At 41.9% G+C, this 112,521-nt stretch overlaps 5 protein-coding genes and 1 long non-coding RNA gene across 17 annotated transcripts; 4 read left to right on the top strand and 2 right to left on the bottom strand.

Annotated features, from left to right (window-relative positions):
- The first annotated feature begins 18,255 nt into the window (after window positions 1-18,255).
- Window positions 18,256-37,838, top strand: LRRC51 (leucine rich repeat containing 51). Of its 8 annotated transcripts, none has more exons than XR_013487823.1 (7): window positions 18,534-18,799; window positions 20,755-20,982; window positions 23,513-23,656; window positions 26,946-27,151; window positions 28,343-28,491; window positions 31,759-31,929; window positions 36,729-37,838. XR_013487823.1 is itself a non-coding variant. In XM_020967839.2 (6 exons), exons 3-6 carry the CDS (start codon window positions 23,572-23,574, stop codon window positions 29,794-29,796), a joined length of 639 nt encoding a protein of 212 aa, XP_020823498.1. In that variant the 5' UTR covers window positions 18,256-18,277; window positions 20,755-20,982; window positions 23,513-23,571; the 3' UTR covers window positions 29,797-29,838. The 8 variants fall into 8 exon arrangements, 6 of the variants coding, with proteins under 6 accessions (XP_020823498.1, XP_020823499.1, XP_020823501.1 ...); XR_013487824.1 differs by lacking the exon at window positions 36,729-37,838 and adding an exon at window positions 32,158-35,744; XM_020967839.2 differs by lacking the exons at window positions 18,534-18,799; window positions 31,759-31,929; window positions 36,729-37,838 and adding exons at window positions 18,256-18,277; window positions 29,598-29,838.
- On the bottom strand, window positions 29,748-43,531 carry LAMTOR1 (late endosomal/lysosomal adaptor, MAPK and MTOR activator 1). The gene is made up of 5 exons (XM_020967847.2): window positions 43,321-43,531; window positions 32,199-32,344; window positions 31,289-31,366; window positions 30,746-30,872; window positions 29,748-30,310 (listed from the first exon to the last, which is right to left on the bottom strand). The coding sequence occupies exons 1-5, from the start codon at window positions 43,360-43,362 to the stop codon at window positions 30,218-30,220; spliced, it is 486 nt and encodes a 161-aa protein (XP_020823506.1). The 5' UTR covers window positions 43,363-43,531; the 3' UTR covers window positions 29,748-30,217.
- Window positions 43,532-50,273: 6,742 nt separating this feature from the next.
- Window positions 50,274-75,551, bottom strand: ANAPC15 (anaphase promoting complex subunit 15). Of its 4 annotated transcripts, none has more exons than XM_078156990.1 (5): window positions 75,352-75,547; window positions 69,611-69,735; window positions 64,763-64,822; window positions 63,664-63,801; window positions 50,274-54,800 (listed from the first exon to the last, which is right to left on the bottom strand). In XM_078156990.1, exons 1-5 carry the CDS (start codon window positions 75,488-75,490, stop codon window positions 54,792-54,794), a joined length of 471 nt encoding a protein of 156 aa, XP_078013116.1. In that variant the 5' UTR covers window positions 75,491-75,547; the 3' UTR covers window positions 50,274-54,791. The 4 variants fall into 4 exon arrangements, with proteins under 4 accessions (XP_078013116.1, XP_078013115.1, XP_020823503.1 ...); XM_078156989.1 differs by lacking the exon at window positions 50,274-54,800 and adding an exon at window positions 56,861-59,472 and having other exon boundaries at window positions 75,352-75,551; XM_020967844.2 differs by lacking the exon at window positions 50,274-54,800 and adding an exon at window positions 60,556-60,874 and having other exon boundaries at window positions 75,352-75,550.
- Window positions 58,988-63,009, top strand: TOMT (transmembrane O-methyltransferase). The gene is made up of 3 exons (XM_020967830.2): window positions 58,988-59,273; window positions 59,820-60,016; window positions 60,833-63,009. The coding sequence occupies exons 1-3, from the start codon at window positions 59,015-59,017 to the stop codon at window positions 61,151-61,153; spliced, it is 777 nt and encodes a 258-aa protein (XP_020823489.1). The 5' UTR covers window positions 58,988-59,014; the 3' UTR covers window positions 61,154-63,009.
- On the top strand, window positions 75,484-76,992 carry LOC144458231 (uncharacterized). Its single transcript, XR_013487825.1, has 2 exons — window positions 75,484-75,560; window positions 75,709-76,992. It is a non-coding gene; the product is annotated as an uncharacterized LOC144458231 (long non-coding RNA).
- Window positions 76,993-84,545: 7,553 nt separating this feature from the next.
- LOC110195207 (folate receptor alpha-like) lies at window positions 84,546-95,307 on the top strand. 2 transcript variants are annotated; one of them, XM_020967836.2, is made up of 6 exons: window positions 84,546-86,110; window positions 87,699-87,786; window positions 90,824-90,982; window positions 92,382-92,570; window positions 92,891-93,026; window positions 93,848-95,307. In XM_020967836.2, the coding sequence occupies exons 3-6, from the start codon at window positions 90,836-90,838 to the stop codon at window positions 94,126-94,128; spliced, it is 753 nt and encodes a 250-aa protein (XP_020823495.1). In that variant the 5' UTR covers window positions 84,546-86,110; window positions 87,699-87,786; window positions 90,824-90,835; the 3' UTR covers window positions 94,129-95,307. The 2 variants fall into 2 exon arrangements, with proteins under 2 accessions (XP_020823495.1, XP_020823494.1); XM_020967835.2 differs by having other exon boundaries at window positions 90,755-90,982.
- Window positions 95,308-112,521: the final 17,214 nt, after the last annotated feature.

Raw genomic sequence — 112,521 nt, 5'->3', positions numbered from 1 at the left:
AAGACATGAGTGGTCAAACAGAAAATACTTCAAGCAGCCAGAAAGAAACAAATTCAAATATTGTGGAGCCACCATCAGGATCACACAAGATTTAGCAGCTTCTACCTTAAAGGAGCGGGAGACTTGGAAAATGATATACAAGGAGCTACGATATCAACCAAGAAACACCTACCCAGCAAAACGGAGTATAACCCTTTTGGGGGAAAAAATGGATATTTAAGGAAATAGAGGACTTTCAAGCATTCCTGATGAAAAGGCTAGAACTGAATAGAAAATCTGACACAAAATCAAACATAAGACTCAAGGGAAGCATAAAAAGGTAAACATGAAAGAGTACTCATAAGTGGCTCAATAAAGTTAAACTGTACGTTCTTATATGAGAAGGCAATACGTGTAACTCCTAAGAATATTATCATTATTAAAGCAGTTAAAAGGAGTTTCAATAGACGGAGGGCATGCGTGTGAGTCAATTATGCTGGAAAAATCTCCAAAAAAATTGGGACAAGAGGCGAGAGAAGGTAGAATGGGGAAAATTTCTCACATAAAAGAAATGAACAAGGAAGAGCTTTTTCAATGGAGGGGGAAATGGAGGGTGAGGGGTAGTGGACAATGCTTGAACCTCACTCTCATTGGAACTGGTTCAACACTCAATTGTGTACAGAAATGTATCTTACTCAGGGAAACAGGAAGGGAAGGAGATAAGAGAAAGAGGGATGGATGATAAAAGGAAGGACAGATTAAAGAAGGCAGTGGTTAGAAACAAAATAGATTTTTGAGGAGGATAGGATAAAAAGAAAAAAGAAGAAACTGTAGAAAATAGGATGGAGTGAAATACACAATAATCATAACTGAATGTGAATGGGATGAGCTCAGCCATAAAATGGAAGCAGATAGCAAAATGGATTAGAAACCAGAATCCAACAATATGCTGTGTACAAGAAACACACTTAAAATAGGAAGATACACACAATTAAAATACAAGGCTGGAGCAGATCCTAATATGCTTCAGCTAAACTTAAAAAAAAAAAAGCAGGAGTAGCAATCATGATCTCAGAACAAAAGCAAAAACAGATTTAAATTAAAAGGGATAATCAGGGAAACTACATTATGCTAAAAGGTATCATAGACAATGAAGTAAAACCAAAAAATTTTGCAACAAGTTTCTTTGATACACACTTCATTTCTCAAACACATGCTGAGTATAAAACTGAGTCAAATTTGTAAAAATAAGTCATTCTCCACTTGATAAATGGTCAAAGGCTACAAACAGGCAGTTTTCAGAAGAAGGAATCAAAGCTATCTTATAGTCATATGAAAAAAGTGCTCTAAAACACTACTGATTAAGGAAAGGCAAATTAAAACAACTCTGAGGTACCACTGCACACCTATCAGAAATGATGAATGCTGGAGGGTATGAAGGGAAAACAGGTACACCAAGGAACTGCTGGTATAGTAAAAAAGCGGTCCAGTTCACTGGAGAACATTATGGAGAATAATCTGGAACTGTGCCCAAAGAGCCATAAAGCCACATAGCCTTTGACCCAGCAATACCACTACTAGGACTGTACACCAGAAAGATTAAAAAAAAGGGAAAAGGACCTATGTGTACAAACACACACACACACACACAATCTCTTTTTGTAGTGGCAAAGAATTGGAAATCGAGAGGATGCTCATCAATCAGGGAATGGCTGGATGAGTTGTGACATGATTGTAATGGAGTATTATTTTTCTATAACAAATGACAAGGGGGGGGTGATTTCAGAAAAACATGGCAAGATCTACATGAATTGATGCAAAGTTAAGTGAGAAGAACAGGAAGACCATTGTGTACAATAATGGAAATGCTGTAATGGTGATCAACTGTGAAAGACTTGGTTTCTCTAATCAATACAATGATCCAAAATAATTCCAAAAGACTCACGGTGAAAAAATGCTATTCACCTCCAGACAGACAGAAATGAATTCTGAGTGGAAACTGAAGTATAATTTTCTTACTTTTTAAAGAATTTTTCTCACTTTTGGAAGGAAATGATTTCACATGTATAATTGATATCATATTGCTTGCCTCCCCAGGGTGTAGGAGAGGGGGTGGGGAGAAAATTTGGAATTCAAAATTGAAAAAAAAAAAAGAATCCTTAAAAACAACAAAATTTTTTTAAAGAAAAATCACACAGTTTATTTGAATAAAAACTTCAGTTAACTCAAAAATAAAGTCAATGATCAGATACAGAGAAGAGAAACTAGGCATCCATAACTTGGTTATAGCTACTATACTAGAACCAGCCATTTATTTTTCAAATCTATTTTTCTCTTCCAAATACCCTGCTTTCAATTGTAAACAAGTATAAAAAATAGCACCAATGTTCTTTAGTTTCTTGCCCAGAACTTCAAAATCCATAGCAATGCTTTCTTGATTCCTTCTGATAGTATTATTTGTTTCCAGATGAATCATCAAAAGCGGTAATCAAGGTATCACTGAACAAACTGGTATATGAATAATGTGGAATATTATTGTGTAGTAAAAAAATTACAAGTGATGAATTCAGGGAAACATGGCGAAGACCAGTAGGAAATGATGTATAGTGAACTAAAAACCATTAGAATGTAAGTTCATTGCAAGTAGAGATCATTTCATTCTTTGTATTTGAATCCTAGCACGCCTACAAGGCAGGCCTATTGTAATCATTTAACAACACTTGTTGATTGAAGTACCACAAGAACAATATAAACAATGACTTCAGGGGCAGCTAGGTGGAGCAGAGGATAGCGCAAGCCCTGGATTCAGGACGACCTGAGTTCAAATCCGGCCTCAGACACATAACACTTACTAGCTGTGTGACCCCAAGCAAGTCACTTAACCCCATCACCTAGCCAAAAAAACAAAAACAATGACTTCAATAATGTAATCAAAAAGTTCACTAAAAGAAGCTGAATCCTAAAATGCCACTCTCTTCAGACAGAGTGATGGTAAAGTTTTAAATATATACATCACCAGGTGTTTTTGCTTGTTTTTCTTTGTTCAAGAGATTGGGGGTGGGAGGAGAGACACCACACAGTATTTCCAAAAATGGCATGCAAAAGCATATGTAATGATATAAAAGCATTCTTTCTTTTTTAAAGGAAAGAAATGAGAGCTATTGTGATTAAGTACTATTAGACTCAGTTTTCCCAAAGGCTGGCTAACCTATTTTGTCTTCCACAAAAGGAAGCTCTGAAAAACCTGGAAAGATCTGCATGGGCTGATGCAAAGTGAAATGTACTGTGTACAAAGTGACAGCAATATTCTAAGATGATCAGCTATGAATGACTTAGCTATTCTCAGCAATGACAGCTCTGAAGGACTTAGGATGAAAAAACGCTATCCATCCCCAGAGAAAGAACTGATGGCGTCTGAATACAGATTGAAGCATACTTTTTTACTTTATTTTTCTTGAGGGTTTTTTTTTTTGGTCTATGCTTTCTTTCACAACATGACTATCATGGAAATGTTTTGCACAGCTATACATGTACAATCTATATAGAATTGCTTTCTTTCTCAATGTGGAGTAGGGAGGAAGAAAGGGAGAAAGTTTGGAACTCAAAGTTTTAAAACGAATAGTAAAAATTGTTTTTACATGTAACTGGGGAAAAATAAAATACTAACCAAATTTTTTAAAAAAACAAGCTCTCAGTTGAACACACCTTGATCCTCTGATATGAGTTGTATACTTTGGCCCTAGACGTCCAAGTTACTAGCCAGTCACTATCACTGAAGTCCTAGGTGGCCCCTGGCCTTAGAATCTACACCTCTGGTCAGGTAATTGCCCATGTTTAAGGCCATAAAAATGCAAAAAAGTCTGTGAAATATCAGAACCTGTTCTGTCACTATCTGGACTAAATAATATCCATAAATATCACAGGTAAGTAACACACAAGCAGGAGAAGAAAGGTAGTGCAAAGAAAAAGATCAATATGTCGGGAGAAAATAAAGTACATCAATTATTTTAAAAAGTTATACTAGTAAGGTTTAATTCATAGGGCAACGAAAAATGTCAGCAAAAAGGATTTTACTTGCAGCTCTGACACTGACAGGGAACTTCCTTCTGCCTGCCTCACTTTCTCCATCTGTAAAATGGAGATAGGCCATCCTTATCAGGATGATAATCAGGAGATACAGAGATACAGACACTCGTGATAAAAATCACTCTCAAACACAAAAAGGTTAAGATGAGGGCAAAAAACAAAACCGCCAACGCTGGAAAGAGGAGCCTTGCCTGCAGGGAAACAAGAAATCTAATGAACTGATAAAACAGACACTGACCAGCCAACCTTGACTGATTCTGAGAAGGGTCACAATGACACAGATGCACCTGAAGAGAGCAATTCAACAGGAACTCAGAAAGGGACATGCCCAGGGCTGTTGTTACTCAAGAATTTTAATTTGGGTTGGAACTTTTACTATGACTGATTTAATTACAGAATCCTTGGGCACAGAGTGAAACAAAGTACAGTCAAAGGACCTCAGTCAAGTCATTTAATTTCTGGGCCTCGTGTACCTCTTCCATAAAATAAGGGTACTGGTGGAAAATGGCTGAATAAATTGTTGTATAGGAATGTCATGGAATATTATTGCACCATATGAAATTATAAATAGAAGGATTCAGAAAATCCTTGGAAGATTTGTATGAAGTGATGAATAGTGAAATGAGCAAAACCAGAAGAACAATTTATTGTGACGACCAAATAAAAAAGGAAAGCAACTTTGAAAGATTTCAGAATTCTGACCAATGGAAATAACCAGTGATGACCTCAAAAGGCTGTTAGCATGTAATAAAAGTTAAAAACAAAAACAAAAACAAAAAAACCTTTTGAACCAAAGAAGCCAATGCTTCTACAGAAGACAGAAAGAAATGTTCCCACATCCAATCTTTTGCCATAGCTTGTGGATTTCACCCTTGCAACGTCCCAATATACTCAATTCTGTCCTCTGACACTGCTACCACTCTCCTGCAGTCCCTCTTCACTTCATGCCTGGTTTATCGCAATAATCTGCTGGTGGATCTGTCTGCCTCTTCTCTCCCCACTGCAAATCCATCCTCCATTCAGCCACTAAAGTACTATGTCACCATCATCTCATCCCACCCTTGCCACTCAATAAACTCCAATGGTTCCCTATCACCTCAACGATCAAATACAAAATGTTCTATTTGGCATTCAAAGCCCTTCATAAACCAGCCCCCTCCTACCCTTCCCAGGCTTCTTACATCTTACTCCTCAAAATATAATCTTACACCCATTGACATTGTTCTCCGGGTTATTCCTCAAACAAGACACTTTATCTCTTAGCTCTGGACATTTTCTCTGGCTGGAATGCTCTTCCTAATGGCTTCCCTGGCTTCTTTTAAGTCCCAATTGAAATTCCATCTTCTACAGGAAGCCTTCTCAATCTCTCTTAATTCTAGTGCCTTCCCTCTCTTAATCATTACCTATTTATCTTTTTTTTTTTTTGTCTAGGCTATGGGGTTAAGTAACTTGTCCAGGGTCACATAGCTAGTAAGTGTTATGTGTCTGAGGCCATATTTGAACTCAGGTCCTCCTAAATCCAAGGCTGGTGCTCTATCCACTTCACCACCTAACTGCCCCTGGTCCACCTATTCTAGAAAGCAATTTGGTAAGTATGCTCCAAAAAGCCAGGTCTATACCTTAAAGAAATCAAACAAAAAATATTTATAGCAGATCTTTTTGTGGTAGCAAGGAGTTGAAAACCAAGGGGATGGCCCTTTAATTGAGGAGTAGCTAAACAAGTTATGGAATCTAAAGGTGATGGAATACTACCATGCTATAAGAAATTAAAAAGGGAATGGTTTCAAAAAAACCTGGGAACATATGAATGAACTGATGCGGAGTAAAATGAGCAGAACCAGGAGAACAATTTATATAGCAACAAAAATGTTGTAAAGATAAACAACTATGAAAGACTTAAGAACTCTAATCAATACCAGGACCAACCACAATTTCAAAGGATTCAAGATGAAACACCTAACCAGAAGTGATAGACTCAGCAGTATAGATCAAAGCATATTTCCTTTTTTTTCTTTTTTCCTATTAATGTGGGAATTTGTTTTGCATGACTATACATATGTAATGGGCTTAGTTCTTCTTGTCTTCTCAATGGGTGATAGAGGGGTGAAAGATAGAATTTACTCTTCAAATATAAACTTCTTGAGGACAGGAACTCATTTTTCTATTTGTATCCCCGGTGATTGGCGAACAGAAAGCACTTATAAATGCTTTTTCATTGACTCATTTAACTTATATTTATCTAGCCCTTTACAACTGACAAAATGCTCTATAAACATTATCTCACTGAACCTTCCAACAATTCTTTAAGGTACAATAACAGCCAACAAGAGCATTTATAGCGTGCTTTAAAATTCACAAAATAGGTTTTCTTACTTGATTCTCATAAGATAGGTTCTAATATTATCCTCATTTTACAGATAAGAGAACTAAGGCACAGAGAGGTTAAATGACTGGCCCAGGGCCAAGTCTAAGTATCTAAGGCTGTAGTTGAATTCAGCTTTTCTCGAGTCTGAGTGCTATTCTATCCATTGTGCCTACCAAACTGCTTAGAAGTGTTAACTAATCTTTATTTTACAGATTAGATGGAAAGAGATGAGGGTCACACAGAAAGTGGTAGAGATGGCAAGCAAATCTAAGCCTTCTGATTCCTCGTCTAGTAACCTTTCTTCCATATCACATTTTGTTCACGTCCAGTAACGCTGTGGAGCTGTGTGTAATGATACTTAGTTCTGAGTGGAAAAAGAAACCTAGTCCCAAGATGGAGCAAAACAAAGCCAATTATTTAGGTTCAGCCCCTAGAGTCACATGCTTAGCCCAGCTGCCTAGATAACTACTGTAAATTATTTACAGGCATTTAGGGGAAAACATTTCAACCCCATTAAGTTCTATGGAATGAGAACCTCGATTTCAAGCAACTTAAATTTCTATTCAAGTGTTGCAGATCGAAACAAACATTTTGGAGAGCTATATGGCAAAATTCAATAAAAGTCACAAAATGTAAGCATTATTTTGGGGCTTTATTTCATTTGTTAGCACTTTATTCTAAAAACAACATAAAAAAGGAAAAGATCTATTTATAAAAGAACATGAATAACTCAGCCTTATCTGTAAGGGTCAAAAAAGAAACTATCTAAAAACTGAAGAATGGTAAAAGAATGTTAGGGTGACAAGTAATACAACTGACAAACCATGATCAGCAGAACCAAAACTATATGCATATTATAACTATTTAAAAAAAAGAAAAAACCAAAGGTTTTTAAAATATTTAAAGTTCTTCATAATCTGTAACCTTCTTCCAACTTTTCCTGCCTTGTACTACCTTAACTCCCCTCAACACAATACCGAAAAGGTATACTAACCCACTTGGAGTCCCTAGCCTTTCAGCTTTTGCTTTTTGGCTTCCTCTTTTCCTCTCCTTTTTCCACTTTCCTGGCCTCAGCTCAAATCTCCCTCTGCAGGAAGCCTTTGCTGCTCCTCCCAGGAAAGCTAGTCCCTACCACCACCACCTGTTTTGGATATATCTTACATGTATCTAGTTATTTACATGTAGACTTTCCCATTAGAATGTGAGCTCCATGAAGGCAGGAACCGTGTTTTTGCCTTTATGAGTATCCCCTTACACAGTGGCTCAGGACCTGACTAGATAAAAGGACCCAGTTCATTTGCAGATGAAAGCAAAAGTCACTTCTCCAATGTAGTATGGGTTTTTTTTTTAGGACTCGTGACTTCATCTAGTCCAAAAAATACATTATTATGAGTCTTAGAAAATTACTTAAACTCACAGAGGTTAAGGTGACTTGCCCAAGGTCACTAAGATGGTGTCAAAGGCTGAATTTTAATTAGATCTTCCCAACTCTACCCCTAAAACAGTTTCTGATACTCCATTATTTACCTTCTGGTCACCTCCCCTCCCCCCAAATTGGATTTCTTCCTATCAGTGTTTTATTCATGTCCCTGGCAAGCAACTAATTTTAAACAGGCAAATAGCTCAGATCCCTTGTCCTGTATCATAGACTGCTTCAGATACTAACCCTAACCTGACACCACAATGACAGACAACATGAAATCAGACCATGGTTCCTTCATCTGCTGCTTCTCATACTGTCAGGTCAGGTGGGAATCGGTGTGACCGGTGAGCAGCTGAACATTTTTGAAATAGATGGATAACTACCAAGAACCAGAAGTATGATATTTGGGGTGAAAGAAAGCTGATTACAAATTCTAAGTCATTCTCAAACTTTTTTTTTTCCATTCTCAAACTCTTAACACTTCCTCTTTTGAATACTCTAGCTATGGAATTTGAAAGAAGTCTTGCCAACATGAAGTCTTATTTAGTTCAATAAAGGGAAGCTTCCAGAGGTCACTATGATCTATTTGCCAACAATGCTGCAGAGGTAGAGGCTGGACATAGCCTCTAAGGGACATTTCCAAGTCTGAGAATTTTTTTTTTTAATTCAAAGTATGTGGCGGTGACCTTCACACAAGCACCACTCCCATTTCACCCCTAAAAAAAAATTGGGATTTGAACCAATAACAGCAAGAGAAGCTAACCTGGCCTAGATATAACCCCGGTCTGATACGGGAAAAGTTCCATCTGATTTAGCAAAAGTCTACCCACTTCTAGGATTTTTCTCCTCTCTAATAACCTCCCATCCTCAATTATTTTGGAGTTAGCAAGTTTTCACAGTGGAAAGAAGAATCGTGCAGCCATAACAATTACTCCAAAAACCAAGCCTATCCTTCACAAACCCTAAAAGCCAACTCAAACTTAGAAAAAGGATGAAATGCAAGCATTCTGCTCAGCTGAAGCCTTTCACTTATACAGCTAGTGAAGCACAGTTTTCAAAAAATACAAGCGTCTTACTACTTGAAGCACCATACTAATTTTGAGTGGTCACTTCAAGGAACTAGCACAGTATGGACCTGCCCCTTTAAAAAGACAATAAAGTGGCTTTGTTTATACAACCCTAATTAAACCGAAGAGGGAGGAAGACCGGGGAATCAGAGGGGTTGGAGTCTTAGCATAGAGCCTAATAACAAGGACTCAGCACCCTGAACATCAAACCACTATCACGGAGCCCATTTTCCTTAGACTCAGCCCACCAAAGTATCTAAATAGCAGTTAATTGTTAAAGTAGGAAGACCACTAATGTACAATCTCAATCCTAAAGAACTGATAATGAAATACATCTCCCTGCTCTCAGTTGTGAAGAAGGTATGACACATGCTTTGGATGTATACACTATCAGATATCTTGAGCTAGATATACAGAAATATTAGTTTTTCTTTGTTACAAGGAAAAGCTGGGGGTGGGGGAAAGGGAAATGACTGTGGTGTAATAACAAAATACAACAATAAAACTTTTTTTTAATTTAATGAGCTACAAGCTTAAAAAAAATTGTGTCACTCTGGTTCCTTTAGCCCTGATCATAAGCATTTGTTTCACATATATCTGTGATTATGTCAGGCTTCTTCTATTAACTGACACCACTATACTGGACATTAAGGAAGAATTTTAAAATAAAGATTAGATGTTCTTTACATCATGACTAATGGGGAAAATGTGCTTAATATGAATGTATCAGAAAAGTCTATATCAGATTGCACAGTCTTAAGGGTGGGGAGAGGAGTGGGAGGGGGAGAAAATTTAAAATTCAAAATCTTATGGAAATGAATGTTGAAAACTAAAAATAAATTAATTATAAAAAAAATAAAGATTAGAAATAAACAGCAGATTAGGGAGTCTCTAAATCCCCTAAATGGTAAGTATCCCATACTGTCCATTTAAATAGAGACCACTCCCACCCCTAACCCTAAAGCCTTTAAATGACAGACTTCTTCCTGCTGGAGAACAGCTTTTCAAAGCACTAACAGTTCCTGTGATTGTTTTTCTGGAGAAAGCCTCCAGAGTCTGTTTATTATACGGCTTCAAATTCAGTCACTTAGCAGCTGCAAGAAGGAGGAGAAAACATAAGCATGCAAATTACTGGGGTCACACAAAGATGGAGTTGGTCTTAAGACTCACTACAAAGTTATCAGATCTTATGTCTCATGTTGTGGAAGTGGGCGCACGAATATTACAGAGCAAGTCAATATAGCAATAGGTCTCCAAACCCCTCCAAAGCTCCAATTTTTATGATAGGTTATGCTTTACGTTCAAGTTAAAACTGTTTCTTCCCATACATGTGATCCCATGATCTTAAAAGGCTACATGGCAGTAGAGCTCAAGCTATAAAGGCTTCCCCTCCACCAAAGAGCAAGCAGCAGCACAGCTAAACCTGGAGAAGCTTGTAAGGTGGTGATTCTGGGGCCACAACATTTCTCAGAGCCTTTCTACTAGTGGAGTCTGGAAGACCTCTGCTCAAAGCATTGTGAAGGGGATTCTATCTGTGGGGGTGGAAGGGTTTACCTCTGCTGATAATGTTCCATATTCTTGAAGCATAATGTAACATAGCTAAGATTTCTAAAAACTGATTTTGTTATTTGCACGGTGTTTGGCATTGAGTGTTTTTTATTTGCTCTTATTTTAAAGTAATTAAGCCCCAAAGCACTCCCAATGGCTCCAGAATGGTTTTATTTGTACCTCCTATGAATGCAGCTTCAGATATATAGGAGGAACTGAATGTAAAAATCTCATCATTTATCACTCCCTACACTTTTGCTCTGGTAACATTAAATAGTAATATTTATTGTTTATTGTAGTAGGTAGTGAAGATTCCATAGTACTTCAAAACTTGGATTCAGAACTTTGAAATAACAACATTATCAATGTCAGCATTAGCATTCTGAAAGTAATCAAAGTCAAATTTGATTGCAAAGCTATGGGCAGAAGAAAGCAGGACTGCAATTGGAATGATTTAGTTGGTGGTATGATTTGTTTTTAATAGTCCTTAGAAGGCTGCCTAAGTTTTAAACTTCCTACAGATTCCCTATCTTGCACTGAGGACATTGTTTCAATTGCTACCTTAGGGATTACTACCCATGAGGCTTTGGGTAAATCATTTAACCTCCCAAGGCCTCAGCTTCCTCATCTGTAAAATGAGGTACCAGGACCCTCTCTGAGGTCCTTCTCAGCTCTAGATCTATGATCACGTGAACTGATGGACAGAGAGGAGACTGCATAGTAAGAGGCATCAGCTGTAATTTAATTTCGATGTAACTTTAAGGTTTACCAAGCACTTTCCTCAAAACACCATTATGAGTCAGATAATCAATTTTACAGACGAAGAAATGGAAGGCCAGAGAACCTAACGATTTAGCCAAGGTCACACATCCAATACATATTTTGTTTGTACATAGCTGCTTACATGTTGTCTTTCCCATTAGACTGTGAGCTCCTCTATAAGAGGCCTGTTTTTGCACTTCTCTTGGAGGGGGGTAGACCCTTTGCTTAGCATAGTGCCTTGAACATAGTAAGCACTTCAAAAACATTCTTTGCTGACTGACTCCAAATCTTATACTTTCTTTTTTTGAAAGGTGAATCCTGCAGAAAGTATTATTCTATTGAGGACAATAACTAATGCTAAGTAAATGAGTATTCTTTACAACAGGCTGAAGCAGGTCTTTGGTTAAAGTAGCAATTACAAATGGCTGGGAAATTTCTAGCCCTTACACAGTGGGAAGGTTTAGTGAGTGACTTGTTTTAAACATCCAAACTGGGTGTTCTGGCAGAGTAGGGGCACTCAAGTGATCCAGGAATATTAACACATTAAATACCATGTTATCTCCTATTAGTAGAACTTTTTCCCATTCTCATTCTCAATACTCCAGATTTATAGCTTTGGTTTATACATGGGTATGTTAAATCATAAATCTGTTAACTGTAAGAATATACTTCATGAAAAGGATTGGTCTTTTCCGGCAGAAATCAGAACTACATATAATCAAAGAATTACAGGAACTGCTCTTTCTCATTTTAACTTCTCTGACCTAATTTTGTTATATTTAAAACTTCTTCCCTGAGCAATGAAGTTATTATAAAAATTTTTATATGTGCCAAATGTTAAAATTGCAAGATATGCAGATAATCAATAGATTAGGCAATTAAGTAGAACAGTAGATAGTATGTTAGAACTGAATTCTGGAAGACCTAAGCTCAAATCCTGTTTTAAATACTTAGAAGCTGTGACACTGGGAAAGTCATTTATTTACACCTCTCAGCCTCAGCTTCCTCATCTGTATAATGGAGGTAATAACAGTACATAAATCCCAAGGTTGTGGTGAGGATCAAATAAGATTTTATATATATAGTGCTTTTCAACTCTTAAAGCCACATGTAATTATCATAGGTCCACTGATAATATTATGCAGCTAGTCAAAAATGTTTTCCATTATTGATTCATTAAGCACATGAAATCATAAGCTCTCTTAAAACTGTAAAGGAATTAAAAGGTATGGAGTGCAGATTATATAGATACATATATACATACATATACATACACATACATACAGATACAAATACACAAATACACCCCACCAAAGCCATTCCCTAATAGATAAGTGGTCAAAGGATATAAATAGTTCTCAAAAGAACTGCAAAGTATTTCATAACCTCAAGAAAGAAAGTACCGAATCATCAAGGAAAAAATTGAAATCAAACTACCCTAAGGTTTCATACCTCACACCATGCAAATTGGGGCAGAGATGATAAAAGAGGCCAATAGTCAATGCTGGAGGGGTTGTGGGAAGATAGGCACACTGGTATAACTGTTTGTGGAACTGTCAGTCAGTAACACCAATTTGGAATTCTGCAAATAAAGTGACTAAAATGTCCACACTTTTTGACCCAGAGATTCTATTACTTGGGCCTATAGCCCCAAGAGCCATTGGTAAGATGAAAGTTCCCACATACGCTAAAATATCTACAACGGCACTTTTAATGACAGCAAAGAATTGGAAACAAAGATACCCATTGATTGGAAAAAATTTTCCTGAACTGAAACAGGGTGACTTAAGCAGAGCAAAAAAAAAAAAAAACATATACATAATGACTACAACAATGTAAATGGAAAGACACACACACACACACACACACACACACACACACACACACACACACACACACACACACACACACACACACACACCCACGACTGAAGTAGTGGGGCCAAAGTGCAGTGGAAAATGAAGACACTCTGTTTCCAGAAAGTTCAGGTGCTAAACCATACAAAAGTGCCAGGAGTTAAGTCAAGACACTTCACTTGCCTCCTTGTACACCAGCAAATATTAAGTAGATTCATTAATGCAGACTAAAGCTTAGTTTGAATAATCCCCAGCTGCTTTGCTTAGCAGCTGACATTAAAAAGGAGCTCAAGTACTTATCCTACCCACTGTCAATCAACTCAACCTCATATATTAAAGCACCGTTGTCATCCTCTAATTGAAGAAGCAGAAAGACACAACCCAAGCCTCCTAGAGAACCAGGAGCACCTTGCCACTACCGGACTGACAAGCCACACCCCCTCAGGAACAACACAGAGAAGGCAGTGGCTGCCCAGATGGGAGACCTAGTCATCTCTAATCTACCCACCTTATTTATATGTGTCTAGTTATCTTAGCTAAGTTATGACTATAAAATAATGAAGCTGTTTATAACAAAGCAAGTTGTAATCCAGATGAGCACCCTGGGAGGCTCTCTCAAACTCCACAGCACCTAACCCAAGGCTGAGTTTGTTTACACACTCACTACATAGATGATGATTGTTTGAGGAAGAGGGGCTTTGGGTTTCATTACTGCTATGGACAAAGAGGCCACTGCACCAATGGTCATGACATAGTACCTATGGGATGGTGGCAAAGCACATAGTCCTTTAATAGCCATGTTTTAAATCCTAAGGAAAATCTATGACTCAGGATGCTCTCTTCTTCCCTCTCCTACTTTTAAACAGGAATAGAAAAGCCAAGGTCAATCCTTCATCACCCCCTCTCCTGAACACTGGCCTAGAGGACAAGGAGAGACTTCAACAGTCCCTACTTAGAAGGGAAAAGGATAAGCATTTCTATAGTAGCACCTACTATGTGTCAGACACTATACCAAGCACTTTTAAAAATATCTCATGTATTCCTCACAAAAACCCTGCAAAGTAGGCATTATTATTATCATCCCTATCTTACAACTGAAGAAACGGTGACTCGCCCAGGTCATACAAGCTAGGAAGCATTTGAGGCCAAATTTGAACTCGGGTCTTCCTGTGCTTTCTAGGCCCTCACTTCATCCATTGTACCACCAGCAGCATGGTAAAGATGCAGTTGCAGCGCTGCCCACTCACAAGATGATGTGCTTGCAATCACATCTCAACCATCCTTACAAAATTGTACACAGAACCCACAAGCCTGGGGGAAAAAACAGCACCGCTGCCAGTGAAGTATAGAGAAAGCCACACAGTCAAAATATGTAAAATATGCATTTTTTACTTCTCACACACTGACATACGTCAGGCTTTTCCCCAATTTGAGGTTGAATTTTACTCAATGGGTATTTCCTGAAAAAGCTTCCAGAAATGTTCGTACCAAAAAGTCATTGTTAATGGACCAATCTCAACTCATAATGCACTAAGGATCTTCCTTTGGCCCCGAGTTACTTAACAACCTTTTTTTTTTTAATCAAAGACATGAAAAAGGCAGACACAGCATGTTTATCAAATCTGCAGATGTCAGGACACTGGAATGGAATACTTAAACACTGGATGAGAGTCAGGATCCAAAAACATTGACAGGCTAGAATGACTGGCCAAATCTAATAAGATGAAATTGACTTCAATGGCTCTGGTCAGTATTCCTTCTGATAGGAAAACAAATTACAACCTCATCCATCTCTTCTCTCCTCTTGTGCTAAATCCTCTGTGGACAACCTACCCAAAGGGGTTCTTAAGCTTTTTTGTGTCATAGACTGCTTTGGTAGGATGGTGACCTATGAGCTACTTCTCAGAATGCCATTTTTTAAATGCACAAAATAAAATATATAGAATTGCAAAGGAAACCGAATATACTGAAATATTTATCAAAGTCTCTCTTTTTTTTGGGGGGGGTAGCAATGGGGTTAAGAGACTTGCCCAGAGTCACACAGCTAGTAAGCGTCAAGTGTCTGAGGTCCAATTTGAACTCAGGTCCTCCTGACTCCAGGTGCTTTATCCATGCACCACCTAGCTGACGCTTAAAATATCTTTTAAAACATAAATCAAGTTCACAGATCACAGGTGAAGAACCCCTGCGGAGCATTTTAACATTTCATGGATATCAGTATAACTTGAACTCTCCTTACTTATATTCCCTCCTTTTATAGCTATTCATATCTTATATGATTAATTTTTTTGCTATTTGCACCTAAGCGACTGTTTATAATATTCTGCAGAGAAACATATGATACCTCCCCCCCTCAACTGCTTTGCAGAATTAAGGGGTCCATGGGTGTAGGGCACGGCATGTGTCAGTTTTTTCTACAAGTTTACTAATAGCCGCAAAAAAATACTTTAAATACTTTATATTAAATATACTAATACTCAATACAAATACTAAAAAAAACCCTTTATTATACAATCTTAGGCAAGCATTCAAAGCAAGGAAGGTGATAATCTAACCAACTCAATCCTAATTGGGCCACATTTGAAATATTTTGTTTATTCCTGGGAACCACAATTTAAGAGTGACACTGAGAAAAAGGATGAGAAGCCCAGGAGTTATCTTTAAATATTAGAAAGCCTGTCCTAAGAAAGAGGCATCATATTTTTTTCTCCCATAAATTAAGGACAAGTGCCTGGCACAAAGTAGGTGCTAAGAACTGAACTAAGTGCTAGTGTAAATACAAAAGCAAAAGCAGTCCCAGCTAGATTAACAACATTCCATCCAAAGAGAATGGCAGAATTGATTCGATCATGGTTCCAGAACAAGAGGGTAGTAAGGAAGGAAAGGTTTGTCAGCATCTCAAATTCAGCACATGTAAAAAATACTTGTGTGTGTGTGTAAATACAGATAGATCTATGTCTATAGATCTGTCTTTCCCCACAAACCCACACCTCTTTGAAAATTCCCTGTTTTTGTCAAGGGTACCATCCTTAGTCAGTTGCCATCATCTTTCACTCCTCATCTCCTTCACCCATATGTCCCATCAGTTGCCAAATCTATTTGTTTCTAGGCAGCTAGGTTGCCAGAGGATACAGCACTGGGCTTGGGATCAGGAAGACTCATCTTCAAAAGTTCAAATCTGGCCTCAGAAGCTTACTAGCTGTGTGAACCTGGGCAAGTCACTTAACCCCATCTCCCTCAGTTCCTCATCTATAAAATGAGCTGGAGAAGGCATTTGCAAACCATACCAGTATCTTTTTTGAAGAAAACCCCAAAATAGGTTCCTGAAGAGTCTGGCACAGCTATCTCCACATCTTTCACACAAGTCCTCTTTTCTCACCTCAATCAATCAAATATTTATTAAGCACCTACTATGTGCAAGACACTGCTACAGGCTGGGATACAAAAAAAAGAAGCAAAAGACAGTCCCTGCCCTCAAGGAACTTAGAATCTAACTCACCACAATCACTCTAGTTCAAGCCTTTGCCACCGCTGGATTGAACTAGTAGTCTCAATTCAATTAATCAATCAATCAATCAATAAACATTTATTAAGTTCCAGTAGGTACTGTGCTAAGCCTTGGGGATACCAAAAGAGGTGAAAGATAGTCTGCCTTCAAGGATTTTACAATCTAATGAGGGAGCCCACACGCAAACAAATATGTACAAAGCAAGCTATATACAAGATAAACAGAATTAACAGAGGGAAGGCAGTAGAATTAAGAGGGGTTGGGAAAGCCTTCCCATAAAAGATGGGATTTTATTGGGACTTAAAGGAAGCCAGGGAAGTCTGTAGGTACAGTTGATGGAAAGCATTCCAGGCATGGAGGACAGCCAGAGAAAATGGAATATCTTCTTTAAGGGTCTAATTCTTCTCTCTACCTCCGTTCTCAATGGCTCCTTAACACTTGTAGGATCAAATACAAACTCCTATGTTTATCATTCAAAGATCTTCATAACCCTACTCCAACCTATCTTCCCAGGGCTTGTCACAATGCCTGGCACATAGTAGGCTCTTAATAAATGTTTGTTGACTATCTTATTCTACATTACTGTTCTTCACATACTCTATGGTCAAACTAAACTGGTCTCCATGCTGTGTTCTTCACACACAGCAATCTCCTGTCACGGCGGCTGGTACATGTTGTCTTTTCAGTAGTGTGGGATTCTTCATCGCCCCATTTTGGGGTTTTCTTGGCAGAGATACTGGAGTGGTTTGCCATTTCCTTCTCCAGCTCAAATTACAGATGAAAAAACTGAGACAAACAGGGTAAAGTGACTTGCCCAGGGTCAAACTGCCAGTAAATGTCTGAGGACTGCTTTGAACTCATGAAGATAAGTCTTTGTGACTCCAGGCCCGTGTGCTATCTACTTAAGACACCTAGCTGCCCATACCTGGCACACAGCAGGTGCTTAATAAATGCTTGTTGACTTGATCTAGCTCCTCCCGGCCTAGAATGCTCCCCTTCCTCCCTTCTATCTCGAAGAATTCTTAGCCTTTAATATTGAGATCCCCTTCCCCAGAAAATGACCCTATATGTATTTTGAAAGGAAACTCCCTATGTACTTTCAGTGTCCTTGCAGCTTCTTAAGAGCCGAGGGTCTCATTTCTCACTGTCTCTATCACTCATACCATCGCAGGGCACACAGCAGGCACTTACTAAAAACGTCCCACCACTTCTCAGACCCTCCTTCCCTCAAAGCCCCCCTCTCCCATCTAGAAGCGGCCTCCACTATCCCAACCCCAACACCGCAGAGCTGTCCCTGGAGCTCTCCCCTTTCTTCCTCGCCGCCCCCTCCTCTACCCTCCCCTCCCCCTGTTCGCCGCCCCTCTGGAGACCCCTCTCATCGTCCTCCCCCCGCCCCCTTCCGCGACACCTCCCTTCTATTTCCTCACTCCCACACTAGGGTGCATCCTTGACTCCCCTCCCGTCTCACCTGGCCGCGCACGCGCGCGTCCCGCCTAGGGGCTTGAGCGCCCGGGGCCGGCTGAGGGTCCCACTTTCGAGACTCACTGAGTTCGCCACTTCCCCACCTCCATCCCCCTGTAGCTACTGCTACCGCGGCCGCCGCCGCCGCCGTCACCGCCCAGACCCACAGTTTGAACTGCAGCGCCGCCCCCTCTGTGTTGAGACTTCATTGGTCAAACCAAGGTGACATCCTGGAGCGCATACGCACTCTTGTAGCCCCGGAAGGGCGGGGAAAAGAGAGAGTTTGCTTTGGAGAAGTGAGTCTGGAGCCGGAGAGGGGAGGAGCACAGTCTCTACCCACTCCGAAGGAGGCTTGAACTACAAATCCCAGTATTCCTCGCGGCTCCATCAGGGATTGGAAAGGGGGCCCCACGCCAGAGCGGAGAATGGAGAGGGGTTGGTAAAGGTGATCGGGGCGAAGAACTTAGGAGCGACGACTGTAGGGACTGAGCAGCTTTAGAAGGCCAGACCGTGTTGAAGTCTCGGTTTCTGACCTTGGAAACCTTAAACTACAAGTCCCAGCATTCCTTGCAGCTAAGTAAAAGTTTTTTCCCATCGGCCACGGCAAGGGGCAGGGACTGCAGTGGGTCCCGGCATTCCTCAGGGCAGGGCGTATAGAGGTGGGGAGGCTATGACAATGATGGTTGCCATGGCGTTGTAGTAAGTGTGCCGCGGTCTATGGGAAGGCTGAAGGAGACGGAGCTGGTAGGTTTGGGCAGCAGCTGGGGAGCCCATTGGGCAAGGACTGAGGCGGGTACAGGTGTCATGCCAAGTATAGGTAGCCCTATTACAAGGGCCTGAGATGGCCCCAAGGCAGGGACAGCTAAGCTAGAAACCTGAGATAGTCCGGGGAGAAAGTAACACAGACCTGGTAGAGAGCCTGAGATGAGCGCCAGGCACAAGGGGTGGGGAGTGGGGAGTGGGAACCCCATTCATAATTCATTCAGCAAGCACGAAGTGCCTACTTATATTCCAGGCACTGGGCTAAGCAGTTTGTTCAAAGACAAAACGAAAAAGTTCTAGCACTCGAGAATATTTTTTTGGAGAAACTACAGTAACACACATAAGTAAAATGCAAAATAATTGAGGAAGGGATATGGTAAGTCAGGAGCGGTAATGGCAGCTGGCAAGTGAACAAGATCGGTCTAGTGAAGAGGTACTTGAATTTTAACTTTAAACTAAGGGATTCTAAAAAGTAAAGGTGGGGGGGGAAGTATATACCAGGCATGGGGGTGAGGTGGAGCAGGAACTGCTTGAGCAAAGGCACAAAGGCCAGTTTGGCTGGAGGGTAAGGTGTCTGAAGGGAGTGATAAGCCTGGGAAAGTAGGCTGGAGGCAGCTTGTGAAGGGCTTTAAATATCAAACAAAAGTTTATATTTTAACTTAGTGACAGTTTGGAAGCATCTGGAGCAGAGGAGTGACTTATGCTTTAGGAATCTCAGTTTGGCAACTCCAGTAGATGGAATGGAGGCCAGAGACGGAGGCAGGGAGACCAATTAGGGACTTTTGAGGTACTTGCTAGGCATGGCACAGGGTAGGCACTTCCCTCCCCATTTCCTTAGCCTAAGAAATTTCAAATTCCTTGAACACCTTACCATTGGGATGGGGAAAGGAGAGCTCTACCAAAAGAGGGGAAAGGGTGTTTTTGATATGGGAACATGGGGGTTCTGACACAGGCAAGCCAGCCAGCCCAGATGGAGACTATTCCTTGGTTTCCCCCCTTTTCAGTAAAACAGCTCAGATATTAATAGCCACCTGAGTAGATCCAGTAACTAGAAATTTTGCCACCTAGGGCAAGCAGCCTCCTACACCCCTTTAATACCGTATCTTCATGTGCCTCTAGAAACATGGATGTCTCCAGAAGACATAGAATTACGACTTCTTAAGTGCCGTTTGTTCCTTCTCTCATTTCTCCTCGTAGACTAGGACAGAAGAAAAAATACATTCCTCGCTCCCCAGTGCTGCTTCTAAATCCTCCATCTGTAGTTATTACTCAGCAAACACTCCCTCTTTTTAGGCCCAATATATTCTTCTAAATGGTATTTAACTGGCATAGTGGATACAGTGCTAGGCTTTGGAGTCGGGAAGACTTGAACTTAAATCCTGTCTCAGACATAGACTACCTTTGTGACCCAGGGCAAGTTACTTAACATTTTTCAGCATTTGTTTCATCTATAAAATGGGCATAAGATCTTTTGGTATCATGGTCACTCTCCTTTTTCATGTATAATACTTGGCTCAGTCTTTCCCCCTGTCCCAAACCCTGCCTGAATATCTGGGGATTTCAGTTTACACACTGAAGTCCCCTAAAACACCCTAGCCTCCCAAACTATCAACCTTAAGTCACATTACCTAGGTCATCATTATGCCCAAGCTACCCATAGAGATGGTTGTACTTTAAAATTCACTCATTACCCACAATTGTGCTGTTTGTGGTCCTGAATCTTTTATCATAACCCTTTGTAGTCTTTTGCATTACTACTAAAACTATCTTTCATCCTCAGCATAACCTGTCTCTTTATTCTTGTTCCACCCTTGCTCTGGCCCTAGAGTTGACCATTTCAACAGCACACTAATATCTACCCTTGACTCTTTTGCCTTTCATGATTTTGCCAAACCCGTTACCCTCACTCTCCTGGTCTTCTAATTCTCCTCAAACAGCCAAAAGAAGAAGGCACTCAAACTGACTGCTGATTGGATTCCACTTATCTAATCTCAACTGGACGCTCAAAGATGCATGACATTCTTTTTATTCTTCTGCGATTGATTTTCAAGATTCCTTGAAGTGATTCATCTCTTCAAATTTCCATGTGCTACTCCCTTTCCTCCTCTTTCAGAAGACCTCAATTCCTACCTTAGTGAGAAAAAAAGCAAAGTTATCCATCTACGGTAAGTTCTATTTTCCTATGACATACCTTAAAATTCCTCCGTATCATCCTCCATTCCTTCCTTTTACTCCCATATCTGAGATATACTGATTTGAGTATTAAGTTTGGAGGCCCACCTATTCTTATTAGAATATTATATTATCATTATTGTGTTAAAACACTATCATATTCTTTCTCCTTTAAGGAAAAGGTCAGTGTCCCTTCCTTGAAGCCTTACCCCAAATGAGTACTCTTTTCAGTTTGATTTTCCTGCTCACTAGATCTTGTATTTGCCCTTATTCCATTCTTATTCTTATTTGTGTATGTATCTGAGCCTCCCCAACTTTATTAGACTTTAAGGTCTCTGACAGTAAGCACTGCCTATTTAAAAATTTGTATCCCTAGTGCCCCAGTCTCTAAGAAAGAGGTGGTTCTCTTTTCCAAGGCCAACTTCTCTATTTGTGCTCTTGATCCCATCCACTTATCTTCCTTCACTCTCTATTTACTTGCTCTTTCACTGCTGCCTACAATCACCCATTATGTCACTGGTCCTCTTCAAAAATGAAGGCCAAACAACAAATATCATCAGACCTCCCCTATCCTTAAAAATCTTTCACTTGCCCTATATATTGTTGTTGTTTGTCCTTCTGTTTTTAAAGAGGACCAATGACATCATGCATTATGTCTTGGCTTGTGTGTGAAATTGGATTTAAGTGAGGTAGAGCTGCATAATCATCAGCCTCACTCTCTCTTCCCAAGTCATAGAAATACAGTAATGGGACAAAAGTCAAGATAATTGGTGATGGCCCAGGATGCAGTGCATGACCTTGGCATCTTTGATGCCTGACCAAGCTCTCAGCACTCCACAGCATCTGCTCCGGCTGCCTTTGTGGCTGTTGGAACAAACTGTTCTCGTCTGCCCATTCTGCCAGAAAAAGTCTTCACGTGCTTGGGGTGGACATTCTGCTAACTCACCAGGGGTTTGAGGTCTGTCAGTTACCTTTAACTTGGTTTAGTCTGTCTGCTGAGATGGTTTTAGTGGGGTGTGGCCACTGCAAGCTTCCTGGAGCCACAGGTGAGTTGGGTGAATCAAGTGGATACCAAAAGTGGATGAGCAGCTCCTGAAAAGTGACTCAATAAGCCTTCACCCCAGAGGTGCTAGTGCTCCTGAACACCCCATACACCTCCCCCCCGCCCCCAAAATACATATTACATAAAGCTATCAACTTACAGCCCCTAGACACGGGGATTTGTCCCTTTCGGAGTCATCCTATACTTGTTGCCTTTCCTTCCTCACTTCTCAGGCTACCAGCATCTCTCCTAAAATTCCACTGTTGATCTAAAACCGTTTTCTCACAGATAACTCTCAATCCTTTAGCTGTTAAATCAGATGCCCTTTTCTATCATCATACTCTTGACCTATCACTTGCTCCTAAATATTTTTACTTTTAGTTTGTATGACATTGCTTTCTTCTGGTTCTCCTATTTAATATATCCTTCTCTGGTTCTTCTGCTACATCACTGATTAACTGAATGAATTTAAGTAGCAACTATTGGCATTCTATCAGAAGAAATATGGACATTTTTGGTGGAAGAGGCTCTAGCAGCTGATGGAATTAGCAAAGGCCTTGTGAAAGAAATGGCATTTGAGATGACCTTCAAAAGAAGCTAGGGGTTCCAAGAGGTAGAGATGAGTTTGGAAGACAGCTTGAGCACAGTCACAGAGGCCAGAGGTCAAAGGATCATAGAGCTGGATGTGACTGTATAAGCTATCTGCTCCAACCCCCTCAATTTATAATGAGGCTCATACAGGATAACACAACCAATATATGTCAAAGGCAGGACTCAAACCCAGGGGGATAATGTACAATAAGCCTGTAAAAGTAGGATGAAGCCAGATTAGAACTTTATGTATCCAAGAGAAGTTTGCATTTTATCCTGGAACCAGTGAGAGACAGCAAGGCACAGTGGATAGTGGCCTCAAAGCCAGGAAAACCTGGGTTTTTAAATCCAAGCTCCAACACATACTGGTTTGTGTGAGCCTGGGCAACTGACTTAAACTTTTGGTGTTATAGGGAGCTAGGACTATGGGTTGCATTGGTAGTATGTCCTTGAAGAGTTCCCTCTATCAGTGACATCCTGAAAGTGATATGATCACAGCTGTGTAGATACTCTTCCTCCATGTCTTAGAATCCTTAGATTCCTTTACCTAGGTTCATGTCTCCTTAGGCAACCTTTCCCTGCCACCACTGAGTTGTTAGCTTTCTCCCCCTTCTTAAATTACCTGGTACTCATCTATGTTTTCCCACCCTGCACTGCTTCCCTGCCCACCCCAGGATATTGGTTTCTGTAGGGGAAGACATCCAACTATACCACTGGCTTGCTGAGCAAACCCCATCTTCTCACTGTTCCATCTCCCCTTCTTCTTTTGCAAAATTAGGGCTATCTTCCTGTCCTGTTTGCCAGGGTTGTTGTAAGACTGAAATTGATGGGAAAGCATGTTGCAGGGCAAAAAAATACTCTCCAAATGCAGCCCTTCTCTGTCTCCTTAGGCCAAAAGTAGCAGCCCAGGACCCCATGCTTCTCCTATACCCCCCACAATGGCTGAAATATGACTGACAACTGGGATCATGTGAAGAATTTGGCACAGGAACCACCCCTCGACTTCTCCTTCAAAAATGTAAATTTCATCCAAGGTAAGCCCGATGTGCACAGCCTCTTTCCTCTCTCTCTCTTCCCTCCATTCAGCCTGGGCTACATTCTCCATCTTTGGAGAAACTATTTCTTTTTCCTTCTCCAGACCTTTGCTGTTTTAAAATGTATTTGAAAAGATTAAAACGTTATGGTCTGGCGTCTTTTAAAAGGCCAAACTGGATAGGAACTAGGAGCCTTCACACGGCTAATGTAATTTTTATGAAAATAATAGAACTAGAGAATGGGACTTAGAGATTTCTCCCTTTTACTCCCTCATTGGGTGGCATAGTACCTGGTATATAATGGGCACTTAAACACTTGTTGAATACACACCTGAATTCATCTTGAACCCCAGACACTAGCACTGTGAGTCAGCCAGCATCTATCCTGTCTGAGCCCATTTGTAAAAAGGAGGATCTCGCAGCAAATGCTTTTCAGAGATATTGAGGGCCTAACAAGAGGTCTGGCAAGTGCTTTACCAATCTTAAAGCACTCTATGTAAACGCCAGCTATTTTTTCATATATGGAAGCTGAAGCCCAAACAGGGGACTTGACTTGCTCAAAGTCACAAAACTAGATACACACTTGCTATCTTTGAAATCATGGCATTTAAAAAAATAAAATAAAAAAACAAACAAACAAAACAAAGTAGTTTGAACAGTGGCCCCAAGTCTTGGCTTTTGCTACAGAGTACAGGTAGGATCCAGCACAACAGTACCTAGCACAACTTTGTGCACATAGCAGCTGCTTAATAACTATTTGTTGTGCTGGACTGGAAGAATAAATCATGGCAAAGTCACTCTCTCTGCCTCTGTTTCTTTAAAGTGGAAATAAATACCCGTACTGTCTACTTCCTAGAGTTGTGAAGAAAGTACATTGCAAACCTTAAAGGGATAGGGACTGGGCCCTGTGCTTTCATTGGTATAGGGAACTCCCATGTGAGGAAACTCTCTACTACTGCAGGTCTTCACCTTTTTTCAAAAGAGCTTCCTCCACCATTGAGAAATTAAATGACTTCCCCAGGGTTGCAAAGCAAGTATGTGTCAGAGACAGGTTTTAAACCCAGGTTTTCCTGGTTTCAAGGCTGGCTCTATCCATTAATACTGCCTGCAAACCTAAACACATTATATAAATGTGAGAATTATTACTGAGTGGCAGTCAGGACTTGACCCCAATGCTCCTCAGACAACAAATTGGTTTTCACACCAGCTCTGGTCTTCAGAGGGCAGAGAGCTAGGCTGGAGGGAGTTAGGATGAGTAACAACCTCTCCCGATCTTAAAGAGAGCATCATAGGTACATAACAAAGCAAAGTCAGCGAGTCAGACAGGCTTGCAGATGCTATTCTCTCTTCTGCTTTTTCTGGGAGTCAAATATGCAAAGAAATTGGAGGGGCAAACTGGGCTATTCATCCCCTAGTGAAGCTAGAGACTGAACCAGTTAATAGGAAGAGCAGGTAGTAAGAGTGCCTGGTAGCTGTAAGAGAACCCTGGAGTCACTGAAGCTCCTGATGGCTCAGTTTTTTCATATACAAAATGAGTTAAACTAGGTGACCTCTGACATCCCCTTCAGTTCCAAATTTATGAACTTATGATCAGATTAAAGGCAGGAAGCCAGATGAGAGGCCACAAATGCAAAAAGGAGGCCAATTTGCTTCAGGACAGCATAGAACCAGGCCATTTGATTTGGATTAGTGTGTTCCTCATCTGGCAAACCATCTCAAGCCTTGTGACTTCCCTGAGGGTAGAAACTCTCTGACTAAAATGCTGAGCACTGTGACAGACATATATAAGTGCGTCACTGAACAAAGGGACACTTTCTACTCTCTTTGTGAGCATGAAAACATAAAAATGTATATACTTTGTCCCCATCTCCTCAAGAAATATTCCAGGTGACAGAGTTAGATGTGGATGGTCTTAGCTCAGGCATCTGCCCTCAGAGAGAAGCTGACTAAAAGCAAAATATCTCCCTCCCCTTCTTCTGGCTATTGAGCACTGTGTTCTGTCACTGGCTAGCACTGTGCTTTTTAGGCATATTTCTTTTTCCTTCTGTACCTTGGCTTCCTGTTTTATAAAATAAGGGAGCCATCCTTCTGACATTCTTTCAGTCGGTAGTTTCGACACTAAAGCCAGTTGTCTCTTTTATCTTCAGCATTTCTTCTTGAAGTAGGGAGATCAGCCCTTGCCTTCACTAGCCTCTCCCTCTTTCCCTCACACGAGCCTTGTCTGCCCCCCCTTCCGTCCCCAGAATCTCCACTGTGTAATGACTGTCCACCACAGAACCCCCTAACAAGTACTGGACAATCTGCACCTCAGAAGAAGAAAATAACTGTGTGTGGCAGCAGGGAGGGAAGAAACAAACTAAGAAGGTTTTCGGGTGGTTTCTGGTGGTACTGTCAGATTTGCACTTGGAAAACAGAAGAGACAACAGCATTCAGGAAACCTAGACTCTGGTTCTTGGCTCTTCCACTGATTTGTGTGACTTTGAATAAGTCCCATTATCTTTCTGGGTCTAAGTTTTTCTCCTCTCTGAAAAAAAAGAGTTGGATGAGATCTCTTAAATAAGCCGTTATCTGAAAATAAGTTACCATAACAGGCTGTAAATTCATAGCATCCAAAAGTGGAAGAGACATACGCTGGACTAGTTAGGGTGTTTTATGAGTCTAATCCACTTGTTTTATGAGTTTAGATGAAGTCGGCTTCCTGTAATTTGGCATCATGGTTTTTTGGTTTGTTTGGGTTTTTTAGATCAAAGAATTTCTAAGTAACCTAGTCCAAACTCTCATTTTAGAGATGAAAAAAAATGAGGCCCAAAGGACATAAAGTAGTCAGAGAGCTCGCTGTAGCAGGGCTGGGATTCAGATAGGTCCAATTCCAAACCTAGTGCCCTTTCCACTACCCTCCCCACAATGGGTCCAATTCTGGGCTCACACATTTCCTCTTTTTCTACAGAAGAGGGTTACCTGTCCCCCAACTCAGTGTTCCCCAGCATAAATTTCCCCACGACTTTCAATTTATCCTTATCTGGCCCTATTTCCATTCCTTTACTTGTCCATGTTCTTCCTAAAACTTGGCTTCCAGAATTAAATTCCAGGTGAACCCTGACCAGGGCAGAGATTAGTTTACCTCACTCTGGTTGCTGGACTCATGATAACTCAGCCCATGACCGTGACCCTTAAGACCAGTACTGAGTTCTTCACAGTCCTGGTTGGCCTCTGACTGAGATGGGAAGAAGAGAGGACCCTTGCCTGGGTGCTCCTGGCTAACTTCACTCTCTGTGATCTGTCCCTGCAGACCTGACAAGTGAGGAGCCTAGGATTGGGCTCCGGCCAGTAAAGCGTTCTAAGGAGGGTAAGTCACTGACCCAGGCGTTGCGAATTAACAACAACGTGCTCAATGACCTGAATGACTTCACTCAAACTCTGTCGCAGCTGTTGGAGCAACCCCAGAACCTGGCTTGGATTGACCTGTCCTTCAATGACCTGGCCAACATTGACCCCGTAGGTGCCTAAGTTCCCAAGGGAGGGAAGAGAATGCCAAGCAAGACATAGGCTGCAGGCAAAAGGGGGTGGGGGGGAGATCCCAAGAGGAAATATCAATGTTGTACAAGGCACAAGATATTTATGAAACACTTGCCATATATCTAGCACTGTGGGGAAGACAGTGGTATGGAAAAGTAGTAAGAACTGGCTCCTTACTTTCCCGTGGTAAGAATTTTGTTCTTTTCCCCCAGAGTCTCTCTCTGTGGGTCATTACAAGCAGCTTAGAAATGGGTACCCAACACTACTGAAGAAGAATATAAACACTTAGTATACTAAGCTAAAGACCATGCTAACCACTGGACATTGGGAAAAGAGAAATAAAAAACAGTGTAACACAGCCCTTCAGAACTTATCCTGTGCCTCACTTTTCTCCTCTGGGTACGTAAGAGGAAGAGTAAAAGAATTAGAATTTGGGGGGCTTGGAGAGATCTTAATGAGGCCTGAATCTGATTCCCAGATGTGCCCCTTCCTACATGTGTGACTGCGGCAAGTTACTTGACCTTTCCAAGTCTTATGTTTCCAATACCTTATGTACACTTAATATTTGTGAAATTAAATCCTCATCTCTAAAATTGGGAAGGTACTATTGTACCACTTACCTTACGGGGCCCTTGTGAAGAAAGTGCTTTGTCAACATCAAACCACTAGGGATATGACTTCTTATTATTTTGTAATAAGGAAACAAAGGTTAAGAGACTTGCTCAGTCCTAAGAGCTAGATGGGGCAGTAAAATAGAGTGGGAAAAACATGGAACATATCATGTCAGGAGACCACGACCTCTGCCTCATGAGAACATGACCACCCTTGATACAAGCCCATTTTCTCACTTATAAATGGGGCTAATATTCCTTGCACTACTTACTCTCATAAGGCTGTCATAAGGAAAAAAGCGAACTCTCAAGTAATAAGAAATATAGGGAGTAGATGGCAGAAATCTCCTGCCTCTCGTCTTTTTTTCACCAGACCATACTGCCTCCTAGTCTCCAGAAGTCTCTAGGATAGAAGGGGTCAGGTCACTCAGAGAGTGGATTCTAAAGAAAAGAGCACCCCCTCTTTTCAAGATTAGATTCCCCAATTCTCCTGCCACCTCCATAAACCAGCCACTGGATCCTACTCAACCTGGTACTGTGTCCCTTCTTCACCCACCAGGTGCTGACCACCTTCTCCAACTTAAGTGTCCTTTATCTCCATGGCAACTGCATCCATCACCTGCCAGAAGTGGATAAGCTGTCAAGTCTTCCCAAGCTTCGTAGCTTGACTCTCCATGGGAACCCTATTGAAGAGGAGAAGGGGTACAGGTAATGCCCCTACCTTGAGACCCCTGAGGAAAGGGAACAGAAGGCTCTGGAGTCTCACCCCCTTAAGTATAGACTGAGGGGACAGCACAAGTTATAGATTTAGGAGAAAGGGAACTTTACCAGGTTCTCCAAAGGAGGTTATTCTTGGCCAAATCAAAAGGTCACTTTCTTTCAGGGAAGGGAGTGGAATGGAATGGAAGAAGAGGCCTATGTGAAATTCCTTTAAGGCCTAGAAAGGAGAGTGACCTGACTGAGTGTGGGTGGGAAAGATTCCTAAGTCAACATATCTGAGAATGGCAAAAGACTCAATGAGTGGAACATATGGGAAGTTATTCTAATGATTTAGTGACACCCCGCCCCCCCCATCACACTGGCTGCAGATGCTAATTCCCTTAGGTATTTTTGGAGAAGAATGGCAGTACTTACAACCTACTTCTACCCTGATTGTATCCAGGGTCACTTTGCTCTTATTACTGAAGGAGCTAATGTAGGGAGGAAAATATTAGTAACTCTTTGGGGCACATAGTTAAGTGGCCTTGGATTCATATCCAATCCCCCCAGTATGACTCTTTCCTCTTTCAACCCATTCTGGAGAGCCCGCAATCCTATATCCTCCCTGCAGGCAATATGTGCTGTCCATCCTACCCCGAATTACTACCTTTGACTTCAGTGGTGTCACCAAGCAAGACCGGATCACAGCCACTATCTGGAGACAAATGAATGTCAAGCCCAAGAAGGTCCAATTGAAACATAATTTTTTATAACTCTCTCCATGCTTAAAGCCCCAAAGCCCCTAAGACTCTGGTACCCTCTCCCTCAGCAGTAAAGGAAATGAGCTGTTCTAGGGGGCTTGAGTCCCTCAGCTGCGCGTTGAGGTGCCTTTCAAAAGGTGGGCAGAGTAGAGAGCAACTCAGATAGCACACCACCACCCAGCCCCAAGCATACTTAAGGAGGCAGAATCTGGCCTGTATCCCACCTTGCTATTCAGAAGCCTGAAACTTGATTGACAGATATCTAGAAACTCTCAGAGTGCATCATCTAACAGGCTTGACAGCCCCCCCCCCGTACTTTTCCTGCAATCTTTCTGATGGTAACCCTTTCCAAAGGTCAAAGAATGTCAAGACCTCCAGTTGGAGATCATTCTACCACTTTGAGCCCCTGCTGCTGTTATCCCTGCAAAGGTATCTAGTTAACTTTAAAGCTGTACAAGAAGTGGGAGGCTGGCATGGTAAGGACAAGGACAGAAGGGCTGGAGCCAGGATGGATAGATGTCCTTTATGGAGGGTGGCAAACCAAAACAAATAAAAGGATCAAACATGTAAAACTGGGTGTGAGAAATAGAAACAACCAATTTAGTTCTTAGTCCCTTAATATCAGTTCAAGCCCCAACACAGAAGGGTGATCTCAAGGAAGCCAAATCTCTTCCTACCCACCACCCCCAATCATGAAATAATAATTCATATCCAAATTCCTATCTTCCCATTCCTCTAGCTCTGCCTCCCCCCCACCCCCCAAGTGGCAAAACATCATAGATCCTCCCCACAAAGTATTCAGCCAGGGCCACATGGCACAAAGGCTTCTTGGGAACTCATTGTGTGTCAAACACCTCTGGACTGCCATGGTAGTTTCTCCTCTGTGATTAGTTGCAAGTTAGGTTTCTGTACAAGCAGGAAGAAATAAAGGGAAAGGAAGGCGGGAACAAGGGAGAGATCTCCAGAAACCATCCTCATGGGACCCCAAACTGCACGACCAGCTCCTCTTTTGCGTCGACCCGGATCTGAGAAAGTGCACTATAGGCATAAGCAGCTATTCTGGAGACCTAAAGTTGCAAGAAAAAGGCAGTTACAAAAATACAGACAAATACTGTCCAGCAGGGTAGTGAACAAAAGAATGTAAGACACGTGAGAAAAACACTGGGACAGGGGGTGTTTCCAAAAAAGAAAAAAATAAAATACTAAGAGGGGAGAGGGCTCATGATAGCCCTCTTTCAGCCATTTGTCTTCCTCTCATGGCTGGTACTATCCCCTTCTCTTCTCTCCACCCACCTCCCAAAGGCTGCCAAGAAAGAGAACTCCCAGAAGGAAACAACCCCTACTCTAATAACACCTAAACTGTTAACCACGTGCCCAGGAAATTGGAACAGCCTGGATAAGCAGAGAGGGAAAAGGGTAATCACCGTGGGTGGAATTAATGGCAAGGCAAGAACTGGGCTGGCCTAAGTCAGGGAAGAAAAAAGCAAAAGACATGGCCTTACCTGCTGTAAATCTGCAAAAGGGACAGGGTCACTGGCAAGCACTTGGTGGGGCTGGCTGGTGAGTGATGGCAGTGGTGGCAGCTTCTTCCAATGAGTCAAGCTACTGCTCAGGACAGCCAGGCGAGTACTATAGGGGAGGAGCACAAGAGAAGATATAGGTCCTCTGTATTCCTCATCATGTTCTTCCACAATCAGGAAATGGGGTAAATGTAGCTCCTGCCCTGGAGTTTAGCAGACCAGTCAGTGTTCTTTCCATTCTCACTCAATGACCTTATGTGACCTTATGAAAACCTTAACTTCTTTTGCCCTGGTTCCATTCCCAGGGTGGTGGGAGGAACAAACAGGCAATTCATTTTCAAAGACGTAGAAAGGACCTGGATCTAGTCTAACCCCCTAATTTTACAGGTAAGGGCTCAGATTAACTGACTCACTCAATTACCTGAAGACGACAGTGCTAATGAGTCAGAGGTTTCAGAGCCTGGGGCAGAGGGGACAGAGAGACTAGAAAGGAAGCTGTCAGTCCCTTGTCCCTATTCCCCTCACCTGTACTGTCTCGCTCGGTCCATGTACTCATGTTGCTCCATGCCCTGGGAATCTGCTGCCGATACATCAATGATGTTGCTGGGGAAAAAGATAACTGAGACTTCAGTTAAAAATGGATGAGAAGATCCTGGGGTCTTTACGTGGAATCCAACAATTCACCACAATTTATTCATACATCAGTCAAAGCAGGGTGGCAGAGAACTGGAAAGACCTCCATTACACAGACTAGATGCCTCTAGCCTAGGTGGGAGATAGGGACAGGGAGCTAACTTCCTCTTCCACACCTCCCCCAGGGGATTCATTAGATTCTAGAACAAGGGTTCTCAACCTGGGGTCCATGGATAGATTTCAGTGGGTCTGAGAACTTGGATGTGAAAAAAAAATAACATCTTTCACTAACCTCTAACTGAAATTTAACATTTCCTTTAATTATGAATATATTTTTAAAAATTATTCTGATGTATCTATAGGCTTTACCTCATTGCCAGTGTGTTCCATGACACCAAAAATGGTTAAGAAGCCCTGCTCTAGAGCCTCCAGCAGGGCAGAACTGAAGCCTAAAGGACCCTTAACTAAGTACTCAGCTCAGAAGGAGATGTTCGAAAAAGACTTGCCCTCAATCAGCACACATACTACTAAAGGTTAGAGATACAGAATAGGTATGTGAGAGAGAGAGAGAGAGAGAGAGAGAGAGAGAGAGAGAGAGAGAGAGAGAGAAAGAGAGTGAGAGAGTATGTGTGTGTGTGTTCCTTCGTGTTCGCTATAAGGAGGAAAAAACAAGTAATTCTGTGAGATGCAAAGGGGGTGGGGTCAGAGAAGGGTTCCTTTGAGTTGAGCACAGAAGGAGGATGATATTCCTTATCCTACAGGTAAAAGGGGCTGGAGCAGACACAGCTCCTTCCACTCTGACCTGGCTGTCTTGGCAAGGATAGAAGACAGCAAGGCCTGCTCATCTGTACGGGCTGCAGGCAGGCTGTGGTAGTTGTGTTCTGCTCCATTTAGGGTCTTGGTTGGGGGACTGCTGGGGTCCAGAAGTAGCTTCCGTTCCTCTCGATCCTAAATGGAAAGAGGGTCAGCAACAGACTAGACATGAAGTACACAAAATGCTTCTATTTCTCCTTACCCCCAAATTCCATTTGGCTGTGATACCCCCAATCTGAGCTAGACCTCTCTCGATCTCCAAGCTGGAAGGCATCTTAAAGTGAAGACAATTCAATCTGTACCAGAACAGAACCCTCTACAACAGCCCTAATAAGTGATCACCGAGCTTCTACTTCAAGGACTCCAGTGACTCTTTCCTCAGGCTGCCCATTGGGCCAATGCTGTGAGGAAGTTAAGAAATCTTCCTCAAGCAGCTCCTCCCACTGCTCCTAGATCTGCCTTCTGAAGACAAACAGAAGATATCTAATCCCTCTTCTACATAACAGCCCTTCAGATATTTGAAGACAGCTGTCATGGTTTCTCTCCACACACATACCCCCTACCCCCACAAAAAAAAAATTCTCCTGCTTTCTATAACCTAAGAAATGTCCAGTTCAGAGTTTTGTCTCTCCCTTCCTCATTATGCCACCTGCACTCCTGGCCAACATCCACTCCCCCATGGACCCCCTTGGCCCTTCCTGACCCATTTGCCTACATTGCCACATTCTTACTGCCATTTCCCTTCCCTGTTGTTTTCCCCCATTAGAATGTAAGTTCCTTAAGGTTAGGGACTGTCTTCATTGCATGTACTTATATCCCCAGCTCACAACACAGCGTCTGGCCTAGAGTGGTTAATAAATGCTTTATCTCCTTATCTATACTGAAGGATTAGGAAATTAGCAATAAGAAAAAGGAAGCAAGCTTCTTCTGCTTACACACAGAATGCATAACTAGGACTGGTGGGTAGAAATTGCAAAGGGAGACTGGCTTCATATAAGGAAAAGCTTCCTAACAATAAGGGCTGTCCAAAAACATTAATTTGTTTCATAATAAATGTAGAATTGAGTTCATGAGGTTGTGAGTTCTCTGTCACTGAAGAAATTCAAGTAGAACCTAGATGATCATTTGTTGGGGAGTCCTATTCAGGTAAAAGTTGGAAAAGATGAACTCTAAGGTTCCTTATAGGCCTGCAGTTCTTTGATTCTAAGAACTTTGGCCATCAAACCATGAAAAAGAATATACATATTGAGCCCATCCCTCTGTAGGTCACTACATGACATGAGTTAATCCTTTCCCTCTCACATGACATTAAATCCCTTCCCCTTTCTCTACCTGTTTCCTTACCTATAAAATGAGGCAGAACTGTAGTCCTTTCCAACTCATAACATAGTCCACTCAGGGAGCCAAGGCACATATATTTTTCTAATCATAATCTGTGACAACATTCCACCTCTACCTCTGCCTTGTAAGCTACAACTCTGTTCTTCATCCTCATTATATTACCTCCAATCCTTCTACCCCTAAGTTCTTTCCCAGGACATCACTCCTGTACTGCCTACACTCTTCAATTCCATACCTTGACCCCTTAGTAAACCAGGTCAACTCTAGACTGTTCCTCCAGTCCCTTGCCTATTCTGTCTTGATCTTGTCCTGTCAAGCCTCAGCCCTAGATTACTCCCACTATCCACTGCCACAAAACCATGCTGAGTCCACTACAAATTGATGCTACATAATCTTATTTGGGTCCTCACTGCTACAAGGCAATCCTTTTACATCTCCCAAATCAATTCACTATCTAACTCATTAGAGTCAATTTTCCCAAATTTTCTCATCCCTCCAAGCTCACCTCACATTTCACTAGTAATAAAAAAAAAAAAGGTCATTTACCAAGAGCTTCCTCTTCTCCCCTCCACCTCATCTCACATCACTCAGATGCCTTCCCCACGCTTATCTCATATGAAGATATGGCCATTCTCCCTGCCAAAGCCAACCCCTCTACATGCACAAGTGACCTTATTCCACCTCACCTTCAGTATAGTATATCACCCCTTCCATGATCCCACTCTCTCACTGATACTGACTACTATCTACTGATGCCTTCTCTATTGCTTCCTAACACACCCATGTCTCCCCCAACCTCAAAAACCTCTCACTTGATCCTGGCCCTGGATCATCTTATTACTTCCCTTTGAGAAGGCCATGTACAATTAGTATCTCCACTTCCTTTTCTCTCAGTCTCTTCCTGACTGCAGTCTATATTCCTACTTCATCATTCAACTGAATGAGTTCTCTCCAAAGTTACCAACAGTTTTTTAATTGCCAAATCTTAATAGCCTCTTCTCAATCCTTACACTTCTTGACCTTTCTGCAATCACTGACACTGTGGATCACCTTCTTCTCCTAAATACTCTTCCAATTTTTTTTTTGGTGATACTATTCTCTCCTGGTTTTCCTTCTACTTGTCCAATCAATCCTTTTCTGCCTCCTTTGCTGGATATTCATCCAAGTCATACCTGATGATCATGGGTATCCCCTAAAGCTCTGTTCTGGGTCCTTTTCTCCTTCTATACTTTGGGTTATCTCATCAGCTCCCATGGATTCAATTATAATCTTCATGTAGACAATTCTTAGAACTACGTGTTCAGCACTAACATCTCTCCTGACCTCCAGTCTCACTTCTCCAACTGAATTTCCTTTAGACACCTTAAATTCAACATATCAAAAACTGAACTCATTTTTTTCCTCCCAAAGCCTCCCCTCTTGCTAACTTAACTTCCCTGTCACTATCAAGGATATCATCATCCTCCCAGGCCCTCAAGTTCGAAACCCAAGTTATCATCTTTGATTCTTCACTCTTATCCCCATGTCCAATCTGCTGCCAAAGCCTGTCTGCCTTTCCAATACACTCCCTTCTCTCCTGACACTGCCACCACCCTGCCTCAAATCTCTCCCCACTCAGTCCATTCTCCACTGCTGTCAAACTGATCTTAATGAAGTGCAAATCTGACCATGTCACTCCCCTATTCGATCAGTTCTAGTGGCTCCAGAATCAAATACAAAATCAGATAGATCAAACAGACAATCCCTGATCTGACTTTTAAAGCCCTTTATTACCTGGCCTCTTCCTCTCTCTTGTCTTATAATTTACTCCCTTCCATATATTCTGAGACCCAGTGACACTGGATCCAGCTCTGTACACCATGTATTTTCACTGGATGTCCCCCCCATGCTTCAAATCCTCTCCTTCCTCATCACCTCTCGGTTTCCCTGGATTCCTTCATGTTTCAGCTAAAATCTGCCTGCAAGAAGCCTTTCCCAATCACTCTTAGTACTAGTGCCTTCCCTCTGAGATTATCTCCCATTGATCCTGCAGATATGTAGTATATACATAATAACTGTTTGCATGTTGCCTCCCTCATTAGATTGTGAGCTCCTTAAAAACAGGCACTCTTTTTTTGACTTTCTTTGTATCCTCAGCACTTAGCATAGTGTCTGTCACATAGCAGGTGCTTAATAAATGCTTGTTGATTCGAAATCCATGAAACTACTGGCTTTTTTTAAAATTCAATTTAGAGAACAGGATGAGATAGGATTTGGTTAAGCATTAAAACAAATGTTATGGACACTCAGAGACTTTACTCTACACTGGAGTAGTAAAGAAAAGCCTCTACAGGAGTTTAAGCTGAGACTTAAAGGAGAGAGTAGGATTCAAATAGAGGTGAGGCACTCCACGTCAGACACACACATACCATAGGCAAATGGCCCACAGGTGAGACCACTGAAGACGTATTTGGATGGCCAAAGACAATAGAGAGGATCAAGCTGGCTCAAAGCAGTAAGAACTCACTTTGTGTAATCTCAGCTCTGCTACTTACTACTGCTTACATGAGCTGAGCCAGTTAATTCATACCTTTTCAGGCCTTAGTTTTCTCATCTAAAAGGTAAGGTTGGATTAGATGACCTCTCAGGACCCTTTCAGTTCTAAATCTAAAAAAAACTGAGGAAAAGGCTGGAGCTAATGGGAAAAGATTCCTTGAATCACTGCCTGAGCAGTTTGGATTTCATGAATCAAAGCTCAGCTATACTTCCTCTCTCTGCAACTCAGTTTCCTCATTTATCAAGGGGGTGGGTGTAAACAAAATAATCACTACTCACAGTTCTGGAGCTCTTTAAGTTTTAAAAGTGCTTTCCCCAAAACAACCCTGTGAGATAGCTAGTGCAGATATTCATCCCCATTTTACAGATGAGGATAAAGAAACAGGATCAGAGGCTTGCCTTGTCACATATCAATGAAATGTTAGAATCAAGATATGAACCCAGTACAATATTATTTTTACTGAGCATTCCTGATGTTCTCTGCAAATCCAATCTTGTGATCCTGTAAGCAGGCACTGAAGGTTTTAATGCAGCGAGAGGGATGTGCTTAGTAGTTTCTTGTAGCTGACGGAAGATGGACTAAAGCAATCTAAAGCAGGGTGACAGTAAGGAAGCTGTTGTAATTGCCTCTCTGTAACAATAGGTCATCCCCACTCAGCTGCACTTCTCTCAACTTCATCGTGCTCCCAGGAACCTCCTCAGCCCACAAGAACTCACATCAACCTGGAACTCACTCATCAGTACCTCACACCCCGGGCCTTCTCTGCTCTCTGATAAGAGCAAAGCACTTTTCTGAGAGGAGGGTGCCCAGGCCAGCCACTGTGGAATTCCTCACACCCCTGTGCTGGGTACCCTCCCTCCCCTTCCTTTTATGTGTAGTCTTCCCCCATTAGATTGTTAAGCTCCTTGAGGGCTAAGTCATCTTTTGCTTTTCTTTATATCTCTAAGACAGCACAGTGCTTGGAACATAGTAGATGCTTAATAAATGTTCACTGACTGACTGGTAAAGGCCATGCTAAGTAGAGTTCAGGCGTACCTCAAAGAGGCAGCTAGATAATACCATCAACTATTTTAAGTGAGGATTCAAGGCGCCTATACCAATCATCCAGTCAAATATCACCCTAACTGGGGCAGCTAGGTGGTGCAGTGGATAGAGCACCAGCCCTGGATTCAGGAGGACCTGAGTTCAAATCCGACCCCAGACACATGACACTTACTAGCTGTGTGACCCTGGGCAAGTCACTTAACCCCATTGCCTAGCCAAAAAAACAAAACAAACAAAAAAAACAAATATCACCCTAACCAGTACTTCTCCAGCAGGCCCAAAGGTTCCACAGCCATTGGCCCTGGTGAGGACAGGATCCTTGAGAACATAGAACAAGCCTGTTCTCTCTGCCCCAAATCATGTTTCCCTTTAATTCTTCTCCAGGCTGAATATTCCTGGTTTCTTCAGCCATTCATCACTAACTGATGACACACTTCAGAAATGTTCTTAAAAATTAGCACCCAGAACTGAACACAAAACTCTAGCTATGATCTGATCACTGCAGGCCCCCATTATCTTTCTTGTTCCAAACTTTCAGACTTTTGGAATTTGTCATTGATAAAATGCTGGGAAAGTATCTATGCGAATTAGGTCTCTCCTATGCTTGTTCAAATGACATTTTTATCATAAGTGGTAATTCTCTATATCAAGAATGATGGTATTCAAAGCCTGATGGTATCTCAATTTTCTCAATATTTTCCCAGTGCTCCTTAATCTTAGAGCCTTTCTGAAAGAGAGAGAAAGAGAAAGAGAGAGAGAGAGAGAGAGAGAGAGAGAAGAGAGAGAGAGAGAGAGAAAGAGAGAGAGAGAGAGGAGATTGATTTTTGTAGAGGGTTGTTTGCTTGCCACCTCATATAGACTGGAAGCTCCTTGAGAGCAGGAACTGTATCCTCAGCACTTGGCCCAGTGTTGAATAAATGTCTGTTGACTGACAGTGCCATTCTAACCAAACAACTTTACCCTTTATCTCATAAGTAATACTCAATTCTGGCTTAAGGGATAAGGATGAGGAAAGAGATAATGCCCAAAGGAGAGATCTTCATTGGACCTCACAGAGCACTCGTGGGTGCACTTATTGTGAATTAGCCATCTGTATTTGTGTTCCCCCCCACCCCACCCCCCCACACACACTAGACTAACAGTCTCCATAAGGATAGGGAATGTTATCTAAACTCTATGGTTCCTCAAGCAAAGAATGCCACGCTCAAGTGTTCTACACAGAGCAAGCAGGTTAACAACTAAATAAATATTTCTTTGTTTAATTAATGGTGGTAGTAGCAACAATGGAAGGATATAATAAGGACAAAAGAGGCTAGAAGCTTCAAGCTACCAGGACTAGTCAGATACGTAGAACTCAATGGATCTGGAAATTATTAGAGTTCCCTCAGAATCAGATTTAGATAGGATTTCCCTGGCCCTAGGAAAAAAGAAAAGAACATTCCTGGGGCTCCAGAAAGCAGATGGGATCAAGAACTGCGTATAGATGCAAAACAAGCAAAAAAAAAGTCCTTACAAGACAGGGAGAGACTTAGATTAGCCTCAGTTTACATGAAAACATTCAGGTGACTACAAACTCAACGTCAGGCAGCAAGGCCAGCATGACAAAAGTTCATGCTTCCTTGCTTGAGCTGCATTCAGCATAGGGGAGGTGAGAAGCATGCTGACCTCAGCCCTGATTTCTCTCCACCTGAGAACTATGATTGGATCTGGGCAAAGACAATAACAAACTGTCCAAGAGAGTGACAGGCACTGAAAAGGAACTTCAGACTATACATGAAGAGTTTAAAGATTTAGAGATGTTTAGCCAGGACAAGTGAAGACTCAAAGGGCACATAATTACCCTTACCAGATCTACAGAACTCTTAGGAGGAACAGACTTGTTCTACATGGCCTCAAAAGGCAGGAGGACCAAATCAAAGGAAGTCATGATATAAAGAACAGTTTGGTCCTCAATGAAACAGGCTGCCACAGGAAGGATCAAATTTCCCATGACTGGCAAATGTCCAGGGGAAAAGAATGATCAAAACCAAGTTACCCTAAGCCTTACTTGAAAGAATGCTCCAGAATCAACCCCTGAGACAAGCGATGAGCAGCTAAGAATAGACAGCAGAGCTTCCCAGGGAAGGTCCACATTTACTTAAGGTCAGGGCTGATCAGGATCATTAAGAACATTCTAAGGGAAGTAAGTCTTGCCTGGCTTCAATTTACCCACGTAAGATGTTGCCCTTTCTACTTCACATCTGTTGGAGAAAGCAGCATAAAACAGTGGAAGAGCACTGGCTCTCGAATCACAGGACATCGGTTCAAAACTTGCCTGGCTCTTAGACTTGTTTGAACCTGGTCAAGTCAATCAACTTCCTCATCTGTAAAATAAGGGGAGGTTATTTTAATAATAAAGGGCAGGTAGGTGGCACAGTGGATAGAGGGCTGGGCCTGGAGTCAGGAAGACTCATTTCCTGAGTTCAAAGTAGTCCTCACATTTACTGGCTGTAGGACCCTGGGCAAGTCACTTAACCGTCTCCTCATCTGTAAAATGAGCTGGAGAAGAAAATGGCAAACTACTCCAGTATCTATGCCAAGAAAACCTCAAATGGGGTCACAAAAAATGGGATGTGACTGAAAAAGCAACTCGACAACAACAAAACAAGGGGATTAGACCATATTCTTTCCAACTCTACATCTATGATCCTATGAATGCAGAAATGTTGTATAACTAGCTATGTGCAGTTGATGAGGTGGAAATCCTCTGTACTTTGGTTGGAGAGCTAATTCTTGAAAGGTCAGGGAAAGAAATATCAGAATCCAAGACTTGAGACCTTCTGTTCCATCCAGGCCTCTCCAGTTCTTCTTTATCTTCTCACAAGTCTCAGATCCCACATCTTCTATACCCTGGGCCAGTGTATATTATTCAAGCCTCTGTTTACCTCTAGGACTCATCCTCCCAAGTCAAAAACCTCAGCCCTAGGCTACTCCCTCTGTTCTAGTCCTTCTCCTAGACACAAGGCAGTTTCCCACATTGAATGAAGCAACCCTCTTGATTTCCACTTCCCCCCAAATCCCTGTCTCCGTAAATTCACTTTCTCTGCTCCTACATTCCTTTGCTTTGCTCCTATATCGACTTCCCAACTCCCTATCCCTCAACCTCTAGTTTATTCATAAAATTATATACTAATCCCCTTCTGTGGAGGGGGACATTAAAATCATATTTGAATGCTTCTGTGGTGGATATGACACTGGCTTAAAAATCAGGAGACCTGAATAATAGTTTCAGTTCTGCCACTTAGCAACTCTATTCATTCAACAAGCATTATTAAGGGTCTCCTTTGTGTCAAGTGCTGTGCTGGGTGTTGGGGATACAAATTTCAAAATAAAAAAGCTCCTTCAATCAAGCTTACATTTGATTGAAAGAAGTATGTTAAGGTGATTGTAGTATGAGCAGAGACAAAGAAACAAATGGGAAAGATGTGAAGGTAGAATTAACAAGACTCAGTAATGAACTGGACATGGTGGGGTGAGGGAGAGCTAAGGAAGACCTTGAGATTTGCACCCCTGGTTGATGGGAGGCATGGAGTAGATACTGTGGACAGAAACAGGGATATCAGGAAGTAGGGGGGTTTGAGGGGTAGGGGAATGGAGGAGTAAATGGAATGAGTTTTGTTCTGAAAACGCCTGAACTTCAGCTGCCTAGGAATATCCAGCTGAAAATGTTTAATCGACAGTTAGGGATGAGAAACTGGCCCTGAAGAGAGAGACTAGGACTGGATATAGAGATGTGGAAGTCATCTAAATACAGATGTGCCAGTTAATTGAATCCATTCCTGGGAGATGATGGGAATACCTGAGAGAGAACATAAAGCAAAAAACAGAGCTTTCAGTGTCAATCACAACACAGAGGTTGAGACATGTATGATTCAGCAAAGGCGCTCATGGGTGAGAAGAGAAGATGAGAGATTAGTGTCTGGAAAATCCAAGGAAGAAAGAATATCCAGGAGGGAGCAATCCAGATGGGTCAAGAAGGATGACTGAGAAAAAGCCATAAGACTTGGCAATTATGAAGTCCTTATCATTGGGAAGCTCTGAAACGTTTTAGTAGAATGATGAGGTTAGAAGCCAGGTTAAAGGGACTTGTGAAATGAGAGAAGGCAAGATAATTATTACACATTGCTTTTACTAGAGATTTAGCTGAGGAAGGGAGGAGAATTATAACATGAGATGATAGCAGAGCTGAGTGAAGGTTTTTTAAGGATGTGGGCATGTTTGTAGGCAGCAGGGAAAAAGAGAAGTCATAAGATGAGATTGAGACTTAGAGATGGGATGATTAAGGGGGCAATCTGTCAGAGGAAAAAAGGATGGAATCAAGGGCACAAGACCAACAGATGGCTTAGGAGATTCATTAGGGACAGCAGCAAAGGAGCAAAAAAAAGTCATGAGTGTGGGGGGAGAGGATAAACTAGGGGTTTTGAAATGCAGAATGGGGAAGAGGGAATTTACAGTGAATGACCTGTTTTCTCAGTAGAGTAGGATGTGGAGATCCTCTGCTGAGAGGGAGGGAATGGCTTAGTAGGCTTGAAGAAGAGAAAAAAAAAGTCTGGAACAGCCACTGTAGGAAGTGTGATAAAAAGTCTATTAAGAAACAGTAAAAGATTGCTGTGCAGTAATGACAGCCCCAAGTGCAAGTAGGTGGTCAAGTAAATAGAACGCTGGGCCTAAAGTCAGGAAAATTGAGTTCAAATCCAGCCTCATACACTAGCTGTGTGGCCCTGGGCAAGTTACTTAACCCTATTCACCTCAGTTTCCTCATCTGTCAAATAAGCTAGAGAAGGAAATAGCAAACTACTCCAGTATCTTTACTAAGAAAATCCCAAAAGGGGTCACGGAAAGTCAGACAGGACTAACACAACTGAACAACAATGAAGAGAGTGACAGCCTAGCTGAGATCAGGGAGTGAGGTTCAGCAGGGGGTTAAGTAAGAGCAGGGAAGACAGATGGTAAAGATAATCCAGTGTTAGGGGTTGGCAAGACATGAGGTTGTGAGAAGGACAAAAGGGCAAGGGATTCCAGAGAAAAAGACGTGTATAGTTATACTGGTTGAGAATCAAGTTGGGAAGAGAAAAAAATGAACCCAAAGGGAAGAACCTAGAAAACACGAAGGGATAGAAGACCTGGAGGTCATAAAATACAGTTTAGAAGGCAGAGATAAATAGGAATAGGAGGTTAGGTCTCCTGAGCCCCTATTTACTGGTTTTCCCAATCTCTCAGAGTTCTTATGATGACAAAATAGGACAAGGTAAGTGAAAGATGATATAAATGGAACTATTACTATTACTACAGAAAAGGTGAAGTTCTCCTGACCTAATCCCTTCACCCAGGAGCCGCTCTCCTCATAACTCCAATCTCTCAGGTTCTTAACCCCACTCCCCAATTTCACTGTTCCCTTTTCTTCCATTTACTTCCTTTTCTACTTTCTAACATTTCACAATTTATAATTGTGGCATTCCCTTCTTCTCAGCCCTAGAGTCCCCATCTCTAGTTTCTGTTTCTTCCCCTTCCTCCAGGCCTCCATCTCTCCAAACAAATCCACCCAGGCCACCCAGGCTCTCCATCTCTATTCTGTCTTCTTTGGTTTTCCCTAGCCCTTATGCAACCCTAGTCCATCTCCCCAACTCTCTACTACGCCTCTCCTTCCAAGCGCCCCCCCCACTTCCTTCCAGGACCACTGGGATCCCTTTCAGTTCCCACAATCCTCCAGAGCCTAATCCTCCTCCCCAGTCCGCTAAACCTTTCCACACACACACACACACACACACACACTCTGTAATAAGGAGATTTATAAACTTAAATACATGTCAGTTATTACTCCCTTCTTCCCTCGCCTATATCTCTTCTAGGGGATGCACTGCCCCACCTCCTAGGTTCCATATCCCTCCAAACCCCCCAGAAGCCTCTTCCCTCAGATCTTAGTCTCCACTCCCCAAGGCCGCCTCTTTCAGTTACAGTTCCACTCGTCCCGCACCCCCAACTTCTCAGGACTGTTCCCAGACTTTTCCTTCAGCTGCTCCAGCTCTGCAAGACCCTTGCCAGTTTCGGTCCAGCACCTCACCCTCAAGGCCTTACATGAACCCGCTCCCCTCTCCTTGGCCACCCCCAGAACCGCTCGGGGACTCCCGGTGTCCCCCCACTGCGGTCGCACCTGGTCCGAGTCCTCGTTGTCACTGCTATAGCAGCACCCCATGGCCGGGGCCGGCTCTGGGAGCTCAGATCTAGAGGATCGGCGTCCAACAGGAGCTCTTTCTCGTCACATGACCCGCGACCGCGGCCCGCAGGCTCCCACCGGCCGCGCTGCCGCCGCCGCAGCAGGCAGAATCGCTAGGCGAACTGTTTCCGGTGCCGGAAACTCGCCCCGACCCTCCCCACCTCGCTTTACCCAACCCCCACTCTCATGTGACTGCCCTATAGCCATGTGACACCAGAACAACCAATAGAATGCTCCCGTTCCTCGGGGGCTCTCCTCCCTCCTCAGGATCTGAGGCCGTCCATAAGAGGCTTCTTCCTCTCTTCCCCAGTGTCTCAGGAAAACCGATAACAATCCCGACCTCCCCTGATCACGTGACACACGTATCCAGTAACAGGCCCGCGGGCCTCTTCTTGCCATGTGACAACCAGAAGCCAATAGGAGGACCCTGTTTATCTTTTCCTTTTCTCCCCATCTCAAGAGCCGGCCACTGGTCTTCAGAGAGCGCTTTGATTCTTTTGACTTTCCCCCACGCCCACGTGCTCAGAAGCAGCCAGTAGGAGTTGGGTAGTGTAAGCCCCAGTTTCACGTGACGTCAAAGGAGGGGGCGGGAGGACCTGCAGAGGGTACCAGTGGGCAGGGTGGTGGCCCTTCGCGTCTCCTCCTACTCTTGGGCGTCTACCTCACTTCTTCCAGGGCACAAAACGGTGCAGGGTTTGAGTCCCCATTCCCGGCAGTTTGAGACATGGGAGACCCAGGACACCCGTACCTCTTACCAGAACCTCCGCAAAACCACCTCCAGAAAGCCCCGTTTCCAGGAAACTGTAAGCTCCTTGAGAGCAAGGGCAAGGATGCCACATTATCTGTGTGTAGATGGGTATTTATGTACATGCATATATAATATATGTATGTTCCAACGCCTAGCAAGATTCTCTCTACACAGTAGATGCTTAATGATACCCATTAGATTCCCTCCCCTCTTCCCCCCATCGTTGTGCCCCATGTCATGATGCTTGCTCGAGGGGGGTAAGGTCTTAGCAAACTCCTATAAACCAAGTTTTGGACCCCGGAACTGGCAGGACTTCCCCAGCTGGCTGACCTGAAAACGTTGCCCTCTTCAAATCAGCCTGCACTTTAGCTGCTGTCATTGCCGATCTAGAGCTGAAAGGGTATATTCCTGGGGACCCTGCTATTTAGTAGCTACTATGTGTGTTGCTTATCTGTTTTAGGATGTAATACTACTGCTCATGATCTTTACCATCTCCCACCAGATTTTGAAAAGATTGTACTCTAAACAGTGCCTACTAGATGGAACGTAGTCTTTATGTTTGCTAAGATAGGATTTTTTTCCTGATCATGTGGGGATTTTTTGGTTTTTTATTAATTTATTTTGATTTCTCAACAATCATTTCCATAAGCTTTTGAAGTTTTAAATTTTTATCCCCCTCCCTCCCCAAGATGGCACGAAATCTGATATAGGCTACACATATACATTTCTATTAAACATTTTCACATTAGTCATGTTGTAAGGAAGAATTAGAACCAATAGGAGGAACCACAAGAAAAAACAAAACAGAAGATAAAATAGCAAATAATATACTTCGATGTACATTCAAATTCCATAGTTCTTTCTTTGGATGTGGATAGCATTTTCCATCCTGAGACCTTTGGAGATGTCTTAGATCTTTGCATTGCTGAGAAGGGTGAAGTCTCAAAGTTAGTCATCGGACAATGTGGCTGTCACTGTGCACAGCGTTCTCCTGGTTCTGCTCACTTCACTCAGCATCAGTCCATGCAAGTCTTTCTAGGTTTTTTGGGAGTCTGTCTGCTCATCATTTCTTTCTTTTTTTTTTTTGTTGCTTATCATTTCTTATAGCACAATAGTATTCCATTACATTCATATAACACAACTTGTTCAGCCATTCCCCAATTGATGGGCATCCTCTCAATTTCCAATTCTTGGCCACTACAAAAAGAGCTGCTGTAAATATTTTGGTACATGTGGGTCCTTTTCCCATTTGTATGATCTCTTTGGGATACAGCCCTAGAACTGCTACTGCTGGGTCAAAGGGTATGCACATTTTTATAGCCCTTTGGGCATAATTCTAAATTGCTCTCCAAAATGATTGGATCATTTCACAGCTCCACCAATAATGCATTAGTGTTTCAATTTTCCCACATCTCCAACATTTATCATTTTCCTGTTTTGTCATGTTGGCCAGTCTGATAGGTGTGATGTGCTGTAAGGAAGGTGTTTTAAAAGTTCTTTTTCTCTCTCTTAAAGCAATCACTGGTACTTGGTTATATATAAAACTATTACAACCAGTTGATAACCTTTTCCTATCTTTTTGTCAGAATCAACAATTTCTTTAAATAAGTCAGGTTGGAGTTACTTTAATTGCTTGCCATCTTTCTCTTTTTATTGTTCAATTCTGTTTTAACTTTGATTGCTACTCCATGGATTGACATACACTGCCAATTCAGGAATGACTCCCAGTTATTTACAGTTAACATCTAATTAATTTTATTTGTAGTACTCCCATTGGAATTTGGACTACTTTACAAATAATTGATCCTCACAACAATTCTTTTACTTGGTGCTATTATTATCCCCATTTTACAGTTGAGGAAACTGAGGCAAACAGATTAAGGGACTACTCAAGAATCATACAGCTAGAAGCATATAAAGTCTTCCTGACTCCAGATCCAGTACACCTTCCACTGCATCACCTTTTTGCCTTTTAGGATGAGGTACTGGGTTTTTAGAACTGAACCAAATGTATGAATCTTTGTGTTTCTCTTGGCTCCTGGGTTTCCATTTTCAAAATGTCTATTCGGGTTCTGATATTTTCAGCAGCAGTGTTTGAAAATCTTCTATTACCTGAAAGTTCCATTCCCCCCCCCCCGTAGGATTATACTTAATTTTGCTGGATAGATTCTTCTTGATTATAAGGCTTTCATCTTTTCTCTTTGGGTATATTATATTGCAACCTCTCCTCCCCGTTTGGGGGCAGTTGCCAAGTATTATATGATTCTGACTGTAGCTTCTTTGTACTTGAACTTTTTTTTTTTTGACTACTTGTAGGATTTTTTTCCTTGACCTAGAAGCTCTGGATTTTGGTTCTGATGTTCCTGGTAGCTTTCATTTTTTTTCCAGGAGGTGACCAGTGGATTTTTCTATTTTAAGTTTGCATTCTGGTTCTCAAGAGTTCTAGGTCATTGTCATTTATTATTTCCTGAAATATGGTATCCAGGCTCTTTTTCTGGTCCAAATTTTCAGATATTTTGATAATTTTTAACTCTTTCCTTGACCTTTTTGCAAGGTCAATTATTTTTTATATTATATTACTTACATTTTCTTTTTTAAATTTTAAAATTTGTTTTACTATTTTTTATTGTCTGAGTATTGTTTTCTATTTCAACAATTCTAATTTTCAAGACATTCAGTTCTTGGACTATTTTTTTGGGAGGGGGCTAGGCGAGGGGGTTAAGTGACCTGCCCAGGGTCATACAGCTAGGAAGTGTCAAGTGTCTGAGGCAGGATTTGAACTCAGGTTGACTTCAGGGCCAGTGCTCTATCCAATGCGCCACCTAGCTGCCCAAGACATTCAGTTCTTGGGCAAGGTAAAAAGAAGGCTTTTGCAAGCAACATCCAATAATGGCAAATATCTTTACCATTTTGTAATTAACTAAAATGTGTAGGGAATATAAGATCCTGTTGTCTTTATTGATCATTCTTTAAGAAAAGCATTTGATTCAGGATAGCAAAATATTAATTTTTATTGGTCCTTTCCAACAAAGTGTCACCCATCTATACATCAAAAATCATTTAAGATTCTCTGAAAGATATAACAGAAATAATAATACTGATCATAAACATCAAGCAAAGTATAAAACAAAGGTGCTCACCATTATGATGGAAATGATGTTCTGCAGAGTCCATGATGAAGAGGATTTCTGTGTGGATGATAAAATCCTCCTAATGTTCCTGTTTATGGATGGCATTGTACTCATTGCCATAGTATGCCACAATGCCTAGAATATTGCAAGCCTCCTGGAAAAGTCTTGCAACTACTCACAAGAGTTAGACCTGGCCGTTCACACAAGAAAGATCAAATGAATGAAGATTAAGACTTGCATTGAATGGAAAACCTATAGAGCTTATCTATGAGTATGTACATCTGGTCAGACTATACAGATAGAAGATGAATTGAGCCCAGAATTGAAGGGGATGTGAGGAAAGTGGAAGGGGTTGCCTTTGGGAAATTACAAAGCTCCATTAATCACCACAACCTTTCCATGGAATCAAAGGCATGTCTTTTTAACATCAACATTGCTGAATGGCATCAAGACATGGAATTCAACAGTCTCTGAAGAATTAAAATTTAACGCTCACAGAGCATAATGGAGAGATGCATGGTGGGGGTGAACAGACAGTCAAGAAACTTTGACAAAGAACATGAGTAAAAATTATAACCAAGGAAACGTATGATGGGAAGGGAAGATGTGTGGGTCATGCGAAAAGAGGTAAAGGAATAACAGATTGCTCTCCTGATAACTTCTGGATGTCAGAAGAAAGGAAGGGCTCCAGCATATTGGGTGGACCCTCTGTGACAAACTCATGGAAAGATACGGATGAGACTCACATAGGATAGGCAGGTATTAATTGGTTGTGATCTGCATTCCTGGAGGGAATTCGCATCCTTTGAAATAACTCTTGAGAGGTGGCATAGCATAGTGGAATCAAAGCATGGTTTCAAGACTTGCCTCTGACTCACACTAACTGTGAGAACATGGGCGAGTCACTTAATAACTAAGGGATGTTTTCCACACTCAAAATTCACCATGTGAATAAAATCACAGGTCCAGATCAAAAACAAAAATCATATCCTTGACTTAAAAAAGTCAGTTGAACCCAAAAGATTCCACCACTACATTTATACCTTAAGGAGGCCATTATAAGAAGAAATCCCCTTATCCACAAAAATGTTTATAACAGCAATTTTTGTGACAGAAAAAAACTGGAAAGAAAGTAGATGCTCATTGATTGGAAAAAGGTGAAACAAATTGTAGTACATGAATGCAATGGAATATTATACTGTAAGAAGTGATGAATATGATGAATATAGAGAAGCATGGAAAGCTCTACATGAAGTGATGCAGAATGAAGCAAACAGAGCCAAGAAAATAATACACACGATGACAATAAAGTAAAACAGAAAAAATAACTACTAAAAAATCAGAAGTGAATATTGCAAAATGGCAAAGGACAAGCATGACTCAAAAGAAGACTTCTCCTTTGCAGAAGTGGGAGGTCCAAAGATGGCGAACTAAAAGCAGTGACTTGCTTGAGCTCTCCCCCAAACCCCTCCAAATACCTGTTAAAAATGACTCTAAACAAATTCTAAAGCAGCAGAACCCACAAAAAGACAGAGTGAAATAAATTTCCAGCCCGAGACAACCTGGATTGTTGACTGGAAAGGTATATTGTGCCAGGCAGTGAGAGGAACGCAGTTTGGCATGGACGCACAGGCAAAACAGGACTCAGTGAACCTGGAGCAGCCTTCAGAGGCCTGAATCACAGGCAGCTGTGGCAGTTTCCAGACTTCTCAACCCATGAACACCAAAGACAACTTAGAAGGTCAGTAGGAAAAGTCTGTGACTTCAGTGAGAGAGAAGCTTAGTCTCAGCCCCAGTCCCCAAGCTTGGCCCCAGGGCAGCAGCTGCTTCCTGAGCTTGCAACCCACAGACTGAAGGGGAATTGGAATTGAGTGGCTGATCAGAAGGGGATTGCAGAGATCTCTTTGCTGGTGCAGGATTCTCTTGCTTTGCCTGTGCTTGTATCTGGGTCACAGTTCTGGGCAGTGGTCCTGGGGCAAGGAGGAGTGCTGGCGTGGTGGAGCTTGTAGTAGAAATCCTCCTTACAGTTCCAAGGCAAAAAAGAGTGCTTGTGGTCACTCATAGGCCAGAGCACAGGCCAGGAAAGGAGTAAACACTTCACCCCTTATCTTACCACCTTGGAAGAACTGAAAATTCACAGGTCCCTAGAAGTATCTCTGAAAATAGCTGCACAAAACCCCTGAAGCTTGGGACAGTACATTCTCCACAGTGGAAGCAGACCCCTACTTTAACAAAGAGTTTATAACTCAAGTAATTGGCTGGGTTCATGAGCAAACCTCACAAAAAAGGTCAGACCATAGAATCTTTCTCTGGTGACAAAGAAGATCAAAACATGCAACCAGAAGAAGACAACAAAGTCAAAGCTCCTACATCCAAAGCCTCCAGAAAAATATGAATCAGTCCCAGGCCATGGAAGAGCTCAAAAAGAGTCTGAGAAACAAGTAAGAGAAGTAGAGTAAAAACTGGGAAGAGAAATGAGAGTGATGCAAGAAAATCATGAAAAACAAGTCAACACAAGTGGGAGGTCCACAAGTGTGCCACACTGCATACTGCATATAGTTTAATAATCTTTTAATGTATTGATCAGTTTTGCTGATTTTTTCCTCTTTTTTTGTTTTTTTTTTTAAATATCTGTAGTATGGGATGGCTCTTTGAAAGAGAGAGGGGGTGGGGCAGCTAGGTGGCACAGTGGATAGAGCACTGGCCCTGAAGTCAGGAGGACCAGAGGTGAAATCTGGCCTCAGACCAAACACTTAACACTTACTAGCTATGTGACCCTGGGCAAGTCACTTAACTCCAATCGCCTAAAAATAAAAATAAAAAAAAGAAAGGGGGGGGAAGGATACTGGGGGATATTATAGTGATGTAAAAAGACATCAATAAAAACATTTTTACAAAGGAAAAAAAATCAGTTGACATTCAGGATGAAAGTGAAATGACTAGACAATTGTTCCTGTGAAAAGAGATGTTCGGGTTTTAGTGGATTTACAAATTCACACCATGTGATCTGATCTTTTTTTAAAATGTATTTTATTTTCAATTCATGGAATAAAACAAGCATTGCATGAAACTGAAAATCTACCACATACAACTTGCTACTCCCTCCAAATATACAACAAAGGTATCATGTAAATTTTCTTCTCTTTCACCCTCCCCAAGATGGCTACCATCAGACACAAATAAGTAGGTGTATATATGTGTGTATGTGTGTGTGTGTATGTAAAATTATTCTATACGTTCTTCTACTTATCATTTCTTTCTCTGGATATAGATAGCATCTTTCTCAATATATCCTTCATTTTTTAATATGGGTATAATAGTCAAAATGACTTAGTTGCTCAAAGTTGTTCTTAAAACAGTATTGCAGGGCAGCTAGATGGCACGGTGGATAGAGTACTGGCTCTGGAGTCAGGAGGACCTGAGTTCAAATCCAGCCTCAGACACATAATACTCACTAGCTGTGTGACTCTGGGCAAGTCACTTAACCCCAATTGCCTCAGGAAAACAAACAAACAAACAAACAAACAATATTGCTGTTACTGTACACAGTGTTCTCTTGGTTCTGCTTACTTCACTCTTCATCATTTTGTGTAAGTCTTTCCATGTTTTTCTAAGCTCATTGAGCTCATCATTTCTTATAGAATAGTATTATTCCATCACAATCATACACCACTTGTTCAGCCATTCCTCAGTTGATGGGGATTCCTGCAATTTCCAGGTTTTTGCCACCACAAAAGAGAGGTGTTATAAACATCCCATTCACATTTAAAGTTATAAGTAGTATTTGTGAATTTCTCTCCATCTTATTTTTACTATTTTCTTTGTCAGCCTCTCTTTTTACCCTGTCCCTATTACCTTATCTTCTCTCCTCACCCTCCTGTCCCTCATTTTACCCACCCCTCCAAACATCCTCTCCTCCTCTCCCCACACCCTCCCAAATCCCAATCCACACACCTGTCTAAAAGTCCCTCCCTCAAAAGGACCCACATGTACAAAAATATTTATAGCAGCTCTTTTTGTGATGGCAAAGAATTGGAAATTGAAGGGATGCCCATCAATTGGGGAATGGCTGACCAAGTTGTGGTATATGAATGGAATGGAATACTATTCTGCTATAAGAAATGATAAGCAGGGGGTAGCTAGGTGGTGCAGTGGACAGAGCACCGGCCTTGGAGTCAGGAGGCCCTGCATTCAAATCCTACATCAGATACATAACACTCAGTAGCTGTGTGACTTTGGGCAAGTCACTTAACCCCAGTTGCCTCGCCAAAAAAGAAAAAATGAGCAAGCAGATTTCAGGAAAACCTGGAAAGACTTACTGATGCTAAGTGAAGTGAACAGAACCAGGAGAACATTGTACACAGTTAACAGTAACACTGCAATGATCAACTATGATTGATTTAGCTCTTTTCAACAATACAATGATCCAAGACAATTCTAAAAGACTCATGATGGAAAATGATATCCACATCCAGAGAAAGAACTGATGGAGTCTGAATGCAGATGGACACACACTATTTTTGCTTTTTCCATGGTTTTTTTTCTTTTTTCTGTTTATTCTTTCACAACATGACTAATGTGGAAATGGGTTTTACATTATTGCACATGTATAACCTATATCAGATTGTTTGCTATCATGGGGAGGGGGGAGGGGAGGGAGGAAAAACATTTGGAATTCAAAATCTTCAAAAAATGAATGTTGAAAATTGCTTTTATATGTAATTGGAAAAAATAAAATACTATTAATTTTTTAAATTTCCTTCCCCCACCCTGTCCCCCAATTTTTTCACCTCTCCACATGTTCAGAAGATTTCTATACCCTTCCAGATATAGTTTCCTCTTCAACCCAGATGAGAGTAAGATTCCAACATTACCAGCCCTCCACCCCTGCTTCCTCTATGTTAGTTCTTCCTTTCATGCCCCATTTTTATAAGTGCTCTCTTTTACCTTTTCCTGCCCAATTTTGTCCTTTAGAATCACCCCAACCTTTCTTTCAAACTATGTTAGTAATGATGAGTTTTAAGAATACTGATAACATTTTCATATATAGTAGGTAAAGTTTGACCTTAATGAGTGCCTTATAATTAGTCTTTAAGGTTTTCCTTATATTTCTTCTGGATCTTTTTAATTGAATTTTCCATTGAGTTCTGGTCTTTTTATTACAAATACCTGAAAGTTTTTCAGTTTGTCAGATATCCTTTTTTTTTTTCATTCAAGATTATATTCAACTGTGCTGGGTAAGTTATATTTTGGCTGCAACCCCAGCTCTTTTGCTCTTTGTAATATGTTCCAAGACCAATGGTCTTTTAGAGTAGAAGCTACTAGGCCATGTGAAATCCTGACTATATTTCTGCGGTATTTAAATTGTTGGGTTTTTTTTCTTGTTGCTTGCAATATTTTCTCCTTAACCTAGTAGTTTTGAAACTTAGCTATGAAATTCCTTTAAGTTTTACTCTTGGGATCTTTTTCAGGTGATAAATGGTAGATTTTTTCCTATTTCTACTCTACAAGAGCATTTCTTGTTCTAGAACTTCAGGGCAATTTTCTTTAATAATTTCTTGTAATATTATATCCAGATTCTTTTTTTGATCATAACTTTCAGGTAGTCTCACAATTCTTTTTTTTTAGGCAACTGGGGTTAAGTGATTTGCCCAGAGTCACACAGCTAGCAAATGTCAAGTGTTTGGTCTGAGCCCGGATTTGAACTCAGGTCCTCCTGACTTCAGGGCCAGTGCTCTATCCACTGTGCCACCTAGCTGCTCCTAGTCTGACAATTCTTATATTGTCTCTCCTCAATCTGTTCTCCTGATCAGTTGTTTTTCTAATGAGATGTTTCAGATTCTTTTTTTTTCTAGTTTTATTATTTCTTGGTGTCTTATAATGTCATTTGAGTCCTCTTGCTCAATTCTAGTTGAGTTATTTTCTTCCTTAAGATTTTGGACCTTTTTCCAATTGGTTAACATTCTTTTCATGATTTTCTTGGATTACTTTTAATTTTTACTCCTATTTTTCCTTTGATCTCTCATTTGATGTTTGAATTCCTTTTTAAGTTCTTCCAAGAACTTTCTTTGGGCATGTGACCATTTGATGTATTCTTTGGGGTAGGAGTGGCTTTTTTTTTTTTTACCTTATTATCGTCCTCTGAATATGAACCCAGATCTTCTTCTACACCAAAATAGCTATCTATGGTTGGGTTCTTTTTCCTTTGCTTACTCATTTTTATTTTTATCTTATTTGTTTTATTTCATTTTCAACAGTTTATTTTATAATCAATTTTTAATCCCAAATTGTGGGTAATGTTGCCCTAGGCCTCAGGTCCTCCATATTGTTATTTTCTGAATTCTCTCCAGGGGCTTAACCTCAGGGACACCTCTCTTCCCCTAAGAAACAGTTAGGGCCCCCTGCCATCCCCAAAATTTTCTTGCTCCCTACAGTACTGCACTCACCAGCCCTGTGCTCACTCCTCCCACAGCATGGGATCACTTCTGGTCAGCACTGCTAGGCCTGGCTCCCAGAACTGGAGTAAGGAACCTGGGGATAGGGGTCTTTCAGTCTTTCCCCCACTCAACTGTCTGTTCTTTGTGAGGTAAAAGTTCCTGAGGCTGTGAAGTGAAAGTTCCTGAGGTGAAATTTCTTGGAGCCTGGTCTGCTTCCTCACAGAGCTGCTTCACAGCCTGCTGTTCGTTGATTCAGTGCAGTTGGTCTGGAGGTGTCTGCACTTCACTCAGGCCATACCTCAGCCCCTGAAGTTCCTATCTTTTCTGAGATCCTCTGAGTTATCTTAGGAAGACAACTGCTTTTACCCATTTATTTTTGCTATTCTATGTTCATTTCATGGCAATTTTCTGTCTGTGGAGAAAATCTGGAGAAACCAGAAATTTCTGACCCACTCCATCATTTTCCCAGAATGCCCATTATCTGATCTAAGGTCTGATCACAGCTCTCACATTCTTTGTTCTAAGATTCTTTCTAGGTCTGACATTTCATATTGTTTATCCCAAGATTGCTTCCTACTCTTACATTTATAATTCCTTGAATTCAGCAGCCTAGGCTGCTATTCTGTATCATAACATAGCATATGACTGAATCTTCCATGTCATTGATGCCCATAGCCATCCCTTTATTCAGTTAAGAATTTTAAGTCACCAGTGTGTTTGAAGCCCAAATCTGGGTTCAGTATGTGGGAGACAGAACAGAAGCAGATCTGGGCTCGGCCTTCAGGGGGATAAGAGAAGGAAATATCATAGTCAAGGTGTAATGAGGGGCATAGTGGCTGTAGAAGAGGAAAAATATCCCACCCCTGTGTGTGGAGTGGATCTATCCTGTCACTAGTTTCACAATCTAATTACATATCTTTTACTTTGAACTAATGTGCCCTCTGGCTAAAAAGAAAAAAAACCCAAACCATCTATACTAAAAGGATACAGACTATTCTTGAGCTTCATTGACAGGAAATTCTGGGATGAAGAAAAGCCCTCTACCAAAGTAGGTTGGTATCTTCTCTGCAACTTATAGCCATAGTGAGTTGCCTAAAGGCACTGGGAAGATGTGATACAGTTAATGTTAGTTAGAGGCTATACCTGAACCAAGATCTGGCTCCAAGGCCAGCCCTCAATCTACACTAACAGACTCACTAAAATATACATACCTTTTGATCCAGTGATAACACAACTAGAGGTTCCATGTATACAAAATATTTGCAGCAGTACTTTTTGTAACAGCAAAGAACTACAAGGAACGTCAGTACCCATCAATAAGGGAATGGATAAACTATGGCGTATTAATTAAATATCCATTAAACACTATGTGCCAGGCACTGTGTTAGTCATTAGCACAAAAATAAAAATGGACAAAGTTCCTACCCTTAAAAAGCATACTCTCAAGCAAAAAAGGACAAAAGTCCTTACCCTCAAGGAGCTTACATTCTAATAGGAGAGACAGAAATATGCAAAATACATACATATACATATATACATACATACAATACATATGCATACATATATGCATGTGTGTGTGTGTGTGTGTGTATGTGTGTGTGTGTGTAGATATACACACACAAGTACCTAACATATAAAGCAGGTACAAAGCAGCCTTGAAAGAGAAGGCACAAGTAGCCATGGGAACCAGGACTTGCTCTGGGTCAGGCCTGAATCGGTCCTATCCAGTAGTTCAGCCTCAGGATTGGAACAAAATGAGAGACCCCTAGACCACGGTACCTTTAGAATAAGGACATTTACTCCATAATAACATAGAAAGTATATTCAGCAAAGATTCAGTTGGTTACAACTCCTCTCACTTCCACATTTACCAGGAATGGTGTGGCCTGTCATTAGAAATGTGCTGACTTAGAAGGCAGTGGGAAGCCATCAAATCTGAGGGGTATCAGACTACTTGAGGCACTGGGCTTTTATGCCTTAGGTGAGCAGGAAACCTTTATACAGAGTTCAAGCCTTAGGCCCTGGCCCAATTAAATTTCAAAGATGGTTTTACTGTCCTTTTAGGGAATAACTAGCCTATGTGGCAGGGTCTTCTTAGGTCATGCATAATGAATTCCTCCACAACCAGATTAGTTGCAAATATTGCTCCTACCAGAAGCCTTATGCAGAAGAAAGCACTTGAGCTAGAATTTAAAGAAAAACAGATTCAAAGAAACAGAGGTAAAGATAAAGAGCATTCCAGATAAAAAAGACAGATGATGCAAAAGCATGGAGATGGGAGAGAGTGTTATGTGTGAATAACAGCAACTAGACCAGTATGTCTGGACCATAGAGTTCATGGAGGGGAGAAATGTGTAAGAAGGCTTGGATGGGGTAGGAATATGTAGAGCCTTAATTGCCAAACAAAGGCACTTATATTTTATCTTAGAGTTCACAGGAAACCAGTGGAGTTTGAGTAGGGGGAATGAAATGGCCAGACTTTAGAAGAATCACTTTAGAAGAATCACTTTGGCAGCTGTGTGGAGAGTACATTGAAGTGGGGAAAGGTTTGAGGCAAAGACACCAATTAGGAGGCATTGAAAAAGTATATGAATGTAATGGAATACTGTTATACCAAAGAAATGACAAATGTAAAGAACTGAGAAAATAAGACCTATGTGAACTGATATAGAGTAAAGTAAGTAGGACCAAAAGAACAATTTACATGATGACCATAATAACATACATGAAAACAACACTGAAAGACTGCAGAATTCAAAATAATGCAAGGACTGGTTGGAACTACACAAGACTTGATGGTAAGACATGCATCCTACCTGTATCAAAGAGGAAGGGGACAGTAAATGAGGAATAAGACATATTTTCTGACATGGCCAATGTATTGATTTGCTTTGCTTGACTACTTTTACACGGGAGGTTATATTGTTGGGTATGTATGGGGGAATTTGCTGGGAAGTGACAGTGATGTTAAAAAAGCATTAACAAAACATTTTTAAAAGAAAAAGAAATAAACACATTGATGGGGTTCATAAGTTGCTCAATTCAGTTAAATTCAATGAGCAGTTATCAGGAGCCTACTATGTGCTAAGCACTATACCAGGAACTGAGGATATAGAGACAAAGAAATAGTCTCATTTGTCAAGTAAATACAAAACACAGAATTTCAGAGAAGGTGAAACAAAATATTAATGAAGCTTTGAGCAGATGCTGATCCATTACAGGCTTTCAACTTTGGGCAGTTTTTAAAGGACCGATGAATAAAGTATTTGTAGAATGCAATGCTACATTGTGAGGGCTTATCTAGTATCTTTGTGTCTGTTTTTTCAAGCCCTAGAATTGCAGTTATCCCAGCAGAGTTTTCCTTTTATCCTATTTCCTACTTTGTGATTAATCAGCAAGATTTTGTTTTGGATGTGGCTTTTAAAGAGCAGAGCAATTGTTTTCAGTTAACCTGTATTCTTGGAAGGTATCATTGAAATAGAGATTATTGATCTTGGTGACTGTCAGATTAAACAGCACCATGGCTGTCGTGGCTTTCAGAAAATTAGTGCACAATTAGGGGAGGATTGGATATTTACTGAGGATTGTTAGGGGTTTACATGTTTACTAATGTGATGAAGGTATTGAAAGAACCTTACGTAATAATGCTGTGAACAAAATGAGGACAGTTGAGGTACTTAAACCCAAGGTTTAAAAAGAGGAATGAAAGGCAATATCTATATTACAGAAACTGCCTGATGGGGCATGTTCCAGAAACCTTGAGATAATTACGGTGGGGAAGATTTAGAAACTGGTTCTTAAGTCACTTAAAGGGTACAAGGAGATGGTGAAGAGATTTAAAATGGCCCTGGAGAGAGAGAGATGGACTGAAGATGAAGAGAAGGATGTGCTAGTAGGGAAAGAGCATCTTGCCGCTCAACTCAACAACTATGAGTAATTGTTAGGGATGGAAAACAGACTATTGGCCTGCCAGGATAGATACAAGGGACCTAATATGCAGTTATGGCCCTTTTCGGAGGGGCATCGCTGACCACCAAATGAGGTACACCTCGAGTCCTGGTTAAGAAACAGCACAATTGATGCAGACAACTGCAGAAAAATGGAGAAAGAAAATAAGGACCCATGGAGAGCCTTTAAGAAAGAATACTGAGTTTAAAGTCAGAGAGCCTGTGCTTGGATCCTTGTTCTATCACTTACTACCTGATGACTTTGGGGAAGTCACTTGACTATCTGAGCCTGAGTTTCTGTATTTGTAAAACTAGGAGGTCTAGATGACCACTAAGATTTCTTACAGCTCTGAGCCTATGATCAATTGACCCTATGATTTAATAGCTTCAGCTCAATGGGACCTTAGAGATCACTAGTTCAACCCCCTCATAAGGAAGAAGAAAAATAAGGAGGAAGAAAAGTGATTTGCTCGAGATCACACATTAAGGGGCAGAGTCCACATTTGAACCCAGGTCCAACACTGTAGCTGCGTCTTTCACATGGAGGAGAGAAGTGGACATTTGAACCTAGCCTTTGGGAGAGGAACTGTCAGGAAAGGGGGTCCGTGCATTTCAGCAGCCATGATTTGGATCCAGCTCCTCACCATACTTGAAGCCCTTCAGGATAAACCAGGAAGCAGACAGCCTGGGGGTGTGGGAAGGGAGCAGAGACATAGCTCCACCTTCCATCTGGCCTGTGGTAACCTGAGCTCCTACTCTCAAGTGACACTTAATAATTGAAGGTGAGTGGCTGCCTCTCCCCTGGAGCATCTGTCTGTGCCCTTCATCTCCATTTCCCCCAGCCTGGGGCTTCTCCACTCCTGTCCTATTGCCTGTGCCAGCCTGTGTCTCCAGATCAGGTAAGAAGGAGCTTTAGGAAGCCTCCAACCCCAAGACCACAAAGTTATATAGTGATAGAGCTAGGAGTAAGAATGTAGGATTCCTAACTTATTTTTTTCAACCTCTGGGAGTGGAAAATGGCGTTTCTCAAAGTTCCCAAATTTGGGAAGGAGTCACTTATTTAGCAAATCTAGAAATATAACGAAAAGAGTTCTGTGTTAGGAGTCAGTAGTCTTAGGTTCCAGGCCTGGCTCAATGTGTGACCTTGGGGTGAGTCCCTAACCCTAAATGCTAAAAAAGAATATTTACTAACAGCCAGGTGCCTTACTAGGGAGGCTGGCACATAAGAGATTCCACAAGTTGGACCAGTCCAGAGGAACTCTGAGGTCCTTTCTGTTATTCTGTGGCTCTAGTTCCTACTGGCAACTGATAAGTTGCCCTTATCTCTCCTATCCTTTCCCTCCTGCAGGATCCTGAGGGAACAAGAACATGTCTCCTGCCATTGCTCTTGCCTTCCTGCCACTAGTAGTGACCCTGCTGGCCAGATACCGCCATTACTTCCGGCTACTGGTCCGGGCTGTGTTATTTCGGGGGATTCGTGATTGCTTGACCGGACTACGGCCTGAGGAGCGTGCCTTCAGCTATGTGCTGACCAATGCCCTCCCTGGAGACCCTGGCCACATCCTCGCCACCTTCGACCACTGGAGCAGCCACTGTGAATACCTGGCCCATCTGGGGCCTCTCAAAGGTCAGGCCCATCCTAAACTCACCTCCTGTCAGAAGCCTTCCTTAGGAGCCAGCCTGATAGAGTTCATAGGGTCCAAAGATTTCAAGATGACAGAGAGCTTAGAAGTCACTATCTAACATGATGTACCAGCACAGTGGCACCAGCAGGCAGCAGAGCACAGGCTTCCGGGAGCTGCAGGTCCCCCACTATTAACTGTCACCTAGAAGTCCAAAAACAGGAAGGGACTGAGGCCCAGAATTATTGAAGTGCCTGTCCACAGGTAGAAGACCTGCGATCTCAGTCCTCATGCTCTTTCCCATGCTGCTATGCTAAAAACCCTGATGTGGAAAATGCCTTGAACAGGCCATGAGGAGGCCTGGGTTCTAATCCTAGAAATGCACTAATTTGCTATGGAACCTCAAGCAGCCACCTGGTTCTCAGACACCAGGCTCTTCCAAGATAGGGATTGCGTGTTCCACCTTAGACAGGGATTTCCTGAGGATGAGGGACTTGGTCTCCTTCCTCTGTCTCTCCCTAATTCTAGCCTGTGGCTTGTTCTCTCCTCAGGTCAGATCCTGACCCGCCTAGTAACACAACAGGCCCCAGAGTGTGTGCTAGAGCTGGGTACCCGCTGTGGCTATGCTACCTTGCTCATCGCTCAGGCCCTGCCTCCAGGCAGCCGGCTTGTTACTGTTGAAATGGACCCGCGGACAGCAACTGTGGCAGAAAAAGTCATCCGGCTGGCAGGCTTTGATGAGTGCAAGGTCAGATTCCTTTCTACCCCTTCATCTCGCTTTCTTTTGGGAGCCTGATCCACAAGTTCTCCTGGTCCCAAACAGCCTATGTCGGGGCAGCTAGGTGGTACAGTGAGTGGATACAGCACCAGCCCTAGAGTCAGGAGGATCTGAGTTCAAATCCAGCCTCAGATACTTGCTACTTACTAGCTGTGTGACCCTGGGCAAGTCACTTAACTTCCCTGCCTAGCCAAAAAAACCAAAACAAAACCAAAAACCAACCAAACAGCCTATGTCATTCCCTGCCAGCCTCAATGTGGGTTCTTCCTCCTTCTCCTGCTTTCCCCACTTATGCTGCTCCTCCCCACACTTCCCCATGAACCCAACCAGTGAGAGCCTCTGCCTTGGGGAATAAGAGGAACCAATGAAAGTAAAACAGGAGAATGTTAGAACTGTAAGTGGACCTTAGAACATGGAATAGTGTTAGAGCTGGAAGGAGTCTCAGAATATGGACCAGAATATTAGAGCTCGAACAAATATCTGCTGTGAAAAAGGCCTTAGAGACCATATTGTCCAACCACGTGATTTTTATAGAAGGGGAAACTAAAGCTTAGAGAAGGGAAAAGACTTACTGAAGTTCACAATAAAAATGACTAATCAAGCTAGAACAAGGACTTTAATTCTCCTGTTTTCTTCTGTCTCCATCATCTATGACAGGAGGGATGACCACATAGGAAGCCCCTGTAGGAAGAGGACTGGCTTTCTTCTTCTGCATTTCTTTTCCCTTCTCCCTCCTTACACTCCTCCTCCTGTCCATCCTTCTTCTCACATATCCCCATTTGGCAGGTGGAGCTGATTGTGGGGCGCTCTGAGGAGGTGATCCCCCGCCTAAAGGTCCAACACAGACTACATCAGGCTGGACTGGTGCTTCTGGGGCACCGGCCTCGCTGCTACCTGCGGGACCTGCAACTCCTGGAAGCCCATGCCCTGCTGCCTGCTGGTGCCACTGTGCTGGCAGATCATGTGCTCTTCCCTGGAGCACCACGCTTCCTGCAGTACACTAAGGCCTGTGGTAGATACCACTGTCGCCTCCACCACACTGGACTCCAATACTTCCCTGCCATCCGTGATGGTGTGGCCCAACTCACTTACTTGGGGCCAGGCTGAGGAAGGTCCATCTTGTTAGGATCATAGGATGGAGAGCTGCAAAGGACCCCACAGTCTATATAGTTCAAACTCTCATTTACAGAGGAGAAACCTGAGGCCAAGATCATATATATAAGTAGCAGACTGGGATCTGCACCCAAGTTTTCAGACTCCAAATCCAGCCCTCTGCTTACTCTAGCATGCTACCTTCTGCCACATGGTACGGTAGAAAGTGCATTGCTTGCTACAGGAGATTCTGGGAGAGAGACTGAGGACCATAAATGGCAACTGATAAGGCTCTCTCACCATTCTCTCTGCTTCTCCTCCTTTGTCCAGTCAGGGTCTCCTGTCCCACACCTACCTGGCCCCACTAAGGCCTGGGCTCAACTTTGCCCCATGGCCCTCATAGGGGTTGGGAGGCAGGAAGGAAAGAGGCCAGGAGGAGGGGAAATCAAAGTAGAAAGAGCATCAGTGTAAAGAAAGAAAACTGGACTTGGAGTGAAGAGATCCAGGTTTGAGTCCCACCTCTAAGCTGGGTGACCTTAAACAAGTCACTTCACTCTCTGAGCCTGTTTGCATATCTTTAAAATGGAATAATACCTCTGCCACAGGGTTGATGTGAGCAAAGTGTTTGTAAACTCTGAAGCACTATGGAAATGGAAGCTATTATTAACTTCCTTCTCCCGAGTCAGTCCCTAGCTTACTTGCCTGGAGACTCACTGAGGTGCCCATATTCCTGCCTCTCTCCCAAACAGGCAGGGGTAGAAGTTTGGAAAGCCATGTCAGGAAGAGCACAGAATCAATTTGTGGGGCTGTCTTCCACACTCATGGACCTTTCCACCCATTCCTTCTCTTTTCCCAAGTCCAAGAATCCTCATTCCCCTTCTCCAGCCCTTGGGCCTCCAAGACTTACACTCTTCTCTTCTGGCACTTACAGGGTCTTATGGAAAGGAGAGAGTAAAGGAAAAGGGGATACAGAGTTTGTAGAATGGAAAGAATGCTGGACCTGAGGGTCATAGGGTTATAGAATGTTAGAGCTAGGTTTACAGGACAAAACCGCAGGTCAGAGATAGTAGCTGATCTGTCCAAGGTCACATAGCTAATATGTAGCAGAACCCAGGTCTTCTGATTCATGGTCGAGTCTTTGTGCTACACCACATGCCATCACAACAAGCTTCCTCACAAGTCAGAAGCCCTTGTCTGAGTTTTACTTATTAGCTGAATGACCATGGACTTGGACTCCCCTTCACTGAGACTTATTTCCTCATCTGGAACACAGAGATAACAATACTTGCACTAAATAATTCTGACTCCAGTACTTTTTACATGCTAAGCCACTACAGAAATGTAAGCTATTTTTAGTTCCCTTTCCCCTATCTGTCCCCAGCATAAATGTCTAAGCCCTTCTACTAGGCAAGAGCACTTATGTGGTACAAAGGGAGATACACCTATCCTTGCCTAAAACCCATGCTGCAAAAGGAGATCTGGCCCTGAATCCCTAAGGTTAATAATCCTTTCTTAACTCATATAAGGCCCCAAGTCCTGGGACTTTTAGGGCCTGCTCTCAGTCTCTGGCAAGATCTCTATGTTCTCCTTAATAACTCACATTTTTCTAGTAACATAAGGTTTTGCAAAGCACTCTCCTATACCAGGCTGTGAGGTAGGTACTATTATTATCCCCATTTTACAGAAACTAAGACGACCAAGGCCCATAGTCACAAAACTATGAATACTGGAACTGAGATGCAATTCAATTCAGTTAGCACTGAGCACCTCCTCCACGTCAGGCACTATGCTGGGTGCTGTGGATACAAGACAAAAATGAGCCCAGGACTCTCTGGATACCAAGTGGAGTGCCCTTTCCACTAGGTCATCCTGTCCAGAAGCATGACAGCAAGAACAGCACTCCCACATCCAGAGCAGAGGCACCAAGGGGTGGAACAGGGATTCTGGAGGCATGACAGATGTGGAAAATAAGACTTTGGAAAAGAAACCACCCTGTGCCTTTATTAAAGGGGTTAAGAGGTAGGGGGTGGGAAGGGAGTGGAGGAGGGCCAGCAGCTTGGCCGAGCAGCTCCCTCTGGGCTTCAGTGGGTAACTGCCCTGTACCCAAGAGACCCAGAGAGAGAAGACAGCTCTGGGGTCCAGTCTGCAGCTGCCAGCCCCAGCTAGATCATCCACTGGTCCTGGTCCTGCTCAGCACCTTCCATATCCACCTGGCGAGGGCACAGGGAAGCAAGCAGAGCTTACAGACTTCAGGTAGCTATGGTCACTGAGTCAACTGGGCCAATTAGCCTTCCTTTTTAAGCATCAGCCCATGGGGAAACCCAAAGAATCCCAGACTTAGGAGGGCTTCATTTTCAAGGGACAGTGTCATGGGCCTTGGACCCAACCCCATCTCCTTAGGACTCATCAGAGGGTGCAAGGTCGTAGCCTATACAGGCTTTGATTAAGAAACCCTCTCCCCAACCCCTTACCCAACGAGGGCTGTGCCATACAGGGCTCTAGAGAGAGGAAGAACTTCAGCCTACCTCATTGATCTCCCCATCATCAGGGGATTCATTATAATCATTCATCTCATCCATGTCCTGCATGTCCTCATCATCTTCTGAGTCTTCCTCACTGTCTTCATCATCCTCATCATCTTCTTCTTCCTCATCATCATAGTGCTACCAGAGAAAATGGCAGACAGTTTAGGGAAGAGGTGGGGACATAGGGCTGGCCTTCTGCCTGGGAAGTTCTCATCCCACATGAATCCCTCAGCTTCCATCTTCCAAACTCCACACAATGAGATCAATTCATTTGTACCTCCAATCTACAGTACTGTTCTTTAGTACAATGAGGAGGTAGGAAAATAGGGAAGAGGTAGGGGCAAGGAATCCTGCTCTTTGAATACTTTCATGCCTTCTTTTCCTACTCCTGACTGTGATAGGGCCCAGGTTCTGTTTCTTGCCTGCTCAAAAGGCAATAGGTACCAGCCTATCAGGCCCCAGTGACAAGTCGTGGAAGCTAGGGCCATCATCCCTCTTGTGGTCTTCACAAGGCAGAGACTGGCTTCAGACCACTTCAGGGACACATCAGGAAACCAATGACAAAGAATTTCTTTGACTCTATTTGGATTCTCTGTTAAACAGCTTTTACCTTATTCTACAAACAAGCTATTAAAAAGGTCTGGTTCAACCGGAAGGCAGAACACTGGAAATGGAGTCCAGAGAGACCTGGGATCCAATTTCAGCTGTGGCACTTATAAGCTGTGAAAGAATATTTGACTTAATTTCTCTGTGAAGTAGAGGGAAAAGGCACTCACAACATTTTGTGAGATGAGAAAAGTACTTCAAAAACCTTCAAGCACTGTAGAAATGGGAGGCACTAAAACTGTTTAGGGCTTGAGGGTGACATCTCCTCAGGCACATTCCAATTTCCCCCAGTTCCCCATCTCACCCTATTCCTGTGGAGTTTGTTTATTCCTTGCCCCAGGGACTCTTCTTCCTGGGTACTTTTTTCCAGTGTCCAGAGCCTCTAATCTGTCCCTCCCCAGTACCCAACCTCTCAGGCCTCAGTTCACCTCATGGTCCATGAAGCCCAGAAGCCACAAAGTGTCTCTGCGACCAAGAGATTTGCTGGGCTCACCTCTGAAGCTGGTTTCCCAATGGGTACTAGGTTGTTGTCTCTCTCAGCAATACTCTGGAGCTGTGGGGGAAATTGTACAACAGAGCAGGAAAGGATGGTTACAGAAGGGATAAGGAGTGTCCATCCTGCTCCCAGATCCTCACCCCAAAAGAGGAGACAATCCCTCTCCTCGTGGGACACACTGCCCCCATTCACCTGTTCTCTCATGACCTTAGACTTGCTCCTTCCAAGGTAAGAGAGAACATGGTCTGAAGGAAGCATGGCTGGTTTTAATAGTAGGTATACTCTGAAAAGGGATGTTGGAGAAGGGTCACAGTAGCCAGGCTGTTGCTAAGCAATCAGATAATGACACAATTGGCCATTAAAACTATTATTGTTGAGGGGATGCCCATCAATTGGGGAATGGCTGAACAAGTTGTGGTATATGAATGTAATGGAATACTATTGTGCTATAAGAAATGATGAGCAGGCAGACTTCAAAAAAAACCTGGAAAGACTTATATGAGCTGATGCTGAATGAAATGAGCAGAACCAGGAGAACATTGTTGCCACGTTGTACGATGACTAACTTTGACAGACTTAGCTCATCTCAGCAATGTAAGGATCTAAGACATCTCCAAAAGTCTCATGATGGAAAATGCTATCCACATCCAGAGAAAGAACTTTGGAGTTCGAATGTAGATTGAAGTATACTATTTGCTCTTTTTTTCTCTTCTCTTCTGTTTTGTTTCCTCTTTCTTGTGGTTCCTCCTATTGGTTCTAATTCTTCCTTACAACATGACTAATGTGAAAATGTTTAATAGGAATGTACATTTAGAGCCTATATCAGATTGCATGCCATCTTGGGAAGAGAGAAGGGAAGGGAGGGGGAGAAAAGTTTAAAACTCAAAAGCTTATGGAAGTGATTGTTGAAAGCTAAAAATAAATAAATAAAAATTTTTTTAAATTAAAAAAAAACTGTTATTGATGTTTTGCCTGGCACTAACGTTGGTAGCCCAGGGATGGGAAGGAGAAGCTAGAATCCTGGACTCACAGCTCATCAGCACCTAGTTTGTCAGGTCTACTTTAGGGAAGGCAGTCTTAGGGCAGCAATGGGCTTTGGGACAAGAGTTCACTCACAAGTACACAGAAAGTATTCCCATGACCAAACAATAAGTCTTTTTAGCTATTTCACTGGAGGAAAAAGTGTTTTCTCATTTCAACTGGCTGGCCAGGAGGAAAGAATGGCTAGCAGGGATACCCTTCTCCCATGTCTTCCCTTTCTCTTCTTCCCCACAGTTCCCTTAGGGCCTGTAGGCAGGAAGATTCATGTCATTTGGATGACACTGGAGTCACCAACTATTAGTCTTGCAGTAAGATGAAAGATACCAATTTCCCTTGCCACCATGAGCTCAAGACTACTGGGCACCACCATCTACACTTAGGACACCTGGGCCTTGCCATCTGACCTGAAGCTGAACTCTTTATATATGTGTTGTATCTCCTAATTAGATTGTGAGCTCCATAAAAGCAGGAACTGTCTTGGTTTTGGGTTTTCTTTTTTTGCTCTTTGTATCTCTAGTGCTTAACATAGCATTTGACACATAGTAAACTCTTAATAAATGATTTTTCATTCATTCATTCACTCACTCATTCATTCATTTCAATGAGGGAGATGAGAAACCCTACTGCCCTCAATAGCAAATTTCACTTCAAACCCTAAATCCAGAATCTCAGCTCAGAAAACACATTTCCTAAATAGTGTAGTAGGAAAGAATAAACCCTGGATTTAGCTGAGAGAGGCCTAGGCTCAAACTCTAGCTCTGTGATCATGAGCTTGCTACCTTCTTTCTCTGGGCCTGTTTCTTTCTCTGTAAACCAGAGTTCATGATACTCAGATTGCCTCCTTCTGAGAGCTGTTGAGCAGAAAGTCCTCTGTAAACATTAAAACACCATAGAAAGGGGCGTAATCACTATATTGAGAGGAGGTCTCATGCCACTCTGCCCTTCCTTGTGATGTCATTTACCCTCAGGCTTGGCCCTTCCTTCTCACCAATAGCACCATACCCCTCCTCCCTCCCAAGCTAGGTTCCCTATTCCCTGCCTGAGACTATGCTTCATGTGGGAATACTTTCCCTTTTAGACTCAGCATCTCCAAATCCTTCTGTCCTTCAAGGCCTAGTTCAAGGCCCACCTTTTCTAGAAAGCCTTCTGGAGACTACATGATTTGGTAGAGGAGGCCCTTAGTGTGTATCCCAGAGCTCTGCTCCTAATGACTTGTGTGTCTTTGGGCAATACACAACCTCTACTGGTCTCAGTTCCGTCCTATGTAAAATAAGAGAATCAGCCAGATAAGCACAAAGATGACAAAAGACAAAATGATAAATGTTGGAGCAACTTTATGAAGAGAGGCTTATGAATACACTGTTGCTAGAGCTACAAATTGGTCAGACCCTTTTGGGAAACAATTTGGAATTATGTTTTTTGTCCATATCCTTTGACCAAGAGATCCTACCCCCAGACACAAAGAGAGAAGGAAAGGTCCCACTTATACAAAAATATTTATAGCAACATTTTTTAAGAACTGGAAGGAAAATGGGGACCAGTATGCTGTGAGGGAGGTTCCATCCAGAGCATATCGTGAACTGAAAACTAGAACTCAGCTCTCATAGGATCACAGGAACTGGCAGGGACCTTTGAGATTACTTACTTCAACAGCTTTGAGTTGGAAGGGATTTTGGTTTTACAGATTAGGACACTGAGGCCAAAAAGATTTAAGTGACTTGTCCAATGTCACAGAGGTAGTAAGTAGCAGAGCCAAGCCTAGAACCCAAGTCCTCTGAACCCAAGTCTTCTGCACATCTCACTATATTGTCTCTGCCTCCTCATTCCCACTCCTAGGAATTTTTTTATTACACTGGTAGAGAAACTGAGATCCAGATAATAGAAGAAAGGGTTTGCCCAAAGTCATACAGAAGAAGGAAGGGAAGATGCTGCACAGAGGAGGTAGATGGAAGCCCATCACGAGAGACAAGTAGAACTACAGGCATAAGACACCTGAACTGAGAAGACTCTTAGGTGTAATCCAGACCACAGGTTCCCAAAGTGGGTGATACTGCCTCCAGGAGGCACCAGAACGATACAGGACAAGCAGTAGTAGCTTCAGGTGCAATTGGGGGGTGTTGAATAAAAATAAGAGGGCAATGGAAGCATAAGTAAAGAACAGAAGAAAATTTTGAAAAACTGTTCACATCAATGTCATCTGTTGTATAACAGAGTTAAAGTCATAGCAATTACATTATTTTCCAAATAAACACACAAAATGCAAGTTATAACCAATCAGTGGTCAAGTCCGCCAACAGGTCTTAACAAGCAAGTGTTGGCAGGCAAGTGTGTCCCACGTTGTGGGGATGTCCAGCACCCATCAGCAGGAATATGTGCATGTAATGACTTGTTTACAATACAATACTACATGGTTATGCAGGAAAAAACCCACAAATTTACAATTATTAAATTTAAGAGCTGTCCTTTGAAAAAAATGATATATTTTTGAAATGATGCAAATTTTAAAAAAACATTGAAGGGTTAAAGAAAGTAGATTTCCCACTTTTGAGAAGGGATAGGGTCAAAAGAGAGAATAGAATAAATGGGGAGGGGGAAGGCATGGATGGGATAGGATGGAGGGAAATATAGGTAGTGTTTCACAGTTTCACAACATATGTATAACCTATATCGAATTGCTTCCCTTCTCAATGAGGGTTTGTGGGGAGGGAGGAAGAAAGAGAAATTGCAACTCAAAGTTTTAAAAATGAATGTTAAAAATTGTTTTTACATGCAACTGGGAAATAAGATATACAGGCAAAGGGGTATAGAAATCTATCCTGCCCTATAGGAAAATAGAAAGGGAAAGGGATAAGAGAAGGCAGGGTAGTGATAGAAGGGACGACAGATTGTGGGCAGGGGTATTTAGAATGCACACAATCTTGGGGTGGACAGAGGGAAGCGATGGGGAGAAAATCTGGAACTCAAAATCTTGTGGAAGTGAATGTTAAAAACTAAAAATAAATACATTTAAAAAAAAAAGAAAGTAGATTTCCAGGGGGGTGTTGAGTAATTTTTTTTTAAGAGGGCAGTAGGCCAAATAAGTTTGGGAACCTCTGATCTAGACAATTCTCTCATTTTCAACAGAAGGAAACTGAGTCTCAGAAAAGTGATGTAAATTACCCCAAATTGCAGAGGAAGTGTTCTAGTCAAGATATGAACCCAGGTTCTCAAATTCAATGTTCTTTCAACAATCATTCAGTTCAATCCCCTCTTTTTACAGAGGAGGAAAATGAGGTCAAGAGAAAGGAAAGGGGGCAGCTAGAGAGTGGATGGAGTGGATAGAGCACCAGCCCTGAAGTCAGGAGGATCTGAGTTCAAATCTGACCTCAGACCAAACACTTGACACTTACTAGCTGTGTGACCCTGGGCAAATCACTAAACCCCAATTACCTAAAAAAGAGAGAGAAAGAGAGAGAGAGAGAGAGAGAGAGAGAGAGAGAGAGAGAGAGAGAGAGAGAGAGAGAGAGAGAGAGAGAGAGAGAGAGAAAGGAAAGGACTTAATCAGGGTCACATGTTGTCAGTGGCAAAATTGGGATCTGAATGCAGGTCTCCTGATGTCCAGCCCAGGGCCATTTCCAATATGTCATGCTGTTACCTTTCTTAACTGGGATAAGACATGGATGATGTGGTGAGCTCCTGTATGAATGAACAGGGCAGTTGGCATTACAGCCAGACTCCAAGGCACCCTCTCTTGGTCTGATCCTCCCCTTTCTTAAGGGCTGAGAGAAGAGGAAAGGGATGTGTGCCTAGAGCCCAATGACTCACCCAGGCCTGATGCTGCTGTTCTTGCTGCTGTAGCTCGTTTTCATCTACACAGGGTCGATCCAGGTTAAACCACAAGGACTCTGTGACACGTGGAAGTAATGAAGGGAACAGAGTAGACATGGCTCCTGTAGAAAACAAAGGACCCAGAGGGATATGGGAGATTAGGTTGAAACCTTGTGGAATAAAAGGGGATGGAGAATAGGCAACCCCATCTCTGGCCCTTTTCTCATAAGGAAAAAGGATCAAAGTTATTTTTTTCATGGCAAAGAACTGGAAACTAAGGAGCTGTCCATCAATTAGGGAATGACTAAATAATTTATGGTATACGAATATAGTGGAATATTTTTGTACTCTAAGAAATTGTGAAAAAGACAGCTTTAGAAAAACCTGGAAAGATTTATATGAGCTAATGCAGAGTGAAGTGAGCAAAACCAGATTAATTTATCTTATTTAAAATTTTATTTTTTCCCAATTACATGTAAAAACAATTAACATTCTTTTTTTTTCTTCAAAATTTGAGTTGCAAATTCTATCCCTCCCTCCTCTCCTCCCCACTGAGAAGGCAAGCAATTTGACAGGTTATATATGTATAGTCATGTAAAACACATTTTCATGTAAGTCATTCTGTGAAAGAAAACACAGGCAAAAAAAACACACAAGAAAAATAAAGGAAGTAAAGAAAAAGTATCTTTGATCTGCATTCTGGCTCTACAAGTTTTTTCTCTCGAGATGGACAGCATCTTTCACCATAAGTCCTACAGAATTGTCTTGGATCACTGTATTGCTGAGAATAGCTTAAGTTACTATGTACAACATTCCAAGAGATTAATTTATATAATAAACTATAACATTGTAAAGACAAACAACTTTGAAAGACTTAAGAACTCTAGTCAATGCAATGACTAAGCATGATACCAGAGGACCAATAATGAAGTAAGCTACCTACCTCATGATAGGCAGGTGATAAGACTCAAAACACAGAATAAGACATACATTTTTTAGATATGGCCAACGCAGAATTTTTTTTTACTATTCATATTTGTTACAAGGTTTTTCTTCTTTTTTTAAATGAAAGTTGGGTGGAAGGATTAGAAAATTATGTTTATTTTTAAAAAGAAAGGGAGCTGAAGTCAGAGAAAGAGGCAAAAAGGTCAAAGGGAAGCAAAAAGGAGCTCAGGGCCAGGGCTACAATATGAAGAAGAGGAGTAGAATCACAGAACAACACCACTTTATGGCCCTGGAAGGGATCTTTCCTTTCTTAGAATTTTTGATTTGTTCCAGTTTTTCTTTCTTTTTTAAAAAATCAATTTATTTATTTTTAGTTTTTGGCATTCACTTCCACAAGATTTTGAGTTCCAAATTTTCTCCCCATCTTGTCCCTCCCCCGACCCCAAGATGGCATGCATTCTTCTCCTAATCTGCCCTCCCTTCTATTTCTCCCCCCCTTCTCTTATCCCTTTCCCCTTCAAGTTTCCTTGTTCCACTTTTTCTTATGGCCTTTATCACATGCCATCTGATGTTAAAGTGAGCCCTACACTGGGAGAAAAGATACACAGGTTCCAGCTCTGGCTCTATCACTGGCTCTATTAACTTGAAAATTCTTTTCCCTTCTTGGAACTAGTTTTCCTCTCTTCCCCATTACTTAAAATGCCCTCTAATGAGTCTATGGTATCCAAAATGTGAAATTCTTTTTAAGGATGCAGATTACAATCCATCCATACCTGCCAATCATCCTATGCCACTCTCATCTATGTCCTCCCAGAAGTGTTAACAAAAGATTGACAACAGATGTTCTTCATCCACTTGATTTGTGCAGTGTGGATAGTTGAGCCAAATTCTTTTGATTACAAATCTCATTAGGAAGCCCAGCTTGGGCTTGATGCAACTGGCACAATGTCATCTTCAAAAGAGGAACATTTGGAAGACCTCAATATTTGTAGAAAATCTCTCTTCAATTTTAACTTTGCTAGATCTTTCTTATGACAGTGTCAAATACCTTTCACAAATATGCAGCTTCTTTTATGTCTTACTTGATATTAAAGATCACAGGGGAAGCCAAAGTTATCACTGTTGTTATATCTTTTTTTTTTTTTTGGCAAGGCGATCAGGGTTGAGTGACAGGGTCACACAGCTAGTGAGTAGCATGTGTCTGAGGCTGGATTTGAACTCGGGTCCTCCTGACTCCAGGGCCAGTGCTCTATCTACTATGCCACCTAGCTGCTCCTTGTTATATCTTTCAAAGAATGTTATATATTTTTGACATGTGCATGGGTAATACATTATTAAAGGAAAGCCTTTAAGGCATTATTTTGGTCTACTCTATCAAATGCATTTGTATAATAAAGAATAAGTATTCTCTCTATCATTTAATTGTGTGATGGTAAAGATGTGGTTTACTGATGAAGAAATTAAAACTATCTATAGTCATACAAAAAATGCTCTAAATCACTATTGATTAGAGAAATGCAAATCAAAACAACTCTGAAGTACCACATCATACCTATCAGATTGGCCAACATGACAAAACAGGAAAATGATAAATGTTGGAGAAGATGTGGGAAAATTGGAACATTAATGCATTGTTGGTAGAGTTGTAAACTGATCCAACCATTCTGGATTGGAACTATGCCCAGAGGGCTATAAAACTGTGCATACCCTTTGATCCAGCAATACCACTACTAGATCTGTATTCCAAAGAGATCATAAAAAAGAGGAAAGGACCCACATGTACAAAAATATTTGTAGCAGCTCTTTTTGTGGTGGCAAAGAATTGGAAATTAAGAGGATGCCCATCAATTGGGGAATGGCTGAACAAGTTGTGGCACGTGAATGGAATGGAATACTATTGTGCTATAAGAAATGATGAGCTGGCAGATTTCAGAAAAACCTGGAAAGATTTACATGAACTGACACTTAGCGAAGTGAGCAGAACCACAGCACTGTACACAGTAACAGCAACATTGTGCAATAAACAACTTTGATAGACTTAGCTCATCTCAGCAATGCAATGCTCTAAGACAATTCTAAAAGACTCATGATGGAAAATGCTATCTATCTACATCCAGAGAAAGAACTATGGAGTTTGAATACAGATCAAAACATACTATTTTCTCTTTTTGTTTTTTGTTTTGTTTTTTCTTTCTCATGGTTTTTCCCTTTTGTTCTGATTCTTTTTTTTACAACATGACTAATGTGGAAATATGTTTAATATAATTGTACATGTATAGACTATATCAGATTCATACTGTCTTGGGGAGGGAGGGGGAAAATTTAGAACTCAAAATCTTATAAAAGTGAATGTTGAAAGCTAAAAATTAATTTTTTAAAAAAGATGTGGTTTACTGTGGAATCACTTGAGAAAATCTTCCCTTCTGATACTTTTATATAAAAAATGCTCTACATGCAAGAGCAGGTTATTTTCATAAAATTTTAAAATATCATATATGGGGAAAATAGATATGTCAGTAGTTATTGTGGTTTTTCAAATGCCTTCATTTTTTCAGTAACCATGAAGCCTGAGATTTTTTTAAATACCTTTGCTATCTTCTCCTTCAGATTTTTATTTTATTTTTTTTGGGGGGGAACGAGGCAATCAGGGTTAAGTGACTTAACCAGGGTCACACAGCTAGTGAGTATCATGTGTCTGAGGCCAGATTTGAACTCAGGTCCTCCTGACTTCAGGGCCAGTGTTCTATCCACTGCGCCACACTAGCTGGCCCGCTCCTTCAGGTATCTTAAAGATCAACATTTAGTGCCCTCAAAACTGTTACCTCCATCACTGATCCCCTCTGTACACACTTGGTCTGGCACAGATGCTTTTCCCATCTTGTTTTCTTAAGTGTTTTCTTACTTATTCATATCTAGTACTGTGAGGTTAGACTCCAAATGTGATTCCACTGTCCTTGATACTGAAAAGATTATCACAAAAATATTGGAAGTTTTATCTAAACAATCTGTGCTGTCCTCTATTTTTGAATGTTTTATAACATGACGCTGTTCATAATCTTTCACAATCTTTCTTTGAAAGATTTTAAAGATGAGATTATATTCTACACTAGTGTTATTACCCCTGATTCCCACATTTCTCTGCTTGCCAAAGTAATCACTATGGGTTAACTGAGGTCATTTTATGGCTCTTTGGCTTTCTGGTTATGGCACCTGATTTTTATTAGTCAAACTTCTGAATGAAGCTGTAATAATTGGTATGATATCCCTTCCTCTGGGGCAGCTAGGTGGCCCAGCAGATAGAATGATGAGACTGAAATCATGAAGATTCATCTTTCTGTATTCAAATCTGGCCTCAGACCCTTACTAGCTGTGTGACCCTGGGCAAGTCACTTAACCCTGTTTCCTCATCTGTAAAATAAGCTGGAGAAGGAAATGTCAAACCACACCAGTATCTTTTCCAAGAAAACTCCAAATGGGGTCAGGAAGAGGTGGACACCACTGAAAAACTTCTGAACAAAAAGAGTCTTATCCCTGAAAAAAGTCCCATTCACTCTCCACCCCTGCAAGGGCAGTTAACTGGATTTGCATTTAGACTTGCTTTTCTAGTAACCTTTTAGATAGATAAGCAATTATAGGACTATGGCTGAAAAATTACTTAATTTTTCCCTATAACAGTTTGGATCTGAATATCAAAAGGGGCAAGGGACTCTAGTCTAACCTTCTCATTTGTAGATGAGGCCTTGTTTTTGTTCAGTCATGTGTGACTCTTCCTGACCCCATTTGGGGTTTTCTTGGCAGAGATACTGGAATACTTACCATTTTCTTCTCCAGCTCATTTTACGGATGAGGAAACTGAGGTAAAATGGAGTTAAATAACTTGTCAAGGGTCACATAGCCAGTGTCTGAGGCCACACTCAGGAAGATGAGTCTTCCTGACTCCAGTCTCGGCACTCTATCCACTTAGCCACCTAGATGCCCAAATGAGGCCTGGAAAAGTTAAATGCCTTGCTCAAAGTCATACTACTAAATAGCAGAATCGGGATATGAACCCGGATCTTCTAATTCCAAATCCCATGCTAAGTCGTCTACACCAACTGCACTTGAACTCGGGTCTCCAGACTAACTCCCAGGTCATTGCTCTTTCCCCCAAATCAAATCGAGTCCACTTTTTCTCACTGCAGAGCTCAGACAGGAAACCAGGCCAGATTGATGGAGGCTACGTGGGACACTGGAACGGCGCTGCCCAGGGACCACGGGGAGCCCACGTACCATCCTAAAAATGACAGGCAGCGTTAAGGATTAAGGGGAAGAAAGACTGTTGGAGGGTGAGGAGAGGGCGTGATCAAGCAAGAACCAAAGGAAAGAGACAAGAGGCGGGTCCCAGGAAAGTGACTGAACCAATGGGAGGAAGTAAATGAAGAGCAGCACTCCGATTGGGGGAGTGTCTACGCGGGGAACGCCCAGAGCCAGGAGGGCGGGGCTTTGGGCAGGAGCATGCCCTACACGGAAGGAGAATGAACAGGGGGCCGGGCCTAGGACAAGGGGACCGGGCCAAAGGCCTGGAAAGGAATATTTGTTGCCAAATGACGGAGAGCAAGGCCAATGAACAGAGAGCTCGGAGAAAGGGCGTGGCTTCGGGAAGGGGGATATGGCCAATAGGTGGACCCAACCTAACCCCAGGGAACGAGATTAGCCGAAAGGATCACTCTCGGGATCGGAGATGGGGTAGGGAAGATGGGGCTCCTCTTGAGGAATCCCATAGCGCCATCCACGGACCCGCTACCCTTACTCACCGTGCCAGGAAGTGGTAGCCGGTGACGACCCGGAAGTACTTCCGTCTCCCTGAGCGGAGTGATGCGCTAGTAACTGACAAAGATCCGTTCCTCGCTCGAGCGTATCCCCGCCACAATCGCCTTCCCTAGGGACGCGCATGCGCGAGTCGAGGGATTCAGCGCTACGCCCCCTCTACGATTTCGAGTGTGATGGCGTCTCTCACAAGAGGGTTAGTGGTTGGCCCAGCGCGCCAGCTCCGCCCCTTTCCCGGTCCAATTGTCACTGCTCATCCCACCCCTCCCACTTCTAACTGTTAGTGCGGCCATGTGAGGCCACACCTCCATCCTGGGCGTTAACCGCGACTCTTCACTGTCTAGGTGGCGTCTGGCCCTTGCGAGGTCTGCGTGTGTCTTCTTTGTGCCCCTAATCCACCCCGAGAAGGGGGAAGCTACTTCTGAGAGTTCGAAGAATACTGCTTCCCTCATTGCACAAATATTAGAACCAAGACTGTGGGAGTCAGGTGGGCGATTGGTGTGAGGAACCCTGGTTCCAGTATGAATTAAATTAAAACAAGCATTTATGAAGTGCCTACTGTGTATCAGGTAACTAGGAAGGGCTGGGGAGATATGAAGACATAACAAAACAGCACCTGCCCTCAGGCCTATACAAAATGGTGACAAATACAAAATGACCTAGGAAGACACTAATGAGAGGAGCTGGAAAGGACCGAGTCAAGAAGCCAGGAGCATTTATTAAATGCTTTGTATGGGAAACTGGGCTAAGTGCTGGGAATACAAATATATAAGAAGAAGGAAAGGCCCTGCCCTGTGAGATCTTAACTTCTTATGGGGAATACTATACTATATGTAAAAGGAAGCTGATGGGATGGTGGAGAGAGGAGATTGTGCCTTGGAGGATTTGGGTGAAGAAATTATGGGGAGTCAGGCAGGAATAATTAAGATAAATGAAGATGTGGTTGTCCTAGATTTTTTGCTTAAAAAGAAAATTGTGAAAATATTGAGGTTTAGAGGTGCTTGGACCCCAAAATCACAACACTTAGGTCCTGCCCGAATGAACTGGACCCAAGCCTTCTTTCAGCCAAAGACAAGGTTTATTAAAGATCAGCCATATTGGCCAGACTCTTAAAGACGGCCAGGCATGAGGAAGTCTCAGCCCCTAAATGGCAGCCAGAATGGATCTTATATGCAGAAAGACTATGGGAAGGATCTAGGAGTGGCCAAGTAGTTTGGGGTGACTGGAGGAGGGTCTAGGAGAAAGGGTATCTTGATGGGAGTGGCCAGTAAGCTGGAGTGACTGGCTGAAGGTCTAGGGAGGATCGGGAGATAGGACCAACGATGGGAAGTAGGCTGGGGCCAACCAGCTGTAATAGACAATGGAGGACTAGGCTTAATTAGGGTAACAAAGAATTGGGAGATAGGTCCTAGACTTAGGCAATAGGAATAGGCCAGTTGATTGGATGATAGCCTCTGGAGACTGCTAGACTTCCTTGACCAGGTAAAAGTGTTCAAGGAGAGTCAAGTAGACAAATGGGACCCAAATTCTTTTTGGGATGAGGGGCAAAGATCTCCTCTTGGGCTCCTACTTCATCAAAAAGAGCCAACTGAGTGAAGTTAAGTGAATTTGTGGGATGGGAAGACCAAGAGAGGAATGAATTTTCAGGGTAAGGAAGCCATTTCATAGGTTTTAGCTGAGTGAAATCTGAAGGGAAATAGTTATCTAAAAAAGCAGAAAGGAAGGAATGTATTTCAAGTTTGGGAGTCAACCTGGGCAAAAGCAGGGAACCAGGAGATGGGTTGGCATGTGTAAGAAACAGCAAGAAGGTCAGTTTGGGAGTATCAAGTCAAGAGATTCATAATAACTTTGGGAAGGTATTTTGGTGCCAGGTCAATAAGCAATTATTAAGCATCAGGCATTGTGCTAAGATACAAAAAAAGACAAAACTAGTCGCTGCTTTCAAGGACCTTGAAGTATAAATGTGTGAACAAGATGGAAATAACTGTGTACAACAAGATATATACAGGATGAATTGGTGGTGATCTCAGAGGAAAGGCATTAAGATTAAGGAGATTGGCAAAGAGATGAAGATCCATATGTACAAAGATATTTATAGCAGCTCTTTTTGTAGTGGCAAAGAATTGGAAGCTTGAGTGCCCATTAACTGGGAAATTCCTGAACAAGTTATGGTATATAAATGTGATGGAATATTATTGTGCTGTAAGAAATGATGAAGGGAGGCTCCTGCTTAAGCCAGGATGATCTGAGACCACCCCAGAGGCCAGCCAGAAGGAGGAATACAAGGAAGAGCCATTGCAAGTCCCGTCAAAAAGTTTTGGGCCAAAGTACTCTCTGCCCTAACATATATACTCTATCTGGAGTGGCCTGAAGGGTGGAACCTGGCCCAGGAATGTGCCTCCTCTCAAGGACAATGCCGCGGCTTAGGAGGTACCAGTTTCCCATCACTGAATCAGGTCTTTCAGAGGCAAAGACCACTTGTTGAGGATGCTGTAACTGGGGTTACTGTTCAGGCACTGGATACTTTAGATGGATGACCCCTGAAACCACAGGCTTTCTGCTACAGCTTAGAATTTCCAGAATATTGGGGACCTCTGCGTTCCCTATTCTCAAGTCATTGGGGTAGGGCAAAGGGAGGGAGAGAAGAGAATAAATCCACTGACAACATTTCTTGGGTATTAAGTTCTGTCTCTGTCCCCAGTTCTATTCCCAGAAGTCTTTGGGGGACAGAAGAACTGGTTTCCTTTTATAAGTCAGTGGAGTAGACGAACAAGTCATCTTGTCTTCTGACTTGGTCTGTGGTGGAAATCATGAATGAGACAAGTGATATTCATTGGCAGCTAGTCAGGGCAAGGCTTTCTTTGAAGCTTAATATTCCCCCATCAGAGATCACTGCATATTAGGTAGAAGCCATCTTCAAGAGTTCTTGGTTCTTGCACAGTTTGCCCCTTTCCTCTTCCCTCTCTCACTAAAGGGCTTCTCAGGATCAAAGAATTTCAGAGTTGGGCTCTCTTGTCCACTTTACACCTGAAAAATAATTCCTCCTCCTGCAAGAGGCCATTGTTAAACAGCTCACATAGAGGGAAATCCACTGCCTCCTAAGGTACTTCATTCCAAATATGGGGAGATCTAACAGTCAGAAAGTTTCTCCTAATCCCAAGCCTACATTTGCCTCTTTTTGATTTCCACCTATTACTTCTAGCTCTGCCTTCTGGGATCAAACACAGTAAGTCTATTCCATCTGTTTAAACACTTGAAGGCAGCTAACATGCCTCCCCTAAATCTTTACGTCTCTGGGATAAATATCCTCAGTTCCTGCAAGGTAGCCTCTTATGCTGTCAATCAAGGTCCTTTACCATTCTGGCTTCCCTGTTCTGACACTCTCTAGTATCCTTCTTAGAATGTGATTCCCAAAACTGAACCCAGTATTCTAATACTATTGGACCAGAGCAGATGGTGAAGCAATGATCACATGCAATCTTGGACACCTTGCTTCAAAGAAATGCAACCTAAGATCACATATCACATGGCTGGCAGCCTGCCAAAACCTATACATATTGCAAAAAAATTTTTTACTGATGCTTTCAGACATAGTGCTGTCACTGCTCAATACTCTATCCCCCTCCGCCATGAAAACTCCTCTTGTAATAAGAAATATATTTAAACAAAACAAAATAACATTTACCATGTCTGACAGCATATGCCTCATTCAGCACTTGTAGTCTGCCACCTCTCCATAGAGGAGAAGAATGTTTCAACATCAATGATATGGTGAACTGATCTGAATTCTGATATCTTTTAGGATTTTCCTTTACTTAGTTAAAAAAGTTTTCTTTGTCACTGGTGTTGCCCTCTTGGTTTTGCTTACTTAGTTCTGTATCAAATAAATCTTCCCAAGTGTCTTCAAACTCCTTATAATTCACTATTTCTCAGAGTGCAATAATATTCCATTACATTCACATACCAACATATGTTTGGCTATTCCCCTTTTGACAGACATCTAGTCTATTTCCAGTAGTTTGCTACCATAAAAAGTGGTACAACAAATATTTTGGGATGCATGGGGCCTTCCCTGTCTTTGGCCTTATTGGAGTATCTCCAGAGAGGAGTGGTATTGAGATCAAAGGGCATGAACAATTTAGTCACTTGTAGGACAACTTAGCCTCAGATCTTCTTCAGATAAACTGCTGTGTAGCCATACGTGCTCATGTGTATCATCTTATACCAATCTTTTTTTAAAAATTCAAATCCTTTAGAATGTGATTCCATTTGTTTTCCCTGAAAAGCTAAGGAAGGGGCACAGTGGTGGACAGAGTGCTAGACATGGAGTCAAAAGCTGCAGTTCCAGTTCCAAGGTCACTCAAATAGCTCTGTGATCAGAGGAGGATCAGTCCAGCTTTCTGAGCCCTACTGCCTTCATCTGTAAAATGTAAAACCTCTGGTCTATTTCTCTTCTAGGGGTGCTGTGAGGATCAAGTGAGGTCACAGATGGGGAAGCACTTTGTAATGGGAAAGCTCTAACAGAGGTTCCCAAACTTATTTAACCTACTGCCCCCTTGCAAAAAAAGAATTTCAGTGCTCCCCTGAAAATCTACTTTCTTTAATGTTTTTTTTATTTGTGTCATTTCAAAAAAATATATAAAATATTTTTAAGAAAACGTAACGTATCTTAAATTTAACAGTTTATTGTAAATTTGTATTCTTTTCCCTGAATTGAAATTTTGACGATACAATATTGCATCATGTAACCATGTAGTATCATATTGTAAACAAGTTATTACATGCACGTATTCCTGCTGGTAAATGCTGGACTTCCTGACAGTGCGCAACTTGCTTGCCTGCCAACACTTGCTTGTTAAGATCTGTTGGTGGACTGGACAGCTCATCAGTTATAACTTGCATTTTATGTATTTATTTGGAAAATAATCTAATCACTATAATTTTAACTCTGTCACACAACGGATGAAACATATGTGAATGGTTTTTCAAAGTTTTCTTCTTTTCTTTCCTTATGCTTCCATAGCCCCCTTATTTTTATTCAACACCCCCCAATTGTACCTGAGGCTGCTACCATCCCCTCCTCTTCCACTACTCCAATCATTCCATCGCCCCCTAGGGACAGTGTCACCCACTTTGGAAACCTATGCCTAGAGGAATGTGCCCCTTCCTAGTTGTGTGCTTTGGGCAACTCATTCTCCTCAGTGACTCTCAGTTTGCTCATTTGTAAAATGGGGATAATGAGATCTACTTCACAAGGTGGTTTTCCAGAAAATACTATGTGAACCTTTGTATGCTCTAGAAATGAGAGGTATTATTAATGTTATTCTTCTTGTTACCAGTATAGACCTGTGCACAAGAAAAGGTGTAAGACACCGTGAAGATCAAAGATGATAAAAAAAAAAAGATGGGTTAGTTATATAAGTATAAGGAGGGATGAATAACAAATGGAGAAGCTGCAGTGGCACCCATGAAATATTAAGAAAATCAGAGGAAGGCCTCCAGCACATGCTAGTGGATCAGCTGTGGGGGATTAACAGAAAGACAGACAAGAATCCTGGAGAGGCCATGTGCTATACTAAGAAAGAGAGTACCTGTGTTAAGGACATCCCTCTCTGCTGAAATACCACTGGGCCCTGGCTAGGGGCACAGTTTCAGAGCTTACCAACACTCCCAGAGAGAATGTGAGATTCCCAGAGAGTGTTTGTAGACCAGAGTTAATGTTACCAAGACAGTAACCTGCAAGAGCAGAGGGTGGTATTCTTGGAAGGTAAAAGCAAAAGGCAAGAAGGGCAGAGTTCCAAACTGTGTCCTACTGTCCCGTCTTCTGAGACAGTACAGTGGAAAGAGCACAGGACTAGAAATCAAGGTATCTGGGCTTGATCCAAGCCCCACCATTTATTAGGTGTGTAACCTTGGGCAAGGCACCTTCTCTGAAACTTAGTCTCTTTCTCTGTAAAATGAGGATGACAAGCTCTGCTTCCTGTGCAGGGTTGTCATACAGATCAAATGAGACATTAGATGTGAAACGATGTTTTGTGTACAAAGTGTTATATGAATGACAACATGAAGCAACAAGGTTGGTGTGTTGCTTATCATGTTGATAAAGTTTCATCCCTTCTTGCTCCCCATTGACCTGTGTTCCCCATGCTAGATGTCTGCCCTCTGCCTGTGTTGGTAAAGTGGATTAATATTAATAATATTACAAAAGTAATATTGCATGACAAATGCCTCAGAGAAGTGCAAACAAAGTTCTGTCATGAAATGTGAGGTTGGAAGAAGCAGGAGAGGCTTCCTGGAAGCTTTAAAGGATAGGGAGAAATTCAAATGGTGAAGCAAAGAGGAGGAAGGATATTCAAAGTGGAGGAATAGTAGATAATTCCCGTAGGTTTTAGCTGCAAGTCAGATGGAAAGTCTCAGTGGTCCTTAAGGTACTAGACCAAAGTAGATAGGAATACATCTTCTTTAATGTCATTTCCATTGATAAAATCATACCTATTTTTAAAAAAATGTAATAGTTCTAAATTGCTCTCTAGAATTGTTGCATCAGTTCACAATTCCATCCACAGTGCATTCATGTGCCAGTTTTCCCACATCCCCTCCAACACTTGTCATTTTCCCTTTCTGTCATATTAGCCAGTCCAATATATATGAGGTGGTACCTCAGAGTGGTTTTAATTTGCATTTCTCTAATCAATAGTGATTTAGATTTGGAAGTATGCCAGAAAGGCAACCAAACTGTGCATACCCTTTGACCCAGCAATACAACTGTTAGGTCTATATTCCAAAGAGATCACAAAAAAGGGGAAAGGACCTACATACATAAAAATATTATAGCAGCTCTTTTTTGTGGTGGCAAAAAATTGGAAATTGAGGTGATGCTCAGCAACTGGGGAATGCTGAACAAGCTATAGTATATGAATGTAATGGAATATTATTATGTAATGAAAAATGATGAGCAGCCAGATTTCAGAAAAACCTGGAAAGACATATATGAACTACTGCAAAATAAAATGAGCAGAACTAGAACACTGTACACAGTAATGACAATACTGTGTGATGATCAACTATGAATGACTTAGCTCTTCTCAACAATACAGTAAACCAAGACAATTACAAAGGACTTATGATGGAAAATATTATCCACATCCAGAGGAGGAACTGCTGTACCCTGAATGCAAATTGAAGCATTTTATTTTCATTTTATTTTTTGGTGTGTTTTTCCCCCTTTTTGGTCTGTTCTTTCATGATATGACTAACATGGAAAATATCTTACATGTTTATACGTATATAATCTATATAAAATTGTTTATCATTTTAGGAAAAGGAGGGGAAAATCTAGAACTCAACATTTTGTAAAAATGAATGTTAAAAATTATCTTTATGTACAATTGAAAAAATACTCTTAAAATAGTGATTTAGAGCATTTTTTCATATGACTCTAGGTAGCTTTGATTTTTTTCGTCAGAAAACTACCCCTTCATATACTTTGACCAGTTATCAATTAGGGAATGACTCATATTAACATAAATCTGACTCAGTTCTCTACATATTTGAGAGATGAAACCTTTATCAGAGAATCTTGCCATAAAATTCCCCCTCCTCCCAATTTTCTGCTTTCCTTCTAATCTTGCCTGCATTGGGGGGTTTTTTGGTTTTGTTTTTTCGTTTTTTTAGTGAGGCAATTGGGGTTAAGTGACTTGCCCAATTATGTGTCTGAGGTCACATTGAATTTAGGTCCTCCTGACTCCACAGCCGGTGCTCTATCCACTGCACCACCTAGCTGCCGCACTGCATTGGTTTTGTTTGTGCAAAAACTTTTAAATTTAATGTAAATAAAATTATCCATTTTACATTCCATAATTCTCTCTATCTCTATTTGGCAATCCTTATACAACTTATACAACTCCCTTATACAGTAATGCTCAAAGGGCTATAAAATTGTGCATACCCTTTGATCCAGTAATACGACTGCTAGGCCCGTATCCCTAAAGAGATAAAAGGAAAAGGAAAAGGACCTATATGTGCAAGAATATTTATAGCAGCTCTTTTTATGGTAGCAAATTGGAATTGGGAATTGAGGAGATGCTCATCATTTGAGGAATAGTTAAACAAGTTGTAGCAAATGATTGTGACAGAGTGCTATTGTGCTGTGGGAAATTACAAGGGGGGTGATTTCAGAAAAACAAGGAAAGACCTATATAAACTGATCCAAAGTGAAGTGAGAAGAACTGGGAGATCTGGGTGCACAATATATCAGCAATGTTGTAATGATGATCAACTGTGAAAGACTTGGCTGCTCTAATCAATATAATAATTCAAGACAATTCCAAAGGATTCATGATGAAAAGATGCTATCTACCTCCAGAGAGAGAAAGAACTCATGTACTCTGAGTGCAAATTGAATGAAGTGTAATTTTCTTGCTTTCTTCATTTGTTTTTTTTTTAATATGGCCAACACTGAAATACATTTTGCATGATTTCACATGTAAAATTGATATAATATTGCTTGCCTTCCCAATGGGTGGAAGACGGGGTAGGAGGGAGAGAACTGGGAACTCAAAATTTAAAAAAAAAAGAATGCCAAAAATAAATGATAAATTAAAATGGAATGACAATCCTTGCTTTACCCCTGATCTCATTACAAAGGCCTTTAGGGTTTACAATGCTGCTTCTTTCTTAAGGCAAGGTCTATTTATTCCTTTGGTTTTAGTATGTTTAAATAGAAATGGGTGTCGTATTTTTGCAAAAGCCTCTTCTGCATTCTTTGATATAATAATGTGATTTTAATTCTTTTTGTTATTAATATGGTCTATTAGGGCCATAGTTTCTCTAATATTGAACTAACTGGGTATTCTTGGTATAAATCCAACCTAGTCATAGTGCATAATTTAAAAAAATATTGTTATGGCTTCTTTGCTAATATTTTATTTAATATTTTTGCATCAATAGTCATTAAAGATATTGGTTTATGACAGTGACTCTTAACCTGGGGGTCCACAGACCTGTTTTTTAAAAGATTTTGATAACTATGTTTTGATATGTATTTTATTATGTCCAATCTGAAGTATTCTGAGGAATCCATAGGTTTTACCAGATTGTCAAAAGGGTCCAACACACACAAAAAAGATTAAGAAATTCTGGTCTATAATCTTCTTTTTCTTTATTGTCTTTCCTTAGGTTAAGTATCTTGTCCATATTTGGTATCCTAGAAGGAATGACAGGAAGCAACATATGCCATGCAAATGAAACTACCACCACCATCTTGACTACCATCTCACTTAAGACCCTAATATAGACAGCCCAAGAAACCTAAATCCATGAACCTTGGGAGTAGCAGTCTCCCTACCTCAGCCACCAGAAGTGCTTCCAGCCCCCAGAGCCTCAATGAAGGAAGGAATGCCTGTGGAGAGGGGGTCTACCTACCTCATCATCACAAACAAAAACTGCTGACCAACTAGCACCAATGAGCATGATAGGGTTTAGACCCAAGCCAAGACCTTTGCCCCTTACCCCAAAAGAATTTGAGTCTCATTTATTTGAGGGGGAATAACAGGGTACAGGCTCTGGAAACATAGCCCCCCCCCAATTTGCCTTGAATTTTCCCACTTGAGTAAGTCTCTGGCATTTGCCTGAGGCTATAATCCCTTCAGTTGGCTTTTCATTATCACCTATGCCCAATTCTCTGTTACCCTTAACCTAGCCCAGGCCTTCATTGTCTATTACCTCCAAATGACCCCCAGCTACTTCCCTGCTTTATCCTATCTAGAACCCATTCTAGACCTCCCAGTCACTCTCATCAAGATCCTTCCTAGATCCCTCCAGTCACCCCAGCCTACTGGCCACTCTCATCAAGATATCTCTTCTCCCAGACCCTTCCTCCAGTCACCCCCAAACTACTTGGCCACTCCTAGATCCCTCCTACAGACTTTCTGTATATAAAGTCCATCTGGCCTCCATTCGGGTGCTCAGATTCTTTAACAGTCTAGCCAATGGCTCAGATTCTTAAAATCTAGCCATGGGCTGCTGAAATTTAATCTAGCTTGCTTGTCACTATTAGCCACAGATGCTTAGATTCCTTAAGAGTCTAGCCAATATGTCAGATCTTTAATAAAGCTTATCTTTGGCTGAAAGAAGGCTTGGGTCGAATTCATTCAGGCAGGACCCTCATGTTGCTATTTCAGGGCTGACCACCTCTAAACCTCAACAATCCCAGCCTACTGGCCACTCCCATCAAGATCCTCCCTAGACCCCTCCTCCAGTCACCCCAGACTACTTGGACACTCCAAGATCCTTCCCATAGTCTTTCTGTATATATGGTTTATCTTGTCTCCATTAAGGGGCTCAAATTCTTAAAATCTGGCCAATGGCTCAGGTTCAATCTGGCCCACTTGCACAAATGTTCAGATGCCTTAAGAGTCTGGCCAATATGGCAGATTGTTAGAATCATGCCCACCCTCTGTTGGTGTTTTAAAAAACCAAATCTTTGGCCGAAGGAAGGCTTGGGTCTAATGTACTTGGTCAGAACCCATGTGTTGCTTTTTCAGGATCCCACCATTCCTAAACCTCAACAATAAGATGGACACCTGCTCGTGTTGAACAAGAGAGAATGATCTGAAGGTACAAAAATAAGTTGGGGGACTTTCCAAAGCATCAAGGCATCCCGCCCAAGCTGGATTTGGACATGGAATTTGAGTAAAACAGGATGGAGACGTCTTTGTCAGCTTTCTTGTGCAAGTTGTTGTGCAAGTGAGTCTCATAACTTGGTAAACAAGTAGTGTACATTACATTAAAGTTTGAGGCCCACTATAAAAACTTAGCTATCCCTATATGATTTATGTAGAATATCAGACTGATTAATACTGATTGGAATACAGTAGGGGTCCAAATGAATTATTTGTCACATTCATATATTTGTAAATATTCATCCATTTAAATCACATTGTTTTGTTGGCATGTCATTAAGCAAAATTGTTTCTAATAACTTCCTCATTTTTTGGTGAATTTTCACTTTTGTGATTTTGGTTTTCTCTTTAAAAAATCAGATATGCTAACGGTTTACTTAGTTTTTTTAAGTTACTATTTTTATTTATCAGTTCACTGGGTCTTTTGCTTTCACTTTTATTAATCTATTCTTTGATTTTGAGAATTTTTACTTCGGAATTTTAAACATGGGGTTTTTATTTGTTGCTTTTCTAGTTGTTTGGTTTTTTTAAGTTGCATGCCCAAGTCATTGATCTGTTATTTATCTTTTTTTGATTGATAAAAGTAATGTAGATTATATAGATATAAATTTTCCCCTCCAGACTCTGAGGACGCTTAAAGGCCATCCATAGATTAGAGGCTGGTTCAGTCTGGTTGACCAAGGCAAATTACTGCTAAACACTGAGGACTGAAGGGGTGGGTGGAACTATGGGAAAGGAACAATAGACTTCTGGTCAGTAGTGGATTTTGGATCAAAAATGACGATTGGCCCTTGAGTGCCTCCATTCATTACCTGGGGATATGATCTGGGTTTGGGGCAAGGTTTCTCTTCCCACCCCTCAAGCCACCAAAGCCCAATTAAATCCCGAGCCAGGGTTGGTATTTAAATTAGTGCTAGCTTTATAAAAGGAAACTTCCCCTCCTAAGGGTCTCTGCTATTATTTTAAGCTCCAGGCTTGCATAGAATCTCTGGGAACCTTGAAGAGACAGGTAAGGTGTCATAGACACTTGTGGCTAAGGGTATTGGAGAGGCTGGGGACAGGTGAAACACAGGGACAGGCTCTATATGTTTCTCTACTTGAGCAATCTCATTTCCCTCCACTCTCATGATTCTTAAACCTCTCTCTGTATCTGAGCTCCTCCCCTAACCTCTGCAACTCTGGGGACCTTTCATTTCTCTCTTCCTACTTGGCTGTCCTACTCTTCCCTGAAACTGTAGCTTTCTTGTCTCTTCTCTCCCTCTCCACCACTTCAGACTCTAGCTTTCCCTTTCACAGTTTAAATCGGATCCTGAAATAGTTCTGTTCCACAGACTTTTGAAGGCTGAAGCGATTCCTTGCTCAAAAAGATGAATTTGGTGGCTTTCTCCTGTTACTAGGACATTATACAAATTCCTTTACCTGGAACTCAAGGCTCTCCAGGAATCTGGCTCTAGTTAACATTTCCCCAGCCATATTTGCTCTCTTCCTCCTGACTTCTTTAACCTGAGGGGACTGTTCCCTAATCTCTCCTCCTATATCTTCAGGTCTCCTTTTCAGGTTTTGTTGTTATTCAGTTATGTCTGATTCTCTGTGACCCCACCTGGGGTTTTCTTGGCAAAGATACTAGAATGGTTTGCCATTTCCTTCTCCAGCTCATGTTACAGACGAAAAACAGAGGCAAACAGGGTTAATTGACTTGCCTAGGATCACACTGTCTGAAGTCAAATTTGACTCTGGAAGGTGAGTCTTCTTGACTTAAAGCCTGGCACTCTATCCACTGTGCCACCTAGCTGCGCTCCCTTTTTATGCTATAGCCCTTGCCCACTTTCCCTCACCCTAAAAATCCTTATTTTCCTTGTAGGTTTGCCTCAGGTGCCCTTGCCCACTCTTCCCTGACCCTATCACATTTCCCCCCACCCTTCCCAAACACCCACCTTATAGGTTTGCCAAGGATTGAAAGTGATCTTTTTTTTTAGGCTGTTGGGGTTAAGTGACTTTCCCAGGGTCACACAGCTAGTAAGTGTCAAGTGTTTGGTCCGAGGCTGCATTTGAACTCAGGTCCTCCTGACTCCAAGTCCCAAGTTCTATCTACTTCGCCACCTAGCTGCCCCTGATTCCTCATATGTCTGAAGGGACTTTGCTTGGGCCTCTTCTTTGCCATTATTTAACTCTCCCTTGTAATAAAATTACTTATACTTTTTATCTAGTTCACCATAATTATAAAATATAAATAATATAATAATAAAATACAAAATAATTATAATAGCCAGCCTTTATATTTCACTCTAAGGGTCTCATCTGATGCTCACTCACATCAGTCCTGTGGGGTAGGTGCTATTTTTATCCTCATTTTACAGATGAAGACACTTCTTAAGAAAGGTTTAATGATTTGTTAGTTTTAAGTGTGTGAGACTGGATTTGTTCTATTAGACCAAGCTGCCTGAGGGCAGGGATTGTAGTTTTTCAGCTTTATATTCCCAGCCAGAAGCACAGGGCCCTCCAAACATCATGTATTTAATAAATAATTTTGGAATTAAATTTAATACCTAATCTCATCACCCCATCAGCTTTCCCTCCCTTTGTTGTGGTGTGGGATCTTAGGGAGAAGAGAATAAGCATTTGTATAGCACCTAATATGTTGCAGACACTTTACAAAGGTCTCATTTGATCCTTACAATAGCCTTAGTAGTTGGTTGTTAGTAGGCACTATTATTTCTTCATTTTACAATTGAGGAAACAGAGGCAGATAGAGGTTTGGATTATAGGGCTAATAAGTATTTGAGGGTCTTCAAGTGCCAGAGAGCTATCCAGTATACCACTCAGATATCTCATAGGCTATCAAAGCTTAGGACATAGAACATAGAATGTAAGAGCAGGACAGAGCCTTGGAGCATAGAGAATGGAATTCCAGAGGTAAAAAGAGATATTAGAGACCGTCTAGTCCCATGCTTCACCCACTCCTTCTCCTCCCCCCCAAAACCCTCCCCCCCCATTCCACTTTGCTGAGAAGGAAACTGAGACCCAAACAGGTAAAAGGACTTAGAAGTGAAAGAACTGATTGGCAATGGCATGATGCTTCTAGCCCAGGCCCTAGAATTTCAAATCCAATGGTCTTTGAAATAAACATCTCTTGGAGACACTCAGAAGAAAGAGAGCTGAATTAAGCCCTCCTAAATTAAGAGTCTCCCTCTGCAGCCACGGACTCAAACTATAGTAATCTGGTATAAGGAGATAAACCCTGGTCGGCTTGGGTTTGAGAATGCTGTCTCCTTTCCTTCCAGGGGAGGGCTGTACATCCCAATCTCTAGTTGCCTTATCCCCCAAAGCTCCCTACCACAACTTGCTAGAAGTGGGTGCAGGGATCAAGGAGGGTCTCCAGGGAGTGCTTGGGGTGAATGAGGGTGGTGGTGTTGTGGAACTGAGGAAAAAATTCAGGGAAAGGAGAAAGGCTCTGTCGAATGACAGGGGGGAGATTCTGCTGGGGGAAGGAGCTCCCTTTCTGATTCCCAATCTGTTTTTCCCCTGGAGATTGCTAGCCATAAGCCTCTCTCACCCTTTTCTGGCCTAGACCACCATGCCAGTTTGGAACAGTTTCCCTCAAGGAAATTGAAGCCTTTAGAACTGGGAGTGGAGATAAAGAGGAAGAAAAGCTAAAATTATACTTTTCCCAAGGGAAGCAGGCAGTGCCATGCAGAGGGGAAAAAACTGACTCAGTTGGTCAAGTTGTATTCCATTTTTGATTTGCTGTATGACCTTGGGGAAATCCTTTCCCCTCTTTGGACTTCAGTTTCTTTAACTGTAAAATAAATGGGTTGGACAAGATAATCTCTCAGGACCAATCTAGCTCTGATACTACGTGTTCTTCAAGCCTTTCCTGCGGTCACATTAAACATTCTGAGGTCCCTCTTAGTTCTGAAATGGAGCAATGGCTGTGTGTTCAACCAAGGTGGGTCCTAGAGATGGAGTTAGAATCTAGGAGAGAGGATTTCCAGCCCTGGGGTTTACCCTCTATCCCAGAGGGCAATTTTATTAGGTGTCTGTGTTGAAATTAGGCCCAAAATTCTGTTCTAAGTAGTGGTTGGGGCTGAGGCTAAGGGTGGGGCAGAATTCCTCTTGCTTGGGAGGAAGAGAGAGAAAGAGTAGGATCAAGATTTTCCTCTTCTTTCCTCCCTCCTCTCACTGGGGCAGGACACTAGATCATTTCCCCTTGATAAGGTGTCCAGAGGAGCAGAAAGCTTTGGTTTAAGGTCAGAGATCCCACTTTCAGGAAGATTCAAGTATCTGGGCTTCCTGCCCCACCCCCATCCCAGATTCTGCTTTCCCAGAGCTCTAGATCCTCCCTACCCCCTCCCATTACCTTTTTTCTCCCTTGACTAATGCTCTACCCTCCCCATCTCAGTCACTCAAAACTCCTTCCCAAACTAGGAGTTTTTATTCTGGAATCTACGGACTTAAAAAAAAAGTTGATGACTATTTCAAAATAACAGTTTTCCTTTGTAATCCTATGTATTTTATTTCATGCATTAAAAGACATTATTCTGAGGAGGCATCCATAAACTTCACTAGATTACCAAAAACGTCTAAGACTCTAAGATTTAAACCTTAGCCTTAGATGGATCCTAGACTCTCCACCCTGCCCGCATCCCCAGTCCCCCTACCTATTATTGTTAGTACCTTTAGATGTTACTTCCTCTCCTTCTCCTTCCAGCCCCACCCCCCTCTGCTTCCAGGTTCCATCCTCCCTCAGCCTCTGACTTCCCCTTCCCTTGGGCTACAGGCCCTAAAGACCATGACTCAACCAGGATGGGGGTTGCTATTCCTGGGCCTCCTGGCCATGGCCCATGGGCTTCCAAGAGGAAATGATCTGCTCAATGTCTGCATGGATGCTAAACACCACAAGATACAGCCTGGTCCAGAAGATGACCTTCATCGTCAGGTAACAGGCAGGGGGCAAACCTCCTGGGCCTAGAGGGACCACAGCATAGACTTCTGAATGGGAGATCAGGCTATGGGGTTGACAAGAGGGGATGTTCTTTATAATAGTTCCTATTGTCAATTTGACAGTTTACAAAGTTTCATCACAACAGCAATAAAAACTCAAGGAGGGAAGGTAGTACATTTTGCAAATGAGGAAACTGAGGCTCAAGAGAGATGGCCTGACATCTTCAGAGTCAGATGGCTGGTAAATGATCATGCTGGGACTAATCTACATCTCAGGCAAACATTTCAGGCCCATGAAAGTTTCATAGAATCCTAGTGTCAGAACTAGGAGTGACCTTCAAACCATGGCATTCCACAAATATTGTGAAGGTCCATGAGCTTGGCACTGGGAATCTAGGGGAAGATTTGACATAGCCTGTTCAGAGCTTACTATCAAATGGAGAAAAAAGAGATAGACAAATGAGTAAGTTACAAAGGCCAGGAAGATAAGGGCAGAGGGGAAGTTCAGAGAAAGCACTATGAGAAATTTGACTAGAAAGATAATTTAAATTTCTTTTTACATGACATTTTTTAAAATTAAATTTCATTTTAAAAAATAAACAAAAGTATGGTTTATCCCCACAATCCCACCATTGGACAAACAACAAAAAGCCCAAAGCTCTTGTAGGAATTATGGCTAATCAAGCAAAGTATTCCTATACTGGCCTTGTCTAGAAAAATACGTCTTATTCTGCAGCATGAGTCCATCATTAGTCCTCCAGAATTTGTGGTTGCCAGGTTCCAGGTGCCTGGGGTGCAAAGAGAAAGCAACATAATCCCTGCTGTCCAGACTCAGGTTGATTGCTTGGTCGGTGGCTGTTCTTAGTGCATAAAGAAGACCAAAAGGACATCAGGATGTTGGGGTCCAGGCACAATGTGTCTGACTGTGGCTGGTCAGACCAACAGGAGCTCAGAAGGCTCTGGCATAGGTCAGGCACAGATAGATATACAAGATACCAGAAGCATGTATTCTATTTGTAAACAAGATAGCAACAGCAACAATTGAAGGAAATTCTGAAGAGGGAAAGAACACAGGAGTTTCAAGGATAGGGTGACTACCCACTGGCTTGAATTTTTGAGGCCGCACTTGGGTCAGAGTAAGTGATATCTGATGGCTCTGGCTCTGGGAGAGGCAACATGATGTAATGGATAGGGTCCTGGCCTCATATAAGGCTTGCGTTCACATTTTGGTAGTGACATTGAATGTGCAATGTTGGGCCAGTCATTCACCCCTCTAGGTCCCCATTGTTGCTTGGAAAGCATTTGGTAAACCTTAGAGTGATTTAAAAATGGGAGTCTGTGCCCAGCTCCTCAGCCCTCTGTGCCTTCCCTTCCCCCAACTCCTTCCCCACCAGTGTAGCCCATGGAAGAAAAATGCCTGCTGTACAGCAGACACAAGCATTGCAGCCCATGAAGATGCCTCCCCCCTGTACCGCTTCAACTATAACCACTGCGGAATGATGAGCCCGGCTTGCAAACGCCACTTTGTGCAGGACACTTGTCTCTACGAGTGCTCCCCCAACCTGGGACCCTGGATCCGGCCGGTAGGTAACTGAGGGGAACATGAGACTTGTGTCCTTATCTACTAAGCATCCCCCTCCCCCCTGTATTAAGGGGAAAGCACAGCCTCCACCCTCAGGGAGATGTGCCAGGGTTAAGAGTCTGAAAACTGGAGCAGCTAAGTGGTGCAGTAGATAGAGCACTGGCCCTGGAGTCAGGAGGACCTGAGTTCAAATCTGGCCTCAGACACATAGCACTTACCAGCTGTGTGACTCTGGGCAAGTCACTTAATCCCAATTGTCTTGTCTCCCCTCCCCCTGCCAAAAAAATGTTTGAAAACTGTTGTTTCCTCTCCCCAACCAAGGTGTTCTCAAGTTGGAGGAGGGAACGGGTCCTGAATGTTCCCCTTTGCAAAGAGGACTGTAACCAATGGTGGGAAGACTGCCGAACCTCATATACCTGCAAAGAGAACTGGAGCAAAGGCTGGAATTGGACTTCAGGTGAGGCTTAGGCTCCCTCTGAGGCTAGAGGGAGAAAGGGCCAGGGGCAAAGAGGAAGGGGGCAGGATCCATGGGTAGGAGAGTGGAGACTGTACCTCCCTGCCCGTGCAGAGAGGAGCTGAGGGGTGGGCTATGGCTGTGGAATACTCTATATAAAGTGCTTTTGATTGGGGCACCTGGGTGGCGCAATGCATAGAGCTCCCGCCTCGGAGTCAGGAGGACCTGAGTTCAAATCTGGACTCAGACACTTGACACTTAACTAGCTGTGTGACCCTGGGCAAGTCACTTAACCTCAATTGCCTCACCAAAAAAAAAAAGTCTTTTTGATGCATTGGTTAGTTCTGATTTTTTTCTTGTAATCTATGGCTCTCTGGATGAAGGAGGAACTTAAGAGATTTGGGGAAATGTGGTTGATATAAAAACAAGATAAAGTGGAGGGCTAGATTTTGGGTATGGAAAGTTGGGGCTAAAGGTATAGGAACCTTCAGTTTAGGGGCTGGGATTTGTCGTTAAGCATAGTAGAGATGTAGGTAAGTGGGGATCTAGGGGAAGGACCAGAGGCTAGAGAGAGGGCTGGCTACAATATGGGTTTGTGCATCTGAATTCAGGGCCTGAGGGCATGGGTTGTGATAACTGGTGTGGGAGAGGCTCTGTAGACATTGAAGAGCTAGGGATTTGGGGCTCAGGATGAAGGCTAGGATCCAGAGTTGGTGGTGAGGAGAAGGGAGCAGGGGAAGCCTGAGCTGGGGTGGAAGGCTGGTGGGGAGGTGGAATCAGGGTTGTGGGGGATCAGGTTGATATTCTTTTTTTCCATTCCACAGGGATTAACAAGTGTCCAGTTGAGGCTGCCTGCCACCCTTTCCCAGTTTACTTCCCAACACCAGCCTCCTTATGTGAGAACGTTTGGAGTCACTCTTACACTGCAAGCTCTTTTGGCAGGGGCAGTGGCAAATGTATCCAGATGTGGTTTGACCCAGCCCAGGGAAACCCCAATGAAGCTGTGGCTAAATACTATGCTTTTGCCTCTGCCCCAGGCATTTTCAGTTGGGGGGCCAGTTTCCCCTTCTTGGCTTTGACACTGCTGTTGCTTCTCTGGGGTTAATCCTCATCAGGCATGAAATCTAACCAATCTACATGCAAAACCATAGCCAAGATTTCTCTGGGTCTGAGATCCCTGGACCCCAGCTTCCTGCCTGACACAGCCTGGTCGTCCTGAAACCAATGGCTTCCCAATCTGGATTCTTCCCCTTCAAACCTGATCTGTCCACTTGGAAACCTACAACCCCACCACATTTCTCATTCCCCACCCCACTACTGAGGGGTAGGGCAGGGAGAGAGTACCTTCCTTTCTCCCCATTTTTAAGTAGCTTCAACTCCAGTCTTCTACCTCTTCTTCTGCATAGCAAAATCCATCCCACCCCACCCTTCTCTTCTTTAGGGGAAATTAGAAATTATTTCTTCGTTCTCTAAAGGCCTCCTTGCTCCTTTCAAGTAAGGATCATTTTATTGATTATATTTGTATCCCTTGTACTGGTCCATACATAAGTAGGTGATTAATAGATGCTGATTGATCAAAAAAATCCCTTCTCTTATCCTTCCCAGTTCTTCCCCATACAACAAAAATTTTCCTTTAGCACTGTTACCAGTCATTTCAGTTGTGTCTAACTCTTCATGACGTCGTTGGGGGGTTTCTTGTTGTTGTCTCCTTCTCCGGCTCATTTTGTATTTGAAGAAAGTGAGGCAATTGGAGTTAAGTAACTTGAGCAAGCTCACCCGGTTTTTCTAAGCCATCCCCTCCCCACAAATGAATAACCAGGCACTGGTGGGAGTAGAGGGGGACTGAGGGGTCAGGCAGTGACTGAGGCAAGCCAAAGCTAGAGTTTACTAAGGTGACCTTGAAGTGATCTCAGCCTCTCCTCTTGTTTCTTTGCGTTCTGGGCTCCTCGCAAATTATAAAGCATACGCTCTACTGAAGGAAGAGACCCATTTTAGAGAAGCAGAGTGGCATGAGGGAGAGAACAGGGGATTTAGGGACGCAGTTCAACCTCAGTTTTCACAGCAGTAAAAAGAAAGGATTATTATCCATTGCTTCCAAGTTCCATCCCAATTCTAAATTGGTGATCCCTTGGAAAAGGTGGAATCAGATGTGCAGGGTCTTTAGGAGTTCTCCAATGCAGAGGTTGGTGGCACGCCTGAGTACCTGCCTGAACTGGATCAAAATGTAATTTGGACATATTTATACAAAACAAATATAGATGTAATAAAACATTTTAAAACTGAACACGTGCCTTGCAAGGATCCTTATATACAGATTAGGAGCCCATTTTTACTTCAGTTTGACACCATTGCCCTATTCCATCTTAGTTTAAGCCTATAATAATGAGCCTGCTCTTCACATATTTCCTTCACTTCAGGGATGATCAAAGTAACAGGTTCAATAAATCTGGAATGAGGAAAAGGGATTCGGGGGCCTGGAAGAGGGGCTTTTCAGAGTCAGCATTCGGATAATAGGATTTTAGAGCTGAATGAAACTTTTTTTTCTTGGTCAGCGCTTGTGATTTCATTGATACTGGTACTCACTAGCGGAAGCACCTAGTGGGGGCCCTTAAGTGGAGGGGTAGAGTGAACAGCTGCAATTTCCTGAATTCAGAAAAGGAGGTATAACAGTCCCGAATAACTGTAGCATGGAAACAATCACTGATTGATCAGTATAGATCTAGTTTTCAAATAAGACATATGGTTTGCTTGAAATATACAACTGAGGAAATTCCTTGCATCAATCTGTGGATCTGAGTTACTGGTCAGGATAGTTCAGTTACAGATCAAATTACTTAGAGGTGTGCAATGTACTAGCTACACCACTTCACTGCCTGGTTCTTTGTCTAGCCATAACTAAATGTATCAAGGCTGACCATCCTGAGTCGGCTGGCAGCCCCCGCCTGGCCCTACGTTCCCGGGGGAAGAGGGTGTCTGAGTGTGTTCCCAGGTGGGCTAAGAGCTGTCTGCGCCCAGGCAAGTCCTCCTAGGGAAAGTGGGGTTGGTTTAAGAGACTTCTGCCTTTTTCGGGAAGAGGAAGGAGTTTCCCTAAACTGTCCGCGAGACTGGGGCCTCGGTGGCCCGTGGCAGCGGAAGAGAACTTGGAAAGTGTGGGGAGGGAGTGGGGGAGGGGAGAGACTCCGCTTTCCGCCGGGCTCTGCGAATCCCGACAGGAAGCTGCTCTGGGGCTTACTGGGGGTGTTGTGTTTCTCGGGGAAGTGTTTGGGGGAATTCGGGGCTGCATCCCTAGGGATGTCAGGGGCTGGTGGCCAGGATTCTTGTGTTTGGGTTAACGCTAAAGGGTGTTTGGTGCTCGAGTGATTTTGGGTCTTGGGATGCACCGGAGGCTCCGGGATGTGTTGGGAAAGTCCATGAGCAATGTTTAGGGGTTCCTCGCAGTGTTGAGGGGTTCGGTAGTCGCGGGGACGTGTGTGTGTGTGTGTGTGTGTGTGTGTGTGTGTGTGTGTTGGGGGGGTGTGCCGCGAGCCCTTTGGGCAGAATTTGTCCATTCTGGGGCGGTCTCTGGAGAGTATTGGGGACCCCAAAGGTGTCTTTTGGGGATCTCTGAACAATATCTGGGAGTCATGGGGCAGTGCTCCGTGGATCTGGGGGAGGCATTTGGGGATCTGAAGTGCGGGGGCTGCGAGTGTATTTGAGGGGAGCCCCGGGGGTTCTTTGGTCGCAGGGGGCGGGGACACCCGCAGCTCCTCCTTCCCGTCCGGTCCAGTCTCCTCTCCCTCGCGGCTCCTCGTTCCCCTCTCCCCTCGGCCTCTGAACAAACTTTTCTTTCTGCTCCAAGCTGCAGAGTAAAAGCCAGGGAGAGGAAGGAGCCGAGGGACCGCCTCCAGAGTCGCCGCCAATCCCGCTGTGGATTTGGCGGGTGCTTAAGTAAAACAAGGACTTTCCATACTGGAAAAAAAAAATTCATGAAAACAATCTTTTAGAGCAGAAGTTGATGACCACCAAAGCATTTGGACTAATCTGAAATCGAGGAACACAATATGTCATTAACGTCTTTATTTACAATGCAGAATATGTACCAAGTGAAATTATATTTTATATTATGAGTACTGTTTGCATTACTTGCATTTAGTTGTTTAAATAGTAAAGAGGTACTGTTACATTAAAATTAGCATGAGTAACTCCATTTTGCCTTTCATCCACCATTTTGTGAAGTTTCAACTCTCAGTAAGCCACAAGAGTACTCCCCTTCCCCAGTCACCCCATTTAAAGACTGTCACAAGACCCTTCTCCCTTCTCACCTGAGTGTCTTCAGATACCGTCTACCAATGAGAAACCAAATGTCTCAATCCCTATAGTCCTGTTTTTTACTCCCTTCAGATTGTATATTAATGGTGTAGAAACCAAGCTTTGGGGTCTGTGGCTATTGAGAGCCCTGGTCCAAGTTTGTATTACAACTGCTTGGGTAGCTTAATAAATTGGTGCCTGAATGTAATTGCTCGGTTTCTTTTTATTTCCAACATAACACTACCCAATAAAATTGATGCGAATACTCCTCTGTGTGTGTATGTATGTATATGTACGTATAATGTTCGGATAACTCATGAAAAAATGTGAAGCATACATCACGTATATGTATACATACATACACACCTTGTAAAGCCAAAAATAAAATGTAAATATGAAAAGTGAAAGAAAAAAGAAAAGATGACAAGTATTTCAGAGCAATCAGGGAAGATTTGAATGAACTGATTCAGTAAAGTGAAGTGCGTAGAACAATTTATACAAAAAATAATATTGTAAAGACAACTTTAAAGACTTAGGAAACTCTGTCCAGCACAATAACCAGCTACGATTCCAGAGAACCCATGATGAAACACATTATGCCCTTCCAAACTGAGAGGTGGTATACTTAGAGGACGGATTGAGGCACATGGTTTTTTTGTACATGAACAATGTGGGAATTTGCTTTCTTTTACTATACATATTAGTAACTGGTGTTAGGTGTTTTTTTCCCCCCTTGCTTTCTCAAAGGTAGGTGGAGGAGCAAAGGAGACATGAGGGGGAGAGAATGTAGACCTGAGAAAAATTGAATTAAAAATATTAAGGGGATTGGGAAAATCCTTCTTTCAGGAGATAGGATTTTGGCTGAGACCTAAAAGAAGCTAAGAGGAAAGAATCCCAGGCATGCAGAGCCGCCAGTTAAAATCCAAGGAGTCAGGAGATTCTTGTTCAAGGAAAGGCAGGGAGGCTACTGAGATAAGGTTACAGAGTACTTGGTAGGGGGCTAAGGTGCAAGAAGACTGGAAAGGTAGGAAGGAGCCAGGTTATGATGGGCTTTAAAAGCCAAATGTTGTTTGTTGCTTAGTCATTTCTCCATCATGTCCAGCTCCTCTTTGTGATCCTTTTTGGGTTTTTCTTGGCAAAGAAAAAGAGTGGTTTGCCCTGTCCTTTTCCAGCTCATTTTACAGATGAGGAAATTTAGCCAAACAGGGTTAAGTGACTTGCCCGGGGTTACACAGCTAGTAAGTGTCTGAGGCTGGATTTTAATTGTCTTCCTGCCTCCACGCCCACAGCTTTATTCACTGTGTCACCCAGCTGCCCTAAAAGGCCAAAAGGATGTTATATTTGATCCTGGAAGTAATAGGAAACCATTGAAGTTTGTCAAATAGGGGGTGACCATGGTCAGACCTTTGATGCAGGAAGATCATTTTAAAAACTGAGTAGAGGATGGACTAGTGGAGTAGGGGGAGACTTGAGGCAAGAAGACCAGCAAGCTATGAAATTATTGAAATATTCTGGGAATGAGATGTTCTTCACCATTATGGTGCCAGATTTTGTGAAGGTAGAATGGATAGTATTTGGCAACTGATTGACTATGGGGGGCAAAGAGAGTGAGGAGTCAAGGCTGACACCTAGGTTGTGAGCTTGCATGACTGGGAGGATGGTGATGTCTTTGACAGTGATATGAAAGTTAGCAAGAAGAGAAGGTTTAGAGGGGAAGGATAAGTTCAACTTTGGACATGTTAAGTTTAAGGTGTCCATGAGACATCCAGTTTGAGATGTCCTCTAGACAGTTGGAGACTGACTGATGGTCAGGAATGAGATTAGGATTGGGGAAAATAGATATGAGAATCATCTCCATGGAAATGATAATTGAATCCATGAGAGCTGTTAAGATCACTAAGCCAAATAGGAGAGAGGGAGAAGCAAAAAGGGCCCAGGACACAGCCTTTGGGGACAACTGTGGTTATCAGGTATAGCCTGGATGAAGATCCAGAAAAAAAGAGTCAGGAATCAAGTTGTGAGAGGCTTTAACTGTCAAGCAGAAGAGCCTGTATTTTATTCAGGAGGTAATAGGGAGTCATTATCACTACTTGAGCAAGGAAATGACATGTTAGACCTGTGCTTTAGGATTCTCACTTTAGCAACAGTATGGAAGATAAATTGGAGAGGGGAGGGACTTGATTCAGGGAGACTAATTAGGAGGCTCTTGCAATAGCCTAGAAGAAAGGTAATGATATAAAAGTTTATCCAAATGTAGAATAGAAAGTTATATCTTTCACAGTGGTAGATAAAGGATGAGGTTATAAACAACCATGACTTAAAGAAAATTGCAAAGACAAAATAGTTTAGTTTAACTAGATAAAAATGAAAGATTCTGCATAAGTAAAATCAATGCAGCTAAAATAAGAAGGAAAAATACAGACTAGAAAAATCTTTCATTAAATTTCATTAAATAGCTGACAAATAATAGCAACCAACTTTTTTTATAGAACAACAGCAACTACAAGGTAGTTAGTGCTAATATTACCTCCATTTTATGAATAAGAAAATAGACTGAGCATGTTTCTCCATTGCCTTCAGCATAATATTTATTTTTAGTTCTTTAGAGGCAGTTGTGTCCCATGTCTCACTGCTATACAACCATGCTGGTAAAATGTTAGTATTGAAAAGATGGGCCTTTGCTTTTGCAGGAAACTTGGGATCAGCAAATGAGCTTTACAGTTTCCTAAAAGCAATCAAGTCATCTCTCTTCCTTCTGTTCAATTTGGGCCCAATTCATCATTCATTTAAACTCTCTGACCAAGATATACTTACTGTTGGATAAGCTCTATTACAGAGGTTCTTATATTGGGTCTATGAATTTGGTTATTTTTTAAAAAATATTTTATATAGTTGGTTTCTTATATAAACCTCTCAAAATCCTACAGAAAAGGCTGAGAATCCCTACTCCCTAGTGTATCCTTCCAAATGCATGTTGAAATCTGGGCCATAGACATTCTTCATCTACTTGATTGTCCCTGTGTAGATGGTCAGGCCAAGCTCTTTTGAGTGATTACAGGTCTGTTCCAGGAAGCTTAGCAATGTAACCAGCACAAACATTATTTACAAACTGGAGTATCTAGAAGACCTCACTATCCACATTCAACCTGGACTCTGTAATGGACCTCCTCCATCACAGAGGGCCAATACCTCTGAAGAACATACATCTCCCTATTTATGACTCAACTAATGTTTATTATTGGAGGATCATTGAGCAGGGTTATTTTTGTTGTTACATCTTCCAGGGAATCTTGAATGATCTTGATGGGAGACCCTTTGTTGTTAAAGCACCCAAAGGCAGCAGTTTCTTCTACCAATTCAAATGTTTTTCTTTAACAAACAGTGTGATATGATCTTATATTCTTTACATCTTTTAGTTAATTGTGCAATGGAAAAAGTGTGTCCCATTAGAAAATAATGTATATGAAAACCTACTCATTTCCTACATTTCCTACATACACATCAAGGATGCCCTTGATTCATGTGTAGATGACTCTCATAAAGATTTTATATGGATGAGAGAGTGAGAGAGTAGGCATATAGATGAGTAGTTACTAATGTTCCCTTAGTCAATTTTTTTTTCAGCATCAGTAAGATCTAAGATTCCCCCCCCACACACACACACATCTTTGGTACTTTCATCTACTCCAGATAACTTGTATTTGGTCCCTCATAATTTATCACATCTAGCACAGATCTCTTCTATACATGCTTGGCCTAATTTAGCTACTTCCCCATTTCTGTTCTCCTTAGTGACATTTCTGCCTCTTCTATAAGCACATCTAAGAATTTAATGTGAGCATCCAACTGTAGTGATTTCACTAATCTCGATAGAAAAAAGCCACTTTCAATTTTTTAAAGCAAGTATTCTCCATTTATCTTCTTTTTGTAGTCCTTCCATATTTATCTTTGAATTCACTTGGAAAAACTTTCCTTCATTGGATATCTTGCCAAGCCTTCTTTTTTTTTGGGGGGGCAATTGGGGTTAAGTGACTTGCCCAGGGTCACACGGCTAGTAAGTGTCAAGTGTTTGGTCTGAGGCCAGATTTGAACTCAGGTTCTCCTGACTTCAGGGCCAGTGCTCTATCCATTGTGCCGCCTAGCTGCCCCCACCAAGCCTCCTTTAAACTGGTTTTATCCTCCACAGCTTCTCTCTGCGTTATGAGACAATTCTGTTTATAATCATTCATCATTCTTCATTGTAACATTTTCCAAATAAGTTTATATTTTAGCCCAATGTTGCCTTTGGTAGCTCTCTCTCTCCATTTGGAAAGTAGAACAGATATTTGGTTCTTTTGGTCTCCTTTTATTTTATTTCTCTCCCCCCCCCTCTCTCTCTCTCTCTCTTTTTGGTGAGGCAATTGGGGTTAAGTGACTTGCCTAGGGTCACACAGCTAGTGTCTGAGGCCACATTTGAACTCAGATCCTCCTGACTCCAGAGCCAGTGCTCTATCCACTGCGCCACTAGCTGCCCCATTTTGGTCTCCTTTTAGCAATTAATTTACATTGACTAAATTTGTGGATGAAATTATTATAGTGGCTATTATTTTTTGCTGTCCATTTTCCACTTTTGTTTTTTTAATTCCTTTTGTAAATAATTCAATTACCTGTATAAATAAGTTGTTTTAATCGCCCACCATATATTTTTCTCATTATTATTTTCCTTCTCCTAGAGCAAGGCTAGCTACATTTTCTCCTCAGCATTCTAGAGGTACCCCTGAGCAGTTTGAGAAGTCTTTTTAGTGCCATCAGCTTGAGCAATCATTCTGGTGTATTCCCCTATTGTCAGCTATCAGTGATTAGTGCCCCAGGTTAATTTAACCAATTAACATCAATTAGTTTTTGCAAAAAGATATTTACTGCAAACATAGAACAAAGACAGGAGAACAAATATTTATCCCCAAACTCATCCCTATACCACCTCAGTCCCTAGGGAGAATGGACTCAGACTTAATGCATTTTCTATACAGCGTAGTTCCCTTTCAGATGCAGCATGGTCATTGATGAATGAGTCCTCCTCTGCTTGTGCGATTGTGTGTGTTGTGGTTTGTCCTTCATTCTTGAAGAGGACCATGACATCAGGAAGATTATACCATGACTTGCAAGTGAATTAGATTTTAGTGGGGGAGGGTTGTGCAAAGTCACCAGCCTCATTTTCTCCTCTAGAACCATCTGGGTCTAGTGGCCAGATATATATCAGGATGACTGGAGATGGTCCAGGATACTCCTCTGCTACTGCTGGAATGAACTGGGCCAGTTGCTAGGTTCTTTGCTCCTCACTGTCTTTCTTCTAGCAAATCCTGACATGGATTCCACTCCTAGACTTCTAATGGCTGTCTCCCCTGACCTTTTTGAATATCACATGGTTATAGCCATTTCCAGTCTCCCTCACCTAAAACAAGAAAGAACAATTTCAATGATGAAAAGAACAAAGGCCTATATTCATGGGCCACATGTTGGCCTCACTTTATATCACTGTCTCTCACCTGAATAGCAAGTAGGTAAGGAAGATACCAACCAAGGACCAAACTCTTGTTGACTAATGCCATGTTCTTCTTTGCAAGCAATAAAAAAGGTTTCTCTTCACCACATGGCTAATGAACCAAAACTAGTTACTGAATGTCTGCTCATGCTACCACATTTTTGGTTTTTTTCCCCCTCTTGTAGGCAATGAGGTTAAGTGACTTGCCCAAGGTCACACAGCTAGTGTCAAGTGTCTGAGGCTGGATTTGAACTCAGGTCCTCCTGAGTCCAGGGACAGTGCTTTATTCACTGTGCCACCTAGCTGCCCCAAGAATGGGGTTTTCATTAGCACAACATATTATGCATGTTTGTAAGGACTGAGCTCATTGGCCAATTTCCCATTACATATAGATAACAGATTTCATACTCTAATATTCTGAGGAATATTCCATTTCGTCTCCTGGACTAAATTGAACTGGTCCAGTGAGAGGTTAACACAAAATCCACTTCAGAGCCAAATACTTGTTGGCGGCCACCATATTGGAGTGAGTAACCTAAGCCGTTTGCAGGCTTTGGTGCCCTCTGGTGGCCAGAAAAAATACTATGGCATGTTAATAAGGTGACTTCAGTACTGCATCAGAAAGTGACTAAAGAGGTCGAGGCCAGTAGTTAAGTAGTATATCACATACTGATTAACTCAAATACTCTAGTCATTTTTTTAAGTCCCTTGCTGGATAATTAGTACAGAGACATCATTTCTTCCTATATACTTAAGGAAAACAGAACTGAGCCACAACGTTACAAAAATGGTTATGAAAATATGTACAGCAGTACCAGACCTTAAACTATGTTGAAGTGTAAAATGAATAATTTTTATTATTTTAAATTAAAATTTTCTTCTATAAATAAAACCAATGTAGCCAAGAATAGAAGGAAAACTGAAAATTGGCGGAAAAAACTTTCATAAACAATCTTTCAGATAGGATATGACTGTGTTGGAATACTGCCGTGATATAAAAACTGATAAGGTGGTTGATTTTGAAAAACATGGAAAGATTTGGATCTACGAAGGAAAGTGCTATCCACTTCTAGAGAAAGAAATGACGAAGAAAAATATGCCTAGTATGCTCTTACATAAATGTATATGTGTGCATATATATGTTTATAGATACTTTGTGTGTGTGTGTGTGTGTGTGTGCATGTATATGTGTGTATAAAATCTGTGTTTAACTGTAGCCTTGCGGGGAGGGGGGAGTGAGGGAGAACAAAAAATAAAGTAAAAAGTGCACAGTGGAGAACAAAAGAAAACCTAGAAGGAAGTAAATTAAAGCTGGCCAGCTTTGAAAACGATGTGTAGTTCTGTTACATTGGTTTTCTTGAAATGGAAATTTATTGTTTCACATTGAATCTTCTCTCATGTTCTGCTGTGTGCATGAAAATATTCTTTTTTTTCCTTTTCTCACTTTGTATTTAAGTTTAAAGTGAATTAAAGAATTATGTATGACCCAGCAATGCCACTACTAGGTCTATACCCCAAAGAGATCAAAGAAAAAGGAAATGGACCTATTTGTACAAAACTATTTTATAGCAGCTCTTTTTGTGGTGGCCAAGAATTAAGAATTGAAGGGATGCCCCTCAATGGTAAACAAGTTGTGGTATGTATTTTTGTTTTGTTTTTGCTTTTTGGTGAGGTGATTGGGGTTAATCGATTTGCTCAGGGTCACACAGCTAGTAAGTGTCAAGTGTCTAAGGCTGGATTTGAGTTTAGGTCCTCCTGACTCCAAAGCCGGAACTCTATTCACTGGACCACCTAGCTGCCCCGTGGCATATTATTTTGATGGAATACTATTGTGTTATAAATGATGAGCAGGATGGTTTCATAAAAGCCTGGGAAGACTTATATGAACTGATGCAATGTAAAGCGAGCAGAACCTGGAGAATGTTGTTTACAGTAACAGCAATTTTATAACAATGATCAATTGTGAAAGACTTGGCTACTGTGATCATGAAAATGATCCAATTCTGGAGGACTCGTGATGAAAAATGCTATCCCTCTCCAGAGAAAGAACTGATGAAATCTGATTGCAGATTCAAGAATATTTTTTCACTTTATTTTTCTTGTTTTTATTTATGTATTTATTTTTGGCAATGTGGGTAATATGGAAATGGAGAGGCTAGGTGGCACAGTGGATAGAATGTCAGGCCTGGAGTCAGAAAGACTTGAGTTTTAATCCAGCCTCAAATACTTACTAGCTTGTGATCTTGGGCAAGTCACTTAACTCAGTTTGGCTCAGTTTCCTCATCTGTAAAATGAGCAGGAGAAGGACATGGCAAACCACACTAGCATCTTTGCCAAAAAAACTTCAAATGGAGTCACAAAGAGTTGGACATGACTGAAACAACTGAATACCAACACCAACAAATATGGAAATATGTTTTGCATGATTTCACATGTATAACTGATACCATATTACTTGCCTTTTCAATGGATAGGGAAGGAATTGGAGGGAGGGAGAAAATTTAGAACTCAAAATTAAAAAAAAAAGAAATACCAAAGATAAATAAGTAATAATTTAAAAAAGAAAATAATATGCAGATTCATCAAAAGTATCCTTGCTGACAGTGTTAGTCATGACTAGGTAGATTTTCTCAAGTGATATTTCATAGTAAATGACATTTTTTACTATCACACACAATTGACTGAAGGATATTGAATACTGTGTAATTAAAATAACCAAGCTTGGCCCCAAATAAGAGCTGAGAAAATGTACCTCCCTCACTTCTTTGCAAAGACTGAGTACTATGGATGTGGAATATATTGCATATACTGTCAGATGTGGTCTGATGATTTATATATTGATTGGCTTTTTTCTGTATTTCTTTTTATTCTTTATTACAATGGCTGGCTGGTTAGGAGAAAATGGAGGAATATATTTGGAAATGAGGGTGATGCAAAAAAAGATATCAAGAATTAAACAAAAAAAGAAAGATACAAATAATACAAGATCCTATTGTGCTTATTAAATAATGTGGCTTTTTTAAAAAGCTTTTGATGCAGTAGAGCAAAATTCTACTTTAAAGGCTCTCTTACAACAAGGTGTCTTCCATGCATACCTCAAAATTCCCTGAAAAATATAACAACAGAGGAAACTTTGTTTGACTCTACTATAATCATGAACGTTAGATGAGGCATGAAATGGAAACTTAGGCATGTCAAAGCATGTTTCTTGCTGTCATGGAGGAGATTCAGCACAGAATCCAAGTCAAGATTCCGCAAGGGATTTATTTATTTGTTTGTTTGTGCATTCATCCATTCATTATTTATTTATTTCCTTATTTGTTTATTTATTTACTTGATCATTCATCCATTTATTTATTTATTTGTCCATTCAGCCATTTATTTATTTATTTGTTTGTTTATCGATCTGCTTATTCGTTCATTTATTTATTTATTTTGGTGAGGCAATTGGGGTTAAGTGACTCACCTAGGATCACACAGCTAGTGTCAAGTGTCTGAGGCCACATTTGAACTCAGGTCCTCCTGACTCCAGGGTGGATGCTCTCTCCACCTAGCTGCCCCTATGAGGGATTCTTCATAGTTGATAAAGTCCTCTGGAGTCTCATGTTCACAGATGACATTGTGCTGATGGCATCAAATCCTAAAACACTGCAGGGTCACCTAGATGAAATTCATGGCCACTCAAAACAATTGGTATAACCATCCACACTGGAAAAAGCAGATGAATATGCAGTTAGATAAACAATCTAGACAGCTCATCCACCAGGATAGATGCTTTGAACAGATATTGGAAACAGACGTAGAATTTAACCCAGAATTGTACACATAACTGACTGAAAGGTGCAGAGAATACAAGGATTCTACTCTACTTATGGTATGCTTGATGTGGTAGAGTAGAAGGTGACCTGAAAGATGCTTCTCTAACCAGATATCTCACATGTATATGTAAATGTAGTGGGGATGATCCTGTGGAATATGTGCTCCGGCTTTGTAGGGAAGGACTTGGATTTTTTTTTTTTTGGCTGAGGCAATCAGAGTGAAGTGACTTGCTCAAGGTCACACAGCTAGTAAGTGTCAAGTGTCTGAGGCAGATTGAACTCAGGTCCTCCTGACTCCAGGGCTGGTGCTCTATCCGTTGTGCCACTTAGCTGCCCGTGGGCGTTGGATTTTTGCTGAGGGCAAGGTACTTTTCATTTACTGCTGTGATGTAGCAGCTCTTGACTGTTCCCTGTGTGTCCCCACGACTAGGAAGCAGAGGATAGATGTCTATCAAATAGTATTGATCAGTGGGTGTTACCGGGGAGAGACTCCTGTGGAGAAACCTTTTTCATTAGGCTACAAGAATCATGGGAAAGCTCTATCCATTCTCTTTTTAGGGCTGCCCTGAGGCCGATCCAGTACCGGCTCTGACTTGGACTTCCAAAAAGAAAGAGTATTTCTCTCCCTTCTTCCTCACCCCTACCCACCAGCAGCAGTAACAGCTACAACTTAAGCACATAGCAGTGAGAACATGTTGCCCAGATGAGACTGAACGTCAATTTCTTTCCTTTAGCCCGGTGGCCCTGTGAAATGAGAAACTTTTCCAGCCGTGGTGGCTACCAAGTTTGAGTTCTTGTGTTCTAGGATTGGCGCTAACTGCCCAGCAGGAGATGCTTCCTATATGTATACCACTTCTTAAAAGAGAAGATGACCACTGACAGAATCATGGTGCATCTGAAGGAACTAAGGAGCCATGCCTGGCCAACCAGAACTAGAATTTGTGATCTGAGGTGAATGTGAACTCCCTCACCAGCATTGCTACAAAGTTGTTTTTGCCTCCTGTGAAAGCCTCATAGATGTGATGGATTGTTTTATGTTTTAAGTATTTGTTAAGTGTACTTATGAGTCTTTTGGGTTGTATGGATTTCTTTTATAATGGAGGAAGTAAATACCTGTCCTATGTCTGATATCTACCAACATACTGAGTACCTTTTCTAGGAGGGACACTGTTAATCACTTTTGGGGGAGATCCTAAACATGACCCATACCTAAATTTTGTTACAGAGATTTTCCCCAGCTTTCCAGGGTAAGGGTATAACACGTCAGACAGTAAGAAAACCTGAACTTCTCTCTTTATATCAGGATATGCCTAGGATGAGTCCAAGCTCCGTTTGAGTCAGAGTAAGTATGGCACCTTATAGAAGGCTCTCTTTCTCCCTAGCCTGCACCCTACCCCTCCTGCACCCCAGCCCTGGGCCATAGGTAACATAAAAATCATATGATCCCTCAAAAGACGTAATAATAGAGATAACTTTCAACAATTTCTGATTAATAAATAACAAGGAAGAAGTATGTACCTCAACAGCCTGACCCATGAATGACACAAGCAGGGAAGTAGAGCCATCTTCTGTTACATTTCATAGATTAGATGGCCATATGTATGTTAGATTTCCTCATGAAGAAAAATGTAACTTTGGTCCTGTAGAAGTTAAAATCTACCAAACCAACATTAGGAAAAGAAGATGGAACCAAAGAAAGTTTCCCCAGACCTCAAAAACAAGAAGCATGACCTCTTTATCAGTAGTTTCCAGGTCCATCCTCTGGACTCCTAGGACCACACAATGAGATGATGATGATTGAGAATGTGGAATTCCTTGCTATCCAGAATAGTAGCTCTCAAGTTACAATCACATTCTATCCTCTCTCTCTCTCTCTCTCTCTCTCTCTCTCTCTCTCTCTCTCTCTCTCTCTCTCTCTTTCTCTCTCTCTCTTTTTTTTTACCAGAAATAGATAAGGAAAATACCCTTAGAATCTATGAAAATGCTGGGACTTGGTGGAATGAGTGACCTCTTGGATGCACTGTCTGTCTGCTTCTTACCAGTTAAGTGGCTTTGCTTCAAAATGACTTGGCCAGTGATAGGGTGATGGGTGGGGGAATAATAACTCTATCCTCTCAAAGAGCAGTCCCCACCTGAGGTCCTGGAGGTCAGTTTCTTAGGCCTCTCTTTCCCCTCCCCCATACCTCCTCCTTAGTCTTCAGGTACCTTCTCTGGCCCAACCAGAAATTCTTTCCCTTAGGGAAGCTGCAGATAGAAAGATGAAAAAGTTGCACACTCCCTGCCCTGTAGTAGGTTATGTAAAGGAGAAAGGATATGAATCTCTTTCTCTCAACTCAGTTCATGTAGTAACAGTATTTAGTTACAAATAGTTAGATTTCAGTGCTTAATAAGGTATTAAACTAAGTGTAAAGTAACAACTACATATTTAAAAGGTATGAATAAGTCCCTTGAATGAATCAGAAGGGGCAATGTGATTGGCTGAGCAGAAAACAGATCATGCTACGGTGGACTATTAAAAGAGACTAGGTTGACAGCTGTTTAGGCAGCTCTAAGCTGGGAGGCAGAAGTGGCCACATCAGGGTAGGGAGTGTGTCACTTTTCATCTTTCCATCTGCAGCTGTGATGAAGTTGTCATTGATCCCTAAGGGAAGGAATTTCTGGTTGGGTCTGAGAGGGTGTGGCTGTAGGTACCTGAAGGCCTAGGAGGGGCCAAGGGGGAAGAGAAAAAGAGTCTTAAGAACCTGACCCCCAGGACCTTGGGTGGGGACTGCAGAAGGCAGTTTATTCTATCTTGATCTATTCCACTGAGACCACTATGTCAACACAGATTTACAGAGTAGAGAAGAGTCAGGTTTTATACCCTGGAACTGAGGGAGGAAAATGAGGCTTATCATGCTTTGGACTTCTTCTTCAGCCATAAAATCTTTAAGGAATAAGGGAAAGTTGGTCAACAGCTGGTGAGGTGAAGCCTGCAGGAATATAAAATAATAGCCATTGGGTTTCAGAGATAAAGTTTCCCTTCCAGTCTCCTGAAGCCAAGAATCTTAGAATTGGAAAATACCTCAAAGAGTATATATCCAAACCTGTACCTGAATGTTAATCCCTTCTCTAATATCATTTACAAATGATCATCTGGCTTCCTTCCACTTGAAAAGTTTTAGTGAAGGAGAATTCTGTTATTTCCTGAGGCAGGCCATTTCATTTTTGGATAGCACTAATTCTTAGGAAGTTTTTCCTTACATTGAGTTAAAATCTACCTCTCTGAAGAAAATAATAGTAACAGCTGGCATTTAAATAGCACCTGCTACACCAGATACTGTGCTAAGTGCTTTACAAGTATTGTCTTATTTGATCCTTACCCACACTCTGGAAGGTAGGTGCCATTATTCTCCCCATTTCATGGTTGAGTTAACTGAGGCAAACAGAGGTTAAATAACTTGGCATGCAGTTGGTAAGTATTTGAGGCCAGATTTGAACTTGGATCTTCCTCACTCTAGGCCCGGTGCTCTATCCATTGCACCTTCCAACTGCCTCTAACATCTGAAACATCCCCTTGTTGTTCCTGGCTCTGCCTTCCGATTCAAAGCAGAATAAATGCAATCCCTCCTCCAAGGGGCTTGAAGACATCCATTGTGCCTCATCCTACCTCCAGTTTGCTCTTCTCCAAACTAACCATCCCCAGTTTCTTCCTCTGATTCTCCTCAGGTAGGGCCTCCAGGCCTTTGACCATCCTGTTCACCTTACTCTGGACATACTCCAGCTTATCGATATCCTTATTAAAATGTTGAGTCCAAAACTGAACACAATATACCAGGTCATAGTACAGCAGGATCATCACCTCCCTTATTCTAGACCCTCTGCCCATCTTAATTTCTCAAAGATTGCATTAACTCTTCATCTGCCATGTCATACGTCGACTTACATCGAGTTTTCAGCCCACAAGAACCTCCAATTTTTTTATACAAATTCTTATCTTGCCATCTCTTTCTTATCTTATATTTGACAGAGAAAGAAACATATCTAGAGAAAGGAAATGACTCAGAATCATGGAATGTCACCACTGGAAGGGATCTTAAATTTTAGCTTGCTCAATTCATTTATTTCTCCCAATAAGGAAAGTGAAATCAAAGAGGTAATGGGGCTCTCACCTAAGGAAATAGTTGGTTTTTAGAGTAGCTTGAACAAGAAACAAGATCCTCCTTAAGTCCAGGACTCTTTCTCCTTTTGCAAGCTGCCTCGTAGTAGTCTCTATATGAGTTGAAGTAGAGCTTTGCTGACCTCCCTGAAAACATGTGATGTTCCCTTTGGCCCCATGTGTGGTCATTGCTTCATGGTCTAGTCCTCTTTCTTGCCTCACCAAAACCAGCTGTCAATCATCTCTTCAAGCTTTGATACTTCCTGGCTGTGCAACCTTGGATAGTCACCTCACTACTCTGAGCTTCAATCTTTCTCGGAATAGAATCACAGAACTTCAAAGCCAGAAAAGAATCTCAGACAGCATCTAGCCCAACATTCCAGGGCAGAAAATACAATCTGCATCTCCCCTGAATGGGGGGGGGGTCATCCAAAAATCTGCTTGGGCACCTCCAGTAAAACAGGAAGCTCATTTCCTTCTGAAGCAATTCATTACATTATGAGGTGGGTCTGATTGTTATAAAGATTGTTATAAATTCTGATTTGTCATTAACTTTGTCATTTGTTATAAAATTGATTGTTATAAATCTCGTAATTATTACCTAATCGAATGTTATAAAATGTTTTTTCTTATTGAACCTTAATCTGTGAGGCTAAGCAGGACTGGGCTGCTTCTTCTGTCCCCTTAATATAGCAGGAGTAAGAGAGCTAAGCCTCTTAAGGGGCCACTTAGTCTAACCCTCTTCACTTTGCAGGTGAGGAAAATGAATCTAGGAGAGGAGGAGGCTATTTGCCCAGGTTCGTAGACTCATGGAATCACTGAATCTCAGAACTGCTTGCATACTTCCAATAACAGAATTCTCTATCCCTTGAGGCAGGTCATACTGGGATCACTTGGTTATTCCCAAATTCTTCCTCATATTGAGCAATGAATCCATAGTAGAGGCAAAAGTAGAACCCTAAGCTCTTGTCCCTCAGTCCAGCTTGTCTGCACTCTCATCTGACATTTACCATGCATGGTTTATATTACTTTGAGTTCTAAATAATATGTACTGACTGATTGTCAGGAAAAGCCTTGTTGAGGGTGAGGGGAGGTGCAAATGGAAGAAAGTGAATGGGGCAAGGTCAGATCAGCCCCCAGGGAGAGAGGAAGATCCTGCCTGGGCAGGCTGGATCTTTGTTTTCTGGGGTTTGAAGGTTCCTTGTTCTTTCTCTCTTTGCCCAGTGTTGTAGAAGCCAGGGGCCTGGGTGAGGCCAGGGATGGGCTTTCTCAAAAATGTGTAAATAACTTATGAGCCTGAAGGCCTCAACAGCAGCTGGGAAGTGGTCTGCCCTTTCCCCTTTCCCCAACATGCTTGCCTTGCCTACCCTGTTCACTTTCATTATTCCCCCCCCCCCAAATCGTCCCTTCTTTCTAACTTCTCTGTTACTGTTGAGGATACCATCATCCTCCCAGTCACTCAGGTTCACAAGCTAGGTGTCATCCTTGAGTCCTCACCTTCTCTTACCTCCCATATTCGATCAGTTGCCAGCACCTATCATTTCTACTTTCATAACATCTCTCATACATGCCCCCATCTTTTTAACATTGCCACAACCCTGATGTAGGCCTTATCACCTCAAGTTTGGACTATTGAAATAGCCTGCTGGTCGTAAGTCCCCTCCAAAGTGATCTTCCTAAAATTCAAGTCTGACCATGTCACCCTCCTATTCAATAAACTCCTTTGGCTTCCTATCA

The sequence above is a fragment of the Phascolarctos cinereus genome, unplaced genomic scaffold, assembly GCF_003287225.1.
Source record: "Phascolarctos cinereus isolate Bilbo 61053 unplaced genomic scaffold, phaCin_HiC Scaffold_726;HRSCAF=1367, whole genome shotgun sequence".
NCBI classification, from domain to species: Eukaryota; Metazoa; Chordata; class Mammalia; order Diprotodontia; family Phascolarctidae; genus Phascolarctos; species Phascolarctos cinereus.
This window is presented reverse-complemented; position numbering and strand designations above follow the sequence as displayed.

Excerpts from the sequence above, each read along its gene's own strand:
- LRRC51 (XM_020967839.2), top strand. The coding sequence starts at position 23,572 with ATGACTGACAACTGGGATCATGTGAAGAATTTGGCACAGGAACCACCC. Across the intron at positions 27,152-28,342 it reads ACCTGGCCAACATTGACCCC|GTGCTGACCACCTTCTCCAA; the intron begins GTAGGTGCCTAA and ends TTCACCCACCAG. Across the intron at positions 28,492-29,597 it reads GAAGAGGAGAAGGGGTACAG|GTCAAAGAATGTCAAGACCT; the intron begins GTAATGCCCCTA and ends CCCTTTCCAAAG.
- TOMT (XM_020967830.2), top strand. The coding sequence starts at position 59,015 with ATGTCTCCTGCCATTGCTCTTGCCTTCCTGCCACTAGTAGTGACCCTG. Across the intron at positions 59,274-59,819 it reads CCATCTGGGGCCTCTCAAAG|GTCAGATCCTGACCCGCCTA; the intron begins GTCAGGCCCATC and ends TTCTCTCCTCAG. Across the intron at positions 60,017-60,832 it reads CAGGCTTTGATGAGTGCAAG|GTGGAGCTGATTGTGGGGCG; the intron begins GTCAGATTCCTT and ends CCCATTTGGCAG.
- LAMTOR1 (XM_020967847.2), bottom strand. The coding sequence starts at position 43,362 with ATGGGGTGCTGCTATAGCAGTGACAACGAGGACTCGGACCAG. Across the intron at positions 31,367-32,198 it reads ATCCTTGCCAAGACAGCCAG|CAACATCATTGATGTATCGG; the intron begins GTCAGAGTGGAA and ends CTTTTTCCCCAG. Across the intron at positions 30,311-30,745 it reads CTTTTGCAGATTTACAGCAG|GTCTCCAGAATAGCTGCTTA; the intron begins GTAAGGCCATGT and ends TTGCAACTTTAG.
- ANAPC15 (XM_078156989.1), bottom strand. The coding sequence starts at position 75,490 with ATGCGCGTCCCTAGGGAAGGCGATTGTGGCGGGGATACGCTCGAGCGA. Across the intron at positions 69,736-75,351 it reads GGCTACCACTTCCTGGCACG|GAGCCATGTCTACTCTGTTC; the intron begins GTGAGTAAGGGT and ends TGTTTTCTACAG. Across the intron at positions 59,473-63,663 it reads ATGATGGGGAGATCAATGAG|GTGACAGTTAATAGTGGGGG; the intron begins GTAGGCTGAAGT and ends TTGGACTTCTAG.
- LOC110195207 (XM_020967836.2), top strand. The coding sequence starts at position 90,836 with ATGACTCAACCAGGATGGGGGTTGCTATTCCTGGGCCTCCTGGCCATG. Across the intron at positions 90,983-92,381 it reads AAGATGACCTTCATCGTCAG|TGTAGCCCATGGAAGAAAAA; the intron begins GTAACAGGCAGG and ends CTTCCCCACCAG. Across the intron at positions 93,027-93,847 it reads AGGCTGGAATTGGACTTCAG|GGATTAACAAGTGTCCAGTT; the intron begins GTGAGGCTTAGG and ends TCCATTCCACAG.